The sequence below is a fragment of the Ursus arctos genome, unplaced genomic scaffold (assembly GCF_023065955.2).
Source record: "Ursus arctos isolate Adak ecotype North America unplaced genomic scaffold, UrsArc2.0 scaffold_3, whole genome shotgun sequence".
Taxonomy (NCBI): domain Eukaryota; kingdom Metazoa; phylum Chordata; class Mammalia; order Carnivora; family Ursidae; genus Ursus; species Ursus arctos.
In genome coordinates, this window is record NW_026622985.1 from 4,551,414 (window position 1) to 4,695,592 (window position 144,179).

The 144,179-nt window shown below is 41.4% G+C and overlaps 1 pseudogene; it reads right to left on the reverse strand.

Annotated features, from left to right (window-relative positions):
* Positions 1-103,075: 103,075 nt before the first annotated feature.
* On the reverse strand, positions 103,076-104,039 carry LOC113266137 (40S ribosomal protein S6-like; annotated as a pseudogene).
* Positions 104,040-144,179: the final 40,140 nt, after the last annotated feature.

Below are 144,179 nucleotides of genomic sequence, written 5' to 3' on the forward strand. Positions count from 1 at the left end.
CTTCGGAAGATAAATGTGTCTGCAGGCCTTTAGGTTTTAGGATCTGGCACTCTATCCCCAGGCTTCAAATGTACTCACTCTGCCCTCCTCCTAGACTTCCCTGAGAGCCATCTTTCCCCTGAAGGTGGCTGCTGGAAGCAGAGACAGCTCCTTCTGCCACAGACTCCCACATCAGAGCCAATAAAGCAACTGGGGAGGTGCAATTTTCCTTGTTTACTTCTACTCATATGAAATCCTTTTTGTCCTTGGCTGAAATCCATCACACTAGGACTATGGACACAGGGTCCCTGACTTCCCCTTGAGTAAGGGACTGGGGAGGCTAGGTGGGGAGAGACAGGTAGGGGGGTGACCTAACAGGCTCACAGAAATCCCAGATGTAGAGAAATAGAGGGAGATATTAACCAGGGAGAAGGGAGCACCTTGTTTGTGCTCATGATATTTACCAGAACACCTTGTTTGCTCTCAAGATTGTTACAGATAGTTACAAGACCACCCTGTTTGTTCTAAATATAGATGTGATATTTACAAACCCACCATGATATTGACAAGAAATTTACCAAGTTCCCTGGTCAGTTTCCTATAAAAGACTATCATAAAAGCCCTCAATGGCAACCCATCTGGGCTGTCTCACTCTAGAGAGCTCTTTTCTTTCCTTTTTCCTTTCTGCTCTCACCTTCACTAAATAAACTTAAACTGCACGTCAGCCTTTTGCTTCCCTCCAAGATTCATTCCTGGACTCTGTGAGACAAGAACCCTGAAACTTCAGCATCCTCACCTGCCACAACCATGCGGGAAGCCCCAGACACCCATCTGCTGAATTTGATCGCGGTTCCCTGAAACTCTCCACTACAGTGACACTGACTCATGACACAGCAGGCAGCTGTCCCGTGGCCATGGCCCGTGACCTGTCATCACCCACAGCTCTGACCTGATTGCATGCGCACCTCCTCTCACTGCCACAGCTTCTGCTGCCCAGGTTCATCAATTCTTCCGGCCTCTGACCTTCCCTTGTCTGTAGCCTCCCCAGCCTTCTCTGGCCTCACTTCTTAGTATTCATCTTATACCTCATTGTCTATCCTGTGGACTACTCTCTTGTTCCTGAACTCTTTTCCACTTGTCCTCTCAACATGCCTTCACCTGCACCATTAGATCCTCCACTGCTCACCCTACCATTCAGATGTTTAACCATGTCCACAGACACATATGTGGCCACAAGACACTCTTTTCTTCCAAGCTCAAAATGACCATATCTCATCTTCATCTCCCTAATAAGGTTCCATTCCCCTATGTGACTCATGAGCTACTTTACATGCAACGTCCCTCCAATCTCTATCAATCTCTTGACTCCGAGTAGCAGATCCACATTTTTAATTCAAAAGTAAAACAGAGCTGTCATGGATACAGGTGTGCAGTATGTGCACTGCACAAAATCAACTGGCTGAGGGGAAGAGTGGAAACTGGCATGCATTCTATGTTGGTACAGGGCTTCCTCAGTTTGTGTAATTTGTCTGATGGGACAAGGAATCCTTTGGTGGTTGGTCCACCCAGAGAAGCTGCTTTCATCACAAATTATGCATTCTGCATGGGGCATGACTTTCTTCTGACCTTCACCCAACATGTACACACACACACACACACACACAAACACACACACACACACAAACACTTATTATTCCAATCCATACCTTGTTATCTCTCATCTTAGTGAAGGTCAAACTTCTCTGCTTGTTTAGATTTATCTGCACACATGTGTTCTCCATCTCATGACCTTCATCCTTCCCTAGAATCTTCCTCCAGTGTTCTCTTTCTCTCCTGGATCTTTGCGCTTTCTCACATGACTCATTTCCAAAATAACCCCAGAGCTAGGAAATGACTTTTGGTGTTTGTAGCAGAATGAATCCTCAGCTAGGGATTTTCTGCAACACAAACTGGGTTAAAGGAGTTGAAAATAAGTTGAGGTTGATAAATTATTACACAGGAAAAAAAACAATCAATTTCCTTTGAAAATGCATTACCAACATTGTCTTACTGTCATGCAAATGGTTTGTGGCAGCTGAATGTGGGAACACAAGCAGTAACGGGCTTCCTTGTTCTATGAGTGGAGTGACATTGCTTACCTGCTGAGATGCTGTGCACAGTGTGTTTAGGAACAAGAGGGTCTGGTACAATGAGAGACTGAACTTGTGTGTGTGTTGTAGGGGGTGGGAGGAGTAGAAACAAATAGAACTCAGATCACCTGTAAATCCCTATTTCCAAAATTCAATGGCTATTCCTCAGTTTTTCATATTCCTTGACCTTCTTGTAGCATTGGACATTGATCATTATTCCCGTGCTTCTTTAACTGGTCCTCTCCCTTTGGGTTCAGGGACCATTGTTGCCTGGCTTCTCTCCTTGCCGTGCGGTTACTCCTGAGAGACCCCAGCATAGACCTCACGGAGGAGCAGTCTTGAGCCTTCCTCCTTACTTCCACACTAAAACTAAAGCTACCACCTTTACGTAATGAAATCCCACTTCTGCATCTCTCCTTATGGTATTCTTCTGATCCAGTTCTGAATAGAAGCTACAGTTTTATTTCTATTAATAGGATCAAATCAACCAACTTGTGTTTCATTTCTAGTAAATAAGTCCCTGCCTTGATCAGGTCTGGGACTTCCCCCACCCCACTTTCTAAACTAGGACATCTCTTTCCTTTTGACTGTGACCCCAGCTAGGACTCCTTTTCCTGTAAAGGAATTCCTGGTGGCCATGGTCTGCCCCCGCTGGCCTCACTGTTCTATGTCTGTGAATGCAGCTTCCCTCCACCCTCTTTGCCATGTCTCATTGTCCTGACAGAACACAGTCCTTTGGAACTGGGTCAGCACCTGTGCTGTGGCACTGAAGTCTCTACACATCAGCTTAAACCAAATGGACTATCTGACACCATCTTAAGCTCATATGGTCCCCTCAGACATACCCTTTCTGAATCCAATGGCTCCCTGAAAAGTAGGGCGTCTCCTTCCAATCTTATCGCCCCACAGTAGACTATAGCAGAAGTCTTCTTAAGGCTGCCATTCCTTCCATCCCTCTGGGTAAAATCTCACTGCTGCCAGATTAGCTTTCCCGGGGTGTGGCCGTTATCAGGGAATTAATTTGTTCAGCAAAGTATTATGGCCAAAATATTCTAATGAAACAGCTTCCTTTTTTCCAAAACTTTCCATTTTCCCAATCTTTTTTTTATTTTTATTTTTATCATTATAGCCCCTCCTTGTGCCAGAGTTGATTGCATGAGTCATAAATACATGCATCCGTTTGAGTCAGTTCTCCGTCACAAATTTTGAGCAAGAAAAGAGAATGTTGGGTCAGCCCTCTATAAGGCTGGGTCCATGGTAAAGATGCTCCAGTCAGCCAGAAACTGACACAGAGTGACATCATCCATCTCATGATTTTTACTGAAAGGATGTTTGAGAGTAGTTTTGGAGCGCCTGTGTGGCTCAGTTGGTTAAGCATCTGACTCTTGATTTTGGATCAGCTCATGAACTCAGGGTCATGAGATGGAGCCCTGCATTGGGCTCTGCCCTGAGTGTGGATGGAGCCTGCTTGAGGTTCTCTCTCTCTCCTTCTCCCTCTGCCCCTCCCCACCTTCTTAAAAAAAAAAAAAAAAAGACTAGCTTTGACACAGGACAGACATAATGAAAGCAGTCTATTCTTGCTTGTGTGTTTCAAAAAAAAAATGACTTAACAATGGGGCTATTTCTCCTTTTATTAGGCCACTTACTTACATATATCATAGATCACTTCTATGACCTCAGCATTGTTTGGACAGTCAGGAAGGTGGGAAGCATCCATCATCCTAGCATTAATTTCTAAGGACCTACAGGGCACAAGGCACAGTGAGGACACAGAGCTGCATTAGACAAGGATTTTATGCACAAGAATCTTAACAGTATAGAATTTGGGAAATACGATAGTCATCCATATCAAATTCTCTCGATTTCCTTTAGCATATCTTAGTTCACCAAAGAAAGAAATCATGCCCAAAAAACAAAACAAAACAAAACAAACAACAGTGTGTACTGGTAATCCCTACTTACCAACAACCTATGGAAAGTGGGGGAAAATGGTATATTGGGACAAAGATAACAGCAAAGTCTGTCATTAAGATTTCTGCCATTGATTGAAGCTATGCAAGAACTATAAACATCTGAAAGATTATATCTAATTTCAAGCTTTTAAAAATTCAAATAATTTCAATCCCTTCGTTTCTCTTTCTTCATCGGATATATGTGTATCTGTCTAGGAACTAACCAAGGCAAGATGGGCTGAAATGTTACAGATTAACCTACTGAGACAGCCCCAGCCTTTCACTGCTTTGTGAATTCTGAGTCCCCCCCACCAATCCCAGGAAAGTAGGCGCCAAAACAGAAAGGAGATGCCTTTCAGTCAAAGCCCTGGCTGCCCTGGGAAACTAATTTCATAATCAAAATGTTTATTTTCTCTTCTATTGACACCTTCAGTGTGAACCCTTAGGTGAAAGATTTTCCGTCTTTTGGGATTGCCAGTTCTTACATCTTTACCAATCTTGATGACCAGCACCCAATAATTTTATTGGCCCTGTCAGCTGCCTTGGTCTCCATGTTCAGTCTGGGGGTAAAGACAGGGGCCATCCAGAGGGCCATTGCTTCTTGGGCACATATCTACGAATAGCCTAGCTAGACAGGAAATTTTGCTATAAAGAAAAAAGCATAGTTGTAGCCTGTTAACAATGAGAAATCAAAACACACACCTTCTTGTGGGGACATCACCAAGTTCCTGTGCGCCTTCACTCCCAGGGCCCTGAAAAGTGCACACTCCCCTTTCAGAATGCAAGAGAAGGCTGCACTATTGTTATACTGCATAACTCCTGATGGATGGTAACAGATGGAACACTTGGCAAGAATGGGCACAGCTGTGGCAGGGCCAGGACAAAAGAAGAAATACATCGTTACATTCCAAGTAAGCACATGTAATTATCTGCTTCTTTTTAATATGGGAAATGTCATTGTATCTGTCTTCTAAATACTGAAGACAAAGCACATTTATTTCCATCTAGGACTTCAAGATGTTATCCATCCTATGCAAAAAGACACCCACTGCCCCAAGTCCTATTCTTATTAGTGTATTCATATCATTATGATGTGCCTGGTTTCTAGAAAGTACCATCAAAATTTCCTTTATCAGAACCATTTCTTTTTTCAGAAGCTGTTACTCTATGGATGAAACAAAAAATAGTACTTTGAAAGAAGCTGTTATTTTTCCAGATAAGTTGCTTTTTTCCCCTTTTATTTGACACTATTATTCCTATTACAAAGGAGGGTAGTGGGAAAAAAATCAGAAAACTATGATTGTTAAGCCTTTCCCTGCCATACAATGTTGACGGAAATTTATGTAACCCCTCTGAGATGCATTTTGGAAAGAAAAAGAACAGCCTTAGTTTCTTTAAAAAGTTAGTTTGAGGATTAAATACGATCATGATTATTTGTTACTCTTCCAACAGTGAGGCAGGTAACCAGTACCTACTAAGTATTTTTCAAATATATGATTAGATAATCTTATTGCTTTGATAACTTCTACCATCTCTTTTTCTATTAAGAATGTTTTAGGAGATGGATGTGGCTCTTTCTTCATTGCGCTCTTTTTCCCCTTTGATGGATCAGGTGCACAGCCAAGCCAGACCTCAGCAAGGGCAAGGTCAGGGAGGAATCAGCTGTGCAGGAAGAGCAGAGACAGATTCAACATTCCCAGGGATGGTTGGCTACCCTGGAACTCATTGACTCTGAACAGCCATCATAAGTGAAAGTATGCTATTTTAGGGTCAAACAAGCCTACTTAACAGTGTAGCTCTGTTATTCCCACCTCATCTCATCCTTGTGGCTTCATTGTTCCCAGTTTGTGTTTCCTCAGTTGCTTGATGGGGATGCTGAGAACTACTGTCTAGGCTGCTGGATGCATCATCTATAGTACAAGTCTAGCATCGTGCCTGGTACATAGGTCCCCAGCCAGTGGTGGCCACCATTGCTCGTTGCGCTCATCTCAGCTTTATTTTGATTTTGTGCCCCAAGTCAGCTTCATTCCAGGTCCCCTGCTTCTGGAGTTATAAATATATCCCCCCACACACATCACACACATAATATTATACACATACCCAACACAGCACACACAACACACATGCCCACGTCATTCGCGACACAGTTCCAGACCCCAGCTCTCCATGAGCAAGCCTCCATCAGTGTGCTCGTAAAACTGAGTCATTCCATCAGACAAGGGAGTCTCTTTGCCATATACAAGACCTAGCCCACAACGTCTCAACATCCCAGTGTGGGGTTTGGTGTCCTGCCATCTTGGACAAATCTCCTGGGTGGAGACTGGATTAAGGCCTCTGATGATCCCTCTCCCTGACTATTGGCTGCTGGATTACCAGTGAGCTCCCCACAACTTCTGGATGTTGCAGCTCAAATTCTTCTGTGGGAAATCCCGAGGGAGTGGATGGGGTTGTGATACGGACATTGATGGAACTACTCTATTTAAAATGGAGTTACTCCATTTATGGAACATAAGAAGTAGGAAGATCAGTAGGAGAAGAAAGGAAAGAAGAAAGCGGGGGTAAACAGAAGAGGGAATGAACCGTGAGAGACTATGGACTCTGGGAAACAAACTGAGGGCTTCAGAGGGGAGGTGGGTGGGGGAATGGGATAGGCTGTTGATGGGTATTAAGGAGGGCACGTATTGCATGGTGCACTGGGTGTTATATGCAAGTAATGAATCATGGAACTTTACATCAAAAACTAGGGATGTACTGTATGGTGACTAACATAATATAATAAAAAATTATTATTAAAAAAATAATAATAATAACATAAAATGGAGTTACTCAGTTTATCCCTAGGTTTATGGTGTCCTGGAAAATAGAAGTCTTACTAACAAAGATTTGTCAACCCCATTATTCAAACTTAATGAGTCAACTTAATGTAGTACCAATTTCCAATATATTACTGGTTAAAATGAATTTCCCTGTATCTACCTACCTAAACGTCCTCGTCTCCGGAATAGGGAATGCTGCCCAAATTATAAAATATATAATTTATTTCCTCACTTTTCCTGTATTAAAAAGTAAACAACAACTAACATTTATGAATTTACTATGTGCCAGGCCCAGAACAAGTCTAAAAGTCTCACATGGATTGCCTCATTTACTCCTCACAGCAGGTACATAAAGCAGAGAGCCTGGACAGCTCAGTTGATTGCCTTATTCTTGATTTCACCTCAGGTCATGATCTCAGGTCGTGAGATCAAGCCCCGCATTGGACTCTGCTTGAGATTCTCTCTCCCTCTCACTGTGCCCTTCCCCCACCATTCACATAGGTTTTCTCTCACTCTGTCTCTCCCTTCCTCTCTCTCTTTCTTCCTAAAAAAAGAGTACATAATGCAAATATTATCATAATCCCCATTTTAGAGATGAGCAAACCATTGCTAACCACAGGGTCAAGTTTTGCTAATTATAACTATATATTTCAGATATGACCTCATCAACTTTGAGTTCAATACCAATGAAAGGCATTCATTTAATGACCATATTCTTACATTTCTTCTGAAAGTTGATGTTCACAGATACACAACTGAATCTGCAAGACTTATACAAAAATACATTCTGTTTCTGACCCCAAATCCCCATATTTGATACCTAAGGTTCTTGAAAATGTAAGCTTGTAAGGTTATTGTAAATGCATTGCTCAACAATTTTGTGCATGCCTTGTGAAGTGGACAAGCTCTGTCCAGTAACAAAGGTATGATAACGACTCTTTTTTTTGTACAAGACAATGTGGCCAGCAAGAGCTGGAGCTGAGTTCAGGAGACTTTGCCTGCTTATGGCTGGGAGACCACCAAGCCAGTGACACCTGCTCCCTGCAGCCAGACCTTACCGATCATGTTGGGACTGAAATGACACCTAGGAAGCATCTCAAGGGAGAATATATTGAAAGAAGAAAGGACTGCAGGGAACAGGCAACATTCCTATTGTTCCAAGTTTCCAGAAAGTATTCAAGGAATAGGTGAATAAAAAGGAGATGGGAAGTGAATAGGGTTATAAAGAGCATGTTACCGAAAGGTCTGTGTTTCTGGCTGATGTTTCAGATACAGGAATAAATGGTCTCTGCAGGGCAAGCATCTCACACAAACAGCAAATATTTTTCACCCTGAGACCACCTGATTGGATCAAGTGGCTTGAAAAATGAACCTGGCGATGGTCAGAGGAAAAATGCTGCAGCAGAATAATGAAGCCAGATAAAATCAACTTGGTCCTCAGAACAATATAATTAAGACGTGGGAGATGCCCAGTACTCTGGACAAAGACGGAAACAGCGTGATTAACGAGGGCCCCAGATGTCCCTACAGGGAAGGGAAGTAAGCAAAGCCACGTTAGGACTTCACAGAGAGCTAACTCCACCACAGGGGAAGCACGGAGGCACTATGAGAATAGGTTTACATGTGGAAATAACAATGCGGGGGCGAGAGGGGAAGAGAGAGAGAGATTCTATTCAGAAGTCACAATCCTGTAGGAAGGGAAACAAATTGGGTCCATATCCAAAAAAAATTGGTGAGCATGAAAATGCGTAGCCCAGAAACGTCCCTCTGTGGGGGACGCAGAGCACAGGAGCATATGATAAATAGTGTGTCCACGTTCTGTCTTGCTCTTGGCCAGGACGCTGGACAGCGTGTCTGTATGGACCTCAGAGGTCATGCACTAGAAACCCCATCAGCCGGCTCACTAACAAACACCTCCAAGCCCGTCACTAGTTCTTCTCATTACTCTGTTCTACTCCAGAAATGGGTCATTTCTGTACCAGGAGGAGTTGCTTGGGGTAGTGAGAAACAGAATGTTTTCCTTTGTAAGTCCCTGCTTTTCCCTTCATATCTCTCCCATCCGACCAGGAGGATGATTTTTTTTTTTTAATCATGCACTCCTTGCTTAAAATGGTACAGGGAATGCTTTGACTGTCCCTTGCCCATTATGTGTGTTTGCAGCAGAAACCCGTCAGCATTTCCCCCACCTGCTCTGACCACCTGACTCTCTCATAACACGGCATTCATCCTTCATGAGTGCTCTGCGGCCCCTCAAATCCTCCAGGGCAGATGCAATCAAATCCCAGACATGTGGGTGGAAAGCACTTCAGGGGCCTATTCCTTGAGCCTGGCAGCCAGATACACTAGAATATTCACCAGAAGAGAAGTGGGACTGAGACCAATACAGGAGACCAGATCCCATCGTCCCAGGGGTGCCTGAAAGGAAACCAAAAGCCTCAACACATTTGAAAACGAAAGTGCAGAATAAATCAATATATTTGAACTTGCAGTTCAAGGTTATTCATTCAGCCGAAACCTCTGGCACATTTCAAGTTTCTTTTCTTTAAGTTCAAAGAGTTCATGCATTTGAAATTTGAAAAAAAGGTCAAACTTTACATTTTCACAGAAGGTGGCAAGTCTGTGGAGTAATCGCTATTTGGGATTACATGTTTTGTGCCGTTTATTCAGAAGACTTTATTTTTATTCTACTTTGTCCCAGAGTTGGTGCGAAGATTGAAATGTTTCAGTGTGATCCAAAGCTCATAATTGGGCTGCATATTAGTCTCTTTGGGATGCGTGAATCAAGTCTTTCTTGTAGTAAGTCAAACCTTAAGTCATATCCTCCCTTTGATTTATCTTGACTTGTTCTTTCACGCGAAAGGCAGCTTGAGGACACGGGCAGGATAAATCTTCCTCTTTGGATAGAGCCAAAGACTCTGCAGGCCAAAAACTTCTCTCCCAGCTGCCTTTCTGATAAATGCAAAGAAAAACTTCTTTCTTGGACAATCATAACACGAGCATCTTTTATCCACTGACTTCATGTGAGGTAATCAGCATAGCTATAACTGAAACAAGAGTGTCTCCATCATGAGCACTGACTAGGGCTCTTTTGACGGGAGAAAGGGTCAGGGCACCTAGCGTATGTCTTACGCAATCCCAGGAGGGCTGGCTCTGCGCTGGTTCTGCTGGCCCTGGAGGAAACCATAGTAGCTCTCCACCAAGGGGTGCTGGCCAAGGCTGTGTCTTTGGAAGTTGGAATGGCTTCAAATCTTTAGCTCTCTATGCCTCAGTTGGCTCATCTATAAAATGAGGATTAAAACTGTGCCTCTCCTATAGGGTTGTTTTGAAGGATAGCTAGGTTGCAAAGCATGAAAAACAATAACGAACACATGATAATATGTTGCCTAAATATTGCTGTCATCCTCCTCATGCTCATCAACATTCCCATTAAAACCAGTACAAACACTACATATTAAGAAGATTGTAAATGCAAATATTAAAATCCAGAAAGGTTAACTAATTCAGAATCCCTAAGGCAGCCAAAAAGAAATGACACTGATCCAAGAAGGGTGAGGTGAGGTGGAAATTAACTGGAGACAGAAGTACCATATTAAGAAACTAGATTTTTTTTTTTTTTTTACTTAAAAGACGACCAGTCAGGGATTAGGAGATCCATGGCATCAGCCCTGGACTTCCAGAGCTGAATGGTCAGAATGACATACCTCAGTTTGTTCATCTTTGAAATGCCTTTCTGCCTCATAGAATTGTAACAAGGATTCAGCAATATAAAAAAAATGGGAAATATCTGAAAATTATATAGCACTACGGAAATAATTACGATAGCTAATATTTATTGTGAGTTTAGTTTTCTAAGAGCATGCTAATTTTCTAAACCCTTTCCCCATGTTAATTAATTTTATGGTCACAACATTGCGATGAGCCAGAACTATTACTCTCCCCATTAAACAGATGAGTCAGTCCCAGGGGCCTGAATGGCATGTCCAAGACCACATAGGTAACAACAGGTCTACCAAGTATTTCAACGCATCTGCCTCCAGGCCCTGAATGCCAATCACTTCACAGACTGCCTATAAAATCAATCATTGATTGATTGATGGATTCCACCAATGTTCATTGAGCTCTCATGCACCAGGCACTGTCAGAATCACTGGGATTCAGCAGTGACCGCGAGTGACAAGCATTGCCCTCAAGGATACTGCTTTGTAATATAGGAAACTGACAAACAAAGAACTATAATGGCAGATGGCAGAGGCAGTAAGAAGAAAAATAAAGCAAGGTAATGGGGGCAAATAGTCACAGGACAGAGAGATGCTTGGACAGCACGTACTGCATGAGATGGTCTGGTGACACACACACACACACACACACGTTGGTCAAGGAGGCAGCAAGAACGGGAGGCAGGAGTGGCCACAATGCCGACAATGGCTACCAGCCTGTTGGTACATGGCACCTGCAGGAGGAAGCTGGATAAAACATTCACAGAATAGGAGTGGCGAGGGGGGGATTCCAGAGAAAGGACTGAAGTGAAGGTTCTATGGGGGCCAAGAAGGCAGGGAGGGCCCACGCTTCCTGAGCAAGGGGCAAGAGATAGGCAGAGGTGGCCAGGGTCCAGACTGTGTGTGGCAGGCATGCCATGATGTGGAATGCTGTCAAGGAGCGTGATGGAACAGCCAATTCATATAGGCATCCGCCACACCACAGGTAAGGGGGTGTGATGTCATGTCTTACATACAAGCTCATGAAGAAAAAATTCACCTAATCAGACTACGCGTTGTACTAGCAGGGAAGCCAGTCCGAGTTAATAGACACACCTAGCACCACGTTATAGTGTATAGGCTGGTGAATCACCAGGTTTGATGGAAATCAGGCTGTGCCTGCTGAACACTAGTCACCTATGAAATGATCTGCAAAAGCATGATTTTATTATCCACAAAAACTCTTAGAATATATAGGTAAACAAGTATCCAAGCCGTGATGTGATTTCCAAACAGCTCTGTGTAGAAATACTCAGAGGCAGTCATTGGAATTACAGTTGGTTAGTGAATTAACAAACTTTTATCCATTTTTCTATTGTGTATAGTTGTCAAGTGAGAATAGCCCATCATTTATCAAAGACCCAGAAAACACTTCCAATACAATTGATTTACTTTCTCAATAAGAAAGGTCAGTGTCCTTGGATGCTAACAACATCTGAAAGTATCCATCTAATTAGACCTTAAAAAATCTATGAGAAGAATTCATTTTACTTACCTGTCATCTGAATTTCGATTGTTGAACTTTCTAACAAATGAAAAGCAACTGATAAAGTTACCCAGCAAATAAGACCAACAATGTCAAATGCTGATGCCATCAGTCGGAAGCAGAAGAAAGCATCAAGAAGACTGGGCTGCTTTATTCAGTGGGCCCCCCAGGGTCTCACCAGCAGGGTGTGTGCTTGGCTATGACCTTGAGTCCAGCACTTAGAACAAATGAGGCCGGCTTTGCATGTCAGCCCAAAGTAAATAAAGAACTGTATGTTAAGCTCACATGCACTGCCCAATGATACCATCGACACGTTCACACAGGACTTCCTGGGTGAGATGGCCTCCAACACAGCACAAGTTGAACAGGACAGAGTAAAGTTAATAAATGGAGGGGGACAGGAATTATCAGAAAGCTGTTACGGGCTGAGCCCCTCCCTCGTGTAGTGTCTATGGGAGGTAATTGGGTAAAATGAGTTTCCACAGTATGGAGACAGAGACACTGAGGCACTGTCCTACTGTCAGTGTGTGCTTGTGTGTGTGGTTGGACAGGATGGAAGTGAGGGAGAGAGAGCTCAGCCTACCGTCTACCACCCCATTATTCCTCCTAGAAATCTTTCTCAACATTCAGGATTCCAGTATAATGCCCTGCTCTGGGCTCAAGCATGAGAACAGACCACCTGCATTCAAATCCCAGTTCCCGCCCTTGCGAGCAGTGACTTTCAGCAATTAGACTACCGCTCTGCCCTATGGCTTCTGTCCTATCTATAAAAGAGATGGATAATAAATAAGATTCGCAGGGTTGTTGGAAGAATTAGGTGATTTAAAACACGTCAATCCTCCAAATTACTGCAGGCACATCGGAAGTGCTCACTAAATGTAAGATCCGGGACCGTATAAAGGAGCTTAAGTCATGTTGGATGAAATAAGGACCTCCATGCAAAATATGGGGCACCTGGGGAGTTCATTCAGTTAAGCATCTGACTCTTGATTCCTGCTTAGGTCATGATCTCAGGGTCATGGGATCGAACCCTGCACTGGGCTCTGCAATGGGTGGAGCCCGCTTGAGATTCCCTCTCCCCCTCTCTCTGTGCTTCTCCCTCCCCAATTCATGCAGTGCAAGTGTGCATGCATGTGCCCTAAATAAATAAATAAATGTAAATAGCACATTTAAAAGTAAATAAAGTGCACAAATATAACAAAAGAGATGAGTGGACATAAAGTAGCATTACTTTTCAGCTGAAGGTAGTAGGGGCATCTTCAACACTTGAGCTAAGCCTTAAATGATGTGCTGAAAGTCAATAGCAGAGTTAATGTCAGGCCATCTGGGGTAGAGGACAGGCTTGAATGTGAGGGTACCTACCGGGCACATTTTAGATAGATCTCAGCCGGCTTCACTCAACCGTAGGATTTGTCCTGATGGCAATATTAACTAACATTAGAACTGTCATGGTGGGCTGCAGGTCTTTGCAAATTGCTTTATATATACATTAATCTGTTTAACCCTCAAACTGGTACTATTACTGTCTTTATTTTACACGTGAAGGACTAGAGCACAGAGAAGCTTAGTAATTTGTCAAAGGTTATAGTTAACATTGGGTGGATCTGGGATTCAAATGAAGGGAGCCTGGATCCAGCCCCCAGGCTCTTCACCACCACACTCCACTCCCTTTGAAACAGCTGATGACAACACTAAAAATTGCTTAGAATCTGAATCTTCCGATAATTTGTCTAAAAAGACCGTCTCCTCTGGGATAGGAAAAAAGGTACTAAAGGATCCTTGGGGTAAGTAAGTGTGTTTTTTAGACTCTGAAATAAGGGTGTGGCTCTACCAGTTCCATCTTTCTTCCCTACGCAGGTGCATTCTGCATAGAGAGTGATGATTAAGAAATACTGAATGGCAGGTGTCATTGGTTCTTCCACCCTTGAGGATATATTACTGTGGTCAAATCAAGTACTGAAAAGCTGCTAGCAAGTCTTTGGCTGAACTGTAATCAGGTTTGAATAAACAGGACGATGCTGCTCCTATGCAAGCTATTGACTTGGGAAAGGGCCTCCCACTTGTGCTACAAAAGGACCCACGTTCTGGATTTTTCAACTTCCGTCCTGATGTGCTTTAGCTTTAGCTTCTGTCTTCGTGTAGTTAACTGAGAGTTAAATCGAAAGGCTCAGCTAGATCAGGTTATATATTTTAGGAGGAGTCTTCACAGGAGCTGCTATAGACTTCATTTGCATCACATCAGGGGACACATCCAGTGACATAAGGTCACTAATAGTGATGCTGATTTTCATCACTGGGCTAAGCCAGTGACAGACAGGCCTCTCCATTGAAGTTGCATTGCAGCCCTCAGGACTGGTAATGATATGTGAAGTGATAACTTTGCATGATGTGAATACTTCATTTTCTGACAAACTTTCAAATAACAACTTTGCCACCCTTTGATGATGACTGTCTGAATCATTTATTCCATTAAGATTTATAAATCCAACAATTCCTTTTGTATAAAGAGATTTTGCTTCAGAAATTGACATTTTGGTTACCTTGACATACAGTTGTATTAGAAAAGCAGTTTAATACTTATTTCTTTCCTTCAAATTTTTAATTTTCAAAGAAAGGATTTGGTGTAAAATTCACCTCCAATACTGTCAAATACATTTTGTTAATTTGTGTGTGTGTGTGGCTTTCCATTTGGTGAATATAATTGTAGACTAGGGAATGAATACACATACACAGAGATAGTTTTTGTTTGCTTGTTTCTATCAATTGTGATCATGAATATGGGGGAGATGCTTTAATTGTCCCAATTTTGTCCCATAGAATCTCCTTCAAGCTGACTCAGAGATTCTTTTTCAGACCCTATTCAGTTTTGAGGACTTCCTTGCTTCCCAGTACAGCAGGACTCTCTCTAAATTGGAAGAGACAGAAGAGACCTCAGCTTCTGGAAAAATGAAACAGACACACTTCTCCCTATCCTTCCTCTACAAATAAAATTAGTCTCAGCTAGCTTTTAGTACATTTAAAACTCCTGGTTATCATATCAGACATAGAAGTACCCTATGATCCAGCAAACCCACTACTGGGTATTTACCCAAAGAATACAAAAATACCAATTCAAAGGAAAGCATAGACCCTGCTGTTTATAGTAGCATTATCTACAATAACCAAATTATGGAAAGAGCCTGAATGTACATCAACTGATGAATGCATAATGGATAAAGAAGATGTGGTGTGTGTGTGTGTGTGTGTGTGTGTGTGTGTGATGGAAACTTACTCAGCCATCAAAAAAATGCTAAGTGAGAATAAGTCACAGAAAGACAAGTAGCATATGATTTCACTCATATGTGGAATTTAAGAAACAAAACAAAATAAGCAAAGGGAAATAAAAGAGAGAGAGAGGCAAACCAAGAAACAGACTCTTAACTATAGAGAACAAACAGATGATTACCAGAGGGGCAGTGTTGGGGATGGGGGAAATATGTGACGGGGATTCAGGAGTGCACCTGTTGTGATGAGCACTGGGTGTTGTAAGGAAGTGTTGAATCACTATATTGTACACCTGAAACTAATATTACACTGCATGTTAACTAACTGGAATTAAAATAAAAACTTAAAATTATAATAAAAATGTAAATCACAACTGAAAGAAAAAGCAAAACTTCTTGGATATCATCTACAAAATAGAGGAAGACTGTAAAAGGTGCAGAGAAGAAGGCAAACTGCTTAGGGATCTTGGGACTCAAGCAGCTGCACAGTGGTGATTTCCTTGGGTTTTCTTTTTCCTTCATAATATTCCAGACAACAGCAAACCAGAAATGTGAAGAGGTAAGAACAAAACAATAAAAATCTGCTTCCCAGTAAAAATCCAAAGGAACAGGAAAGGGCAGCCTAGCAAGATAGAAAAATTTACATAATAAGCATTCTACCACAGAAACTTGGGAAAAACTATGATCCCACCCCCATCCATGTCAGCGAAGGATGACTGAGGAACACGACTACCACCCTCATGAGGCTACAACGAGGTGCCCTAACTCCCATGTCAGGGTGGAGTTGGAGAAAGTCAAGGAGAACCAGAGTTTTTATCCCCAACTGCTGTCAACAAAAGCTCTCTCTTCCTCATAGTTATAGTAGATACCACAAGGCGATCCCAGTTTCCACATCCTCCTCCATTGGGTAGTGTCAGAAAAGGCCTAGTGCAGACTTTCATCATCATCCAGCAGTAGCAAGGCCGCCTCTACACAGTGACTGGAGACCATGTGGAAAGCAAGAACCTCCCACCTGGCAGTAATGAGAATGGCTGTCAGTAGAGGTTAACTGGGGAATGTGGACTTCTACATTGGGTAGTGTCAGAAAAGGCCTAGTGCAGACTTTCATCATCATCCAGCAGTAGCAAGGCCGCCTCTACACAGTGACTGGAGACCATGTGGAAAGCAAGAACCTCCCACCTGGCAGTAATGAGAATGGCTGTCAGTAGAGGTTAACTGGGGAATGTGGACTTCTACATCCATGCAGCAGTAATGAGGCAGGAACCCTTCCCTGCAGTGCCAAATAAAGATACCTTAAACAGAGGTTTAAATATGATCCAGCCTCTCATAACATAATATGAAAATGTCCAAACTGCAATTCAAAAATCACTGATCATGTCAAGGAACAGATCTACAACTGAATGAAACAAAGAATTAACGTAATTCAACACCAGGCTGACTATGATGGTAGAAATATCTGACGAAGGTTTTATAGAGGCCATCAGCAAAATGTTTTAAGAAATAATTACAAACACTCTTAAATAAAAAAATACAAAGCCTCAGCAAAGAAATAGAAGATATGAAGAAAACTCAAACTGGAATTTTAAAAGTGAAAAATATAATAAATAAAAGAAAAAGCTCAGGGGATAGACTAAACAGGAGAATGGAGAGGATTCAGGAAAGAATCCGTGAGCTGGAAAATAGAACAAGAAAAATTACCCAGTCTAAACAACAGAGGGAAAATACACCATAAAAAAGAGAATAAAGAGACTCTTGGGGGATCTCTGGGACTATAAAAAGAGGTGTAGCATTTGTGTTATCAGAGTCCCGAAGAGGAGGAGAAAAAAGTGAGTCTAAAAGACTCAAGGAAATAATGACTGAAAACTCCCCAAATTTGGCAAAAGTCATAAACCTATAGTTTCAAGAATCTGAGTAAATTTTCAACAGAATAAACCCAAAGAGATCCACACCTGGATGCCTCATAATTAAAATTCTGAAAACTAAAGACAAAGGAAAACATTTTTAAAGCAGCAATAAAATAAATAGCACTTTACCTACAGGGGAAAACAATTTGAATGGCAGAAGATTTCTCATCAGAAACCATGGAAGTCAGGAAAGCACACTATTTTCAAGCCCTGAGAGAAAAGAACTCCTGCCTAGCAAAATATTCTTTGGGAATAAAGGGGAAATCAATACATTTTCAGATGAAGGAAAACTGAAAAAATGTGCCACCAGCAAGGTCACCATAAAAGGATGGCTAGAAGATATTCTCTAAACAGAAAAATAATGAAAAAAGGAAGAAGCCTGGAAATTAGGAAAGAAGAAAGAGCCTCATCAGCAAAATTATAGGTAAATAAAATATGCTTTCCTTCTTTTGAGTTTTCTAAACTATGCTTGACAGTTACAGCAAAAGTATAACATTGATATGATTCCAAAGTTTATAGAGGATGTATTTAAAACAATTTTAAGTGAAAAAGGACAAAGGGATGTAAAGAAAGGTAAGATTTTCTTCCAAATCACTGGCAAAATGATGATACTGTAAGTTGTGATAAATTATGTATATAAAATGTAATACAGCAATTACTAAAAATGCTATGCAAAGATAGATAGAAAAATATATAGAGAGAGAAAAATATAAAGCTGTTCTTGGGTACCTGGGTGGCTCAGTTGGTTAAGCAAATACCTAGGGTCAGGTCATGATTTCAGGGTCCTGGGATTGAGCCCCACGTCAGGCTCCCCACTCAGCGGGGAGTCTGCTTCTCCCTCTCCCTCTTCCAGTCCACCTCTGCTACTCATGCTCACTCTCTCTCTCAAATAAATAAAATCTTCTTTTAAAAAAGAAAAATATAAATCTTGTTCTAAAAAATGGCCAAATAACTGACAAAAGGAAGGAAAAAGAAAACATGAACAACAACAACAAAAACCAGGAAAACAAAAAATAAAACAATTATGGAAAATTTAAGCCCTGCCACATCAACAATTACATTAAAGCTAAAAGGTCCACATAATCCAATTAAAAGACAGAGATTATGGGCTCTTGGGTGGCTGAGTCAGTTAAGCATCTGCCTTTGGCTCAGGTCATGATCTCAGGCTCCTGGGATCCAGCCCTGCATCTGGCTCCCTGCTCAGCAGGGAGTCTTCTTTACCCTCTCCTTCTGCCCCTCCCCCACTCCTGCTCTCTCTCTTGCACTCTCTCTTTCTCTCTCTCTCTCTCTCAAATTAATAAATAAAATCTTAAAAAAGAAAGAGACTACTAGAGTGGATTACAAACCATGACCCCACTGTATGCTGTCTTCAGGAAACCGACTTTAAATATGACAATCTGTACAGGTCAAAAGTCAAAGGATAGACAAAGTTATATTAGATAAACTTTAATCAAAGCACAATTGGAGTAACTATATAATATCAGATAAAGTAGATTTCAGGAAGAAAAAAAATGTTATCAGAGACAATGAAGAGGAGGAAATGGAAATGGAAATGGAAAAAGGGCTGATACACCAAGAAGTGACAGCCATCCTAAATGTTTATGCACCAAAAAAAAAGAGCTTCAAAATGCATGAAGTAAAAACTGATAGAATTGAAAGAAGTAGAAAAGAATAGCTGGAAACTTCAACTTTCTTCTCTTACGTTTGATAGAATAGTTAGACATAAAACAAGCAAGGACATTGAAGAACACAACAACAGCTTCAAGCAACAGGACCCGAACAATTCAGCAACAAAAAAGAGATGACTGAATTGATTCTAAAATATTTCAGCAGGAAAACATACAAAGCCTAAAACCATAAAGTATATATGGGAAAATGCCATCAATTGTTAAATCTACAGAGAGTATGTTTATTATAATATTCTCTCAATTTCCTTATATGCTTGAAAATTTTTATAACAAAAGTTAAAGATAAATAAATAATGAATGATACTTCCTCAGTAACTAGTCAGATCTTTCTTGTTACGTAGCCTGCCTTTGATTATTAGGACATACTACATGAACCTGGTAGATGTTTTTAAAGTACTTTAATAAAATAGAGATGGTCCTACTAGAGTTTGTAAATACAGAGGCTCACAGGTTTGCAATTTTTGCCCCCACTCTTCTTTTAAATAGCAAATATTCCTTGAGTGTTGATTTGGATGAGATAAAAAAGACAAAGCCTTTTTCCTAAAGGAGCTCATACTCTAATCAGGGAGAGATATATGTGAATACATATTTGATATATACCATGACAATTGTGCCACAAATATGTGGAATGTATAATTAGAGGAAATGTAGAGATCATGCCCCAAGAGCATGTGATGACAGGTGTAGTACAAGGTACCTGATATTTCAACTACACTTGGCTGGTTGGTAGGCATTTCCCAGACAAAAAAGAGCAAAAACAGACCTCGATATAGAAGGAAAATCACACATAAAGGCACAAGGTAAAAGATACAAACAAAAAAGCAATGAATTGTAGACAATGTTGCTAAACAAAAGCCCAAGTGGTTGGAAATAAGGCAAGATAAGTAAACATTAATGACATCAAAGACGGTGTTCCATATTGTGTACCGGGATCACCTCCTAAAGCCCACATTCATCTCTTTGTCTTCCGGGGAGGAGGTAGATGGCCATCTGAACCTGTGTGTTGACAGTGAGAAGTTGTCAGTATTCCTGAGAAATACATGCAAAGCCATGGGTGTTGTAGGTATGAGTGAGAGTTTTGAGGCTCCTAGTCATGCAGCCAAGGACTTTATGTAGTAATCCATCAAAGGCTTACAATAGTAGATCCATACTTTCTTGGCCAGGCATTGCATCATCATGGACAGACGGGAGAAATTCCAATTTATTTTCCATGCACCCCAGATCCCAGCTGCTGGTGCTGACTCTCAAGGAGATAGAACCCTATTGAGCATATTTTCCCGGACTTGTCTCTCTGCCATTCTTAAAAGGAGTCTGTTGGACTTCAAATAATGAGTAAGTAACCATGAAGCTAAAATGCTGTTGTCAACTGGTACAAAATACAAGTTACCTTATTCTGGGAACAATGGGGAATAATGGAAAATTATTAAAAGTAGTCAAAGAAGGATTGTAGAAAACGTGCCTTTGGTAGTGATGTAGAGAAAGGCTTGGAGATGGGTGAAACTATCATATCTGTTCAAGTGGTTAATTAGGCGGGACTGAAATAAGGCGCAAATAGTGTAAGTATAAAGAGACAGCAGGTTTAAAAGGCTTACAGAAGGAAGAGTAAGTGAGTCTCACCGACAGAATGCAGAGAGGAGTCAAAGCACATTGGAGGTGTGGACGACTGGGTGCTGGCATCACTGTTATTCAGGAGAATAGATATGCAAAGAAAATAATATTTGGCGCCAAAATGAAGAATTCTTTCTTTTTTTAATGGGTTCATGGATGAGCCTAGAAAAATCAAGGCTGAGGTGAATTCAATATACTGTTGGTGCTTCAAAAGGCAAGTCTGGACTAAGGGCTTACTTTTGGAAGTTTTGAGCATGTAGGGAATAGTAATGGCACTATGAGAAGGAAAGAACAGATAAATGTTATAGATAGTACAGTCATTTGGTTGGAACATAAAATAAATAAAATAAAAACTAATAATAAGCATAAACCAGCTTGCATTGCATAATCCATCATCGATAGGAAAACAGAGTAAAATAATGTGTATGTTTACAGCAGTGATACAAACTTACAGTAACTAAAAAGAAATTTAAAAGCAATTATGCAATGTCTTTTAGAAGGTATGTGACTTTATCAGATAGCTTAGGTTACATTACATGATGATAATAACAAAAAAAAAATCTCGATGACTTATAGAAAAAAAACATGTGTTTTTCTTTTCTTTTTTTAAAAATGTATTTATCTGACAGAGGGAGAGAGTGAGAGCGCACAACCAGGGGGAGCAGCAGAGGGAGAGGGAGAAGCAGTCTCCCTGCTGAGCAAGAAGCCCAACTTGGGACTCTATCCCAGGACCCTGGGATCATTACCTGAGCCGGAGGCAGGTACATAACTGACTGAGCCACCCAGGTGCCCCAAAACGTGCATTTTTGACCCATGCTACGTGTACATCACAGATCGGCTGGGGTACTATTCCATGAGTCTTGATTTGGGTGTCCGGGCTGAACAAGCATACCTGTATAGACATTTCTGATACCATGAAAGAAGAAAAGGGGACACTGCAAAGCCACATCACTTCTTAAAACTGCCTCTTAAATGTGGCAACACCACTTCCGGTTGCACTTTCTTAGTCAAAAGATTTAGGTCTGACGTCAATGCAGCAGGAGTGTATGCTTATCCCATGGATATGAAATAATTCTATTTTTTTATTTGAGTATAATTGACACCCAGTACTACATTAGTTTCAGATGTAAAACCTAGTGGTTCGACAAGTTATGCTGTGCTCACCACAAGTGTAGCTACCATTTGTCTCACACAATGCTATTACAAACACCACTGATGGTATCCCATATTCCCACCTAAGCGGCATTGATAAACTTTATAGTGGAAAAACTGACTTTTGTGTGCAAAGAGAAAACTTCACATAAACGAGGTAAAAAGAAAATGGATAATTATTTGCAAAATGTATAACATGGATTGTCAAAAACTTAACAGCAATTCCCTGGAGCATGGCACTTGTAAGCCATTCTACCTTATTTGATGCTACCTTCCGTTAGATGACATAACAACAGGAGACTGACGCAGATTTGTCCTTCTTTGCAGTTTACCTTGTACTCACTACAGGCCTCTGTATGATGACAGCATCACACCTCTTTATGCTTCTCTATACATATTTATTGTTATTGCAATTAGCAAGTATGTCTTTCACAAGAATTGTGATGGTTCTAAAATTGTAAGAAAATTATCAACACTCCAATAGATAGATGGGTAATTATTATGAGTGGAACCATCACAAATTAGGAAACAGAAACAATAAAGAAACATATGGAAAATGTCCAAGAACATTTGTAATGAAAGCATAGAAATTTAAGCAACAATGAAACTCAATTTTACACCTATTAAATTAACATAAATCTAAATACATGTTAGGATTTAATCCAAAACAAGACACACAGAATCACACTAATCCCCTCCCAATAACATTGCAAATTGGTACATTTTGGAAAACATAATGGGAATATATTTCAAGAGCTAAGAGGAAGTTATTAATCTTTAAGCTATTAATCCAACTCTTGGGTATTTATTTCTAAGAAATAATTCAATGGAAGTAGTCTCCCTGGAGTTTACATTATTTTGCCAACAGAGACATTAATGGAAACCAAACTCCCCCATGAAAATCAGTTCCCAAAACGGGGCCTCCTAGTGGAGATGTGCTTTCAACTTGAATAGAAAGATGGGGTTGAGAAGTCAGCATGGCTCACTCCCTAATGCTCCTTCAGCTCCCATAAACCCCGGGCTTTAAATGCATCTAAGAAGCATTGTGGAAAGTGGTAAGCACTCAATGACTACTTCTCCAGTGATTTAATTAAAGTTCTCACCATAAAGAAATTATCTTAATTATAAAACAATAGCACCCAAAAATGTTATCTGTGACATAATTGGCCAAACTAATAAGTTAGAAAAATAGGGGAAATTAGCTGAAGAAAGAGTGACTGGAAAGGGCAAGATCATTGTCATGCAGCTAAGAGATGCTTCTGAGGTGAACTTCAAAAGATACTTTCTAAGCAAGGTAAGCACTGAGAACTATTTTCCTGTTCAAAAGTAGAAACACACACATACATGCACGTGTGCACACACTCACGCACATACACATGTCAAAACTGTGCAAAACATGAGGAAAACATCAGTGAACTAGGGTGTTGTTATTCTTTCTTTAAATGTTCTTTTAATGTAGAGCCATTGTCTTGGAAAACAGAAGCTGAATCTTCCGGAGATCCTGGCTGGCAAACAGTATGGGTAGTGCTTCTGTTTCCGGTGTGGGTAGTGCTTCCGCTTCTGGTACCTGGCTGCACTCAGCACCCCTGGTCTCCCCTCCTCGATGCTCGCCATGTTCACAACGAGCAACCTGCTGACCGGACCATTTGAAACATTCTACATACTGAACTTTGAAACTTTTGACTGATTACAACCAACCCCACCTTGCACTATCAGTTGACTTAAATTCCAAGTATCATTAGCCCAAATTTTTGAAGAAGTTACAATGTCATCTGTACTGTTTCTGTTTTCTTCATTTAATGGAACTTGGTCCCTTATCTGAAATGAGCTCTGCTCTCTGCTCCTAAAGTCAATTCTTTCTCCTTAGCATCTTCATTAACTCCTACACAAGCAGCAGTCCTTGGTCCGATAAATCTCTTTGTGTAAATGGTTCCTCCCTCAGGACTCTGCATCCGGCCGCCATGGATTGATAAATTTCCAGAGAAAATGCCTGAATCATTTGCACTTCTTTACTTTGCTTTAAATTAGTTTCTTGCTTCTTTTTGTTTCCCATTTTTCTCAAATGATAGCTAGAAAACGAGCAGGATTACAAGAGCCATGATCTGTGCACGCAATGCTGTTCTACTTTGCGAGTCAATTGGTCCTTCTTTGAGTGACTTTCTCAGGAGGGAATTCTTTGGTGAATCACCCCATAATATGCCAAGGCAGAGGATAAGCCCAAGCCATTCATCCAGGTTGCTTACAACTAATGCAGACTATCTTAAACCTTTGAAATTTCATGTTAAAACCTGCTCATGCCATTAGGAGAGCGAGGTGCTATAATGGGTGATTGTTGGTTTTAAACTAGCTTTAGGTTATTGACGTTCTAACTTTGATATTTAATTGTCTAGGGGTCTATGATTTTTCATTAGCAGTTTCCCTGCTCCCTGGAATCCCTCAAGTCACTCGTTAAATCTTTCTCATCCCACTCATTTCTTACCACCATAGCTTTGCATCTGCCATTAAGCTGGGATTTGGTTTCAGGATGCCTTCCGTCAGACAAACCATCGGGAACAGAACAGAAAAGTAGCCGCCAATAAACTATACTTGTCGTGACAACACCTGCAAAGAGATTTATGTCCTTTCGTTTGAAATTTTGCCAATCCTTGAGCATAATCAACAGGTTAAGGGAATAACCGGGAGCCTGAGAGATTTCAAATGTTGGCTTCTATTCAGTGATAGGGGAAGTCAAGGGCACAAGCAACCCCTCATCACAAATGTCCATTGGGTTGCCTGAAATGTATGCCCAGATCTGGGTAAACAGGAGGCTGGATATCTAACAGCCAAGGCATGTGAAGGCTCCACATTCTAAGATTCTCAGCCTTGCCAAGACTCTCACTCCTTGTTCCAGAGGTGCCCCATCACATGAGATACACAAAGGAATATTCAGACCATAAACGATAAATTAAAGAAAATGAGTACCGTATTTTATGGCCTAGTCAGTCTGGGATGAGTTGTTCCAAGTAAAGCCAAGAAACCTCTTAATGAGAAACCAGGAACATCATCAATCATAATAGCATTAAAATTGAACCTGGAGGGGGCATTATAAATAATCCCGAATGCTTATAGAATATAACAGTTGCTTCAAAATCTGTAAATATAATCAGCACCTAGATTTCCTTTGATTTTTTGATATATTTCATGTAATGAACTTTATCTATGCCACAGGAAGTAGTATCTTGCTTTCTTCTAAGATCCCAGCATACAGACATATCGATTGAATGTTATGAATACTTACTCTGTGCCAGGTACACTGCTATACATATACTTTCACCAAAAACATCATTTAGCCCCAGAAAGCATTATGAAAAAGTATGAGTCATGAAAATGAAGACCCATGAAGGTTCAGTGCCTTCTTGTGCATCGTATGGGTGGTTAGGGAGGTCATGAGGAGGGAATTCTGCCCAACGCAAAAGTTCATCTCTATTATGCCATAATTCCAGTTTCATCATTTAGGAGGAAATACCACATTCTGAAAGTTTAATTTGTTAGAATTCTTGTGTTTTTCAATAGCACTTAATCTTTGGCCAGGGAGTAATTGTGGTATTGAGAAAAATGTGTTAATCTCTCTCACTAGTGGTGACGGGTTTCAGTGTTTCCACCTTCTGTCCCTTCCTTCCTCCTAATATGAACTGTTATCTTATATCACTAAGATTGGTAAATGAGTAAAACTTGTTTTCCCTTTCTCCTCACCTCACTTTTGTCACTCACTGATTTTCTCTATCTGTTCCCAGGACCAAATGCAAGTCAGTATTAAGTCTCCTCCTTGAGGTCCAGTTCCAAGCGCGTCCACCTCTCCAGGTGTGGCCTGTTCCCTCTGGCCAAGTTTCGGTTTTCTTGGGGATCTGATATCAGGAAGCAAGTCTCTCAGTGGTATTTCATGGAGTTATCTCCAGTTTCAAAATTTTCATGTCCATGACCTAGTTGGTCATTACCAACTTGTGAGATAATCTGGTATGAGCATTTCCATTTAACATGAGGAGAGACAAAGCAAGGTAGGAAGTTGCCCAACCATTACATATGGAGTGGAAATTCAGAAGTTTAAGTACAGGTCTTAGAACCTCATTTCCTAAGCTTCTGATACATTCATGATGTTAACAAATAGAATTGACATAAAGGAGGACTCCTGTTGAATTCCAACATGGGACTCTGGAACCTTGAGGTTGGTGTTCTCAAAGCGTGGTCCCTGGAGCAGCGGCATCCACCTCTCTTGGGAACTTGTTAGACATGTAAATCTTTAGGCCCCTCCCCACACCTGCTGAATCAGAAACTCAAGAGAGGGGTCAGCATCTGTATCTTGAACAAGCCCTTTAGAGATGACATGCATACCAGACATAAGATTCACTAGAAATCAGCCATAGGAGCCACTGAGCCTTCAGCAACTGGGAACTTGAATCAGGCCGTGGTTGTGAGGGTTATGAGCCTGTCCCTTCAGATCTGTAAACATGGGAAGATTATATTGGGTTCAGATGGCCTTTGACCTTTTTACTCTGGATGCCTAAGGAAGGAGAACTGATGACAAAACTGGGAATGGAAGAAGCAAAGTCTTCTAGGGCTCTGTTGTGAGCAAAGGGCTTGTGGCGCCACAGACTCTTTTTCTGAGACACTCAGGAAGGACGTGCTTAAGCTGCTCTTGTTGCTTCACTGAGTCTTATTCATTCATCTTAAAAATCAGAGAATTAACTGTTTAGGTCTTAAAATACACACAATATGATGTGCACAGCATAACCGATGAAGTATGACTGCCAAAAATTTAAATATGAATTTAATCAAGCCTTTAGATTATACTTAAAAACTACAGAAAATCAGGGGAGGGAGGAACAAGGTAAATGGCACCATGAGAAAGCAGTCAGGTCCATAATGAGGGACGGTGGACACTTTCAGTATCCTCCATGTTCAATGCCTTGAAATTAAAAAGTAGAGTGGCTATTCTAGAATAAATGAGGCTAAAGAAATCTAATAATAGGAGCGTCTGGGTGGCACAGCGGTTAAGGTCTGCCTTCGGCTCAGGGCGTGATCCCGGCGTTATGGGATCGAACCCCACATCAGGCTCCTCTGCTATGAGCCTGCTTCTTCCTCTCCCACTCCCCCTGCTTGTGTTCCCTCTCTCGCTGGCTGTCTCTATCTCTGTCAAATAAATGAATAAAATCTTTAAAAAAAAAAAAAGAAATCTAATAATAAATATATGTGATGTGTGAAACTTAATTTGTTCCTTGGTTTAGAAACACACTGTTAAGGGCAGATAGGGAGAGATAAGGGTGTATACACACACACACACACACACACACACACACACACATACACACACAAAACAATTATTGCAAAATGTCCACAGTTGTTAAACCTAGATGGATACAGATGGTTATTTTACTATTTTCTTTGAATTTATAATGTTTGAATTTTTTTCAAAATTTAATGTTGATGAGAGTAGTAGAAATAAATAAGATTGTATAGCAGAAATGATTTTTAAAAAATTCCTCCCCTGTCTATCTCCCCCAGCATCCTATAAGTGAAAAAAAAATCTGGATGAATAAAAGGATAGAGAGGCAAACAGACTTTTGTTGAACTACCTAACCTATTCTTTACCCCTTATTCTATGGTTATCAGACCATAACCCCTAAAACCATGTCTCCTCAAGTAGCATGAATGCAAGGGGCCTGGCCAACAGTCTGAAATGTTGCAAGGAGCATGGAGACATTTTCCTGATTAGCTGCTCCTCCCTTTCTTGGGACTCTGTTCTCCTTGTTGTCCTTCTGAGACAATGACATATGGCTGGAAAAATGCCCATATTTTCATGGTGCTCACTCTCTGAATCCACCTTTTCCACATCACAAGACACAAGCTGAAAATTATGTGAAATGACACAAAGGATGCCTATAGGCAGGAGTATGGGTGTGACTATCCCAGGACGAAATGCGAGTGTGGATCCATGTGCACGCATGTATGTGTGTGTGAAGAGTCTTCCTCTCCACCAGCTGTTGCTGTTGACGAAGGTTTGAAGACTGGAGATTGACTTAATGTCTTAGGGTTTGGGATTGTAATGTTATCTTGCTTCCTTTCTTTTCTGAAATTTCTCCCTATGCATTTATTATTTCACTGGAATGAAGCAGATTAAGATGGCAAAATCTCCAAATACTGCTTCATAAAATAACAGGGTACAGCTGCCTGGGCTTTGCCCCTGAGAGGAAAGAAAACAGTCTTGAGATGAAAGCACAGAGAGTTGTTAATCACTTTCTAATATTCTGTGCACAGAAATATTGATGAGATATCCAAAACTAGACCTGCACAGCCTGGGGTTTTGCTTCTGCATTTTCACAGAATCACGACAGCCATGCAAATGCTCAGCCCCTACCCAGCGCCCTGGGATTGGAGGCCCGTCTCCCCCTTTCCTAGAGGACGCAAAGTGTCATTTTAATCTCAACCAAACACACAAATTAAGTCCCATGGACTGCTCTAGGTTTTGCAATTTCCTTTTAAAATGCGCTCGTATCTCAAGTGTGTTTTTCTACTGTGGCTTCTCAGAAATATTCCAGGGAGGGTTCCGACAAACGAGCATACAGATCATGATTATGGTTACTTTGCTTTGGGGTATATGGATTTGCTTTGGGGTATAACTCAGGAAATAGTACGGCACAATTCCCTGTGTGTTTTTGTTTTTGTCTCAAGCTGGAATGAGACCCTAAAAGCAACCCTTAAAAGCTAAAAACTTATCATCATTCCTCCCCAGGTAAAGGGATGCCTTACATGGTTCGCTAATGATAGAAAAAGATAGTTTAATTCTCTCTTACTGAGAAGTCTGTTCTGTAAGAAAACCTAATATATAGTTGATATTCTAAAACAGTCCATGTTTATTCAATTGATTTTAGGAGGGACAGTTTATAGCTAAAAGTACGGTGCAATTTCTGATCCAGGGAATGAATTATTGGTTCACCCATGATTGAACACAGATTATGATTTTATTTTCTCCAATAAAATAGAAGATCTTGCAAGTTGGATTGATTCTTCCTTTTTTTTTTTCTTTTCTCGTCCAAGAAAAGACATTTCTGCTGGAATAGAAAATTGCTGGAGTTGATATTCCAACCATGACACCAAATCTATAGTATCCCCACTGATCAACTCTGTTCCAAACAATTCTGGAGGGGGGGGGGAATGAACAAAATAATGGAGGAGGTTCTCACTGTATGATAGTATCCAGATAGGAATTCAATACTCATTTTGCCAAAACAGCAATTATGAGCATGAATAATCTTCCTATAATCACCAGCACACATTTCAAGCCTGCTCTGTACCACCTCTGACAAGTTATTTATAAACATTATCTCAATCAGTTAGGAATCTTACAAGATAGTTTCTAATCTCACAGATAAGGTCACCTATGTCTAGAATTTTAACTATTTATATTATGCATCTAGGTAGCTGGGTATTCAAACCCAGGTCTGTCTGATCCCAGTTATGAAAATTCTGAACATTTTGGACTAACTTGCCTCTCATAACAACATTGCAAACTACTGCTAGACCCAAAAAAGAATTTCTGTAAGTTTCAGTATATACGAAGCCGAAATGGGAATTATTGTAATTTGCAGCTTACACCAGTGATTTGTCACTTCCCTACTTAAGGGAGAACAAGGCCATTGGTGAGAAGGATGATAATTTAATTTATGTCTCATATCACCTGTCTTGAGTCTCAAAAAGATACCGCACTTCAAATTAAGTCAACCAGCCATTGAAAGCTGTTCCTCTCCTGTTCAGGTTCTATATCCCTTTGTCAGTATAAATCCTCATTCTTATACATCAGCCCTTCACACTGAGATCCCAATGCACTGAGTGCCTCCAGAGATGGAAAAAGACCTCTTATAATACTTTACATTCAAGGTTTAGAAGATATTCTGGGTGCTCTATGCAACTGATGAATCACTAAATTCTATCCCCGAAACTAATAATCCCCTATATGTTCACTAAATTGAATTTAAATAAAAAAATTTTAAAAAGAAGATATCCATGATGAATAAGCTTACTAAATTTTATAATCTAAGGACAACAGTTGTTCATTTGTTCTTTTCTATTTAGAAAGAAATAAAGAGAGGCACCTGGGTGGCTAACTTGGTTGAACATCTATCTGCCCTCAGCTCAGGTCTTGATCTCAGGGTCCTGGGATCAAACCCCAAGCCAGGCTCCAGATCACCAAAGAGTCCGCTTCTCCCTCTCCCCATGCCTCTCTGCCCTATTCATGCTCTCTCTGTCTCTCTCTGTCTCAAATGAATAAATAAATTTTTTAAAAATCTTAAAAAGAGATAATTTCAGATTCTCAAATAATAGATTTTCCACCTTCTTGGATAGCAATTGAGAAATTCTGTCCCCAGTCCAGCTCCCACATGAAATAAACAATTCAGAGACAGCAGGAATTTGACCAGGAGTTGCACACATCAGTAGAATTAAACTTCAAATTTAAAAGGAGGAATCTAACAACCATCAGGAGAATGAGGAGTGCCTGGCCTCCCCATCCAGTCATGGGCACAGAGCTGAGTGTTCCACTCCTGTTTCAGGAAAGGTTGCACAGTGTTGAGGGTGGACCCAGATGCGCTGGGTCTACAGGGAAAGAACAGTAGTATTCATGATAAATAGGAAAAGCATTGTTCTTCAAATAACATACACACCCAGAAAATGATATTCACCTCAAGCCTTCAAGAGAGTAAGAAAGTATAAATTCTGAACCATAATTATAAATAAGAGATGTAATGTACATAGACCAAGTTGAGTCCCCTGAACCTAGGCACACACAGCCCAAAACCAGGTGCCAAAAGAGGTGTGATCATGTCCATCATAAGGGGAGGGCCGGGGGAGGCACAAAGAAGAGCTAAAGTTTCCAGTGACTTCACATTAGGGAAATCAGTCTAATTGAGATTTGCTGTTATATCCAAATGGGTTTATACGTACATTCAGCAACACGCCGACAGTTTTGAAAGATGTTCTTCATACAATTTTATATTTGTCATATTGCTAGACTAATCTGTCCATAGTCCACTGTAATATAATAGCTTCCATTCGCTTGAAGATTTTTACAAAGTGCCTCCTATATGCCAGTTAGTGATCTTAGTCTCAGGTAATATAATAACGAATACAAGAGACAAAAGTCTCTACCCTCCTGAGATTTGCACCTTGAGGATATGGGAGGAGGAAGGGAGCGTAGATAATTAGCAAAACAGTGTGTGGGTTAGAAATTTACAAGTGCTAGGGAGAAAACTGAGGCAGAGAAAAAGACTAGGGAATCTCAGGAAGTAGAAGTTGCAAATTTTAAAATGGTCTTAATGAAGGCCTCCCTTAGAAGGACACATTGAAGAAAGAATAGAAACCTTTGGGGCAAGCTGTGCCGGCATCTGGGGGAAGAGCTCTGGAATGGGCAGGTGCTCTCTGAGTGTGAGAACTGACAAGGTGGCTGGGGTGGGGGGATGGAGGGGGGCAACAGAGCAGTGAGCAAGGGGGATCTATGCTGGACTTACCGTGAGAGAGGGTAGAGGTGGCTTGCTGGTCCAGCATCACCCAGGCCTCTGCCAAGTCTCTGGACATGACAAGCAGTGAAAAGGAGAGACACTTGTTGTTTCAAGGAGAGAAGTGACATTTCCTGAGGAAATTAAATGGCTGCCATGCTGGGAATAGACCGAAAGTAGGGGCAGAGATCAAGGTCAGACATACGAAGACCAGTTTGGAGGTTATTACAACATCCCAGTTAAAATGTCATGGTGGAGTGCAATGGGGTCATAGGGATGGTGGGAGAAATGGCCAAATTCTGGATGTGCTTTGAAGGTAGATTTTCTGGTAGATTCTATATGGAGTATGAAAAGAAGAAAAGAAAAATGATTCCAAGACTTTGGTTTTATCAATAGGAAAAGTGGAATTGCTACTAACTGAGAAAAAGAGCTGGGACTTTCTAATGGCAAAAATTTGGAGAAGTGAGGATATAGCAAAGTATCCAGATAATACAAATGACAAAGAAGAAATGAGTGAAGTAGGGGGAAATCAGTACTTGGTGTCCTAGAAACTACTCAATAAAAGATTTAAAGATGGAGGAAAGCATTAGCTGCATCCAGTGGTTATTTGGGCACAAGTCAGGGGAGGACTTGAGCATGACCATTGGATTTAATGACAAGAAGTTCTTTGGTGACTTTGGCAGTGGTGGTGAATGCCACCTTGGGAGAAGTGTGGAAGAGAAGTGGAGGAGAAAATTCAGAGACAAGGAGCACAGATAACCCTTTGGAACAGTTGGTGGTACAAGACAGCAGATTAAAGAGGTGGGGAGTGGGGAGTTCTAAGGAAAGATCCATTTGGAGAGAAAAGGTGCTGACGTCTGAAGTCCAGGGCAGAATTGTTGGAGCAAAGTCCCTGACTGGCTGGTAGTGGATGGGATGCAGTGAACCCAAAAAGATTCTGGGGTGATAATAAAATGCAGCACTTGGAGAAGGTAACTGTCAGAAGTAAGCCCATACGACATTGAGGGGTGGGTGCCACAGGCTAGAAAGAAGTGTGTGGAGGGTGGGGAAAGGGGGTGCCTGTGTGGCTCAGTCAGTTAAGCGACCAAGTCTTGATTTCAGTTCAGAGCATGATCTCAGGGTCATGAGATTGAGCCGCATGTTGGGCTCCATGGTGAGCACGGGGTCTGCTTTGGATTCTCCCCCCTCCCGCCCCTCCTTACCAAAAGAAAAGAAGTATGTGAGAAAAAATGGGTACCGCTATATCATGGACAGTTACCAGTATTTCCCACAGTTATCATTTTTATTATTGTCATCAACATTGTTATTATTTAAAACATGAGGCAACTGAGGGGTATGGTCCAACATCTAAAACGTTGACAGAAACTGAGAAGTCATGCATGGTTCATTAGTGCAGACAATGAAACATGCTCCCAGATGTCAAAAGTCCTGAGAAATAAACTATCAATATATCTGTCATGAAAATACTCCTAAGGATTTTTGAATTTATAAATATTTGAATCAGGGGTGCCTGTGTGGCTCAGTCGGCTAAGTGTTTGCCTTCAGCTTAGGTCATGATCCCAGGGTCCTGGGATCTAGCTCTGTATTGGGCTCTCTTCTCAGCAGGGAGTCTGCTTCTCCCTCTCCTTCCCCCTGCTCATTCTTTCTCTCTCTCTCTCACTCTCTCTCAAATAAATAAAATATTTTTAAAATAAATAAATAAATAAATATTTGAACCAATCTTAAAAAAAAAAAAACTTAAGATAATGGTATTGCAACATAAAGCGAGTAAGTGACCGTCACGACCAGCCAATCAAATAACTAAATAATTGATTTGAGCATGCTTCCAATCAGAGCACACACAAATAGTAACTCCTGTGAGAAGATAGACAACTTAACATCAATAAGTAAGATCATCCCAGCTTGTGCAAACAAGCATTCATGAGAGATGTAAGGAGGTAAAATGCTCTTGTGTTCTGAGTTATAGATCTTCGGCCAAGAAGAGGCTGTAGGGGCGCCTGGGTGGCACAGCGGTTGGGTGTCTGCCTTCGGCTCAGGGCGTGATCCTGGCGTTATGGGATCGAGCCCCACATCAGGCTCCTCTGCTATGAGCCTGCTTCTTCCTCTCCCACTCCCCTGCTGTGTTCCCTCTCTTGCTGGCTGTCTCTATCTCTGTCAAATAAATAATTAAAATCTTTAAAAAAAAAAAAAAAAAAGAAGAAGAAGAGGCTGTAGAGCAACTCCAAGCATTTATTTGGGGTCTTAGGGATTGTAACCCGGGAGACATAGTCAACTGAAATGGAAGAGTGCTCTGAACTGCAAGTAGACAGTGTGAGCGTCTGAGGCCACCAAATACATGTTTACGTAATTCGTGTTGAAAGAATTATGATTTGGTGCAGAGTTGAACCGATTGTCTATTACACCCCTGGCTGTTTAACTAACAGGTATTACATTATCCCTACTTCAGGCCAGAGCAGAGGGATGTGTTGTTCTAGGAGGTGGTCCAGGTGCAACTGACAAGCTGCAACTGACAGAAGTCAAAAGTTCATGGTGTTTGGGGAATTGGAACAGGAGAGTTACACTGACGGGTCTTCCTCAATATCCTCCAGACTTTATCTTGAACACTCTCTTAGCAAAGTTCACTTCACTTTGGAAGATATATATATCACAAGATATATTTAATTTTAACATGGATAATTTTTAAACTGAGAGGCTAAATCACATTGCTCTGTGGATGCTAGCTTATATTAGTTGTATTATTTTTACATAGTAGTTATTATAGTATATTATTAGCTTATATGCAAAAAGCTGTTTTGAAAAATGTCTTTAAAGTACCTCATAAAAGAATTTAAATGGAAAGTACATGCTTTCTAAATTTCAAGGAAAAATAAAATAAATAATCAAAAGAAGGATATATAAACAAATAAAAAATTAAAAAGACAACATCGCCAAAAAAGATGACAGAACTAGTACTATATACATTCTTTTCTCTTATAATAGACATGTTTCTTAAAAACATCCCCAAATATTAAGAGTGTGCTATTAAAAATTATATTAGGGATACAAGTCCAAAGGGAAAAAATCATGCTCACATTTAAGCAAATGTAAAATGTATTTCAAAACAGTATGATTCTGGTTTTATAAATGTATAAATATATACACATTTGTGCCATGAAATTCAAACACTAATTTTCTCTTAATCATAGGATTGCAGGAGGGTCTTATTCACCTTATTTTTACTTTTCTGTGTTATAAAAATTTACTTCAATAAACTTGCAAAATGTTGTGGGTTTTTTTTAATTATTCAGGGAAGAAATATTATTTAGCAAATATTTAGCAAATGTGAAATATCTTTTTTTTTTTTAAGATTTTATTTATTTATTTGACAGACAGCCGGTGAGAGAGGGAACATAAGCAGGGGGAGTGGGAGAGGAACAAGCAGGCTCCCAGGGAGCAGGGAGCCCGATGCGGGGCTCAATCTCAGGATCCTGGGATCACACCCTGGGCTGAAGTCAGACACTTAATGACCAAGCCACCCAGGCACCCCTATTTTGAGAAATATCTTTTCTACTGCCTGAAAAGAACAAAATTATAACAGTAATTGTTTAATAAGATAATAATTCAGAAGCAACCTGTTAATTGCCTTGTAAACTTAAAGTAGATATTTATGTCAAATGTTCCTTTGTATCATGTGAAATATATGGATTGTCATAGAATAATAGATACTTGGGCTCAGACATGAGTGCATTTGGTTCTGAGTCACATAGGAAGTGTTCAGACGTGCATTGCTGTGAGTGAATTTTGGATTGAGTTCCGACTTACTGATGTAGGTACTCTGTCAGCTATGAACTGACAGACTTTGTTTTGGTCCCCCTTGCTGCCCTTACCTCTGATTTATAAAGCAGAACATAAAATCTATAACAGCAAATCCTTATTGTAAAAACCAGATTCTTGAGGACAATAACACCATCCACCCATCGCAGTACTTAAACCACAGCATGCTTGGGGTCTGGGAGCAGTGTGTGAGGATGGAAATCCATTAGAAGTAAAGTCAAGTAGCCAGAAATGTAGGGTTAATAAGCAAATAATCACAGCAAGGGGCACAAAATGGAAACATTAGAGAATTCAAGGATGCTTCTCTTTTCTCCACAATCAATTCAATCAGATTCTTCTCCAAGTGGAGAGGGTGATCTGATGCCAAGGCTTCATTGACAGGGGTTTAAAATCTGCTGAGACAATTGCCATAACTTAGAGAAGACACAGCCAACGAAGCCAATATGTTGTTCACAATTGTCAGGCTTCTCAATCAAATTACTAAGCACTCAGTGACAATGAGCTAAAAGCTCTTCTCCGGTATCCACCGCAACAAATGAGGATAAAAAGCTTAAACTCTTGAGGACAGGGAATGATACACAGTAGAAGAAAGGGAGTGGCTCCATTTTAAAATGGGGAAGAGACGGGCACCAGGGTGGATCAGTTGGCTAAGCGGCTGACTCTTGATTTAGTTCAAGTCCTGATGTCAGGGTCCTGAGATCGAGCCCCGCGGTGAGCTCTGTGCTCAGTGGGGAGTCTGCTGGAGAGTCTCTCTCACTGTCTCCCTCTTTGCCCCTCCCCCTCACATGCACGTGCACTCTTTCTCAAATAAATAAATAAATCTTTTAAAAACTAAAATAAAAATAAATATAATAACATGGGGAAGAGATAGGAGCCAAAAAAGCTGATATGCCAGTGTTTGTAAGGATTTTAGGAACTCCTGGACCATTACCACTGAAGAAAACATATTTGTGATTATTGGAACCCATCTGTCATCTCCAGGCAGGCGAATGTTGACAGCAGGTCAGATGTCCGCCCCAAGACCACACGACGCAGGTACATGTTATAAATGCCCAAAGAATGTGGTTCCCAGCTGCACTCATGACAGACAAACAGTCCATTGTTCCTTGTTTTATGAAAGAGCTTGCAAGGTTAATGTTTTGCAGAATAAACAGTTTAGGAAAAGCAGCACCGTGGGAGATTTTAAATGAGTGATGGAAAAAGAGAAAGCAAAGATGGGTAAAGTATGCATTGTTATTGCTATTCTCCTTTTCATTTCTTATTATCAGATAATGCCACAGAATCCATCAAAAAGTCACGAACATAACTGCAATAGCATTCACTTCAAGCATTTTTCTAGACACTGGATGAATTTCATCGTTCTACGTTTTAAAATTCAGTTTCCTGCCTGATAATTTCTTCAGGAAAAAAGTAGGTAAACTATCTATGATAAGTAATGCTACCACTTGGGAACTATTCGAACCTTTACCCTTCTCTTTTATAAATTTTGCATTAAAATATACGCCAGTATCAATATATTTCTAAAAGCCCAGCTGTTCAAACACATTTGAAATTTAATGGAGGACAGCTCTCGGTGCACTTGTGCTGCAAGGTGAAACTAACAACAAAAACAGTGTCAGTGTTACCAATGGAAATCTTACAGTTTATTGGAATAGTGGTAATAATCCTGGTTCCACTTGACCTGTTTTAATATAAAACAAAAAGGAAACCACTCCAGTAATACATTTCATTTCCTCATACTGCACCACGAAGAAAAATGTTAAAGTGGTCTTGCTTTCTGCTTTCTCTCTCTCTTTTTTTTTCTACTCCATCTTTCCTTGCCTTGAAATTTTTTCTTTAAATACATATTCTAAAATGACTATTTTATAGTCCAAATAAAAATGCGTATAAGAGAAGTCCTGTAAAGTCGCATTTTCTTTTTGTCTCTTCTGCCTCTCTGCATGTTTCTTGATGGGTCTGTATTCCTACCATTTTGAAAAGAATTTGGAGTCATTCAAATCATGCGTAAAATCAAACCAAAAATTAATATCGAAGAATAACAAATGTCATGTAAAAGACAGGGGGGAGGGGCGCCTGGGTAGCGCAGTCGTTAAAGCGTCTGCCTTCGGCTCAGGGCGTGATCCTGGCGATCCGGGATCGAGTCCCACATCAGGCTCCTCCGCTGGGAGCCTGCTTCTTCCTCTCCCACTCCCCCTGCTGTGTTCCCTCTCTCGCTGGCTGTCTCTCTGTCACATAAATAAATAAAATCTTTAAAAAAAAAAAAAAAAAAAAAAAAAAAAAAAAAAAAAAAAGACAGGGGGGAAAAAGATGAGGGAACACTGACTCAGGAGAATTCTAGTTGCAGATAAACGTTACCTTGAGGCAGGTGAGGAAAATAAAGGTGTTGACTCAATGTCTTTGTTGTTCCCACCCCTCTTTTCGCAAACCCCTGGAGGCAGGTGCCGGACATGTCCACTGTCATTTCTCCAGAAATTACTGTGTAGATATGACATCAGAGTGTCCACTGATCCATCCAGGTGCTAACTCAGGACTCAGTACTGGCGCCCACAGCTCACATCCTTCTCCCATGTAACCTATAGTGCATGACCCAAGTCAAAGTGTACAAAGACAGATTTGGTTTGATGGAGCCCCACTGGTCCAGTCTGGCACTTGCTGCTTGTGCTTTGGGTGAATGTTGCAAGAAATCATTGCCAAGACCAATGTCAAGAAGCTCTTCCCCCTATATTTTCTTCTAGGAATTTTATAGTTTCAGATCTTATATATATATAAGTTTTTAACCTGTTTTGTAACTATGTTTATGTATGGTGTAGGATAGGGATCCAATTGCATTCTTTTGCATGTGGATATCAGGTTTTCCCAAAACCATTTGTTGAAGAGACGGTCTTTTCCTCATTGTGTGTCTTTGGCACCTTCGTTGAAGATCAGTTGCGTGGGTGTTTTCCAAGGCTCTCTATTCTGTTCCATCGGTCTATATGTCATAGACAAGGGGGACTGCTTCAAACCAAAAAGGCTTCTGAACAATCAACAGAATGAAAAGGCAACCTATAGAGTGGGATAAAATATTTGCAAACCATGTGTAATAGGATTCTCCAGAGAAACAGAATCAACTGTCAACTGTATACACATATGTACACACACACACACACACACACACACGAGATTTATTATGAGAAATTGGTTCACAAGACAATGGATGCTGGACGTCCCCTGAGCTGCTGACTGTAAGCTGGAGACCCAGGAGAGCGAATGGAGTAGGGACAATCCTAGCCTGAAGGCCTGAAAGCAGGGCAGCCAGTGTTATAGGTTCTAATCCGAAAGCAAGAGAAGAGCAGCGTGCCAGCTCACCAGGCAGGCAGGAAACAAGGGGCAAATTCCTCTCTCCCCCACTTTCCCATTCTATTCAGGTCCTCGGTGGATTGGATGATGCTCATTCACTTTGGGGAGGGCCCTCTACTCTACAAAGTCTACAGATTTAAATGCTAATCTCACCTAGAAATACCCTCAGAGGAAAATCCAGAAACAGAGTTTAATCTGGGCACCCTTGAACCAGTCAAGTTGGCACATACAATTTACCATCATACTGTATATCTGATACGAGGTTAACGTCAAAACGTAAAAGTAACTCCTACAGCTCAATAGCAAAAACCCCAATAACTTGGTTTTTAAAATGGGCAAAGGACTTAAGTAGACATTCACCCAAGAAGACATGCAAATGGCTAACAGGTAGACGAAAAGGTGCTGGACAGCACTCACCATCAGGAAAATGCAAATCAAAATCACAGTGAGAGGACGCCTCACATCAGTTTAGGACGGCTATTATCAGAAAAACGTAAGATTGCAAGTCGTCTTCGCTTCTTCTCCACTGTCGATGGGAATGTAGAATAGTGACACCATGAAGCGAAACCCCCATGTTTATTGCAGCTTTATTCACAACTGTCAAGTTATGGAAGCAATCCAAGTGTCCAGTGACAGATGAATGGATAAAGAAAATGTGGTGTATACGTACAATGTAATATCAGCCATTCCTTAAAACAAAAAAACATGAAATTATCTTGTTCGTGGCAATGTGGATGGACCTAGAGAACACTACGCTAAGTGAAATAAGCCAGTCACAGAAGGCAAGAACTGTATGATTTCACTTATACGAGTTTCCCCAAATATTCAAACTCACAGAAGCAGAGGATTAAAAAGAGGCTGTCAGGGGCCAGGGATAGGAATGGGAGTTGTTCAATTGGTACAAAATGTCAGTTATGCGAGATGAATAAGCTCCAGCGACCAGCAATGCTGTGTCACGCACTTACATTTTGTTAAGAGGATAGAGCTCATGATAAGTGTTATTAGCACAGAAGAAGAAAAGGAAGACAGAGCGACATGAGGAAGCTCTTGGAGGCGATGAACAGATCTCTTAGGCTAACTGCGGTGATGGTATGACGGTGGATGTTATGTCCAAACTGATCAAACTGATTACGTGTGTAGTGTATTGTATATTAGTTATATGTCAATAAAGTTGCTTAAAATACATCAGTAAATAGGCAGGGTTGAAACCACCACGTGCTCTGCCTGTCACATAACATGACTTCCACAAATCTAACTTTAAATTTAAAAAAAGACAGAAAAGTTGGAACACTGGTGAGACCCTACTTCCTCACAAGTTGAAATAATTTTTTTTTCTCTCTCTGAAAGGCAGTGCTATTCTAGACCTTGACTAAGATCCTGGCCTGGGGGTCAGGTGTGTTTGTCCCCAAACCTGACACCGTCTTTCACACACAGTGTCCCAAACCAGGGCTTGAAAAAGTAGCTTATGACCTGGCCAGGCTGCATTTAACAGAGACACAAGTAAGAACGGCTTTAGCGAGCCGGAAGTCCACTCCCCCTGAGGTAAAGTTGCTAAGAAAGAGGGTCTGGGGCTCCTGGGGCTCCCCTCCTGCCCGTGAGACTGGGCAGGGATGTGTGGGGGGGGTAGGGAGGCTGTTTCTGCCTTTACTGATCTTTGAGGCACCCTCCTGCCCCCTACTTGGCCTCTCGGAATTCCCTTCCACTGCATTAAATTTCTCTTGCTTTTTATATTTTGAGGGTTCCAGTGGTTGGACCCTGCCATCTTCCAAGGAGCAAGCTTCCTTACATTTTTTGGATCCATCACGTACCAACTACAACTGTGGGCAAAATGAGACCCACAGCCTGTTTTTATAGACAGTTTTATTGCTCAAAGATTGTTTGAGCTGCTTTCCTATGATCAGAGTTGGACAGTTTCCACCAAGACCCTTGACATAGATTTTCACCTTGACCTAACTCTGGCCAGGGTCCCCTCATACCACTTCTGCGTAGGTCTCAACCATGGCCTGTACAAGCTCGGACAAACACTGAAGTAGTTTGAACAGCTCAAGGCCACATCTCTAGGGTGACCCTGTCCCCCTTAAAGTACCTGCCTAAGAAAACTCAAGGCTGCCAGAAGCATTTGCTGTTTGTCCCAGCCAACACCAGACCCTTAGATGGGTAGGAGCCTAACCTCGGTGGTGCCAATCAGCAAACACACATGGGATTTATGACGTGGACCAACCGCCCCTTCCTGCTTTTTTAATTCTTCAGTTCCCTGACACCACTGAGCTTCTGCTCACCATCCCCATTCTCCCTTTAAAATGCCCTGTCATGGGAGGGCTAGGTGGCTCAGTCAGTTAAGCATCAACTATTTTTTTTAAGATTTTATGTATTTATTTGAGAGAGGGAGAGAGCACACACAAGCAAGGGGAGAGGCAAGCAGAGGGAGAGGGAGAAGCAGGCTCCCTGCTCAGTAGGGAGCTGGACATGGGGCTCGATCCCAGGGCCCGGGGATCATGACCTGAGCCAAATGGCAGATGCTTAACTGACTGAGCCACCCAGGCACTCCAAGCATCGACTCTTGATCTCATCTCAGGTCTTGATCTCAGGGTTGTGATTTCAAGCCCTGTGTTGAGCTTTACTTAAATAAAATAAAATAAAATAAAATAAAATAAAATAAAATAAAATTAGAAATGAATTAAATTAAATTAAGTTAAAATAAAATAAAATACTCGGTCATGTCTACACACATCAGAGTTGAGTTTCATTCATGCTGGACACTCTTCCCTGTTGCAATAATATATTACCAATTGAAATCTGTTCTCACCACTGCAACTAGTTAGTGTCTGGCTTTTTTTCTCTTTGACACTGTATAGCTTACAAAGCCTAAAGTACTAACTGGCTCCTTACAGGAAAAGTTCCCTGGTTCCTGCCCTAGAAAGTGCCCTCAGTCTCCTGGTATGGCATGACTCACCAGTACAGCCAAGTCCAAGAAGGGAGGAACAAGGTAATGGCCCAGAAGCTTCCATAATTTCTTTTATCCTATCTTGTAGGTCTGGGCTTAGTCAAATGGCCGCAATTAGTTGCAAAGGAGACTGGGAATGTTTGCCTTTATCTGTGTAGCCATGAGCCCAGATACAAATTGAGAATCCTAGCCCTTTAAGAGGTGAGAATTGTAGCTCTCAAAAGAAGAGCTGAGGCCGTCCTCATTTTCATTTGAGCAAAAAACAGCCCAAAGCAAGGACATGTAACGCCTTGCATGTTTGTGGTGCTAAACAAATGTTTTTATTAAAGTGACAGTGATGCTCTTAAAAGCCAGCACGATGCTGTCACTTGAGCTCTGACATTTTATGATTGACACAGTGCCTCCTGCAAGTTGTTTACTGAATTTTGATGACTTCACAATTATCCTAAAATCATGTGGGTGGGGCTTAAGCCAGTAAAATCCCCACGATATTCAGAACACAGGGAGAAAGCTGTTAGAAATACCTACTCTGTAGCCCACAGCATGGCCATAATTCTTAACCCTGGCTGATGGACTATAATGAAATCTTTTGCCTTAATTTAACAGCATGTTTTAAAAATAATGAACCAACTATAGCTGGAACCTTTTTTTTTTTTTTTTTTTTAGTTTTTGGAAGAGGGGGGCCTGGGTGGCTCAGTTGGTTAAGCATCTGTCTCCAGCTCAGGTCCTGATCTCAGGGTCCTGGGATCGAGTTCCACATTAGGCTCCCTGCTCAGTGGGGAGTCTGCTTCTCCTTCTGCCCCTCTTCCCAACTCATGCACGTGTTCTCTCTCTTTTTCTCTTGAGCTCTCTCAAATAAATAAATAAAATCTAAAAATTTTTTTAAAATGTTTTTGAAAGGTGAACGAATAATAAAAGATCAGGTCTTAGTATACTAATACAAACACCCTAAACATTTTAGGGTATTTCTTTGTTTTCCCCTTCTCCTTTTATTCATAGTTACATTATGGCATATATAAAATGTGAGCACAGGGAGTATTATCATGGAGAGGCATTTACAGCTCATAGAGATGGCCTGTTTGAGTCCTGGGATATCTGTGGTTGGTGGGATCTGAGGAGATTCCTGATTCCTGGGACCGATTCTCAGACTGGCTTCAGAAGAGGATGGTTTCATAATAATTTCTCTTCTGCCGATTCCACTCCTACCCCAACACCACAGCAGGATTTCCCATATCTGTATGAGTAAATCCTCATTATATCCATCTGAACCATCCTTCTAGAGAGGGCACAATACAATGACATTCTCGGACAAACTCTGGGATAGTTTATAATTTGTACTGAGAGAAAATCTTCCTGTACCCTCTGAGGTTCAGTGTTTGGGGGCAAATTATTTCAGTTGGAACTGACACTTACCAGGGGGAAAAAACCCCAGTTTTAGTGGCACTCTAAACAGCTGAAGATGGGAATTTATATAATTCACTTAATGGGACAGGGGAGAAAAGATGATAATAGGAAGAGCAAATAGGTTTCTAGGAAAACAAACAGGAAATAAGAAAGTTTGTGATGATGTTTGTTTCTGCAGGTATGAGTCGTCTTTGCTTTTCTCCTCTGGGGAGGGGATTCCTGACAGCCTCACTCCCAGATGTTTCTGCTTTTAGGGAGACCGGGGAAGCTCCTAGAAGGCTTCTCTCTTCATCTTAAATCTCAAATGTCATTAGTTGACAGTAACCTTTATATCTGTTCCTGGGGGCTGCGTGGTCCCCACAATTTCCTTGTCTGGAATTTCCCTCGAAGGTTCATAAAAACCTGGGCAGATTCTGGTGGAGAGAAGTTTCTGGTCAGAAGTTGTGAGAGAAGTGATATGCGCAGAGGAGCAGGACAAGGAAATGGAAGGAGCCAAGGTGAATGGCTGGAGCCGATGATTAGCCTGTGGTGTGAGTCCGGGGGGGCAGCCAGAGCTCTGGATGCAGGACTCAGAGTGCCGTTAGTCAGGGGGTGGTGCCAGTGACAGTCACCGTTGTTTCCTGGAGCAGAATCTGGAAGATGTGTGTGTTCTGGCAAAGTTCCTGAGAGACCCACGTGGCTGTGGGGATGAATCCTTTGACCTCTGTACTGAGTCACTGGGCCCTGAGAAAAGGCCAGTCTTCATTCTTAGTGATACATAAGACAACAGGATCCAGTTTTCAGAAAGGTGGAAGGAGCTAAAAAGCAATGCACAGGGCTGAAAGCTGATGGCCCCCACCGTGCACCGTCACTTTCTGTTGGAACACAAGATGGCCCACCAGCCATCTTCCAGGTTTGACCAAAGATAATCAAAGTGAGATCAGTCTAGGTGCAAAATCAGTCTTATCTCATCACATTTTGCCTTATGACTTACCTAAGTGCAGCAATAATGGTAATCCATCACTTAGGTCTTTTCAAGTGTGCTTTGTTGGAACTTGGGTGAGGTCTCTGAGATTGGACTTCTGCAGGTCTCAGGGCTATGAAGCCAAGCCAAGAATTCATCACTAGATTTTACCAGAAGCACCTACAGATTTGGGTCAATTCCTCTCCAAAGTAAACTAAGATTCCTGGGCCTGCCAGGAGGTGAGCTTCCTTACTCACCACTGTTGGGGAACATTCTTCACTTCCCCAAAGCTCTTCCAAGATGGACTAATAATTAAGTCTACATGAGACAGGTTAACAGGAGAAAAAAACAAAAAAAACGAACAAACAAAAAAACCAAAAACAAACAAACCCCAAAGTTTTATTACCTGTGCCCGGAGACCTAATAATGACATTGAAACCCGAAGAACTGACCAAGGCAGCAGTTTTTATACATTTTAGGCAAAGAAACAACAGATTTATGAGGAATTGACAGCATAAGGAAAAGAGGTGTTTAGGAGTTTTCATTAGGAGGGAATCCTGAGCAGAATTTGTGCTGAAGTAATAGGTTGGTAAAAAAGTAAGAAGGTTTATTTTTACAGCTTTCACAGATTTTAAGTCTCTCTGTCTGGCGATAAGGTTGTCTTTTTATTTCTTAGTATAGGGAGAGTGTCTTTCACATGGAAGATGTGTTTCCTGCTTTCAGGGGGACAGAGGAGGGTCTGAGTGTCCTTCTGACACAGGCTGTCTCGTAGGTAACTTTTATTTGCAATAACTGATATGACAAAGTGCACATTTGGGGGCAGCCTGCCTCTGGCCCGTACAACACAAAGCCAAGTACCTGGCCAGTTTTTTCAAGAGGGTTTCGTGAGCACTGGCTTCACAGTCAACCTCAGATGCTTAAAGCTGGTCACACTGGAGTCGATGCACATCATTTTCAAATGTGGCTTTCCAATCCAAGCCTTGGTGATTTAACTGATGCTATCAATCATATCCTATTGCGAGGAGAACAGATTCTTTTTTCTTTTTCAGTTTCATCGAGGTGTAATTGACATATAACATTGTATAAATCACATTTCTTTACCTGTTCATCAGTCAATGGACAATTAGGTTATTTTCATATCTTGGCTATTATGGATAATTCTGCAGTGAACATGGTGTGGGGGAGGTTTGCTGACATCTGCTTGAGATAGGAATTTCACTTTCTTCAGATATATATTCAAAAGTAGGGTGTTTCGAGGCACCTGGGTTGCTCAGTCTGGTAAGCATCTGACTCTTGGTTTCAGATCCAGTCATGATCTCGGGGTTGTGGGGTTGAGCCCCGTGTAGAGCTCTGCGCTCAGCATGGACTCTGCTTGAGATTCTCTCTCTCCCTCTGCCCTGCCTCTCCCCCTCTCTCACTCTCAAATAGCTAAATAAATCTTAAAAAAAAAAAATGCCGTTGGCTGTATCATATGGTATTTCTATTTGTAATTATCTGAGAAATACCCATGCTGTTTCCACAGTGGCTGCACCAGTTTACAATCCCACCAACAGTGCACAAGAGTCTCCTTTAGAAGAGATTCTTATTGAAGTTTTACAAGTAACAATATTTCCAGAATTTCTGAATTCTGGAGGGATCAAATAAGGAGAAACATAAATGTTTTATTTCTATTTTTTAAAGTATGATCTACTAAATTGCTGTTAAGTTGTAGAACTTAAGAGAAAAGAGAAAAGGTGTTCCTTAAATCCATAAAATAAGACATGAAAAAACCAGCAATATTCTAAGCAAAAGTCATAAAAAGAGTCATAATTATTTTTTATCAGTCTGCTCAGTCCCGTGTGGTTAATTCCAGTCCTGTTTGATCTTGGGTTAGTAATTTCACAAACCCTTCAGCTTTTTATGGGTTCTGGAAATCCTTCCTCAGTCCAGTGATAGGATCTCAAAGGCATTAACACCGTCAGAAGCCTGGAACTCAGAGTGACTGACAGATTCCTTCCAGGAGGCTCCAGAAGGCTTCCTTTTGTTGAAAACAAGCATCTGGCCTAATTGTGAGAACTTTCAGAGAAGCCTCAGAATAAAGCAATAAATATCTATCAATAGCTTTAACATGATCTTGGTTAAAGATCTGATGAGAGTAAATTATAATGCAATTGACAAAGGAAATTTGGTTGCATCTGTGACATACAACATTTTAAGGCAATAATTGGCATTATCACTGAAAACATTATATCAGGACGTATCATGGACAGCAAGGACATTGGTAAATTTCTAGGAACTTTATATAATTTCTAAAATACTTATGTTAATAACATTTGTCCATACAAGCTGAACACAGTGAATGAAGATTATGCAATTTAAGACATGACAATTTAACAATTCGACAATTTAATGTATCAAATAAACCCGATTACTTTAACACTCTTTTCGTGTAAGGCAACACAATAAATCGAGATTTTCCAGGACCCCCCTGCAAAATCTCAAGGTCACCTCAAGGTCAAGAGGGCTCCATTTATTTGATTTGGGGAAGTTGTCAAAAAGGTCAAGAGGTCTCAACATTTGATTAGATAAGATCACAGGTCACTGTGGAACAGCATTTAGTTACCCATTTAGCCAAAGTAACCAAAAGTGATTTCAAAAATAAGTATAGAAGATCACAGGATAAAAAAAAATGTAGCTCTTTCATTACTGGGAGGACTAGGTTTGTCTAAATCATCCAAGACGTGATAAAGGCAACATGATGCAAAGAAATGATTTTGATAAGACAGAAAAATTATTGTTTCCTTTTGCAAATTACTCAAAAGCCAAAGAAAAACCTTTTACAATCTCTTGTTAGAAGCAGACCAACATTCCAGGAAAACTTTACAAAGAAAACCAAAGTCAGCTTAAGCATCGGTGCACTCGAGATACTGAGGCTCATATTACAGCTAATGACAAATCCATTCAATCCGGGCCGGTTTGACCATAGGAGACAGGACTCTCTTTTTCTCTCTTTTCTTTTATCCATAAACCCTGTAGTTGTTATGTTTTATTTTTTCATTCTGTAACAGTCTTTAACCTCTAAACAATCATTTAAGGACAAAAGTTACTTTCCTTCAATTTTCTTAACAAAAATTTGTCCTTTGTATTGTGTATCTTGTATTCTTGTCCTTATCGAAAATTTACCTTATTTTCCTTGCATACTTTGCATACAAAGTTATTTCCTTTCAGTCTTATTATTTTAGAAGTTTAATTTTCATTGATTGATTATAAATGTTACTTTCCTTTTTTTAGATTTTATTTATTTATTTGAGAGAGAGCAAGCACGCACAGGCACATGAGCAGGGGGAGGGGCAGAGGGAGAAGCAGGCCCCGCCCCCCTAGGCAGGGAGCCCAATGCCCGGTTTGATCTGACTGAGCCCCCAGGCACCCCTATAATTGTTACTTCTTAGTATCCTTTATTTTGCAGAGAAAACTAGGAAGTAGACCAATGCGAATTGCCTGTCAGCTATCAGCAGTTTGTAGTAGATTAGCGAATGTCGAACACACTATTATATCTCTAGAGGCTATGCCTTTTCATAGTGGTGTTACTGATGTGACAAATGAACACATTTATCAATTACACCCAAATATCTTTCATCTCCCTGTAAAAATTGAAAAGCCAAAAGTATAAAAACTTAAACTTATGTTCACTACGTTTGAATATTTTATCTTATTGAGAAATGATGTAGATATTCAGTGAATATTTGTCATTTAATTTAGTATAACTTTAAAGTTTCAAGTCACCAAAAGAATTTGGGAATTACCTTTATGCAGCCATCTTATAAACACAGTCTTTGTTGAAATAAAGTTTGTCAGAACAATGATTCAATTTGATTAACATCGAAACTGTTTTATAATCTTAAACACGTAGTAACTATAATATTAGCTTATTTGACTAGTAAACCTGAGTAGGGAAAAAAACGTATTTCTGCATTGTATTTAATACTGGCCACTCTCTAAACATACTTGTTTTTATTAACCAATACTATTAAACTAGTTTTATTTACCAAAGATGTATCCAAATCATGTGAATTTGGAAAGTATTTTGAATTGTTTCCTATATTTCTGGAGGTTTTAAAAATAATTAATTTATAACCACTTATTTTTCTCTAAGCCAATTTAGAAAAGAACTCCTTTATTCATTGGTAATATCTTCTGGAGTTCAGAAAAGTCACACACACACACACACACACACACACACACACACCATTTGTATATGTTATATATGTATATATACACATATATAAAACATGAAGACAGATGCAAACAGAGTACTCGGATCTCATGCTCAGATTTTGGCCATGAGTCAGCTACAAATACAGAACTCACTAATTATATAAGTTGACCATCATCTTTGCCTCATTTGTTTTTAAATCCAATTATGTTTCTGGCAGATACAAAAAGGTTGTGTGTGTTATGTGTCCAAAATGAGGGCTGAAAAATTTGTGGGGGTAATTTTAAGATATTTTTTCTTGACCTATAACCTCATGGAGACTGTGGCTTTAACCACTTTATCTCACTGACAGAGTCAAGTGAGAAGTTAAAGCAGGGTGTCTTTCTGACTGGGACCCAGAATAAGAACCTCAGATGCTTTCCTTCCAAAGAGATAGCTTTCAGGCCCTTGAGAGGGCAGTGCTGGGTGGTCCACAAATTACATCTCAAAGGAGGAAAGAAAGGATGAGAGCTCTTCAAAATAGCTGCTCTAAGGAGGCAGTTTGGGGCAATATTTGCCTAGAACCATGTTTTTGACTGGAACCAACATTTAATTCTCCTGGCAGCAGGAGACATTTTAAAACAGTGGGAGAGGATTTTCGGTGGGTGTAGATTTGATTTTTGTTCTAAATCTCATATTTGCCCTTTAATTTTATTAAAGGAGTATTTTAAGTAAACCATGAGGCTTTTCCCCTTTCTATTAAGTTGATCCTCATTCTGGTACCCATAGGACATTTGTTTAGTGTAAGAACTTTCTTTCTTTTCTTCCTTTCTTCTTTCTTTCTTTCTTTCTTTCTTTCTTTCTTTCTTTCTTTCTTTCTTTCTTTCATTTCTTTCTTCTTCTTTCTTTCCTTACATTTTATTTACTTGAGAGAGAGAGAGAGTGCTTAAGCAGGGGGAACTGCAGGCAGAGGGCAAGGGAGAAGCAGACTCTCCTCTGAGCAGGGACCCCAATGTAGGACTGGATCCCAAGACCCTGAGCCAAAGGCAGACTCTTAATTGGCTGAGCCACCCAGGCCCCCCTGTGTGAGAGCTTTCTAAATTCAAAGGATCTGTTATCCAGCCATTGGTGATTTAGAATCTCACAAGGTATACCTGTTTCAAAATGTGACTCAAACCCACACACAAGTGCACAAACCAATAGTCACAGGAGAGTCTTAATACCCACAGTATCACTTCCTGCATGTGATTTCTCCTGCTTCATGGGCCAGGGGACAAGAGCTGACAGGAAATGCCTGTTCATGTTGCAGAATAACAGGAGGTCATGAAACAAACAAACAGCCCGTCTTTATATACAATTTTGATACTTTACGAAGGTTTTTCATTAATTTTGATTTTTTCACAATGTTGAATTAATATATTATTTATCTTGGTTACTGAGTTTTGTCTCACCCTCTTACATTTGTGCCCAAGGTGAATGCTATGGGAAAGGAAAAATCTTCCCTTCTACCCTTGTAGGTTCTAATGCTGGTCTAAGACTTAAACTGACATATGAGAGATTAACAAGAGAAAAAGTATTTTAATTATGTATGTACGTACAGAATCCCATGAAGATCTAGGAGACTCAAAAGGCAGCTAGACCACTGAGGCTTATAAATCACCCTGAGCTAAAGCAAGGGACAGCAGTCCCCGGCTGCAAAAGGGGAAGGCAATCCACAGACAGTGACAAGAGGAAGTGTTTGGTAAACAAAGACTGCCCTGCCTTGCAGATTAAGCCTCTCCAGTGAAAAAGTGATCTCTGGGAATAGGTGTCTTCCAGGTAAGGCCCCCTATCTAATGTAAATTACCTTTAGACAGGTAAATTTCACTTACAAAAGGGTGACTTCCACTCTCTTTCCAGACCTTATCCAGTGTCTGCACTTGCTCAAAATAATCCTTAAACCAAAGAGCACTTTTTTGAGTGGCACCTTCTTTTTTTTTTTTAATTTAAATTCAATTAATTAACATTAGTTCCAAGAGTAAAGGTCAGTGATTCAACAGTCTTATATAATACCCAGTGCCCCTGACATCACATGGCTTCTTTAATGTCCACTGATGAGACTGTGGAATATAGGTGAGGTTCAGTGGGGGTGGAGTCCCGAGCCGAGGACCAAGAAAGAATTCTTCAGGTGTCTTTGGTGCAAAATTGGTGGTTTATTAAAGCACGGGGACAGGACCCGTGGGCAGAAAGAGCTGCTGCCCCGGGTTGTGAGGGGTGGCTGATTATATACTATGGGGCTGGGGGAAGGTAAGGAAAAAAGGAGGTTGAGAAAATACTTTCATATGTTAAAGAAGACTCTTGGATACCAGAGGCCTTGCCATTGTCAAGTTAAGGTGGTTTTTCCCTCTAGCAAGCCATTAACATTAAGATGGCTGGGAACTTCCCGGAGCCTGCAGATTATAAAGACATTTAATTGTATCCACATTCCCTTCTGGAAGCTAGGTTATTGATAGAAATGCTTCCTTCTTGTAAACTGCTAAAACATTTGTAAACTGAGGGAGGCTTAAATCTTGCAGGATTGTGGTCTCTGTTAGTTAACTATTTGTTTTTCCTTTCCTTAGCTTTAGGGCAGCCAGGGGTGCCTGAGGAATGTCACATGACATCCCATGGTGGGGGGGGGGGCGGATTGCAGGGTGTCAGTTTCTCCTTTGTCCTCAGCTTGCCTTCTGTTCCCTCATCATCCACCACCCAATTAGCACATCCCCCTACCCCTCTCCACTCCACTAAGACTCAGTTTGTTTCCTATGATTAAAAGTCTCTTATGGTTTTCCCCCCTCTGATTTTGTTTTGTTTTATTTTTTCTTCTCTTTCCCTATGATCATCTGTTTTGTTTCTTAAATTCCACATATGAGTGAGTTCATATAATTGTCCTTCTCTGATTGACTTATTTTGCTTAGCATGATACTCTCTAGTTCTAGCCACATTGTTGCAAATGGCAAGATTTCATTTTTGATGGCTGAATAATATTCCATCATATCTATCTATCTGTCTATCTATCTATCATCTCACCTCTTCTTTATCAGTTCATCTGTTGATGAACATCTCAGCTCTTTCCATAGTTTGGCTATTGTGGACATTGTTGCTATAAACATTGGGGTGCAGGTGCCCCTTCGAATCACTACATCTGTATCTTTGGGGTAAATACCCAGTAGTGCAATTGTTGGGTCCTAGGGTAACTCTATTTTTAACTTCTTGAGGAACTTCCATACTGTTTTCCAAAGTGGCTGCACCAACTTGCATTCCCACCAATAGTATAAGAGTGTTCCCCTTTCTCCAAATCCTCACCAACATCTGTCATTTCCTGAGTGGTTAATTTTAGCCATTCTGACTAGTGTGAGGTGGTATCTCATTTTGGTTTTGATTTGTGTTTCCCTGATACCAAGTGATGTGGATCATTTTTTGAGTGTGTCTGTTGGCCGTTTGTATGTCTTCTTTGGAGAAATGTCTGTTCATGTCTTCTGCCCATTTCTTGATTGGATTGTTTGTTCTTTGGGTGTTGAGTTTGATAAGTTCTTTATAGATTTCGGATACTAGCCCGTTATCTGATATGTCATTTGCAAATATTTTCTCCCATCCTGTTGGTTGTCTTTTGGCTTTGTCAACTGTTTCCTCTGCTGTGCAAAAGCTTTTTATCTTGATGAAGTCCCAATAGTTCATTTTTGCCTTTGGAGAAGAGTCTAGGAAGAAGTTGCTGTAGCCAAAGTCACAGAGGTTGCTGCCTGTGTTCTCCTATAGGATTTTAATGGATTCTTGTCTCACATTTAGATCTTTCATCCATTTTGAGTCTATTTTTGTGTGCGGTGCAAGAGAATGCTCCAGTTTCATTCTTATGCATGTGGCTGTCCAACTTTCCCAATACCATTTGTTTAAGAGACTGTCTATTCCATTGGATATTCTTTCTTGCTTTGTAGATTAGTTGACCATAGAGCTGAGGGCCTATTTCTGGGTTCTCTATTCTGTTTCACTGATCAATGTGTCTGTTATTGTGCCAGTACCACACTGTCTTGATGATTACAGCTTTGTGATAGAGCTTGAAGTCCAGCATTGTCATGCTACCGGTTTTGGTTTTTTTTTTTTTCAACATACCTCTGGCTATTCAGGGTCTTTTCTCGTTCCATACAAATTTTAGGATTATTTCTTCCAGCTCTGTGAAATAAGTTGATGGTATTTTGATAGGGATTACTTTGAATGTATAGATTGCCTAGGTAGCATAGACATTTTAACAATATTTGTTCTTCCAACCCATGAGCATGGAATGTTTTTCCATTTCTTCATTTTCTCAATTTCTTTCGAGTGTTCTATAGTATTCTGAGTACAGATGCTTTGCATCCTTGGTTAGGTTTATTCCTAGGTATCTTTTGGTATTTGGTGCAGTTATAAATAGGATCAACTCCTTAATTTCTCTTTCTTCTGTCTCATTGTTAATGTATAGAAATGCATCTGATTTCTGTGCATTGATTTTATATCCTGCCACTTTGCTGAATTCCTGCATGCGTTCTAGGATTTTGGGGTGGAGTCATTGGGTTTTCCACATAGAGTATCATGTCATCTGCAGAGTGAGAGTTTGACTTGTTCTTTATCAATTTGGATGCCTTTTATTCCTTTTGTTGTCCTGATTGCTGAGTCTAGGACTTCTAGTATTGTATTGAACAACAGTGGTGATAGTGGACATCCCGGCCTTGTTCCCAACCCTAGGAGAAAAGCTCTCAGTTTTTCCCTATTCGCTGTGGGCTTCTTGTATATGGCTTTTATGATTTTGAAGTATGTTCCTCAATCCCTACATTGTGAAGAGTTTTAATCAGGATGTTGTACTTTATCAAATGTTTTTTCTGCATCTATTGAGAGGATCATGTCATTCTTGTCCTTTCTTTATCAACAATGTAGTGTATCACATTGATTGATTTGAGGATGTTGAACCACCCTTGCAGCCTAGGAATAAATCCCACTTGGTCGTGGTGAATAATCTTTTTAATGTATTGTTGGATCTTATTGGCTAATATCTTGATAGGAATTAGTGCATCCAGATTAATCAGGGATATTGGTCTGTAATTCTTTTTGTTGCAGTCTTTGTCTGGTTTTGGGATCAAGGTAATGCTGGCCTCATAAAAAGAGTTTAGAAGTTTTCCTTCCATTTCTAGTTTTTGAAATAGCTTCAGAAGAATGGGTATTAATTCTTCTTTAATTGCTTGGTAGAATTCCCCTGGAAGCCATCTGGCCCTGGACTCCTGTTTGTTGGGAGATTTTTCTTTTTATCACTTCTTCAATTTGCTTGCTGTTTATGGGTCTGTTCAGGCTTTCTATTTCTTCCTGTTTCAATTTTGGTAGTTTATACTTCACTAGGAATGCATCCATTTCTTCCAGATTGCCTCATTTGTTGGCATATAGTTGCTCACAATATGTTCCTATAATTGCTTGTATTTTCTTCGGTGTTGGCTGTGATCTCTCCTCTTTCATTCATAATTTCATTTATTTGGTTCCTTCTGTTTTCTTTTTGATAATTCTAGCCAGGAGTTTATCAATCTTATTAATTCTTTCAAAGAACCAGCTCCTAGTTTCTTGACCTGTTCTTTTGGTTTGTATTTCATTGATTTCTGCTCTAATCTTTATTAATTCTCTTCTCCTGTTGGGTTTAGGCTTCATTTGCTGTTTTTTTCTCCAGCTTCTTTAGATTTAAGGTTAGGTTGTATTTTTGAGATCTTTCTTGTTTCTTGAGAAAGGCTTGTATTGTTATATACTTCCCTCTTAGGACTACCTTTGCTGTACCTTAAAGATTTTGAACAGTTGTGTTTTCATGAATTTTTTAAATTCTCCTCTAATTTCCTGGTTGACCCATTCATTCTTTAGTAGGTTGCTCTTTAGCCTCCATGTTTTTGAGTTCTTTCCAAATTTCCTCTTGCGGCAATCCTTTTACCAGGCAAATTAGATTTTAAACCAAAGATAGTAATAGAGATGAGGAAGGACACTATATCAAAATTAAAGGTTCTAGCCAACAAGAAGCTCTAACCATTGTAAATATTTATGCCCCTAACATGGGAGCAGCCAATTATATAAACCAATTAATAACAAAATTAAAGAAACACATTGATAATAACACAGTAATAATAGGGGACTTTAACACCTCACTCACTGCAATGGACAGATCATCTAAGCAGAAGATCAACAAGGATCCAAGGGCTTTGAACGACACACTGGACCAGATATATTCAGAACATTCCAACGTAAAGCAACAGAATACACATTTTTCTTGAGTGCACATGGAACATTCTCCAGAATAGATCAGATACTGGGTCACAAATCAGGTCTCAACCAGTACCAAAAGATTGGAATCACTCCCTGCATATTTTCAGACCACAGTGCTTTGCAACTTAAACTCAATCATGATGGGGGTCACATTCTGCTTCCCTTCTGTGCCTTCCTTGCCTTGGGCTGAGCCCAGCCTGTAATGGAAGATGATCCTTCAACAAGAAGAAACTTGTACAAAGAGGAAGGTGAGTGAATGCAAGAAGCCATGGTGAGCATATAAATTATTGGCAGACTTGTAAATAAATATAAATATTTGTTGATTATAAACACTATAATAATTACAGTTGTTATTTCAAAAGGAATGAAAATGAAATAGCATTAAAATGCTACACAATAAAAGATGGGAAGAGAGTGAAAATTACAGTGACATTGCTTCACTTCCAATTGTGTTTATTAAGTCAAAATAATTTAAGAATAGTCTACTATAAAAAAAAAAAAAAGGAAAGGAAAAAAGAGTGGGGGTGGCACCTGGGTGGCTCAGTTGTTTACGGGTCAGACTCTTGATTTCGGCTCAGGTCATGATCTCAGTGTAATGAAATCAAGCCCAGGTCTGTGCTCCGTGCTCAGTGGGGAACCTCCTTGAGATTCTCTCTCTCACTCTGCCCTTCCCTCCTCCCCACTTGCATGCCTACACTCTCTCTCTTTAAAAAAACAAACAAAAAGAATAGGCCACTATAGGAATAAAAATAAGAATCAGCAGAAGAGGGAAAAAAGTGCATATGAGTGAATAAAATATGGGTAATTTAATTAAAGATGGGGGAGAAAAGCAAAACGGAACAGGAAACAGATGGGCAATAGAATATGTACAAGAATATGATAGAAATAAATCCAAGGAATATCACAACAGATCCACTTGCCTTTGCTGGGGATTCCTTCAGGGTGTATTTGTGAGTTAATGCTGTGTAAGAAGTCATCACAAATTCAGTGGCTTAAAAAACCCCACATTCGTTATCCTTCTGCTTCTGTGGGTGGTGAGGAGTCTGCACAGGGCTCAGCTACGTTCTCTGCTCAGGTTCTCACTGGGCTGACATCCAGGGGTCAGCCAAAACTGGAATCCATCTGAGGCCCAGGTCTTTTCCACCTCACAGGTTGTTGGCAGAATTCATTTCTTTGTGGTTGTAGAACTAAAGTCCCCCCACATCTTGCTGGTTGTCACATGCAGACTTCTCTCTGCTCCAGGAGTCTGACTCTCCGCACGGGTAGTCCGCAGTGTGGTTGTTTGCCTTCTACTAGCCCCGCACCACTCAGATGCTTCACATTTTTAAAAAGGCTCTTTTGATTAGGTCAGGCCCACCCTGGATAATCTCCCTTTTGATTAACTGGGTTGATAGGTTTATAACCTCTCCACAAGAATGACCTCCCATCATGAACAAGATTATTTCACCACTTTCAATAAGGTATAATTTGCATATCATCAAATACTTATGCTAAGGGTGAAATTCCATGAATTTAGTGAATTCACTGAGTGGTGCAACAACCCCCACTACTATGCAGTTTTACACCATTCCCATCGCTGAAATCCCCTTGCTCACGTAGAGTTAACGCTCTTCCCCATGCTTGGCGTGGGCAACCAAACTGCTCTGTGCCTCTTTAGACTTGCCTTATACAGATATCTCCTATCAACGGAGTCAGACAATATGTGACCTTTTGCCTCTGGCTTCTTTCCTTCACGTGGTTTTGAGGTCTCCCCCTGTTACAGCATGTATCTGTTCTTTGTTCCCCTTAATAACTACATTTTGATTATCCATTCACCAATTGTTGGGCATTTGGGTGGCTTTTCCCCTTTGGTTGTTATGAATCATTCTGTTGTGAACGTCCATGAGTTCACAAGTCTTTGTATGAACATATGTGTTGTTGTGTTTCCCCACTTTGGGAAGGTACTTAGGAATGAAATGTCTGGATCACCTGGTAAATTAAAAACAAAAGCAAAACCTAGATCTTCTTAAGCTTTCTGCATCTCTCCTTGTTTACAGAGGAGCATGCTGGTCCAAGACTGGGGGTCTATTAGCTTACCAAATATTGTGTCTCGTTCAGTTCAAAAGGGGAACAACTATTATGCTGTTAATATGGCTTTCAAAGAGCCTCTACCTCAATGTCTTTGGGAGATGTATCACCTGTGGCAATTTAAACATTTTCTGGGTTAATTTATAATTCTGTTTTGATAATATGCATCTGTTTGAGTAGTCCACAGTCGATAATCTACTTCTTCATTTAACATAACATCATACACATTTTCAGTGTTGCTGTGTATTCTTTTAAATTGCTGCTTAAAATGCCAGTGAATAGATTTGATATGTACGTAATCATTCTACTATAAATGATTATTCAACTTATTTCCCCTTAAAAAATCCTGACAAAATCTGCCAATAGCATCTTTGTGTAAAAACATTTCCCGTGTTTCTGGATAATTTCCTTAGCAAAGGAACATCCAAATGCAGTTTCCAAGTTAAAATAAGTGTGCACTGAATGGTTTTTGACCCATGCTGCCTAACTGCTTTCCAAAACGTCTATACCAGTTTATACCTGCCACTGGCACTGTATGAACGCCAGTTTCATTACATCCTCACCAGCATTGAGTATTACCTTTTCCGGGCATGGCATTGTTGCAATTCTCTTTTTTTCCCCCTCAATCACAATGAATCAGCATAGAAAAAACAATCTGAGGTCTCCTGTCTTCTTTTCCTAAAATTTGTAGCAAGTGCACAACTACCTTCTGGTTCACAGCTCTCAAAAAGGGCATATTTTCTTAGAAAAGCTCACATTTTTTCTTACGCATATGACTTTTCCTTTTCTTTCTATTTGTTCTATCCTTGCATTCTGAGTAGACCCACATCTCTGGCTGAAATCAATAATATATCTGTCATTGTATCTTCCCAACCAGATAGATCTTCCCTAAAATCTACTCAGGAAGAAGGGTCTACTCAGTAAGAAAATCGTCAGAAGAGTGGCACTGCCCATTTTCTTTTCGGGGCAGGCAGGTTGCTTCCTAAATATGGAGTCGCATGTCAGTAATGGTGTCCTGGAGCCACGTGAGATGATGGGGTTCCTCAGCCACTTCTAAAGGTGCTCCTTGAGGTTGCTGGCAGTGACCCCAGCTTCTGTGGCTATCTTTAAAAGCTACCCAGAAACTTGTGGTGGTATAACTCAGTTGCTATGGACCTAGGACATATCTGAGCCACAGTGGATGGGCAGTTCAGTGGGAAGTTGGGGGGCATCTCTCAGAAACCCCCAGATGGACCTCACGGCAAGTTCTTGTGGGAGCATCTCTCTAGAATTATCAGGAAGCACAGCTGGACAGTAGCCAGGTAGGTCACCTTCTAGAAACTCAGCAAGTGCCACTCCCGCAGCTTCCCCCCCCCCACCTGAACACCATTCCCTTCTGGTAACTCTCCAGTATAGGTATCTACCACAGTCATAGCTGGGGCACATCTCTCACCAAAGGAGGACACTCCTATTCAGCAGTGAAGGACATGCTCACCCCAAGGCTTTCTAAGGCAAAGAGGGAACTAACTACAACAATGACCGTTACCCAATTTTCTAAGCACTTGCAAAATTCAATACTAAGATTAGACGACCATTAATAAGAGAAGAATCCTGGGATAGATTCGAAAAGGAAAAAAAATAGGAGGAATGTGTATTAGGAAACCGATATTTTTTGAATATACATTAAGAGATAGGCAGGGTTTTTGAGACATCTCCACAGACATTTTATCTATTTGCACACAGGGAAGGCCCACCCCTTGCCCGGCTCAGGCCCTGTGTCACGGCTCTACACGGTGCTCGATTTAGTTCTTGTTAGGCAGTGACAAGCCTGCCCAACAAAGTGAAATGGGTAACGGGACTTGAGGTCAAGGTTGGTGAGTCTCAATTAATCAGAACCAAGACCTTATGGTTGGAAGAAACTGGTGTGACATTAGCAAAGTCTACAGCCCCGTGGCAGACAGCCAGACATCAGTCAAATAAGAAGCTTCATCCAGGGGAGCTGAAAAAGATAAAAGGTAAATGCCAACCACCACTTAAGCCCACTTAAATGTTCACCATGCTTGAGACCAAAAAAAAAAACAAACCCAAAAACCAAAAACCACATTTTGGACATTGCAATCATGCTGTGCTCTCACAGTCGACAGGAGGGTTAGCCTGGAAAGCACACGAACACTGTGCCTCCCGGCACCCACGCATGACGGCCCTATTAATGCTCACAAATAAACAAACAAATAATGTAAAAACACCTGCTCTGTTGCCTTAACAAATTGGAGTTGATCTTTCTTTCTCCATCTTGGTACCTAAAAATCTACTTCTTACCATGTCACGTAGGGACAATCCTGGATTGTCTAAACTCTGTCTCCATCACTTTCCATTTGTGAGGCCTTGGGAAAATCAACAAACCTCTCTGAGCTGAGGGCCCTCTGTTTGTGATACAGTGATGACTGGTGATCTCAGTTAAAGTGTTCTAGAAACGATGAGTGTAAAGAACCCAGAACACAGCAAAACCGAAAAATGTGAGCTAGCACTGCTGTGGCACTGCCTGGTCACTCTGTCCATAGAGGCCCCTCATCCGATCCCCAAAATCGCTTTATAAAGGAGAAAGCCAAGGTGCAGAGAGGACATCGCAAAGCCAGCTAGTGAGACCCAGGACAGAGTCTTAAGCTCCCTGAGCACATTCATGAATCTTCTCAAGGCAGAGCGTAAATATTGCTGGTTCCAGCCTAGCAAGTAATAGATGCTGTGATTTTTAAAAATTTAGTCAAAAGCCATAAAATAAAAAGCCAAAAAATAAAGCTTGTGTTGTATATACTTTTGAGGATATTCCTTGTACTCTATTTTCTCATATGTAAAATTAGTATTTTTTTAAAAGATTTTATTTACTTATTTGAAAGAGAGAGAGCACAAGCAGGGAGGAGGGTCAGAGGGAGAGGGAGAAGCAAATTCCCCTCTGAGCAGGGATCTCCATGTGGGGCTCAATCCCAGGACCCTGGGATCATGACCTGACCCAAAGGCAGCTGCTTAACCAACTGAACTACCCTGGTGCCCCAAGATTTTTTTTTTTGAGGTGATGAAAATGTTCTAAGATTGACCATGGTGATGGTTGTATGTATCTGTGGACTGCACACAGTGGATAAATTGTACAGTATGTGAATTGTATCTCTATAAAACGGTTAAAAATAAGAAAGGGGTTCAGGGGCGCCTGGGTGGCTCAGTTAAGTGTCTGCTTTCGGCTAGGGTCATGATCCTGGGACCTTGGGATCGAGTCCTGCATTGGGCTACTTGCTCAGCGGGGAGCCTGCTTCTCCTTCTCCTCCCTGCTTGTGCTCTCTGTCACTGTCTCTCTCTCTCTCAAATAAATAAATAAAATCTTTAAAAAAGAAAAAAAAATAACAAAGGAGTTCAAATAGATAAAACCAACATTCCTTCCAGCCACATGAAAAAAGACAAGAAATAGTCTGAGCTTGAAATTGAGGATGCTACATCCACCATCTGCTGGACTTGATTATAGCTGGGTGACATTGGACAGATGACCTCACCCAGCTGGACCTCTGTCTCTGCATCAGTTACAATGGGCTAGTGTGAAGGGGGTGAATAACTGGCAGGCCTAGGGGTTCGGTGGGTATGTGTGATAATGCATGGCACTCACAAAAACATTCGTTTTATGTTATTAAAATTCTGAAGTATTAAGGAATTCGCTATGCAGCTATTTTTTTTAAAGATTTTATTTCTTTATTTTAGAGAGAGAGAGAGCAGGCGGAGGGACAGAGGGAGAGAAAGAGAGAATCCTAAACAGGATCCACGCCCAGCGCTGAGCCCGACTTGGGGCTCGATCCCATGACCCCGAGATCATGACCTGAGCTGAAATCAAGAGTCAGAGGCTTAATCAACTGAGCCACCCGGGCATCACAGCTATGGCTATTTAAAAATTAAGTGTATTTCCTAAGAATGAGTTTCTTGCTCTCACTAGTGCACAAATCAGTCGTCATGTCCCATGCAGACATACACATTTTTTCTCAAGAGTTGGGTAGGTGACTTGGCTGTGCGTGTCACTTCATTTGTTCCATTGAAATTTAGATGCAACAAATAATCATGATCATACAAAGGGACACTCCTCAGATCTTTGCTGCCTAAATAGAAATGGAAGTATCAGAACGCAGGGTGGATTGCATTTGGGTGTTCTCCATATCAACATGGCCCTCGTGTGGCCTTGACTGGAAGGAGAGCTTGCTCAAGCCCAGAGGATTGCTTTGAAACCTGCTGTTCGCTTCCCATTTCTTCACTGTCAGGCAAGTGGATTAATCACTCCAAGATTCACATGCATGTTTGCAAAATGTTTGCCATGATACCTATTGTACAGAATGATGATAGAAAATAAAATAAATGTTATATATAAATACTGCCTGGTGCTAGACTATACGGAGTCCAATATTTGCTTTCTTCCCTCTTAATAAAAACGCAGAAGTTGGTCATCACGTACGTGATATAAAAACTCACCGGTCTAGGCAGCATCATAGGGACCAAATCATCTTTTTGTTAAACTGATCTTGCTTTTCACCGAGGTGTGTGGAGGCTGATTTTAGGTTCTTTACCTGAACTGCAGCATATGGATTGGGGAATGAAAAGCTGTTCTCGAGGAATCTGATGAGACTGTAAGGAGCTAGCTGAGCCTCCCGTCACCCCTACCAGGTCTTCCATGCTGTCGAGAGTCGACCGCATCGAGGATAGAACTTCCACCGCCATTCCAGGCATCTCTGCCCCTTGGTTTTTCCTTTTCTTAAATTCTCAGGGGAGAAAAACATAAAAAACTCCCCAAACCCTCAAATCTTTATATCTTTTACTGAGGTTGCTAAACTGTCCTTTTTTTTTTTTTTTTTTTCCTGTGTAGATATGAAAAAGATATGGTCTTGCCTCTGGTGATATTTGCTCTGTGGGAGAGAAGCTGAAATAACATTCAGAACGCAAATAGACTACAAATGACTCGAGCCCTTTGAAAATCACTCTCTTGGTTTGGATTCACTCTGGGAATGAAAGCCTGTTGGACTGACTGAAGCCAGCCCTGGGCAAACACAGATCCAGGGCTGCCGAATTCCACGGGGGAGGCTGGAGTACTCTGAAAAATTTTAGCTGCCAACGGCACATAGCAACATGCCCACCAGCAAGCATCCTTAACTTTGTTCCAGCCTTTGAAAGGCTTTCAATTTATTCCGAACACACGTGCTCCCATTTTCAAGTGATGGGTTGGAAAAGAAGAATGAAATCGTTATTTAATACAGTAGCTATGATCAGCAAAGATATAACAACACTGTGCTTTTTATTTTTCAAAGCTCTTGACTTACACATGATTGCATTTTAATCTTCTCCCCAACCTGTGCGTTATCTTTATTGCCCTCTCTCCACAGAGAAGGCACGTGAGACTCGGGGGCCCTCCTGAGCTGCTGCGGGCCCAGCGTTTGCCAGGGTGGGGGCAGGGTTCGATCCCCAGCCCCTGACACCTGCTCGGGTCATCCCACCTCACCAGCAGCTTTTGAGGCTTCCAGCAGAGTTAGAAATGCACTCACTGACTGTAGGGTAGGGTGGTTAATAAATTATGTTAGAAGCACACAGCGGGAAACCATGCGGCCATTTGCAAGCATGAGTAAGAATCCATCGCTGACATGGAAAATCTACGCTGTTTGGGGGAAAGGAGCAAGCAGTGATACAAGAGGGGTTATGGTGTAATTCAATCTCAGTTTGGAGAAATATGTCTATGTTTTAATAGTTTTTGCAAGAAGGAGGATCACAGGACAACTAAACAAATATATGATCCCCTCTGGAGTGTGAAAGGCATGACTGGTTTTGGAGGCGAGAGACGGAGGGATAGTTAGCATTTTTCACTTTCTTCAAGTAACAGGGTAATGGCACCAAGGCCCTCCCAGCCCTGCACACCAACGTAACCAGCCAACAAGGTCAGAAGTCGGAGGTCCCTCCGTGTCTCCCCGTGTGTTTGCTGCATAATGAAAATAAGTTTAAGTAAATGAAACCACTTTCGTTGACCTGACAGAGTGGTGAGAGCCCTAGTGCAATCCTCTTGTATTTGTCACCACTGCCTTGAGCGGGAGGTGCCACCGGAGGCTGGCGTGACCGCGAGAATGAATAGCCTTCTGTGCCAGTGCAGGGGGCACCAGAGGGAGCCGCACTCCTACAGGGTCTCTAACGAGGACCTGGCGCTGAGTGTGTGCAGCAGACCAGGCCCTTAGCAGCTCTGGAGGGACTGTCATCTCTCATTCCGTCAAGGAACCTGGGACTCAGCCAAGGAGCACCGCAAGTCGTCCGCCCTTCATGGCACAACCTAAACCCAGATCCAGGGCTGTGGTCACACTCGGGCTCAACCACGGAGATGTGCACACACTGACACACATCAGTATCTTTTTTTTTTTTTTAAGATTTTTATTTATTTATTTGACAGAGATAGACAGCCAGCGAGAGAGGGAACACAAGCAGGGGGAGTGGGAGAGGAAGAAGCAGGCTCATAGCGGAGGAGCCTGAACACACATCAGTATCTTAATGGTCTCCCGTTTGAGAGCAGAGAACATAAAAGACCTGAAGTGATGGGTTGTCCAGGGCCAGGAGGAAGCCCTGCTCCAGCTCCCCGACCTTGACCTCATGGCACCGGGATACGGCTGCCTATTTACTCTCCTGTCCACCTGTCACCAGATGGGCTCGTGGACAGGTAACCTTTCGTTTGGCCACTCTCTCTGGGATCACTTTCATGGGTGAACTTCCCACCTCAGGAATCTTAAACGGAGGCAGAGAACCCCTCCCATTTAGGACATTCGCAGTGCCAGAAAATTCTCTCCCCAAGGCAAAGACAAGTGGCCTGGGTTCATCACCCCACCCTGCCTGGAACTAGAAAGCCAGTCATCCAAAGGCATGGAAATCACCCACAACACCCTGGGTGTGAGGGGTCGCAGGAAGGAACAACCTCTCTTTTCCAGGGGTTGCAGTTGAAGTGTCTCTACAAGCAACATCTCTTGTCCCCAGTACTTGGGGTGTCACAAGTACTTGGGCTGATTTGGGGCCACACAGAGCAGCGAGTGAAATATTCACAAATCCTGACTTCTTTTCTTCCTTAAAAACTGTATTTATTTGAGAGAGAGAGAGAACAGGAGCAGGGAGAGAGGCAGAGGGAGAGGGACCAGCAGTTTCCCTGCTGAGCAGAGAGCCTGACATTGGACTCGATCTCAGGACCCTGAGATCATAACCCGAGCTGAAGGCAGATGCTTCACCGACTGAGCCACCCAGGCGTGGGTCACAGGACCTGACTTGTAATGGGATTTTATTTTTTTTTCAAGTTTTTATTTAAATTCTAGTTAGTTAACATATATGGTAAAATTGTTTTCAGGTGTAGAATTTAGTTACATACATTTACTTACATAAAACACCCAGTGCTAATCACAAGTGCCCTCCTTCATACCCACCACCCACCTGCCCATGCCCCCCCCCCCCTCCGTCAGCCCTTAGTTTATTCTCTGTAGTTAAGAGTCTCTTATGGTTTGCCTCCCTCTCTCTTTTTAAATGTGATTTTAGACTTTGAATTCTGTTGTGGTCTTCAAACATAGACCTGAGCTTCCCTGGAAATTGTCTAAGCCACTCAATATCTTAAAATATATTACCATTCTACTGAGATTAGGCAAAGACCATTGCTGTAGCTCACCACCCAGACTGGCTGCTAACTGTGGATTTATTGAGTGAATGATAAATATGAATCAATGGTCAATTGTCAAGTTCTTCTTAGTTTCTCTTCCCCTTGACAATGTCAAATCAATGGCAGGTGAACACAGAACTATATTTATTTCCTTTATGTGTTCCTATTCCCCAATCCGCAGCAGAAAATAATTCTAAAGCTCCTGGTAATACTAGTCATTGGTTTAAAATTCCATCTCTTTCTGAGAAAAATTTAATACAACTCACATATTACTATGCCGAGCACTTTTCTTTACCCTTCCACTTTTCTTAATATGGTTCCTAAATCCAAAGGGTTTCATCTATTTCTCACAAGGCAGGAGCAGGAAGGGAGAGAGGGTCTGCTCAACTGAGTGGGACAAGAAACCTTCTCCATCTTATCTGCATCTTAGCCAGACTGATGAGGGGGACATGCCGAGGTCTGCCATTGGTCCCTCATTTCCAATGCTGGCTCTATCACACGGCATGCTGGGTGGTCTCAGGCACTGAGCTGGACTGAGCTCAGTCTCAGGAAGGTACCATCCTTAAATTGTTTGACCAAATGCCCTGCTGGGGAGAGTCCTCTCCCTGTCCACCACACATGCGGCACAGCCCTTATGAGGCTGGAGCTAACAAGAAGAATGCAGCTTCTTATGAAGCCTCCAAACCCCTTCACCCCCAAAGAAACCACACACAAATTAGTTCCTCAGGAAACAGGTGGCGGTTTAGCAACCCTCTCTTGGTGGTAGAATTGTCTATCTACCATTCCGTCTTCGTGCCCAGGCACTCCTGATGCCTCTCAAACTCCACAGGAGACCTGGCCACCAGACTTTTTGTTCAGAATCATGTCCAAAACCCCAAGGAGATTCCCTGGGTCCTTCCTGTCTCCCGCTCTGGGTCTAAAATCACCTGAGAAGTGGGCAGTGGCGGCAGAAACCAGCGGTCTTCAAAGAGAGGTCAGAAGAGCAGCATCTGCATCATCTGGATCCTTGTTAGAAATGCAATTCCTGCACCCCACCCAGACCTTCCAAATCAGGAACTCGGGGGTCAAGCAGAGCAGCTTTCACCATCATAAGCCCTGTAGGGCCTGCTGCTCCCTAGAGCTTGAGAACCACAAACCTAAATCACCACTAACCTGCTTCTCTAATGCTTGGACCCCAACGTAGACGCAAAACCTCTTTTTCAATTTCCATCGTGCCTAACCGAAAAATGATTTCTGCACCTCACATCTTGGTGATAACCAGAAGAGAATGACTCCTTGGGTGTGGTTCCATTTGAACTTGGCTGTGTGGACTATTCCCCACTGTGTGCATGCATATGTGTAAGTGTGTGTGCATGCATGCATGTGTATGTGTTTGCACACTCATGTGCATGTTACACCATGCCAGAAAGGATAGGGAAGCAATATCTTACACTCTTGTCTTACACTCTTGTCTCACACTCTTGCTACGAGTTTAACTGTCTCAACCTCACCCAATGACGTCTTGATTATCGCACCTAAGAAGTCCCCTCCCCTTCTTCCAACAATGAAGCTGACCCGGGTCTTACAATGGGGGTCCCATGACAGTACCAGGATACTCAGGAAGTTTTCCAAGTGCCAAGAGATCTCCTGAAGAGAGTTTCTGAACCTAAACAGAGCTCCCTTTCTACTTTTCTTTCCTGGTTCTTGTGGGATCTGTCCTCTCCTTCCTTTTGCACAATTAAGGGTATGACTGGTATGGAGGTAAGAGAGGGAAAGGAAGTGTCTCTGATGGAGACTCCTCTACATGCACTCTCAGGCACTTTTTGGGGAGCAGGGGGCTTCCTTGTCTGGTGGAGAAGGGCACATTGGGCTCCTTGCTCCTCCTACGGGAGCAGCCCTCTTCTAAGGGCTGGTCACGGCACAGAATGAAGGGCTGGTCTGGATATGCCTCAAGATGAGATACAGGAGCACAGTGGAAACTGAGAAGGACAGAGGCTAAATCCATTTAAAAAGGAAAAAGGAACTCAAATGTGTGTAGGTGGGTGTTGGGGGTGGCTGATGCAAGTCACCAGAATCCTCAAGGTTGATGTGTCTCTTGATGAACGCCCTTGGTGCTGTTCTCATGGCACTGTGTGCACCCAAGATGACTTTAAATTGCAACATGAGACACTATATGGGAACAGAGAAAGTTGAAACAAGCCTTTTGGAACTTGTAGCTGCACATGGAAAGTACAGAGAAAAACAATTGGAATCATTTCAGGCTTTGAAAACTTATAATTACAGGTGAGTGGCTATTATGTTATTGGAACAGCCATTATAACTGAAAGGTACAATTTGAGATAATATATGTGAGGACATTAATACACCATCAGATTTTTACAGCACAAGCATCACAATGCATCCAATTTCAAATTAAAGGTTACCTTCCTGGGTTTTTTGCCTTCATTCTCTGCCTCTATTTTTAAATAGAGCATTCATGTGAACTAATGGCATCATTTCTCAAAAAAAAAAAAAAATCACGATAATTTTTGGTTGTGCATCTTTCACTACCATTTAAAAGTCTCCAGGTCTTTAGCACTTTAGGAAAATAACAAATCGAAATTACCCATCAGTACATTCTCCACATGACTGTCACCTCTAAGTTACTTTTGCTAATTAAATAGGGCTATGGCATGGATAATCCAGATGGAGGGCAATATAGAAATCATTCTTATTTACACCTGGAATTTACATATAAATGGAAATGGGTTTGATGCTTTGGAGGGCCAAGACCACTGGATGCAGAGGCTCAGTGAGCAGTGCAGTAACATGAGTAACTGAGGGACCAACAGAATTTGGTCCTCGACTCCATCACCTTGTCATTGGGCCACAAGCCTAATATCCCTGAGCCTCGGTGCCCCACCATGTGATTGTCCTGAGGATGACAGTGATGGACAAAGGAAGACCTCAGACAAAGGCAAAGAGCCAGGAGTAACTCAAGGGCATCCTCATGCAGCCCTAGGTGCCCCAACTTCTTTGGCCACATTCCCCGAGCAAAGCCACACTGTCATTGTCTCAACTGTAACTAGTGAAGATCCCAGTGTAAGATCACATAGGCACATGCTCTTTGTTATTCCTACAGGGATTTTTGTGCCTTCTTGGCCCTTCCCAACTACCCTAGATAGTCCCTCGCTAAGTGGTCACCTATTCGCCCATGGAAATGGCTGAAAAATTAATACCAGCAACGCAACACTTGGCCTGAGTACTTACTTTGACCCTGAGTGGATTATAGGTCAACTTCCCAGGTGTCCATCCCTTTGGCAGGCTTGGATGTCAGGTCATTGGAAAGACATCTAGCTCAGCTCAGTGCCTGGCCTGTTACAAACATTTTTTCTTTAACTCTTTAAACATTTTTTAAGGGTTTTTATTTTTGTAAGTTTTTATTTTAATTCCAGTCTGTGAACATACAGTGTGATATTAGTTTCAGGTGTACAATATAGTAATTCAACACTTCCATACATCACCCTGTGCTCATCCCTAGTGCCCTCCTGAATCCCCATCACCTGTTTTCCCCCATCCCTCCATGCACCTCCCCTCTGATAATCACCAGTCTATTCTCTGTAGTTAAGAGTCTGTTTCTTGGCTTGTCTCTCTCTTTTCTTCCCCTTTGCTCATTTGTTTTGTTTCTTAAATTCTTGACACATCAGCTTGACCATTTCAGAAGATTGCCAATGTCCTCACTCTCCAATTTCCCCTGTCAAAATTCCATGCAGAACAATATATGTACTCCCACGGTAATTATACAAACACCAGTGTAAATAAAGCTGTCTTTTCCTTTTGCATTTATTTCTCCTATATTCTGGGGTTGCTCCAAATACCTAGTTTCTATAGGCTTAACTCAGAGACTAACACTCAGAAACCAACTGCATTTCTTTAGTGGTTTTCTCAGAGAGACTAGTGGTTTATAGGTTGTTGAAACAAGTGAAAGAGAATTGTGGTGATGACAGATTTTATTATATAAACCACAGGACAGGAAACTGATCTAAATAAAAGTAGAGAAGGACTTGAGAATAACACTGATTATAAATGATTAAGAATGAAAATGGCCTTGTTAAGATGCACATTTATGTGATACATTGTTTTCTGTATAAAATCAAATATAAAAAGCCCAAATTGATTTATAATCAGAGTTTTCTTTATGTAAAAGTCATCTCATGCCTAGATCTATAACATAATTCTGAAAATTGCATTGTGCATTCTTTTCTTGAGCTGTGTCAAGTGGCTACAGAGCGGGGAGCATTTTCCCATCAGAAAAGAACAACTTACACATATCAATTTATGAAGATCAAAGTCAGAGATGAAGTTGGCCTAAAGAAATGTAATGTGAGATTCCTCTATCAGGCTATTGTAGACACTGGCTACGGAGAACAAGAGACATGTTTGGGCACACATCAGTAGGCACATTTGTTATTTGATGGGAGGATGTAGTTGGTGTGTTATTGTTATTATTATTATTTGAAAATAATTGTATATTACGTAGAAAGCATAGATTTCCAAACAAAAATGTTATGACTCCCTATATTCTGACACATCTGTTCATTTTCAATATGAAGCCACAACATGGAAGGGAAAAACGTTCTGAACAAATATCTTCTGTGTGTGTAGTGAATGACACACTTACCGAGAAACAGGTTCTTCGCTGGTGCCGATTGTATGGATTCCACTAATGGGATCCGGTCCTCAGCTGCTCATTCATGGGTCTCAGGCACCTTCTCTGTGTCAGGCACTGTGTAATACAGACTAGGATGGTCCCTATTAACTCTTTTTTATTTTCTGTGTCAGTTTGGCCACCGAATCCCAGATTCAACATTATTTCTGGGTGTGTCTGTGAAGGTGCTTCTAGATGAGATTAGCATTTGAATCAGTGGACTCAGTAATCACCCTCCTCAGTGCTGTGGGCATCACCCAATCTGTTCCTGCCTCACTGCATGAGCTGGGACTTCTCTCGTCTGAGATTTATACCACTGACCCCTCTGGTTCTTGGACCTCTGACCTGGGACCAAATTGTACCACTGCCTTTCCTGGGTCTCCAGATTATGCAAAAACAGATCGGAGGATGTCTCAGCCTCCATCAGTGTGTGAGCCAGTTCTCCCCAATTAAAAAAAATAATAATAAACCACATTATTGGGGGGCACCTGGGTGGCTCAGTCAGTTAAGTGTCTGCCTTCGGCTCAGGTCATGATCTCAGAGTCCTGGGATCAAGCCCCATATCAGGCTCCCTGCTCAGTGGGGAGGCTGCTTTTCCTTCTCCTTCGGCTGTTCCCTCTGCTTGTGCTCTCTGGTTCTATCTCTCTGAATAAAATCTTTAAAATAAATAAATAAATAAATAAATAAATAAATAAATAAATAAAATTATTGGTTCTGTTTCTCTGGAGAACTATGCCTAAAACAGGACATAGAAACCCATAAACAGAACCTCTCTCCTCAGGGATAGGACTATTAAATTCTCTCCTTTCTCCATCACCTCCTTCTCTCACTCACTCACACTTGCTCACTCCTGGATGACAGAATTCCTTAAGTAATGTAAATAATTAAATGATGTCTATTCAACCAATCATAGCAATTTAAAACATGATCTGACAGATACTAAAGGTATAACCAAAAAAAAAAAAATCAGTCTTTCTCTACAACCAAGAAACTTATTCTTTTCCAAATACATATATTAAAGATGAGACATTTTTGTTCCCAAAACCTTTAAATGGGAGAGTCTTTACTAACCACAGTCATATAAAAATAGTCTGTAGAAGTGGCAAAGTTGTTCACAAGGTCACCGAGTTGCAATTCACATACTCTTTAAATGTGGACTTATATTCACACGTGGCATTCCATTTTCAGAAGGCATTTCATAAGCAATATGGCAAAGTTACAGAAATACTTTCAAAGCATGTGCATTCATAATGTGCAAATAACTATGGTGCAAATTAGCTGAATTATTCATTGAGGTGCAGTGCCAAACAACATTATCTGGACTTGAATTCCTTGCAGGTTTGGTTCATTTTTCAAAAGCCAGAATTGACAGTTCCTTATAATGCCTGAGTGCACACTGAATCCATGTCTGTATAATGCTAAAGCATTAGTGGTGAAAAGAAAAATATTCCCCCATGATTCTCTGTACAAAGCCTAACACATTTGGATGAGGAATTTGGACGAAAACATCGGGTTGATTGATTACAATGTTAAGGTTAAACCTGGGAAACAGGATCCATTTTTGACATTTTTATAGAATGTAAGTCAAATTCCTTGGTTCTATGTAAGTAAGGAGGCCAAGGGGAGTTGAGTGGTTTACCTGACTACATCTCTGTTGGCTAGAAAAGCCAGGCAAGGTGTAAAGTCAGGGAACTGTCAACCTGTATAGACTTCCACCCTCTATTTGCTTGAGGTCTTTGTAAAAGGAAAACCAGTGAGTTGGGATAGGAAATCCCTTCAAAGTGAAACTAAGTCCTTTTCCAAAAATTATCACAGAAAACTATTTTCAATTAGTGTTTCATGCTTCAAGAGAAGCAATGAGCTGAAGATGCATTTCATGGGGTGACACTACCATCTCGTGGGGTCCAACTTCCATCCTGATTTCTGTATGTGTGAGATTTACGTAGTGCCTTCATTCACATTCAGCTTGATACCCTCCCTCCCGACCCTCACCCTGGGATTAGGGGCCTACCGGACTCAACAAAATTGTTCTGGAGGAGTCTCTGGAATGAACTGTGGCGTGGTAGGTTACCTTTAAAGATGGCCTCCAACAACTGCTTGCTGGCCCCTATGGGCATCCTGCTGTCCCTTCCCTCAAATAGGGATAGGCTTCTGATTTGACACATTGCCAGTTTTAGGTTTAACAGGACTGACAAGTTTGACTCTACTCTCCTGTGTTCTGGTCTCCACACTCCAAGGAAACAAGTCTAGACCACTGGAGGAAGAGAGATGCCTGAAGCAACACCACTGTGGGAGGTGTGAGTGAGGCCTTTTTGAAAGTTCCAGACCCAGTGGAGCCTCCAGTGGGTGCTGGAGGCATGAATAACCCCAGCCAATGACACGTGGAACAGAAGGACTGCTCAGGGGGCTCAGACAACTCACAGAATTATGAGGTGTAATAATAGATGGTGTTTTAATCTACTCAGTTTGACACTGTTATGTAACAATAGTTAACTGAAACAGAAAGCATCCAAGTGTCAGAACACAACACATGCCGGGTATTTTTAGTAATTTTTACTTTGGGACTTCTCATGCAGAATTGCCATGCGACATGAAAGATTTGAGCCAGAGTTTCCTCCAACTATGTTGTAAGTGTTCTGAGACAGAGTAGGGAAGGGCTGTCTCCTGGATATTAAAATGTCCCTCCATGTAGTGAAGATAGAGGAAGGACCATTTAGGGGGGAAATGCAGAGAAAGGAAAAGAAAAGCCTAGTGAAAGCATGCTGGATTCTAGCCTCATGATGCTACAAATAATCCAACCAGTGAAACCTTCCAGCCAGTTCTGGGTTTCTCACCATCCCATACTAGGAAGTTAACAGTGCAGGTGCCAGAATCCATCATGTACATTTTTTGGAGTTTGATACCCAAGGAGTGTGAGAATATTGATAGCACATGCATTACCAGTAACTACAAAAAAATGCAGTTCTGCACCTTCTTTTCCCTTAACCAATCCTAATAGACAAGGCTGGAGAGGGTGTTGGGTTTGTCACACCACACAATGAAGTGAGACTGTCATGCACGCTTATGTGCTTTCTTATGTCCAGTGCCATTTGTACCAGCATATAATATATGCCATGACTCCAGTGATGTTTCCTCCTCAATGGTGTCCTTTTGCAGCTCACTGATTATATAACAGGCCAAATTTTACAATGGCTACTTATGCAAGTTTTAGAGAGCCAGAGATGATATTGAAATGTGATCTATATCAAGCTTAATGTTCCATTTCATAGCAATTTTAAAAGGGAAAAACGATATGCCTGTAGTCCCAATAATCTTGAACTCTCAGCTATCCTATAATGTGACAGTCTTTTCTAATCAGTGAGCAATGAGCAGATGAACTCATCAAATGAGAACCCCAGAGACTGTCCAAGCTAAACCTGCCCCCCTTCAACATAGTGACAAAGGGAAACACCACTGGTCCTTTTTCCAAGGGTAAAAACAAAACAAAACCAAAAACCAGAAGACATGTGCAGTGATAAGAAGTGTCCACACTCCAAGGAAAGTGTGGAGACTTTTTTTTTTTTAAGATTTATTTAGTTAGTTAGTTTTTGAGAGAGAGAGAGAGAGAGAGAGAGTGAGCATGAGCAGCAGGGGCAGAGGGAGAGGGAGAAAGAATCTCAAGAAGATTCCTCATTGAGTGTGGAGCCCAGTGCGGAGAATGGAACCCATCACAGGGCTCAATCTCAAGAACCTGAGATCAGGATCTGAGCTGAAACCAAGAGTAAGATATTTAACCAACTTTGCCAACCAAGCACCCTGACAAAGAAGCTTTGAGCAGAAAAGATAGCAGGACTGAGATCCAGGCTTTCATTCATTAAACTTTTATTTAGTGTCCCTATTGTGTTGTGTGGGTATGTGTCAGGAAGACAGGCAATGAGAATTCTGTTGAATAAGTATTGTCCTTGCCTTTGAAACTCCATCAATTGGGGCTAATAGTGAAAAACTATGTCAAGTTTTATAATTCAATTCAGAGAAAAAATGACCAGCTTTGTACGGGCACAGGGAACTTTTTTAAAAGGGTCTAAAAAGTATGGAAATTTTAAGCTTTTACAGCACACTGTGATGCATACTTAACCCAGACACACAATACTACAGGAGCATAAGGAAGGACTGCTAAATTGGCCTGCAGAAATCCAGAACATTTTCCTTGAGGAAGAGACATATGGTCTGGGTCTTAAAAGAAGACTATTTGGAAATGGTGAGTACAGAATAGAGAAAGAACATATGGGGTAGAGACAACAGTGGATGAAAGAGTGTGTCACATACAGATTGGCAAATAAATCCTCATGGCCACCATCACTCTGGATGAGCTTGGGGATAGCAGAATGTGAGTCTGGCAGATTTTTATGACGCTGACCACAAAGGACTGAAATGCCACACTGAAGAGTACAGAGTTCATGGAAAAAACAATGGGGGAGACAAACCAACTAGATGTAACACTGCAGACACAGAACACTCTACCCAACAACAGTGGAATAAAAACATACTCTTCTCAAGTGCACATGGGGCATTCTCCAGGATAAACCATATGTTAGGCCACAACTTAAGTCTCGATACGGTAAAAAAAAAAACAACAGAGTATCGTCTCAAACCACAGTAGGATAAAGTTGGAGATCACTAACACAAGGAAAACTGGAAAATTTGACAATTTGTGTAAATTAAACAACACGTTCTTAAGCAACCAGTGACTGAAAGAAGAAGTCAGAAGGGAAATTAGGAAATATTTTAAGACAATGGAGTGAAAACACAACATACTAAAACTTAGGGGATGCAGCAAAAGCACTGCCAAGGGGGAGATTGATAGTTATAAAAGCTTACATCACAAAAGAAGAAATGTCTAAAATCAATAACCTAACTTTACAGCTTAAGGAATTAGAAAAAGAACAAACCATACTCAAAGCTAACAAAGGAAGAAATCAGAAAGGTTACAGCAGAGATAAATGAAATTGAGAATAGAAAAGACAATAGAGAGAATGAACAAAGCCAAATGCTGGTCCTTTGAATAGGCCAACAAAATTGACAAATTTACTGCTAGATAGACTACGAGAAAAAGAGACAACATGCAAATTACTAAAATCAGAAAGAAAATGGGGGGCTACAAAAATAAAAATGGATTCTAAGAGAGTAATATAAAAAATCGTATACCAACACACTGGATAACCCAGATGAAATGGACAAGAAACCATTTACAAAACCTACCAAGACTGAATCATGAAGAAAAAGAGCTCCAAATAGACCAGTAACTACTAAAGAGATTGATTCTGTGACCAAAACTCTGCCAACAAAGAAAACTCCTGGATCGGATGGCTTCACTACTTAATTCTACTAAACATATAAAGGGCACCGTTGCTTGTCAAACTTCTCCGAAATATTGAAGAGGAGGTAACACTTCCTAAATCATTCAATGAAAATTACCCTGATACCAAAGAAAGACAAATACATTACTAAAACAAAAAACAAACAAACAAAAAACCCCACAAAAAAACTATGGAACTATATTCCTTTTGAACATTGATGCAAAGCCCTCAACAAATTAGTAGGATACTAAATTCTGTAGCATATGAAAAGGATTATACACCATGACCAAGGAGAAATTACTCTTGGATGGCTTAGCATATGAAAATCAATCAATAATATGCATAACATTAACAGAATAAATAAGCAATAAACCACACAATCGTCTCAATTGATGCAGAAAACTTTTGACAAAATCCAGTACTCTGTCATGATAAAAACACTCAACTGAGAATAGAAGGAATCTATCATAACACAATAAAGGCCATATGTGAAAAGCCCACAGCCAATAACATAGTCAGTGGTGAAAGACTGAAAGCTTTTCCTTTGAGATCAAGAAAAAGCAAAGATGGCCCCTTTCACCACTTATTCAATATAATACTGGAATTTTCTAGACAAATCAATTAGTCAAGAAGAAGAAATAAAAAGTACCCAAATTGGAAGGGATGAAATAAAATTGTCTCTGTTTACAGATGATATGATCTTCTATACAGAAAATCAATTTTTAAAGACTTTATTTATTTGAAAGAAAGAGAGAGAGTGTGGGGAGGTGCAGAAGAAGAGGGAGAGAGAGAATCCCAAGCAGACTTCCTGCTGAACACAGAGCCAGATGTGGGCCCAATCTCATGCCCCTGGGATCATGATTTAAGTTGAAATCAAGAGTCAGACACATAAACGACTGAGCCATCCAGGTGCCCTGTATGCAAAAAATCTTAAGGATCACACACACACACACACACACACACACACACACACACACACATTAAATAAGCGAGTTCTGCAAAATAGCAGGATACAAAATCAACACAAAAAAATCAGATTTTTATACACAACAATGAACAATCTGAAAAGGAAATTAAGGAAGTAATTTCATTTACAATAGCATAAAAAAAAAAACTACTTTGGATCTACCAAGGAGGTAAAAAACATCTAAAATGAAAACTACAAAAAAATGCCAAAAGAAATTACAGAAGACATAAGTAAATGGAAAGACACCCATGTTCATGGATCAGAAGACCTAATATCAAAATGTCAATATTACCCAAAGAGATCTACAAGTTCAAAGGAAATGCTATCAACGCTCCAATGATTCTTTTTACTCATATGGAAAACCCATCCTAAAATTTATATGGGACCCCAAATAGCCAAAAATTCTTGAAAAAGTAAAGCACACAGAATTGAAAGACTCATGTTCCCTAATTTCAAAGCTTACTACAAATCTACAGTAATCAAAACAATATGGTACTGGCATTGAGACAAACCATCTAAAGCAATTTAACAGAATAAAGATCCGAGAAACAATTCTCCACACATATGGTCAAATTATTTTAAACAAAGGTGCCAAGGCCAGTCAATGAGGAAAAGACAGTCTTGACACCAAACGGTGCTGGGGAAAGTGGGTATTCACCTACAAAAGAATGAAGTTGAATACTGTCTTAGTCTGTCCAGACTGCTATAAAAAGATAGTTTATAAGGGTAGCCTATAGCCTATAAACAACATTTATTTCACAAAGTTCTGCAGGCTAGGAAGTCCAAGACCAAGGTGTTGGCAGATTTGGTGTCTGGTGAGAGTCTGCTTCATCAATAGCCATCATTTCTCTGAAAACTCATATGGCAGAAGGGGAAGCTACTTCTCTGGAGTCTTTTGTAGAAGGGTATGAATCTCACTCACAAGGACGGTCCTCATGACCTAATCACCTCCCAAAAGCCCCACTTTCTAATGTCATTACTTCGGGGGTTAAGATTTCAACATATGAATTTGGGGAAACACAAACATTCAGACCTAACGGACCTTTATCTAAGATTATCTACAAAAAATTAACTCAAAATACATCAAAGACCTAAACATAAGAACTGAAACTATAAAGTTTTTAAAAGAAAACACAGGACAAACCTTCATGACGTTGAATTTGGCAATGATTTCTTAGACGTTACACTAATGGCACAAAAAAAAAAAAAAAAGAAAAGAAAACATAAATTGAATTTCATCAAAATTAAAAACTTTTGTTCATCCAAAGACACTGTTAATAGAATAAAAAAGTAATCCACTGAGAGAAAATTATTTACAAATCATATATATGATAAGAGATTACTATCCAGAATATATAGAGAACCCCTAACAGTCAACAAAAACAGACTACCTCATTCAAAAATGGGCAAAGGACTTGAACTTGTATTCTCTTAAATACACATGCCAAGTAAGTGCATGAAAAAATGCACAACATCCCTAATTGTTAGGGAAATGTAATTAAAACCACAGTGAGATACCGTCTCCTACATATTGCCATGTCAAGGAAAAAAATAGCAAATAAGTGTTGACTGTTGAGGAGATAGAGAATTTGAAACCCTAGTGCTCTGTTGGTGGGATTGTAAAATGGTAGAGCTACTATAAAGATCAGTATAGCAGCTCCTCAAAAGAGTAAATATAGAATTATCATATGGCCCAGCAATTCCACGTCTAGGTATATATATCCCAAATAATTCAACACAGGGTCTCAAAAAGATATTTGTACACCCATGTTCACAGCAGCAGTATTCAAAACAGCTGTAATGTGAAAGCAACCCGAGCAAGTGTCCACGGATGGATGAATGGATAAACAAGATGTGGGATATACATACCATGGAATATTATTCAGGCTTAAAGAGGTAGAATGCTATAATATGGATGAAATTTGAAGACATTAGACTAAGAGACAGAAGCCAGTCACAAAAAGACAGAGACTATATGACTCCACTTATATGAGGTCCCTAGAGCAGTCACACTTGTAGAGATGGAAAGTAGCATAGTGGTTGCCGGCTGGGGAAGGAGGGGGAGTTATTTACTGGGGACAGAGTTTCAGCTTTGAAACATAAAAGAGTTCTGGAGATGGGGGGTTGTGATGGTTGCACAATATGAATGTACTTAATACCACTCAACTGTGCACTGAAAAATGGTTAAGATGATAAAATTTATGGTAAATTTTACCATACTAAACAAAAAAGGTGTTATTAAGGGAGGGGAAGCAATGAGGGAAAAATGCAGATTTTTTAAAGCAAAGAATGGCGTGATCTTTTTCTGTATTTTAGGAAGATCATTTTGTCAGAGCATGGAGAACAGATTGAAAGGAAGTAAAACAGAAAATATTAGGAGAAGACTAAGACCTGAACTAGGATCGTGGTTCCTGTGAGAGAGGAGAGGGCACGTACTCAGAAGATTCTCATGCAATAAAATTGGCAGGCATTGGTGATCCACTGCGATGATTTCCAAGGTGGAGAAGACAAGGAGCTGGTGAAGAAGGTAAGTCCAGGCTTTTTCTTGAGCTTGAAGAGATACAACCCAAAAGAACTTCTCCACGAGGACCCTGGGTATAGGTATTTCAGTCACACGCTCAGGAACACCTTGGCTTGAGATAAAGATTTGAAGATCACGAGCATATAGAGAGTAAAGATCAGAATGTGGGAGAAATAACTTCTAGAAGGCTTGATAACTGACCCTAGACGTTCTTCAGAAGCCAAAGGGAGTCTGCCATCTCCCCGGAATACAAATCCCTTACTAAAGCTTTTCTGACATAGTCCCTTGGATTAAGTATTTGATTTGATGTGAAATAATGACCCAATGCTTTCCTAGAAATTATTTTTAGTACTACAAATCTGTAAGCCTCAGTAGTTTTGGATAAGAAAACAAATCTTCCAAGGGGCAGGAGTTTTAACCTTAATTTTAAAAAGAAAATATCCTATTAGTCTCTGTGGATATTGCATGTTTGGGAATAGTACAAAAAGGTTTGGCAAACACCTCTAGGAAACAGACCTGCATAATTTTCCTAGCTCTTTCCAGAATTTAAGATCTGTAACATTTACTTATTGGAAACGTCTAATTCTATTAAAAAGATGGGAATTGGTAGAATCTTCGCTGTATCTATGATGAGGAGTTTACGCTGCCTGGAGGCAGAGTGAGTGTGAGATATATTTCCCAACAAAACCTTTGAGTCCTGGATTTCAGAGCAAGCTTTAGTGTGTTCTCTTAGTGGAAAGTATCACACAGGAAGCAATCCGCAGTGTTCATGGAGGATGCTATCCTGGGAAATACTTATTGTTGAACACATTAGCAAGGTGGTGGTTTTCTTGTTTGCAGAGGAGTGAACTGATAAACATTCTCGGAGTCAAACCTATAAAGGAGAAGTAAGCAGGTAAGAGATTTCCATAGTACCATGGTCCATTTCGGGCTCCATGGATTGGAGAAAACTATGCCAGCAGGGGGAGGGAGTCTTCTTGGAGCAGACATTGGCTGGTCCTGTCAGCAGATACTGTGGGGTGCACTCACCTCCTGCAGGTGATCAGGTCTTCCTCCAGTAATGAAGAGTGCATTGAGGATGTCCGGCACAGCTTCCCAGAAAGGACACCAGTGTGCTGGAGAGTCCAGAGCAAGGACCAGAACAGGGGACCTAATGTGGAATGGAACAGCTTCAGAGTCTTTACCTATTAAAGAACCATCATGTGGTGTACAGGAGGGGGCATTTTCACCCACCCTAAGGCAGAGCTTGAGCGCCAGGAGTCCTACAGGTGAAGCCCTGCCTTCCATCAGGACCCCTCAAACTGTCAGCCGAAGTGCAAAGATCATAGTCAACCTTTCGCATGACTCCCCTAGGAGAGAGCTCGGCCCTTTACTGCACGAACATCACAGCAAGAAAAGTATATGAGCAAAATAATATATCCTTTGCTGGGACTTTTTAAAAGGGCTTCTTAAGCATACAGTTTGCTTTTTAAAAAGTCAACCTTAATGGTGAACGATTTAGTGGCAGCAACCGACAAATATGAACAGCCAAGAATTCTAAGTATTTTTTGTAATCTCGAATTTCCTGATTTCCTCAGTGGTATGATTATACAATGGTATTTTGTGAGCACAGTCATACCTGGAAACATAGATCTCATCTGCTTACACTTCTGTTTCTTACCTTCTGTGTGACCTGAGGTGTGGGTCCCTTAACCTCACTTGTAAATTTGGAGATAATTATTCCTGACTTGCCTAGTATGTTTTAAAACTAACAGCTATATAAATAAGAAATGCTATTTTAAGGTATGGAATGATAGGTATAAAATACTCTTTCCCCTTCCATATGCATGGCATTGAAAAATTGTATTTCAAGAACTTGCACAAAAACACGCACTTTAAGAGAACATACATTTTGCTGCCTATAGAGATTTTTACCACTGCAGACTTCAGAGCCCAGAAAGGCCAGGAAAGGGGTGTTTTCTAAATTGTGCTCTAATTAAAATCCCTATGGGAGAATCTGGATAAGTTTTCACTTTTTTTTCCCCAAAGAATGAGAGAAATGGTATACACAATTTTAGTGGGAGCGGGGAGGACATAATTTGTGGTCTTTTTAAGAAGAATTGGGACTTTTAAATAAATGGAACCAGCCCGGAAATGTACAGGGATTTTTAGCAGAGTCTGGGGGTTGATTATTCAGTGGTTGTCTGGGATTTACAAAGAAGATTAAACGTGGCAGCAAAGGTAGGCAACACGTTTATCGTGATGGGAGTTTAGATCGTAGGCAAAGACAAATCCCTAGAGGCTCCTTGTGGAAAATAAAGACACAAGGGGGGTTACACAGGAGAACTCATGCTCAGATTCTGAGAAAAGACCTAAGGATCCATTTTTAAAAGCAACCCAAACAGTGGCAGAAATAAGTACTGGTGGGAGGCAGTGAGTATATGCAAAATATTTCAGGACAGTCAAGACACAGCCAGGTCAAAACACAGTGACAGGACTGAAGATGTGGTTAAAAAAAAAAAAAAAAAGTCCATCTTCTATCATAAAGAAGTCCAGCGTTTACATGAATACGGCTCCAGAGATTTCAATTTCTTGGAACAAAGTACAGAAAATGTGAAATTAAGAAATGAGTATCCCATGCCAATTGGCTAAAAGTTTTCCAAGTTTCCAATTCTTTTAACTATTGCTTTTTATATCTTTCAATTCGAATGGAAATTTGGGTTTATATATATTTATTGCATACAAAACAAATTATGTAGATCTCGTATTTCTCCTTTAACACTGTGTAAGACACATGGCTATACAACCTCAAATAGAGATAGCACTCCATTTGGCACCAGACATGCTGAATTTCAGGCGCTGCACTCCCAGAGAATTTCTCGTTTGTAAAGGATTTTCCCTGCCATTCAACTTACTTCTTGCATAATCAGAAACTCCTCTAACTATACCTCTTTCAAGAAACTTATAACTTTTTCCAGTCTCCCCAAGCCTGGGCACTGAGATAGGTGTAAAATAGTCATAATACAGGGAAGGCCCTCCTTCCTGCCCCAAGAGTTTAGTGGAGGGAGTACATTTCTAAGCATATAATTAAAATGTCACGGTGAGAAGTGCTACCACTTTCAAGATAATAGTAAGTACCATGAAAGCACAGGGAGAAAAAGTCAAGCTTTCTAAAGCAAAAGGAATAAAAATAAAATACAAGGTGATAAAATTAGGCAGGAGGGTGAAAATAAGTGGGATGCATCAGAATCCCAGTATGAGAACCTACATATGTAAAGAGCTGACACAGTTAAAGAGCATTGTCTGTTTGGCCTTGGCAAGTGCTTTCATGTCCCTTAAGCTCACTGGGTATTATCAAGGGTAAAAGACATAAAACAAAGTTAAAACATAATTTCTGTACAATGCTAAGAATATTGGAAATGGTGAGTAAAGGAAGATTTTTAAGCAGAATATTGAAGCAATCAGAATGCAATTTTACAAAAATGGATCAAAGGAAAAAAAAAAGAAAAAAAATGGGTCAAAGAATATTGTTCCCTGGAGGAAAATAAACCAAACAGGAAGTACCACAAATGTATGGGTGAGGTTTGGAAACATTGGCCTTGGGGAAGGAGAGAAAAAATGGATTTTACGAGGGTGGTGTGAAGAATGTTAAAAATGTGTGTTCAGGAACAAGGCAAAGAAAGCCTCTAAGTTTCTAAAGACAAACTGATGGGAAGGTATACTTAATAGGCTCTATGCAGGGCCAGGACTAGTGAGGTGAGTGAGAAACTCACCTTGGATAAAAACCATAAGAGGATGCTAAAACATTCAGTAATCAAGATATGTAATATTTTAATGTAATATTTTAAAAAAATAAATACAAACTGATGCAAAAACCATCTATATCTATCTATCTACCTACCTACCTATCTATCTATCTATGGGGGAAAGGGGAAAATTATTTGAAGAATTGGTGGGACATCTGACTCTTGATTTGTCTCAGGTCCTGATCTTAGGGTCCTGAGAATGAGCCCTGCATCCATCTCTGTGCTCAGCAGGGAGTCTGATGGAGATTCTCTCTCTCTCTCTGCCTTTACCCCTTCCCCCTCTACCACGTGCTCTCTTCATATATCACAAATAAGTTAATAAATTAAAAAAAAAAAAGAAGAAGGATTGGCTCACACGATTACGGAAGCTGACAAATCCAAGTGCCATCATCTGTACGGGTGAGTCAGCAAGCTGAAGTTCTGAGAAAGTCGAAGTTGTAGTTCCAGCCTGAGGCCAGCAGGCTTGAGACCCAAGAAGAGTCAATGTTTCAGTTTGAGTTCAAAAGCAGGAAGAAGCTGATTTCCCATTTTGAAGGCAATTTTATTCAGTGTTATCCAGGCCTTCAACAGATTAGATGAGGCCCACCCAAACCAGGGAGGGCACTCTCTTTTACATAATCTATATTTGAATACTAATATCATCCAAAAACATCTTCACAGAAACAGGATAATGTTTGACCAAATATCTGGGCACTTTATGGCCCAGTCAAGTTGACACTTAAAATTAACCATCACAACAAAAAAAGATATATATATATATAAATTTTAAATAAAAACAGGATTCGTATCACTGAATTTTCTTTTGCCCCAGACTCCGATATGGTTTGGCATGGCACTGCTTCTGAGTCTTTTAACATCTACTTGGTAAAATCTTTCGAAGGAAAGCACATGCAGTGTTCACTCTCTGTTCCTCTAATGTCGGCAGGGTTCTGTATACCACAAAAAGAGTCAATAAGTGTATTTAACACATAGTGATGCAAGTTGATTCATAGGGCAGAGAAAGATTTTTCCATCACTGACATCAGCCTCATAAATTTAATAGCAAATAGTCTAGAATCCCCTTACATATTCCTTTCCGATGTGACTCCCAAAATGCATTTACATTGTTATTTGCTATCCAGTAACCAAGTTCACAAATGAATGGAGCCTTGGTATTTTCTTCCCTTTTCTGTGGATGTAACTTTAATAGCTATAACCACAGAAATGCCAGCCCACATGGGAACAGATTCCCAGCACATTGTTGCACATCTTATTACATGCTATTAAGATGGTTATCTGTGCTGTAGAAATTAGAGCACTGAGGCTCAAAGATTTTGATTAACTTGGTCTTGATTGCGTGTGTAGCATGCAGCATGGCATGACCCCGCTTCTGTCCACCTCCCCACTGTAGGACATTTCTATTTCGACCTCCATGAAAATCTCCCCAGAAAGGTAAAATGTGAAGAAACCATCCAGCCTTGTGTTCTTGAAATGTAAATATGTACTTTTAAGAAATCTATAAACTGTAAACAACTAATTTTTAATTTTGATCCATAGATCTGCCCCAAAATGCCATAGAAATGATGATTTTTTTAAAATACGTCTAGATGCAAATCAAGTGCCTTTCCTCAATAAATTAAATGTTACCTGAAGTCAACTTAAAATAACCAACTATTCAACAGTATCATTCCAATCAGGAGGAGTAACCATAGCAAAATAATTATTAACTTACACAGTGCCTCACCCTTCCGTTTTGATTCTGAAAAGGCAATTTGGTTGAATTACTTGTTTATATATATTTTTTTATAATCTGGCTTTCTATTGATATTAACTTCTTATTCCAGTCAGATACCTTTTCCCCCACCATATATATTCTAAAGTGAAATTTAAAAAGCAAATCTCTCTAATCTGTCCTCATCCTTTCCTGTGACCCTGACTGCCTGACAGATAATTTGGTAAGCTTTGTCTCTTCACTTGTAAATATGGGGACAAAAATGTTTCAATATAAAGTTGAATATACAGTATCTCAATATAAAATGTTTCAGTAGAGGACCAAAGATGTTTTAATAAAAAACTGAACAATCAATTGGTGTGTTTTCTGCAGGATTTCTTGTTACCCTGTGACCTTGCACTATTCAACAGCTAGACCATAAGGCATCTCTTGCTTCAAGGAAATGTTTTTACAAAATGCACAGAAAAGTAATAAAGAAAATAGGCAAATATTTGGCTTTGAAGTTTTCTAAGCAGAGATCCAGGCATAAGATACAAAGGATTGAATATGGCCCCTGTGGATCACCCTCAGGATGACTTAGAGAGGATAGATAGCATTCCTGACCTCAGCAATGTCAACTCTCCAGGACTTAAACACACCCTTGGCTACAAGGCTGCGGTGGACTCTGGGAAGGAGCTCAGTTACATGAATTTGTCAGTGAACTGTGATTACATCTCTAATGACAGTGGGAGGACATTCAAAGCATATTCAGAATAAGTATAGAACACATAAAGTAACGTTCTGTACATACCTAAGCTTGTGGCCAAAGATTTGTATTTGCTATAATAAAAATACCCCTATAGTGCCGTCATGAAGATGAAGTGAGGTGAAAAGGAAGACCTCTCTAGTTCTTGTCCTGGACAGGTCTCCCTAATTTTGGCTCCCACCACAGTTTGTATTCATAGTTGAAACTACTTTATTGGCTCTTGATTGCAACCTTTTACACCTCTCAGACGATGGCCAGAATGACATTCCCGAATTGCACTAACCTCATCACTTTCTTTAAAATCATTCAGGGTAGGTGCGCCTGCGTGGCTCAGTCAGTTGGGAGTCCAATTCTCGATTTCAGCTCAGGTCATGATCTTGGGGTTCTGGGATTGAGCCCCATGTCAGGCTCTGTGCTCAGCATGGAGTGTGCTTGAGAGTCGCTCTCTCCCTCTGCACCCCCCAAACTCTGCTGTCTCTTAAATAAATAAATAAATAAATAAATAAATAAATAAATAGAGTAGGTAAGTAAATAAATAAATAAAATCTTTGAAAAAATAAAATAAAATCATTCAAGGTAAAGTATAATTAAAGGACTTCTACATTTCTATCCTGTCCCTTGTGCGCGGATGGAGTATTCACTGAGATGTTGAATTTCTCACTGTTGCCCTGATCCACAACCTCACACCTGGCTACCTTTGCATGTCTGCTGACACCAACCCCACCACTACCACACATGAACCCCTTACATACCTGATGGCTCTCTTCCATGTCTTAACATTTGTCTGAAATATGATCTTCTTTGAGAGTCTATGAATAAAATCCCTTCCTCCAAGATGGACCTTAAGCAGCTTCTTTCTCTGTGCCATTGGAGGCCTAATGTTGTCTTCTACTCTAAGCTCACAACACACCATGAAGCAGTTTTTTTTCCTTCTTACTTCAGTGACTCTTTCACTGGATTGTAAACTTCATGAGGATTAAAAAAAAAAAAATTAGATTTTTCTGTACTTCCTGTAACTAACCCAATGTCTGACATACAAAAACTTCTCAGGGAAAAAATGATTTTAAAATAAATTTCATTGAAATTTATTAAATAAAATAGAAAAAATGCAACTGTTTCTTTCTTTCTTTTTTTTTTTTAAAGATTTTTATTTTTATTTATTCGACAGAGGTAGAGACAGCCGGCGAGAGAGGGAACACAAGCAGGGGGAGTGGGAAAGGAAGAAGCAGGCCCATAGCGGAGGAGCCTGATGTGGGGCTCGATCCCATAATGCGGGGATCACGCCCTGAGCCGAAGGCAGACGCTTAACCGCTGTGCCACCCAGGTGCCCCAAAATGCAACTGTTTCTAATGCTAGATATATATTTTTTAAATCAGAAAGGCTATGGGAAAAATGATTGTTAAAATACAACTTATTCTACAGTCAGAAATGTTTTCACAAATTCAATTTTGCACGTGTGATTGTAGTATTCACAATGGTCATTCTTCAGTGACTTTACTTATTTATTTAGGGTTCATGTCATTATACCTATTAACCTTGATTCCTAACTGCATTTGAAGTGAGTTCCAATGATAAAATGACTTTGAAAATTTCCCAACTTTAATCCTATAAGGAGATGCCCCTGCTTGGGAACCCTTCATTTCCCCCCTCCTGCCCTTCATAACCACCCTGCTCTCTGTGTATCCACAGGACTTCCATTGTAACATAAAGGATGCTCATAAGACTTGCAAGGTTTGGGATTCCATGGGTGGCTCCATCACCAAAGCAGACATAAAATGAAATTTAGGTCTGTAACTAAAATGTTTTAACTCCTTCAAGTCACTTGGAGTACAATGCCCTTTACAATACTCTCATTTTGTTCTCATATCTGCAATCTTCCATCTAGATGTATTTGCCATCAGCCTGAAAACACACTTTAGTTTGTGTCAAACAATGACCAATTATTTTAGTTTTTATTTTTCTGGAATTTTCTTTTTTTACCATAATTTTGAAGGATGTTGTCACTTCATTTAAATTCTATATCAAGTTTAGGAGCATGTGAGTGGCTCTGTTCGTTGAGTGTTGGACTCTTGGTTTAGGTTCAGGTCATAGTCTCAGGGTCCTGGGATCAAGCCCTGGGTCAAGATCCATGCTCAAGGCAGAGTCTGCATGTTCCTCTTCCTCCCCCACCTCTCCTCCCCCTTACTCACTCTCTCTCTCTCTCTCAAATAAACAACATCTTAAAAAAATAAATTCTATATCAAATTACTTTCTTTCTACACCCCAAGCATGTGATTCCATTTGTGCTGCCTAGTTTCTACTGAGAAACTTACTTTAAGACAACTTGGCTCTACTGCACCTTTAAATTGTCTTTCCTTTCTAACCACCCAGGAGAGTTTTCTCTTTCACCTCTGTTTTTAGGAGTTTTACTATGTTGCACCACAGGTTTTGCTGTGTTTTATTTTAAATCCTGCATGAGTTCTGTAATAATCCTCGAGTCTGAGTTGACTGATGTATTCCTTACTTGGAGAAAATAGCTCTCATCTCTTCAAATGTTGGCACTGCCTTCTGAAACTCCAGTTTCACATATATTAGACCTCTCAAATATGTTTCATACACTCTCCTGCATTGTCTGTTCTTTTCTTTCTCATGCATCTATCTGGGTATTTCCTATAATCTATCTTCCAGGTTTGTTATGTTCTCTTCTACTTTATCTAATATGCTATTAAAAGCATCTATTGTGTCACTAATCCCAGTAATTCTATTGTTTCAGTTCTAGAAATAACAGTTAATGTCTTTTCATAGATTTCTGACATTTGATGAAACTGTCTTGAATTGTATTCTTGAGCAGATTAATCATAGTTACCTTAAAGTCCATGTCTCATATCACAGTTGGATCACCTGTGGGTTTGATTCTATTGCAAACTAATTATCAATGAGCAGATCAACAAAACTCCCAGAAGTTTGATAAAGCTCATGATGAGGCTTGATGGAACAGCCACAGCTATGGATTGCATAATCAAATAAACCCTAGAGAATATTTTTGACATATATCTATAAAAATTACACACACACACACACACACGCGTACACACACACACACCCCACATACACTGAAACTCTTTGGTTTACCCTAATGGTAAATCCCATAAATATGAAGCATTGAATAAACAAGGTTACATTCTATGACATGGTCTACAATGTAGAAGAAAGAAAACAACTAGGATGCCTTTGATTAAGGGACTATTTGAATATATGGTATATTCACACAATGGTATATTATTCAGCTATAAGAAAAAAAAATGAATCCCTCAAGTAATGATATAAACAGGGTCCCAGGGTATATATATATATATTTAAGTAAAAAAGTCAGGTGCAAAACAGTGAATATCTAAATCTCCCTATGTTGTAGTAGAAAAAATAATATAAATGTACCTACTTTGGTGTGGGGTCTTTTGGTAAAAAAAAAAAATAATAAATTCTTGGTGGATAAAGTAGAAAGAATAATGAGAGTCAGAGTAGAATGGAGGACAAGGAGATGGAAATGAAGAGTCTCTGACTATACCATTTTTATATTTTTGAGTTTTCAATGGAATGAACATTTTACATAATCAAAAAAATTGAAACGAAAAGGGGGAAAAAAGAAAGACATGAAATTGAGAATGAAATGAAACAAACAAGTGTACATGTGTCAAATTGGGAACATAATCACATGGGGAATAACTATTTCAAGATATTTTATAATGCAACCCACTGACTTCACATTCTTACATTCTTATTGTGATATAGTCAGTATACAAAAAACAGCCCTAATCCCAGCTTATAGAAAATAGAGGAGATAAAAGCAAAAACAAATGACAGGCCAAATAATATATGTGCATGTGTATATATATATATATATATATATATATATACACACACACAAAGAGAATAGAGAAAAATATTAACAATTGTTGAATCTAGGTGGCAAGCAAATGTGTGTTTGTTTAATTACTCCTTAAATTTTATTTGCATTTTGGAAAAATCTTATGATAAACATTCAGGAACATAAATAAATTGAATGGAATTATCTCCTGCTGACTTGGGTTCATTGTGATATGCAGTAGAAGTTGCTAACTACTGCTCTGGTGTCACAAGCCTGAGAGACACTGAGGCATCTTTGAGATGCACCTGTTCCAGCAGTAGAGAAGTCAGAGCCCCATGTAGACTTCCTCTGCCATTCTGTGGTCCCCCATCCTGTTTTACTACCCAGAGAGAGAGCATATGGTGTATGTATGCACAACCATCCTTCAGTGGATTCCTATCCCCTGCCGAACAAAACCCAAACCTGGAACTGAAACAGAATCTGGTTCCCAGATGATCATCCCCCTGTGATCAGACTCTGCCCACAGTGTGCCATGCTATAAACAATGACTTGAGTTCCTTTTCCCTAAAGCACACTGTTCCTTCCCACAGGTGTTTTATTTTTTAAAAAATTTAAAAAATATTTATATCTTTTAGAGGGAGAGAGAGGGAGTGCACAGTGGGGAAGGGTAGAGGGAGAGAGTATCTTAAACAGACTCTGCACTGAGCACAGAACCCCATACTGGGTCTGATCTCATGACCCTGAGATCATGACCTGAGCCAAAACCAAGAATCAGATGTTTAATTGACTGCACCACCCAGGTGCCCCGGATCAGGTGTTTTAATCTGGTAAAAGTCCTATCTTATCCCCCTATGGATTCTCTCTCTACCACATTTAAAATTCACTGAGAATGTCTCTGCCCTGATTTTGTGTAGACAGCACTTCCATTTGTAATTTATAAGTCTATCTCTCTACCTCCTAAATCATAACCTCTTTGAAAGTAAAGACTTTATACTCTCAGGGTGCCTGGGTGGGGCTCAGTTGGTTAAACATCTGCCTTTGACTCGGGTCATGATCCCAAGGTCCTGGGATCAAGCCCCACATCATGCACCCTGCTCAGTGGGGAGCCTTGTTCTCCCACTGCCCCTACCCCTGCTTGTGCTTTCTCTCTCCTCCTCTCTCTCTCTGTCTCAAATAAATAAAATGTTTAAAAGAAGGACTTTATATTTTTGGCACTAGTATTGAGTACGTACATACATGTCCATTGCTTTAATTCTATTATATTCAGTAAAGATCTACCCAGCAGGTAACAGATGGCACCAGGTTAACCATTGGCGACTGTCAACAATAATGAATGAGAAATGCCCTCAAACTTAGCTCAGAAAGTCACATTTGGAATCCTCATAATTATAATTATGACTGCAAAAAGAAAGCCATGGGCTGCCCCACAGCGTTTTGTGAGATTACAATGCCTCGGTTGTAACACACTTGTAGTGATCATACCCGTAGTTCCCAATCAAATGTGAGATTCACAACCAGATGACTCGAGTGTGGCACTGCACGATGATTTGCCATCAGTGCACTTGGTCACAATGGCATGCAAAGCTATCCAACGGAATGTTTGCTTCTCCAAAGAAAAGCTTTCCCTTTGCAACAATGTTGATTTGTATAGATACGATGCTTCCTTTAAGAACACCAAAAATGAAACATGTGCCTATTACTTAACAAACACAATTGACATTGAAAATGCATAAAAGTAACACTTTGGGGCCTTTTATTTTCCCCAGTAATATCCCTTCTTTCCTGCAATGTCTTGAACATAACTATTTTCCTGATTCTTGCCAGGATATTTTAGAATTTTATTGCTACATTTTCCTTCACACGATTCCAATTCATCACATGCTGCTGATTCTTTTGGATGTTTTCATTGTATTCTGGGGTGAGGTCTTTTTTGGTAGGAGATCAGGGTTGGCAACATCTGACGCAAAACCATGCAACGGAGGATAAATGATAGTTTTCTATGATTATTTCAATTCAAAACAACTTTTGGGAGGAAAAAAAGGCATTTTAAAGCCCTGATTTTTATAAAACATATTTATATGTTTTATAAAACATTTTTATAAGACGTGATGCTGCTATCTGTGAGATCTTAAAAATATAGCAAGGTGTGGCCACCACTACCCCCTCCCTGGAAACAACCACAAGATAGTATGAAAAATAAGATAATTATAGGTAATGATATATAGATAGATGATAGAGAGATAGACGATAGGTAGATATCGATGAATGATTGATTAATGATAGATGGACTGGTAGATAGATCAATGATTGATGCAAGACAGTTAGAAAGTTGGTGGATGGATGGATAGCTGAAATTAGGCCATAACAAGGACCTGCTACAGGACCACAAGCAAGCTATAGAAATTCAGGGGAGGAAGGATTAACTGCCCAAGAAGAAATGACGGAAGGCTTTTAAGATTATTTTTGTGATTCCTTGGATCCAATTTAGTAAGATCTATGTTGTGAAACTCTGGTAAACATAGAAAAGACCACTGTGATTGGGAGGCTGGGTTGTGAAGTGCTTGGGAGAAATCGGTATTTTGGAGTTACCCACAGGCCGAACCTCATTCCAGGCCACAGCCCTACTCTGGCAGTAGAATTGCCAAAATGCCACATAAAAACAGTTAACAGAGGATCAAATGCTATTCTCTAATTTGAAAATGACCAAGCAATTGTCAAAGCAATGAGTGAAAAAGAGGCTTTTTGTCTAATTTGGTTTTACTTTGCTCCCCAATGCTAGTGCTACCACCTAAAACCTCCAAAAAGGAAGTAGGCCTAATTCCCAAAATAGGGACCCAACAAACTGCAGGACCCACCACTGACACTAGGAAAGCAAAGGGTTCTGTGAGGCTTTGTGCTCTGAGGTCAGCCCAGTTAATGTCATAACACCTCCCCACCTGTCCAGACCCCCGCTTGAGTAGCCAGGCCCAGGGGACAACCCCACCCATGTTGGGACAATTTAGGGAAAACCGGCACAGCACCAGTGAATACGCTGATGAGTGGGCTTCACTGTTGGTCTCATTCTTCATAAGTGACGTGCAGGCAGGTAACAGCAGGACATTGAAGAAGAGTTCCAAACTCTGAGATCTGAAGATAACGAATATACGTTTACTCATCTCATAGGGGCAAAGATTTTAAAAGTAAGGATGATAATTTGGGCAGGAAAGCTGATTGGAGGCCCCAGTGCTACTAAGACAGGAACAAGAACTTATTTTCAAAAATAATTGTCCTTAATAAACTATTACTAACGAAATAATAAAGATTGTCAGCTGTTTTAATGCCTTTTTAGTTGCAGCTACTATTCCTTAATCCTTCCAGAGAAAGCAGCCCAAAACCAAATTCCACATGAGGCGCACTGAAGTCCAGAGTGTAACGAGTGTGCCAAAGGACACCCGTCTGCCAACTGCAGAATGCAGATCTGACTCCGATCTTTCTTGCTCTTTCTCTTATGAAATTATGTGTGAATGTGTGTGTGTGTGTTCATGCATGTGTAGATATATATGTGCATGCATACACGCCTGCATATGTGTGTCAATTAGTGTGCGTGATCTGAATATAAACAGTGTTCAGACATATATTACTAAATTGCTATAGAGTAATAGTTAGGACAGCAATTAGCCAACCCATCTTCCTGTGTTTGCCACCTAGCTGTGCTATCCCGGGCAAGTCATTTAAACTCTCTGTGCCTTCGTTTTATCATCCGTGAAACGAGGATAATATGAGTACCGATCTCACAGGATTTTCTGATGAAATGAGTTTGTGTATCTGACGTCCTCAGGACATTCCCTGGCACATTGTAATTGCCATATAATTATTAGCTCTTGCTATCCCTATTGTTGTTATTGACGTGTTTTACTGAAACCTGGTTTTCTGTTTCCTTTCTTCTTGCCTTTGTATTGTTTAGTTGTTTTATTTGGTTTCCTGTTTTATTTTCCTTAAGAAACTCCAGCAGGTTTTGTAAACCAAATTTACTTGAAGAAACGACAGATTCGACTGCCTTCCAGAATAGAAGCCTCTCTAGTAGCACCCAGAATAGGACCTCTTCACAATTGACAGACACCTCAATTGGGTATCAGAGTTGACACAGTGCTGCATGGCGATGCCACCATGGGCTGTTTTTCACTCACTGAAGAATGAGTGGTGGTCTGTCCATGTGTTGTCCACAGTGGCCATCCTTCTGGAACATGTGCCCAGCATATCTTTCCAAGGCCCCTGGCCAGACTCACAATTGACCCATGGTCGTCACAGACCATTGAGTCGAGTTTGAACAATATAAATTCTCATTTGTATGATTCCAGAGTCCAGTCTATCAACTTTTATCTCCAGCTCATAAAACCTTGCCAAACCTATTTTCTACTCAATTAACTATTTACTGTTTTCAGTTTCCCAATAAACCAATGCTTCTCAACAGCTTCCTCTCAATATTTTCCACATGTGCATTCAGACTGTGGGGTCCCTGACAATCTGAGAATGATTTGCTGGAAACTCACAAAATTTATTTCAGCCTTACAACATTAGAATAAGTCTCAGCTAGTAAGAATACATATTCTAAGTGAAAGTTTTGTGATTTTCAGAAAGAAAACCATTATTACAAGGAGCAACCAGATCCAGGTGCTTAGAAGGATGCCACAAAATGCCTGAGCAAAGTACAATACAAAAAAAAAAAAAAAAAAAGGTAATTAACTCAGACAATTGTCCAGTCTGTCTTGAAACTCAACCACCCTGTCTCTTGCAGAAAGGCCAGCTTGGTGTCCTCTGTTTGCAATAAGCACATGGAAGCCTTGATAGGTGTTGGAAATTCATTCCTAACTACAAGCTTCCCCCACACAATGTAAACACATAAAGACATGTGCCTACACAATGCACTCACATGTACGCACACATTTCTGTTCACTGAGGCATGTATACACAATGCACTGCACATACTTACGCACACACATGTGCACGTACCATTAGGGACAGGGGAGTGGAGCCTATCCCCTTTCCCCCTCTCCCACAATGATTCTCCAGGGCACGCTTATACACAGTCCATTGTTTCTCCACCTCTTCTTGCTCCCAACTCCTCTCTAGTAGTTCTAGAAAAGTCTCAAGGAGAATTTTCACATCTTTCCTGGAGGCCAAAGCTGTTAATAGATTGGATTGTAAAAAAATTGCCATTTTGTACCTAAAAATGATCTTACAACCAATTTCATACAGTTCAATCTAACATGTTGCTTACTTTGATTTATTGAAATATAATGCACATATAGTAAAATACACAGCTCTCAAGTTTGCAGTTGGATGGGGTTTAACCAATGTGTAATCTGTGCAGCTAAGATTCAAGTCGTTATGTAAAATTATCCCATCACCTCAAAAAATGTCTTCATGCCTTTTTACAGTCAATCTCCAGCCCTCCACACACCACTGTTATAATTTTTATCTGTTTAGTTTAGTTTTGCTTGTTCTGGGACTTCATACAATGGATTAATGCAGATTCCCTTATGACCGGCTTCTTTCATTCAGCATAATAGTTCTGAGGTCCGTTGATCTTGTTTTACATGTTAGGAACCGTTCCTGTATATTGCTGAGTTATAGTCCATGGAATGAACAAACCATAGTTTGTTTATTTTTAAAGATTTCTTTATTTTTTTAGAGGTGGGGAAGAGGGGCAGAGAGGGAAAGAATCTTCAGCCATCTCCATGCAGAGTGCAGAGCCTGATGAGGGGCTCAATCTCATGACACAGACATCATAACCTGAGCTGAAACCAAGAGCTGGACATTTAAGCAACTGTGTCACCATGTGCCCTCAAAACAGTTTTTTATTCTCCTCTCAATGGGCATCTAGACTATTCACAGTTTGGGGCTAATATATAAAAAATATAGATAGACAGACAGACAGATAGATAAAACCTTAAAAGCAGAAAGATAAAAGCTGCTGTGAACATTCTTGAATGAACCTTGATGTAGACATGAAGACATATGGTATCATGTTTCATGGGCAAATTCCTGGGTATGGAATTGCTGTCACATTTACAAGAAACTGCCTATTGACCAAAGCAGCGGCACTGGTTTTCTGAAGTGACCCTACATTTCCATTAGCTGTCTGTTCGAGCTGTGCATCCAGCCCTAAGCACTGTCAGTCTTTGTAAATACGGTCATTCTAGCAGATGAAAAGTGGTATCTTGTTGCATTTCTTTTATGCGTACTAACGTCGAACACTGCTCATGTATACATTGGGCATTTACATTTTTTTCTGATGTATTATTGGTGATTCAGAAAACAGCTAATTGATTTCTACACATGACTAAATCAGTGACATGCAAATTTAGGAGCAAAAGTGGGAGAATCACTCTTTCCGCACATGAACTGAGGCTAATCCAAAAGAGGTTGGCAGAGCGAAAGATATAAATCAGGAATGAGATGGGGCACCATCAGTATAGTGATGCTGAACATTCCAAGTGTGTGTTAGATTCCATTCCTGAGTCCCAGTGGTTTTCTTGATTGTGTGTTCTGTTCCACTATAAGCTTCCTTTTCTTGCTTAAACAAGCTCAAAATAGTTTCTGTTATATTCTATCAAAACCAACTTAAATAATCCCCAAATTGTTTGAGTATTAATTTTTTAGCCTATTACAAATATTCATCTCTTAGTTTCTCTGTGTATTGGAAGTTGCAGAAAGGATCTTTACCTGAGTATTTTATGTATCTTAATTTAACCTATCTTAATTAAAATAAATCAAAACATGTACGACAAACACAGCCTTCAGCAGCATTCCAGTGATTTTCAAGGAAATATCTAATAATGTGTCTTTTGCAGATTTTTAGGGAAAATATAGTTGGCCCAAACAGAAGTCTTATTGCATTAGCTAAGATTTCCAGTAGGATATTGAATAGCAGTGGGGAGACAGGATATCTTTACCTTGTTTCTGATCTTAGGGAAAAAGCAACCAGTTTCGCACCATTAGGTAAATATTAGCTGAAGGATTTTTGTAAATGTTTTCTATCATGGTCAGGAAGTTTCCTTCTAATTTTAGTTTTCTGAGAACTTTTTTCATGAAAAAGTCCAGGGGTGATGGATTTTTTTAATTTCTTTTGCATCTATTAACATGATCATATTTTGCATCTATTAACATGATCATATGATTTTCTTTTTTTTGACTATTGATGTAATGAATTAAAATAACTGTTTTTCCAATGTTAACTAGACTTGGCTATCTGGACTATATTCTACTTGGTCATGGTATATATTTCTTTATACACATTGTTAGATTCAGTATGGTGTTGAGGATTTTTACATTTAGTTTATGAGAGACATTGGCCTTTTCTAGAATGTCTTTGTCTAGTATTACTATTAGGGTAATGGTGGACTCATAGGATGAGGTAGGAAGTGTTCATTTCTCTTCTATTTTTTTTACAGATTGTAGAGAATTGGCACCATTTCTTCCTTAAATGTCTTGTAGACTTCACCAATGAAAACATCTGAGCCTGTCACTTTCTGTTTTGGAAGTTATTAATTTTTTATTCAATTTATTTAATAAATATTAAAACTGGTAATTTGCATTTTCTCTTGGTTACTTGGCTAGGGTTTTATCAATTCTATTGACTTGTTCAAAGAACCAGCTTTGGGTTGTGTTGATTTTCTCAACTATGTTCCTATTTTCAATTTCATTGATTTTGCTCAGACATTTTTTTCTGCTTTTTACATAGGACTTAATTTGCTCTTATTTTTCTAGTTTCCTAAAGTGTTAGCTTACATTAGTTTTTTTTTTAAACTTTTTTTAAATTTTCTAACATATGCATTCAAAGCTTTAGTGCTACTTTCACTACATCCCACAATTTCTAATAGGTCATATTTTGTTTTCATTTAGTACAAAATATTTTTAATATCTCTTAAGACTTCTTTGATGCATTTGTTAGTTAGAATGTGATTTTTAATGTCCCCACATTTTAGGATTTGCCATCTATATTTTTGTTATTAATTTCTAGTTTAATATAATTGACGTTTGGGAGCACACTTTGTATTATTTCTATTCTTTTAAATTTAAGTTGTATTTTATAGCCCAGAATGTGGTCCATAATGGTGACTATTCCATGTAAGCCTAAGAAGCATGTGTGTTCAGCCACTGTTGGATGAAGTACTCTATAAATGTGAATTACAGCCAGTTGATTGATGGTGCTGTTCTGTTCAGCTATGTCCTTTCTGATTTTCTATCTGTTGGATCTGTCAATTACTGATAGAGGAGTGTTGAAGTCTCCAACTAGGATAGTGGATTCATCTACTTCTCTATGTAGTTCCATCAGCTTTTGGCTTATGTATTTTGATACTCTGTCATTAAATAAGATAGTTATATCTCCTTGTAGAATTGAAGTCTTTATCATTATGAAATTCTAATCTTTATCTCTGACAATATTCCCTGCTCTGACAGCAGCTTTGACTGAAATTAATATGCCTACTTTATCTTTCTTTTGATTAGTAATAGCATGGTATAGCTTTCCCTATCCCTTTATTTTTCATCTAAATCATTATTAAGACAGGTTTCTTATAGACAACGTATAGGTAAGTCTTTTATTTTTTTTATCTACTCTGACACTCTGAAAACCTGACTTTTATTTGATGTATTTAAATTATTGGTATTTAAAGTGATATAGCTGTATTAATATCTACCACATATGGAACTGGTTTTTATTCATTGTCCTTGTTCTTTTGGGGTGTGTGTGTGTGTGTGTGTGTGTGTATTCTATTTTTCTACCTTCTCTGGCTTTATTTTAGCATTTATATGATTACACTTTCTCTCCTGTCTTATCCTATTAATTATACTACCTTTTAAATTTTTACAGCCAGGTTCACTATTGAGTAACATTTTACTGCTTCACAGGTGGTGCAAATATATCATAATACGGCATTCCCAATGCCTTTTCCTACCTCTTAAAACATGGTTGTAATTCCGACCAATGGTGCATAAAGGTCCTTCTTTCCAACATTTGTTTCTTATGTTTTGAATTTTAGCCTTCTGACAGGTATGAGGTGATATCTCATTGCGGTTTTGATTTGCATTTCCCTGACAGTGATGTTGAGTATTTTTTCATGTGTCTGTTGGCTATCTATGTGTCTTCTTTGGAAGAATGTTTATTCAGATGCTCTGCCCATATTTTAATCAGATTCTTTTGTTTTATTTTGGTGTTGAGTTATATAAGTTCCTTAAATATTTGGGTATTAATCACTTATAGGATATTTTGGATATTAATCACTTATGGGCTATATCATTTGCAAATATTTCTCCTAAATAGTAGGTTACCTTTTTGTTTTGAATGAATATAAAGAAGATGTGGTGAGAAAAAGATAATATTATTCAGCCATAAAAAAGGAATGAAATCTTACCATTTGCAACAACATAGATGGACCTAGAGGATATAATGTTAAGTGAAATAAGTCAGTCAGAGCAAGACAAATAGAATATTGTTTCACTCATATGTGGTATTCAAGAAGCAAGACAAATGAGCAAAGAAAAAAGAGAGAGAGAGAGAGGTAAGCCAAGAAACAGACTCTTAATCATAAAGAACAAACTGGTGGTTACTGGAAGGGAGGTGCAGGTGAGGAATACAGGAAACAGATGAGGGGATTAAGAGTGCATTTACTTTGATGAGCACTAAGCAAAGTATAGAATTGTTGAATCATTATTTTGTGCACCTGAAACTGATATAATACTGTATGTTAATTATACTTCAATTAAAAAAAAACACTGTTGTAATTCATTTCATTTGTCCATGTATTATTGTGACTAAATACATTCATGTTATTATTATTTGAACAAATTGTTTTCTCTTAGGTCAATTAAGCATAAACTAAAGGATTTTCTTTTACTTTTTATTTATTCCTTCTCTAATATTCTTCCTTTCTTTATGTATATCTGAGTTCCTGACCAACATCATTTTTCTTCTGTCTGAAGAACTTCTTTTAACATTTCTTACAAGGTAAATCTACTGGCAACAAATTACCTCAAATTTTGTTTTTCTAAGAAAGTCTTTATTTGTCCTTCATGTTTAAAAGAAAAATTTTCTGGATATAGAATTCTAGGTTGATGATTTTTTGTTTTTTGTTTTTCTTAACACTTTAAGTATCTCACTCCATCCTCTTCTTGCTTGTATTGTCTCTGAAGAAATGTTCAATTTAATCTTTCTCCTTGTTTCTTTATAGATAAGGTGCTTTTTCCTGTGGATTCCTTCAAGATTTCTCTTTTCCTTTTCCCCCCCCCGTAGTTTAAATATGACATGCCTAGGTACTGATTTTTGTTGTTCATCTATCCTTCTCTGTGCTTCTTGGATCTGCGTTTTGGTGTTTGAATTTTGAGAAAGTCTCAGCCATTATGACTTCAAATATTTTTTTCTGTTTTTTTCCCTTTTATTCTCTTTCTGGTAGGCCTATTACACAAGTGTTATGCATTTTATAATTGTTTGAAAGTTCTTTGACACTTCATTTTTATTATTATTATTATTATTAGAGAGTGGGGAGAAAGGAGCAGAGGAAGAGAGAGAGAGAAAATCTTAAGCAGACCTCACACCCAGCAGAGCCCAATGTGGGGCTTGATCTCAGGACCCTCAAATCATGACCTGAGCTGAAATCTAGAGTTGGCCACTTATTTATTATTATTTTACTATTATTATTATTATTATTATTATTACTATTATTCATTATCTTTTTCTCTTTGCATTTCAGTTTTAAAAGTTTCTATTGATATTTCTTCAAGGTCACTGATTCTTTTTGTGGATATTCTTACATGTTGTCCACTTATTCAATTGGAGTCCTTAATTATAGTTATTAAATATTTTTGGTCTGCTCATTCCCAAACTCTGCCACATCTGAGTTTGGTACTAGTGCTGAGTCTGTCTCTTCTTTGTCCTTTTCCCCTCCCCTTTTAGCATAGATTGTACTTGTTTATTGAAAGTTGTAAGTGATATATTGGGTAAAAGGAACTGAGCTACATAAGCTGTTAATGTGTGTTTTTGTGATGATCGGGCAGGAGTTAGGCTCTGTTTACTGTTTGCTGTAGCTGTGTGTTCAGAGGTTAAAATATGCTCTAGTGTCTTGTTTTTGTCACTCTATTATCTGTTGGTATCCTTAGAGACTCCTTCACTAGGATCTGAGGCTTGCAATTCTTTTAGCTATAACCCTATGTTATTATACAGGAGCCCTGTTAATGTGGTAGGAGGGAGGAAGGGTGGTGAGAAGCATGCTATAGTCCTAGGTGAGGTCTCAGTCTTAGTTTCCATGCAAATAGGCCTTACTAAGGAGAACAGAAAGTCTGGGTGTATTTCAAAATGATTGTTTCCCATGAGCCTGCAGGAAGCTCCACAGAATCTCCTCTGACTGTCACTTTGAGGACCAGGTAGAAATTCTTGAGATCAACTCATGAAAGTGGAGCCTGGGGGACATAAGACTGGGGCCCTGTGGAGTTTTTTTTAACTCTCAACCATTCTGATTCCCCAGCAATCTGTGAATCACAGTTTAACATGTTCTCATAGATTCTCACTTTAGCTGGAGACTCTGCTCCCAGCCTTCTCCCCCTATGCTGTGATTTTCCATGTACTCCTTTCTGTCTTTCCAATTTGGGGGGTAGCAATTTCCCCTGTGGCCTCAATCATCTGATGGATCTAAAATGAGTTGTTAATTTTTAGTTTGTTGAGGTTTTCCTTTTCCTTTTTCTTTCTTTTACTTTTCTTTCTTTCTTTCTTTCTTTCTTTCTTTCTTTCTTTCTTTCTTTCTTTCTTTCTTTCTTTCTTTCTTTCTTTTTTCTTTCCTTTCTTGTGAGGATAGGAGGGATGACTTCCAAGCACTTTCTATATAGGACTAGGGCCTTCCAATTAAATCCCTACATCTAGTAACATCCAGAAATGTTTTTCGGAGTTAGCATTTCTGATCATCTTTGCAGTAAATTGACTGTAGTCAGAGGTAAGATCATTGCATCAGCCTCAAAACCAGATCTATTGCTAGTCCTAGTCCTTCTGTTCATTTACTCAGTTTTGCTGGATATGTAGAATTAAGTCTTAGAAACTGACCATTATGCTGAGATATTGGGTCAAACGAAAGTGCCAGTAGAGTAAATAGTCTATTTCTGATCCATCAGCATATATCATCTGGATGCTATTATGTGCAAGACAAATCCACATAGAATCTGGTGAGATATCCAATACTGTAAAGTTAGAATGATGCCTGCAACCTACCAGGATTGAAGTAAAGGATTTCTCTTAATGAATTGTGTTCACAGAGTTAAGATGGGCCATTGGTCAATAAACCAGTAAAATAGTGATTTCCTGATTCTACAAATCTCAAATGAGTGGTCATTACAGATGCCTAGTTTCCCAAAGGTAAGGGCCATGTCTCTCATGGTCACCCTTCTATCCCCTGTACATAGTATCAGAATGGCATGGAACAGCTTCTCATAGCTACTTGTGAATTAAACAAGTAAAAGAATAAATTGTGATTTTTTTATCCAACCAGAATCCTATAAAGAGCCTGATGGCACAGCCTTAGAATTGCAGATATTGCAAGAGTGTAAGCATGTGTGTTTCGGCAGCAACTTATTTGGGGAAGGGGGTGAATGGCACAATAAATGTCACTGGATGAGCTTTGGAAGTCCTTGACCCCCAGAAATTTTGTGAAAATATTCTGCATGGACATGTGTTTGTGAGATAAGAGCCATGACTCTCATTAGCAGCTGAGACAATTATGTAACAAGCAAGAGTGTAACAGTATAAAGAGCAGGTAAATGCTCTGAGAACTCATCCTCCACCTGCAAAGTCCCCTTCTTCCAGTGAGTGGGAAACAGATATTAGAGAGTATCTATAGAGACAAAAGAGACAGATAGACATGCACAGATCTAATGCTGAGCACCAAGGAGCCCCTCCCACCATGTTCACAATGACTCTTGAAAAGGAGGGAGAACAGACCCAGTAATTAGCAGAGGAAATGTTTTTTCTTTTAGGTTTAAGGCTGTTTGAGATATATCATTAGTATCCATTTATATAACAGATGATCAGTCCTTCCATTTTTATTTTGACATAACGTATCTACTTAACGTATTAAATTTCATCAGCTAATGAGTAATCATTGTCATTAAACAGTTACATCACAGAAATAACAGAAAATTCAAAGTCCATAATATTTTCATTTTCATCACAGCTGACTTAGGTACTCTTCTACAGACGTCAGGTCTGGCATTTTAAGTAACATTTCATGGAGGCTGATTCTTCCCCCCTGTCCTGCTCCCCCCGCCCCCCACCGCCGCCAATTGCTCACAGGGCCTCTTCCTTTACCTTCGCCCTCTGGGGCAAAAAAAAGGCCAATATGTCTTGACTCTGTTCACCCAGAAAAGGGTAAGACTGCAAAGAGAATCAGATATAATAGACATTCAGCATACAACTCGAGGCACCAGGAGAGAAGATATTTTTGCAAAGTTAAAAAGAGGTGGGAAGCCATCATGCCAGGGAAGGTCAGCAGCATCCTTACCCATGGCAGCCAAATACTGCCTCACTAATTGGACCATTTACCTCCCCGAACCGTGGCAAGGGTTGCTCATCTGCACTTGTCAGACCTTTAAGCGCCTCAACTGATCAGGTGGCTTGAAACTGAAAGATTCTGTTAATTAGTGCTAATTGATTCCACCTGACATGACTTTACATTTAACTATCCACAGAATGCCCTGCTTCCTGACAGGTGAAGAATGCTTTGTATATTTGATAGATAGGGAAAAATAAAAGGCCCTGGATTAAATAGGGAGAAAAGCACATAATTTTAGTAGGGCAAACCAACATCCATGGATTTTTTTGTATGTCTCTCTGACTCCCTAAGTTCACAGTCTTTTGCTGGGACAGTTTGTCCACATGTGGCTCTGAGAATTGCCCGGTGAAGCCAGGGTCTATTCCTAGAAGGGGTGGGAAACCACAGAGCTTGTCAGGAAGCTTTGATTATTAGACAATACTGTTTCCTGGGAGATTAAGATGCATATGCTAAGCATATCGTATATTATTAGACATTATATATATTTTACTCAGAACATAATATTTTTAAATTAGCAACTCAATACATGTTATAAAACTACTGCTCATCACAATCCTGCCCCCATATATGATTAAAAGCATAAGTACTAAATTCTATTTATCTTGTTCTACTTTTCTCATTCATTAACAGCAGTTTTGCCCCAGCAAGACATGTCAGGCGAGCAGAACGCACTTTGCGCATTTGGCAAATGTATCCTTCTAGCATGACTGGAAGCACTTGAGGAACCCTTAAAAGTGAATAGCATGAATAGCAATTGGAGAGACATTCTAGAAAAATTAGTGTGGACACAAGTTCCCATACCTACATTCAAGAAGCTCAGAGCTCTTTAGGATCTAACAACTTGTCCAAAAAAACCCAGCCAGACCTCATTTCTGTCCTGTGTCCCATTATGCTGCTGGGGGTGTCTCAGACAGAGGATATGGCTACATATCCATGGAGTCTTGTGTCTTTACCTTAGTGATTTGGGGTTGCGTTGCTTTGCGGAAGCATCTTAAGGTAAAGCTTTGGGAGTTTCTTTTTTTTTTTTTTTTGTAAGGGCCAATTACACAGAGTCGCAGATTACATTCTCTTGGAAATATTCTAAGAAGCATAAATGGACATGTGTTCCTGGAAGGCAAGTGATAGCAAATATCAAGATTCTATGTATATGTAGTCCCTTTAAATGTATCCACCTATGTCCTTCATTGGGTATAACTTACCCACTGAAATATACAGTACATAACATATATAATTAGTTCATATTACACATGAAATATAGTATATATATTATACATACCACATACACGTGTGTGTATGTGGTATGTGTATCTTTTGACCTAATGAAGCCATTCCTAGGAAATTTTCCTAGAGTGACAATTGAACAAACATGCATAGATAGGTATAGAAAAAAGTTTACTGAGGCTGTGTTGCAATCATGAATAATAGGAACTGCTCTCCATGAATGGAAATAAGTTATGGAAATAAATAAATCACAGTGCATCCATCCAAAAGAAAAGTTTTCATCCATCAGTGATGATGATGCAGAATTATTTATCCATATAAAAAGGTCTCAAAAAGATTTAGCTGAGAGAAAAAAAAATCACTGTGTGTAATAATACAGTGTTATATACATTGAGAGAGAAAACAGCTGAAAAGAACTTTATTAAAATGTCAATCTCCAATGGAGATTGTTTTAACTTTCTTGTAATATTTAATGCTTTGAAATTATATTTATAATCATAAATAAGACAATAAATCTGCTTTCTTTAAGATTTTATTTATTTATTTATTTGAGAGAGAGAGAGAGAGAGAGAGAGAGAGCAAGTGTTGGGGCAGAGGGAGAGGGACAAGCAGACTCTTCGCTGAGCACAGAGCCCGACACGGGACTCAATCTCACCACCGCGACATTATAACCTAAGCTGAAATCAAGTGTCAGATGCTCAGCCAACTGAGCCACCCAGATACCCCAAACTATTCTCTTTTCTTTCTTTCTTTCTTTCTTTCTTTCTTTCTTTCTTTCTTTCTTTCTTTCTTTCATGTCCTATCTTATTTGTCAGCCTTAAAAAAAATCTCATTTTTGACTGCACTCAGACTTAAAGATAGAAGCTCTCAGAGGACAACCGCTGTCTCTTGGTGATCTGTTCCTGGCATTTTTCTTTGGCTTCCTTCATTCTCCTGGCCAGAAGTTCAGCATATTCTGCAGCCTCTTCCTTATTTTTCTTAGTGTGCTGTCTCTTCAGAGCAATACACTGACGTTTGTGTTGGAGGACAGGTGGAGCAGCAAGATGCTGAATCTTGGGCACTTTGGTTTAGGTTCCTTACCTTCTTGTGTAGGGGCTTTCTCACAGCATAGTGGCAGACATCATCTTCTCTAGAGAGACAGAAAAGTTTGCAGGTTCGGCTAGTTCTTTTGGGCCCCAAGCAATGAGGCACAGTAATATAAGTGAGTCTAGGACAACCCTTCTCCCCTTTCTTTAACAATGACCAAGTTAAGACCATTGAGATTGACATCCACAACGCAACCCCAAACTGATTTGTGCTTTCTTTTTTTTTTTTAAAGATTTCATTTTTATTTATTTGACAGAGATAGAGACAGCCAGCGAGAGAGGGAACACAAGCAGGGGGAGTGGGAGAGGAAGAAGCAGGCTCATAGCGGAGGAGCCTGACGTGGGTCTCGATCCCATAACGCTGGGATCACGCCCTGAGCCGAAGTCAGACGCTTAACCGCTGTGCCACCCAGGCGCCCCTGATTTGTGCTTTCTTTCTCCAGTCCTCATTGGTCTGTAGCAGGAATGCCCCTGACTCAGCAGCAGGCAGACATGGCCATGGGTCAGGACACCGTGCTTCATGGGTAAGACTTGTTTATCATTGCCACCACTGGTCCAGACCACATAACCCTTTCATTCTTCATCCAGAGTATCAGCAACAACTTCTGCGGCCATACACTTCTCATAAAAAGTACTAAGTTTGCATTCATCATCCACTTCAATGAGTCTTTGGCAGCCAGAAGTTGGGAAAGAGATGTTCAGCTTCATCCTAAAGTAGACTACCACCTCCGGGGCGTCATGAAAAAAAGCATCTATTTTCATTTTACAGAGAAAACCCCACATACAGGACACATTTGAAATAGCAAAATAATGGAAAATAAGGAGGCAACAGGGGATTTTAACTGCTACCCACCCCCGGACACTGCCAGCCTACCCACCTGCTGGGCGCAAAGGCCCGTCCAGTGCCTGGGCAAACAGGAGTTCTCACAGCTCCTTGCTGGATACTCACTCCCAGAGCTGGGTATTGTGCAAGCATTTCTTTTCAGGTCTGCAGCTTAGCAACCACTCAGCTCAGTGATTGTTCCTTTACATTTCCACTGTGTCCAATGACTCCCATTCAACCACCTGGGTAGTGATCCACTGTTTTCATGTAGAAAGTTATACCTGCTGAAAGAAATGACAGATTATGATAAAGAACCTTCCGGCTAAGACAGAGTAGGCACCAGTCTGATTCCTACTCTATCAGACAGTTATTGAGATAACAGAATAATAAACACAGAGAAAACCCTCATGGATGCCAGAACTAGGGAAGTGAGACAGGCTCTGAAAGGAAACAAGACATTTCTGCTACATATGGTGCAGATGGAGAAAAGCAAAGAAAGAAGAAAGCAGCTTACTGGGAAGAATACAGAGGAGATATGGCAGGAGCCCAATTATCTTCCTGTTTAGGAGAGGTCAGAACTAGAAATGAGGGGTCCCAGGAGCACATGTGGACCCAGGAACAATTCTGAGAACCCTTAGCCCAGATGGCACCATGGGGCCCCACATGTCATCCTGATGATTCTGTCCCTAACTGTGGAACCAGACCCAGGACACAGAAGAAATTCACAGAAATAAAGGTTCTGAGCTGAAATTAAATTTACAGCAAATGTAAACTTTTCCCAATCAAAAGATAATCTGGACAGAATCCATCTGAGTCCCAGTCTGAGGTGCACAGAGGTTCTTATCTAGAAGTATACATTAAAAAAGGGACCAGCTAAGAAATAAGGGGCAATGGACAGAGAGATCTCTATAGGTTTTCTTTGTGGGAAACAAGAGGAAATGTGGTGAACACTGAATCACAGCTCCCACGTCATTCAAGGGCCTGTGGTATGCATGACGCTATCAAAGACAGTCAGGAAGACAGAGCAATCCAAAGTCAACGATCAAGCGGAAACAAAAAGTTACAGTTGCTGAATTTAAAATTGCGGTGGGGGCAAGGAATATGTGATGGCATACCCAGAAGCTGAATTAAGAAAATAGAATCAAGTATAAGAAATTATCTCAAAGTTTAGGAAAAAGTTCTAAAAAACTTAATGTCTTCAAGTAAACATATAAATATATAAAATGAACAGAAAAAAATAGAGCCAGAAAGCCATCCTCAATGGGGAACCAAAATGCAGAGAAAAAGAGAAAAGCAAAAAACAAAAATAATAATCAAAGAAATAAGAGTGTCCCTCCCCTGATCCAAAGCCCTGGCCCAGCCCTCAGGTCACACATTGAGCAGTTCCATTCCTGTCTGACTCGTCTCCCTCCCTTACCCATTGGGCCTGGCTGTGAGGGCACTGCCATTTCTGGACTTGCACCCTCTCTCCTGGGGACTCCGCTCATGCCCAGACACTCAGCTGACCCACTGTCTCGCTTCCTCCTGACCCTCTCAGACTCACAGTCCCTGCATGTGTGTATCTCCCTACTTCCCAGAGGCCCTCTATCCCACCTGCTCTACTCTCCTTGTCTCCGCAGCATCGCTCTCAGAAAACACACAGTGTACTACTGCGTTTGTTTATCTTATGTCTCTTCAGTTTACCCCACTCGGGCAGGCATATTACCTATTTTACTCCCTCGTGTAGTGGCTCTAAATCAGGCACAATTTTCCCCCCAGAGCAACGTTAGGCAATGTGTAGAAACATTTTGGGTTGACGCAACTTGGAGGGAGAGGCGCTGCTACCAGTTCTTCTTGGTGGGGAAATGCTACCAAACATTCTACAATTCCCAGGAGAGCCCCCACCCCACAATGAAGAATTAGCCAGTCAAAAATGTTCAGAATGCTGAGGTTGAGAAATCCTGCCCTATGGTATCTCCAACACCTAGAATGTAATAGGTGCTCAGTAAATATTATTGGATTATGTGGATGGAAGGATAGATGGACAGATGATTGGAAGAATGGATGGATGGATGGATGGATGGATGGATGGATGGATGGATGGGCGGATGGATGGATGGTTGGATGGGCAGGTGGATTGATGGGTGAATGAATAGAAGAATGAACTGAAGCTAACATTCCTGAGCAGAATGTAACCTATGGAGATTAAAAAAGGTAGCAGACTATTAATTTAAAATAGTGGGGGAAACAAATATATTTCTATAGATATTCTGGCAATCTGAAATTTGTCATTTTTAAATAATTACAGGCACTGAGAGAGGAAAAAGTTACTAGTAGAAAAATACATACATACATACATACATACATACGTACGTACATACAGTGAGTCTTATGTGCTTCCACACCATGACTGCCAAAGACAACACATAGATGGCTACAGGCTTGCTGGGAAATGATAGGGAACAAGATATTTTAATCCCAGTTAAGTGTTGCAATGTGTGGCCATGTATGTAGTGACAAAATGCTTGAACTTTCCAAGAGTCATTTCTAAAAGATATGCTCTGGTTAAACGAGAAATAAGTCGAATCAAAAAATTCAAGATTCAGCACCGGCACAGAAGATTGTCCCAAAGCAATGTAGAGTCATTTGACTAAGTACTTTTAACATGTAAATGAAAATTTATGAAAATGAAAAAAGTGATGATTGAACAGGAAACACAGATAAAATCCAGAATAAAATCTGCATATGAGATTACAGCAAAGAAACTGGGATTGAAATCATTTAAATATAAGAAGCATTAGAAACATCACAAGAAAATATGGTCAACATTTAACAGATCTCAAGTAGGAAAACAGCTTTCTAAATATCAGTACAAACAAAAGAACTAAAAAGGGAAAATATGACAAACCCCAAACCCAACTAGACAACATTTTAGGACCTACATGAAAGTAAATTTTATAAGAACAAAAGGCAAATTACAAACTAGAAAACAGATAAGCAACATATGGGTATGGGCATGTACTTGCGAATATATCCCAGTATCCCTTAATCATTAGAAACAAAACCTCTTCAAACGAACAAAGGAAAAGATGAGCCTCTTAGGAAAAAGCTGAACAGGAGAAATAGACGTTCACATAAATTCTAATGGCCAATACATTCTCTTAAAATGTTCAACATCTATTTGCAATAATTACACAGTTCTTCCATATTATTTTCCTATGTAAGAAGAAATTTTTATAAGTTGAAATAACAATTATGCTCAGTATTGTGGAGCACAGGGAAAGGGGTGCCCCACGCTCCTTCTGTAAAAGTAGAACTTTGGACAAACCACCTGGAGGGCAGTTAGGCAGCACAAGGAGACAACCTCAAAAAACCACATGTGCTCTGATGAAGGGGCTTCATTTCTAGCAATTTGTCCTAAGGAATCAATCACAGATGTTTAAAAAGATGCATGTGCAGTGCTGCTCTTTGCAGCATAATTTATAAGAGTGAAAAATTGGAAACAATCTAAATGGCTGCCAATAAGAAATTGGTTTTTAAAATATGGAACATATAAACGATGATGAAATTCAAGAGAATGATTAGCAGTCATGTGCAAGAATACCAAATGAAATGGAGAATGATCAGTGAGAGAAATAGGTTCAAAATAATGTATAGTGTGACCTAGGTTTGATTAAAATATGTGTAAATATAATGCTAACTATTTACACATATGAAATATGTGTAAGGAAAAGGGTTGAAATTAAATATAACAGTATGCTATTGGAGACTCTTTAAGTCAACTTTGCAAAACAAGAGTGGATTGGAAGAACTTTCCCTGCCAAATGCTAAGCTACATTACAAAGTCTTGGTAAAACACACATATTTGTTGGCTCTGAAGAACAGTCTGCAGGAGGAAGCTCCCCTCCCCTTGCTAGATGGGATACTGCCTGATTCATGAATCACTGAACGAAGCCAACTCAATCTTCATAAAAGAACACAAAAGAAAAAAGAAGAAGAAAAAAAGAAATGTCTGTAGGACAATGGAATCAGGTGGAGACGACAGAGACTAATTTGAATACAAATAATAATAATAAAATAACAACATTTGATAAAGATGCCACCAGAATTCTACAGAAAAAGTACAGGCGGTTTAATATAACGATGAAAAAATTGGTTCATTGAATGAAGAAAAATAAAAATGGTTTTCTACCTAATGTCATGTATAAAAGTGGAGTCTGGCTTTATTAACGACTTAAACATAAAAGTAAAAATTTTAAATTAATAGGGAATGTTGTAAGAGAACAGTTTTCTGGCAGAGAGAGGAAGATTTATGAAGGAAAACTTCAGACATATACACCCTAACAAAGAAAACAGTGAATTTAAAGATAAAATTTAATGAGATCTCTTCACTTTTAACAGCTTTCTTTGAGGAATAATTGATAGAAAGAACCACACATATTTAATGTGCATGGTAGACAAGCTTGGACACCTGTAAATGCCTGTGATACCATCCCGTTTCCACCATCAAGAGTTTCCTGGTGTCCCTTTGGTTTTGTTTTTCTTTTGTGGTAAGAACACTTCACAGGAGATCTAACTTCTTAGTGAATTCTGAAATGCCCAGTGCCATATTGTTAACTACAGACCCTCTGCTGTACAGCAAATCTCCAGCACTTATTCATCTAGTATAATTAAAACTCCATCGCCATTCAATAAAGTTTATTAAACAATGCCAAAGCGAGAGAAGATATTTCTCATGCCCAAATTAAAGGGATTCATCTCTAAATAGCCAATATGATCTTGCAAATAATAAAACAATTATTTTAATTCTAAAAAGGGTAAAGGCTATAAAGATAACTCACAGACAAGACAATCCAAAAGTCTATAAAAATATGAAAAGATGCTCAAATAAAACAGTAATTGGGGAAATATAAGATAGAGCACAAATAACACATCACTATCTACAAATGAGGTCTGGGAAACTTGGGAGGCTGGAAAATGCCGGAATGGATGTGCAGAGAAGCAAATGATATGCCCTATCATGAGAATGTAGATTGGGAAGACATTCCAGACATTCCAGTCTGGGTGGCAGGAATGGGTCAAATATTTTCATATTTGTAACATAAGGTACAAAATTTTGACTGCTGAGTATAGTACCTAAAGATATTCTCACACAAATGGATAAGAGTTATTTATGTAAACGAAGCTAGGGAGGGGTTTTACCAAGTTGCCAAGTAGAGTCACACAATTATACAAAATGTATTAAGGTAAAATTAAGGGAGAAATATTCAGGCAAAGACCTTTGAGGAGAGTGCTACCAAAGCAATATTCGTAAGACAAAAGAGAATTAAAAGCAAATGCATTTCTAGATATAAAGTGTCAATACATAATGATAGAAGTTCACAGAATAGCTAGATAAACAATTGCAAACACTTGTGCATCAAATATACAAAAAAAAAAAAAAAACTTAACAGAACTACAGGGAGGAATTAAGAAATTAATACACCTCCTTTAGTACCTTTTAAGTCAAGAAGTTATATAAACAGAAAAATCAGGAAGGCTATAGATCAGAACATTAACCAGTTTGATCTGGTGGACACATGTAGAACACTGCACCCATCAGTTAAAGAATAGACATTACTCTCAGGCACACCTGCAATACTAACCAGAACTGTGACCAACCACCAGAAAATAAGCCAAGCCTTGACAAAATAACTCCAAAGAAAACAGAAGGAAAAATGATGAAAATGAGAGGCAAAATGAATAATATAAATAGATTTGATTAGATAAAGTATATTGTGTATTTAACACAGAACATATACATTATATAATATATGGTAGTATCAAATATACAGTTATATATTATGTATTATAAAATGTAGGTTTCATAACATATATTTTATACATATATAAATATATACCATATATTTATACATATACATATATACATATATTTTATAATATAGAGTATCTAATATTATACTCTACATTTGAAATGAGTACAAAGTTCTAGCAGGAATGATTAAGCAAAAGACATCAACACAATGTTAGAAAAAGAATTATAAATGCTGTGGTGACAAGGATAAGAGGGTATTTCTGTGATGAAAAAACAGAACAGATCTGATTTTTCTCAATTCTTGCTTCTCTCTGAGGACACCTGGAGCCCTGGCACGTCCCCGGGGTCAGACTCTGAGAGCTTAAACCCTGGAACATTCAGGCAGTCTGTGATTAGGATCCTGTTCTGTATGCCCAACGCAGTGGATCAGGATGTCTCAGACTGGCAGCATCGTTTAAAGTAATCCTGGAAAGTCATCCAGTGCACCTGGTTTAGGATCAGCACCATGACTGGTCATAAAGCTACTTTAAGACTTTATAAGAATTCTGGCCCCCAAGACCCAAGTGGGCTTCCCTGGGTGATACACATCTCACATCTGTCTCTGTGGCTTACAGCTGGAAAGAAAAGCACAACTATGCAACCTCCACAGGGAGGGACTGATTGCTTAGAAGCCTGTGCCTGACCTTCTAGTCTTTACATGTATGTTCTTTCTGATGTACTGTATCCTGTGCTGCATAAATCCTATTTGTGAGGAAAACTTTATGTGGGGGAGTGTGAGCCCTTCCAGTGAGTCACTGAACTAGTGGATGGTCTAGGGTCCCCAAAATAATTTCAAACAACTTTATAACAATAAATGTGAAAACCTGGGAGAAATGGACTCTTAGACAATATAGTTTAGAAAAACTGACTCAAAAAGAAGTAGAAAACCAGAAGTCCTATAACAATTAAAGAATTCAAACTGAGGGCTTCAGAGGGGAGGGGGGTGGGGGACTGGGATAGGCCGGTGTTGGGTAATAAGGAGGGCACATATTGCATGGAGCACTGGGTGTTATATGCGAACAATGAATCATGGAACACTACATCAAAAACTAAGGATGTACTGTATGGTGACTAACATAACATAATAAAAAATTTAAAAAAGAACAATTAAAGAATTCAAATTTGTCACTATTCCAAAAAAATGAAACACTAATCCAGATGATTTTATAAGTGATTTTACCAAAACTTCAAAGAAAAGATACACTCAGAGACTAGAAAAGTGAGAACATTCCAAATTATTTTATTAACTGAATAAAACAAAGAATATGGTTATGGGGTTGGGCAGACAATCCACAAGGTGATAGGTTCATAACTCTGGAATAATTCACCTAACCTGTAATAGTTTTCGCATCATCCACTGGACAAATATTTATTTGGCATCTACTATGTGCCAAGAATATGTCTGTGTAGTGGAGATACATAAGGGAACAAAATAGGCAAAAGCCCTTTTGTTCATGGAGCCAGTGAAAGAGCATCATGACAGGTAGGGAGCAAGCATTCAGGTGAGGGCCACGTGCACCCAAGCCCAGGGAGGGAAGCAGGGCAGAGATAGCCATGGCCCCTGATAGGAGAGACCAGAGTATGAGAAGCTGTGGTTGGGCAGGTTACAGGGGCCCAGGCTGCATTTGACCTTGTTTGGCAGGAGTGACAAAAATGAGACAATGACTCCACGGTTCTTAACATGAATAAATGGAGTTGTTTTTAAATGATGAGGAGCAGCTTAGGGAAGAGTGCTTCTTTTCTTTCTATGTAATTGTTTAGGAATGGAGACTAAAGTAAAAACAAGTAGGGAAATCACAATAAAAGTGACTTGAAGAAGATCAGCCTTTGATTGTTTAAATAGAGGAAATTTAAAAATTTTCTCCAAGTTAGTACTGAAAACCATCAGTCAATCATGGTAAATAACATTTGAGTTTAGGTAGAAAGGCATCTTAATATTTTTCTGATCAAACCTCTGCATCATGTAAGAGTCAGTGGGAGAAAAATGATTCTGGGTAATTAGGAATTTGTCTTTGGAAGGACCTCGGTGGGAACAGGATCTAGAGGAAGGATGGAAAACCAGGATCACAAAAGGATGAAAATCAAGGTAGCTTCAGGAGTCTTGAAAGTAGAAATTTAATAATAATGCTGGTGGCAATAACAATAGTAACCTAGCTTTGTCTGTTGAGGGGATGACACATACAGGCGTTGTGCATGGACTAAGTCATTAATTCTCACAACAAATAACTCTGAGATGCTTGTTCCTATCCCATTTTGAGATGACAAAACCATGACATGAGACATCCCTTACCGAAACTCTATGAGCTTGTATGTAGCAGGAAGCCTCACTTGAAAGCCACTGTTACCCACAGTGACTCAGTTTCTTTCAGTGGCACCAGCCAAGGGATTGATTGGCTCCAACCAATTTCTCTGTCCCACCACTGCCTTCAAGACAGTTCCAGGGGGTTCCCAGAACCTGGGGTCGTGGGAGCAGACCCCATAAACAGGGCCTAGGGGTCTACCCTACTTTCATGCCTACCTTATGAGGGTACACCAGACGTCATACACCAACAATTATTTGGCCCAATTAGCTCCCTTGTGTCAAATAGCTTATGAATAAGTTCAAGGTAATAGATTCATTCTCCACTGAAGACATTTGACTTCACGTGTGTGTGCGCACACACACACACACACACAAACACACACACACAGAACACCTATCTCTAATCCCATCTGGCCACGCCTAGCATTTACCAGTGACAGATAAAACAAAGAGTTAAGGAAGAGCAACCGGGATTCTCCGGGTGCCTTGTCTACCAAGCACTGGGCATTGTATTTCACAGACATCTTCCTTCCAGCCTCAAAACCGCACGGCAATGTAGATATGATTAACTCCCTTTTAGAGCTGAGGACATGGTATTTAGGGAGACTAGGAAGCTGCCCACTGGACACAGCCAGTCAGTGGTCCCAGCGTGGTTTCCTCCTGGTGCTCTCTGCTTCCAGAGCTCAGGCTTCTGTTGCCCAGGTACAGCAGTGTGCACACGTGTCAGCAGTCATAAAAAATTACTGCCACACGCTGTTGGTGGGACAGCTGGGTCATCTTCTGCAAACAGGCTGAAGCTCCTATCCTAATTTACCATTTTAATTTCTTCTGCATAGAGAGGAGCCGGGGAAGTCATTGCAGAGCCACAGTGCTTAACACAGATGGTCCTAGAAAAAGGCAGCACAAGTGCAAAGAGTGAGCAAATTCGAGGCAACTAGTTTTATTGCACGAATACAATTTAATTCTCCTTGAAATAACTAGTGTAACTCCATTCCTCCAACTTCCTGGGTTTTGTGGGGGTTTTTTTATGCTTGGTGCCCAACACTTGCTCCATTGCTGCAAACTTTGATTATTTCTGAGACTTCTCAGCTGTATTTTATCTCTCAGTTCTATTTCCGGCACTGCTTTTAGATTACAGGGTGTTGACACAGACACAAGCTTCTAACCAAAATTCAAGCAAAAAAAAAAAAAAATGCATATGTAATGGTTTCCGCATCAAAGATCCCAGGGAGGTAAAGAGGAGTTGCAATCAAGGTCCAAATTCCCAGGGTAAATCCAGCTGAGAGCCATGAAGAGGGTAGGACAGTGAAGGTTACAGAGGAAGTGTGTGAGTGGATTCCGCATGGCCAGCAATGAAAGCAGAATAAGCCAAAGCCGGCCATCTGCACTTGAGAGAATGATACTGACTTCAAGCCGCGAGAGGGGAAAAATGGCAATAAAATGTTGAAAACTGTAGAAGTAAACATTCAAATTGAGCCTATAAACCAAATGCATTAGGTCTAAAGTGCATCTTTTTCTCTCTTCTCAATTTCACTCCCCCTCTGGCCTTCCAGTTGGGCTTTTTAAATTTAACCATAATTAGATATTTTCACTACATTTTTGTCTGTAATCTAATTTTTCCACAGTTCTTTAGAGCTCCTAAAATAATGTTTCAGTGTGCAGTCTAAAGAGAAAACCACAAGCCGATAAAGGCTCTACAAGGCAGTGTATAGTGTGTGGCTAAGACCCCAGGCAGTAGCGTTGGGGAAGAGGGAACCTCTAGGGAGCACGGTGCAGGAGTCCCCAGGTATGGAGCCCCAGGGAGTGTCCCTGTGAGGGATGCTGGACCGTGGGTTGCCTCCACCCCCCTGCACCTCTTCTGTGGCTCTTACTTGTTGCTACCTTGCCCACTGTCAGGAGATCCGCCAACTCAGGACTCTCCACAAACAAACTTCGATCCCCCAATGTTACGAATACACTAACTCACTCCAATTCCTTCAGGGAGAAAAACAAACTGCTCCCCCCAAAATGCAGGGCTGTGCCTTCCCCTCAGCTGAAGTCAATGAAATTATTTGTTCGCATTTTCCAATCATTGCTTCAAACACCTGCTGCGTCTCTTCTGTCCCCTCTCCCTGAAACCCCCTTGGTGCCTCTGCTTCCTCCAGGACATTCTCCCAGCTTAGTCCCCAGGTGCTTGGGACTGTTCCCACCCCAAAGGTACTAGGTCATCAGCCCCCCTCAAATAAGGAGAATATCGAGAATATCTACGTAATAAACATACAGTATAAGCCAAATATGTAATTTTTAATTTTCTAGTAGCTACATTTAATAAAATAAAAGGAATAAGGAGAAATTCATTTGAATAATAGATTTAATTGAATCCAATATATTCAAACATCAGCATTTCCTTGTGTGATGGAAATTTCCACACTGCAAGTACTTGAAAACAACACGTGGCCAGTGGCTGCTGGTGGAGAGGAAGACCTACACCCTGCTGAGCTCTTGCTGTGAGGAAGGTCTTCACATACATTCTCACAAGGGTGTGACTATCTCCACTGCACAGTGAGAAAGCTGGAAGTCAGAGAAGTCTTGCACCCTGACCAGTGTCATACAGCTTGTCAGCTGAAGAGCTGGAATTTGAACTCGGTTCTCTCTGATTGCCAGGGACTGGCTCTTTCCACATCATCATGAATCTCTCTGACTCCAAAACAGGCAGACTCACGGGCATAGCCCTGCAGCCAGCTACACCGAATGTGCAACAGTCCTTGAGAACTTCTCTCCAAGCGAATTATGCATCAATCACCCCCTCCAATCTCTGTGTCCTTGATACAGAGAGAAGAGAGACAGAGGGAGAGAAGGAGAGGGAGAGCTTAATGTCTACAAACTTATACTATCCAAAAGCACAAGGGAGCATTCTCTGAGCACCTTGACCCATTTGCTGCTTCACATGGATACCCCCATGTGGCCTGAAGTTTCTTAATATCCCTAATCTCTGTGTCACATGACTTCCTTTTCTACCAGTCCACTGAATGCTTTTGGAGGTCTCAGGCCATCTTTCTATACCACATCAATGGTCATTTCTCAGCATTCAGTCTCAGGAGGGCTCCTTTCCTCTTGAGGATAAAGCTCATCATTTGTTTTTTGTTTTTGTTTTTGTTTTTGTTTTTGCCTCCACAACAAGAGCCCAGTGTCTTGCAAATAAATTATGCTCTGTAAACATTTTTCATGAATTATTCTTCACATGAAGTTCTTAGTATTTCTCTGAAAGATACTTATTACACTTCCATCTTAATCTGCTTTAGCTGAAACTAGACCAATTATAGATACATCAGAAGAGGATTTCTGTTTTTTTGTTTTTTTTTTTAAATATGTTCCTACATTCCCCTACATTTTAGTGGGAATATTCATTAACCTGCTTTGGTCTCTAAATATATTCATTTACAGACCTCACTGGGGGTTTGTCTAAATAAATGGCATAATCAAATCTCATTTTAAATATGGCTATATCAGCTACGGTTATAAGACATACTAAATGGATGTTAGTAAAAAAGAAGAAAGAAAGAAAGAAAGAAAGAAAGAAAGAAAGAAAGAAAGAAAGAAGGAAAGAAAGAAAGAAAAACACAATTATTAAGTTCCTAGAACACAAATTTTTCTCAAAATAGTTTCACATATATTGATAGTTTGAATCAAACCAAAGGCTAGCACTGCCCCAAATCCTGGCTTTCAACGTGGCCCATGGTTTTGCCCCATCTGCTTTTCTATCCCTCTCTCACAACTTCTACCTAGATCCTTCTATTTCTTGGTCATTTCTTTCCTTCCCAGAGACCTTCTCATATGCATGGTTTTCTGGAAGGACCCTATGGGCCAGCAGGCTTCCCCTCAGTCTTGATGTGCTTTCCCTTTGTCTACCTAGTGTGTTCCCGTCTGTTCCCAGTGCCTAAGTGCCTGCATATAGTTGGTGCTCAGTAAACAGCTCTGGAATGAATCAACAAATAAATGGATTGATGATGGACGGACTGAGTGGACACTAGTCTTATGAGATACTCAACAACAGACTTCTATAATTTGTGGACTGCCCCAACCACACCATCTTAGGACAATGCACGCTGGCACATTGAAGAAACAGAACAGACAATCCCAGATCAGTATGACTGCAACCAGTAAGCTGTTGGGACCAAGACATACGGGATGCTGCAGTGTCTCAAACATAGTTGGGGCGACCAGTGGATGTTTGGGATGTTACATTCCTAGGGAGTCCATGCCACCCTCCACACTGCTGTTAAACACAGAGATAAATCGTGGCTGTTCCTTCCTCAAAAATCGCGCTGGTCTCCCTAGTGCCTGTAGAAGCTTCCAGCCTCTGTTATCTGACCTCACCCACGTGGTGAGGCAGGACACATGAAGATCTGCTGTGCTGAGTGCTCAAGCGTGGATGTTCCCAGATTTGCCTTCAGGCTCAAAAGCTAACTCAGCGCCCCGAGGCCAAACCAGAGGGGAAGGTATGTTCATACCTGGAAAGTCTGCCTATAAAGGAATTCGTTTTTTTGTTCATCAAGATAAGCAGTATATATGCACAGTACAGATATCAACTAGTACATTATATTATAAATGGTATGTATGTATATATATGCACATACATCAGATACGGTACATATGTGTGTTTGTATATATAGTACATATTTTTAAAAACAGGATCCCCAATTAACATTCTTATGATTCCACGATTATTTCTGTTTCCAAGATTACCCAGTTCTTTCAGCATTAGCAGGGGTTCTAAGAAATGTGTTTTTTTTTTTTTAAAGATTTTATTTATTTATTTGACAGAGAGAGACAGCCAGCAAGAGAGGGAACACAAGCAGGGGGAGTGGGAGAGGAAGAAGCAGGCTCCTAGCAGAGAAGCCTGATGTGGGACTCGATCCCAGAACGCTGGGATCATGCCCTGAGCCAAAGGCAGACGCTTAACAACTGTGCCACCCAGGCGCCCCAGAAATGTTATTTTTTTAAGATTTTTTAAAAAATATATTTTAGAGAGAGAGAGAGAGAACACCAGCAGAGGGAAAAGCAGAGCGAGAGGGACAAGCAGACTCCACGCTGAGCACAGAGCCTGACATGGGGCTTGATCTCACGAACCTGAGATCATGACCTCAGCTAAAGCCAAGAGTTGGCCACTTAACCGAATGAGCCACCCAGGCGCCCCGTAATAAATGCTATTTTAAAAGAAGATGAAAAAAGGACAATCTGATTTTACCAAAGTATGATGTAATTGTTTCACAGACAACGGTTCTGTTGATTTCAGTATATGCTGAACTGAATAATTCTAATATTAGGTTCATAGTGAAGGCACCCAACGAGTCTACTGCAAGAGTGCCAGAAGTTTGATCAATTTCAATCAGAAAAGCTAAGCAATGTGAGAAAACTGGAGTAAAACCAGATGGCCCGTACGTTCCCTTCTCCCTCAGAGATAAACCAGGCAAGAAGGGTCCTTTTTTTATTTTTAAGAATTCAATTTATAAATCAAAATGTAAATATTTTTCTTTTTCTCTGTTATAATTTCTGATTATGACCAAAGCAGCAACAGCTCCTCTACGTGGACATAAGGAATGAGAGGGATAGGGGAGGTAGTCTGGAAAAAAAACATAGCAAAGTGCAGAGAGGTGGAGGGGAGGTGAGAAGCTGCATTTTTTCAGTCTCTTAATTCTAGACAGCGACTCTCAGGAAATAAGGAATATGGTGATACGTCAAGACAAAAGATCATAAACAACTTTGTGGTTGGATGCAGCTCTCAGTTTAAAAGAAAATGAAAGAGAAAGTAAATTTATTTTTATCCTTAAGGTGTACCTTAATTCTTTCAATTAATTGATTTGAGCGACAGTTGTGGATAATGAGTTACAGACGTCCAACTCCAAAATTGCAAGCAAGAAAAACACAGCCTATCGGTTCTTTTCGAGAAAAGATAGGGATTTATCTTGCCTTCTTTTCTCATAAACTCTGCTGTCTTTGTGAAATATCTCTGGCTCCATCTTCAGAGAAGTAATGTGTGCGCAGCTTGGAAAGAGAGACTGATCTGTGAAAGCCCAGACTAGTTTATCAAAGCAATTCACACACTGCCTTCCTTTGCGATGCAGACCAATTCCTGGGCTGCAGAGACAACAAGAGACAGACTTACTGCCTGACGGTGGTTTTCTATGCTAAAATTTTTCTTGCAAGTTGTATTTATTTCCAGGGTAAATGCACAGGCTCTTTGGAAAAGAGTCGTATTACGAGGGACGCTGTGGACAATGGGGAGGCCTCCAGAGTTGACCTGAGTGTTTTAGAGGGAAAATTGGAGCAAGAGAGGTCTGGCAGCTGGATGGGCAGCTCAGTGCTAACATGCCTTTGCACGGTTATGAATCAGCTTTGAGAGCTAGAGGTGGACAGTCAGGAGCCCACTGGGATTCAGAATTAGAAAGCTTAACTCTAACGTCCTAACCACACATGTGGTTCAGAGATTGCCCCGGTGGCCGGCTGAAGGACTTGTTGGAGCACAGATGAACCACTAGCAGCGGTGGGAGTAGAGAATGTCCCTCGAGACAATCTGGCTGACACCCTGACAGCTTGCTGCCTCCAGCCAGTCCTGCAAAATACCTACGGGGAACCCACAGGAATCAGGTACGGTGCTGCACAAGGTCAGAGGAAAAAAGTGAATAGAAATCTAGATTTTTCTCTTCTCTTCCTGAGACCCACATCCAAACAGATTAAAACTGTTAAGCTCACAATTACAAGGATAGTGTGGCTTTTAGTGGGGCCTCATCTAACAGACCAGGGAACTTTTATAGGATATCTTTAAAAAGCCATCCTGCCGTGATTCACCAGACACTCAGGCGGTAATGAAAATGCCTCGATGCCTTAGTATTTCCAATAACAGAAATTTAAATCCAAGAGAGTCAATACTTACATTATTTATGCTTTTCAATAAAAACTAATTAAAGCTACTTAAGTTTTTAGCGATGGGCCCGGGAATGTAATTGAGCAAGCTCAGATTTAGCAGGCCATTAATTGAGTTCTCGATAAGGATCTGAATGAAAAATGAATCAGTGGCTTGTGGATTCGAGTGCATTTGGCCTCGCAGTCTACCAGCAGGCAGGGAGGGGAGCCTCGGGTTCCGTCTTTTCGCTCGGACCCAGGAGGGACAAAAACCAAGATTCTTTTAAAGACACTGGTAGGAGTTCTCAGAGATGGAGCCTAGATGAGGTTTGTTTTTAATATTTCAGCTGGGTCATTATTTCTCGAGACTATGAATGGAGGCAAATGCCAATCACGGCACAGGAAAAGAAGGAGTAATTAGTCACAAGATGTTCAGGTCCCTTTTAGCTCCAACTTTTGTCTCGAACACTGCCTAGAAAACACTCCAGTTCTATTTTAAAGACATCTTTGCATTCACAAAAGGCTAGGGCACATGCTCATTGCTGGCTGCTGTGAAGGGAAATTCAAATTCGGGCAAACTGCTGCTTTCATCTGGTCCTTGAACAAAGAAGCTATTTTGAAATTCTGATTGCATCTTGGGGAAAATAAGACATACCCCAAAATTTAGAAAATAAATTTAGCACATTTTGTGTGGAATAGTTAACATCCCCATGGAAAAGGTAGAGTCCTTGTACCAGCACGACATTCTAGAATTAGGCGGATCCATAGGTCAAAGGCAGTATCTCTCCAGTGGAGCTGTGTGCACTGCTACAAGAGACCACGGTGTCCAGCACTGGCCAGTGGGCACCAGAGACACGTAACCTAATTTAACACAATGTCGGGAGGTCCGGGCACCAGCTGGATTTTATAGTAGCATCCTTCCTCTTTGCTTTTCAGGATTTTTCCTCCAACTAACCTAGGCTTTCCTCTAGGAGATATGCAGTTCAATTCAGAGAAAAGTGATCGTTCATCCCTAATGGCCCAGTTTTACTCCCATTCCACAAACAAATGCTACTAAGGATACATCTTTTCCTTAACGACACCTTGTCTTCCTCGGCCCACGAGAATGCCCTGCTCACCTCAACTCACCAGACTCTCTAAGCTTCTCACTGGGAAGAACCACAGGATGAGGAGGGATGCTCTTCACACGGCCCGACAATTGTTAGCCACACAGCACCAAGTGCGTCACCCCCCGAACACTCCATTGCCTCTTCAATGTCCGTCGGCCCCACTGGATGGAAACATGGTACGAAAGGGACACTGGACATCCAGTTTGGTCCATTATCCCCAGCTCCTAGCACACTGTAGGAAAGCAAAAAGAATGCTGATTGAACTTATAAAAGAATAAATCATGGAGGTGATTTTTCCCCATGATTATATCATAATATCCTTGAGATTACAACTATATGTAACAGCTCACATAATTTTGTTTCATTTTTCCAAATCAACACAGTGTTTCATAACATTGTATGCCCAGAAGGTAATTTTGATTGGCTATTTAATTGAAGATATTCTCCCGTAAGATTTTGTGATTTTTTTTTCTAAAAAAGCTGTTCCAATACAGTAGTTTCTGGTGTTATAAACTCCTTGCATTTGGAAATAACCCTAATCATCCATGGTATTTGCAATAAGAAATGTTGTTAAGGCACAAATTTAATCTCAGTGTCTGGGAAACATTCAGCAAACCTAGTCAACAGCCCCATGTTCATATCTCAGCATGCTTTTGTTCTTACTTGATATAGGTCCTCGTCTAATCATCACATCAAACACAGAGAATACAAACTACGTGCTATTTGCAAGTTTGTTCTTGAAAGTCTGAAAGTGTCAAGGTTCTGGTTCAGTTTGCCTCACACAGAGCTAGATGCAAACACACCTACATTTTTAGTGCACCCGCACCTGACCTCTGTCTAAGACAGAAGCATGTTTTCATTATTGTGCTCACTTTTGAAGGGCATTACATGCATACCTCACGTACACACACACAATCGTCGTGCCATGCATGGCTCAAGCTGAAACAGAGTGGAGCTTTATAGTGTTTCACAGATTTAAATAGATAAGCCCATAGAAGGAGAAGTCCCTTAATTAATGGCCCATTAATGCATACCCTACTCATGGAAGGTAATTTGGGTAATTCTGATCGTATCTGGCTGACTTCCTCTAATGCAGGCTTTCTCAACCATGCCACTGTTGACATTTAGGGCCCAACAATTCACATTCATTGTGGGATAGTTAGCAGCATCTCCAGTCAATGCCACGGGCTGCCAGGAGCACCACCCCTGTCATGATACCTGAAAGGTCCCCAGCCATTGGTAATGGTCTCCTGGTGGGAGGAGGATAAAAATCTCCCTGCTTGAGAACCACTGCTTTTTGTAGAAATGTAGAAATAATGCTAAACAATGGTCCTGGTAAAAGAGACAACACACCCTCCTCAGCATCTCACTGGTGTGACTACCATGAACGCACCTTGTTCCTGCTACTCAGCAGAGAGAGTGTAAGCACGATTCCACGGCAGACCTCTTCCAGAAGAGCAACTGCACCTAAAAGAAACAAAATGACATTTTAACGGCTCATAATTGAGACATTACAAAGCTGCACCAGATCGCCCAGGGGTCATCACGCAGGATGGTGTGGACTGCACGCTGGGGTGCACTTAAATCATTTCATTTAATCTTCTCAAAAACCTCACGAAGAAAAGAATGTCAGTCCTTGTTTATAAATGGAAAACAGGCATAGAGATGTTAGGGATTTGTCCTAGGTCACAAAACTAGCAAGGGATGAGGGTGGCTTTGGGCTCTGCACCATCTGGTTTCCAGTCTTGTGTTCTTTCCTTGGCATCATGGGATCTCTCTTAAACTGCAGTTTGCCCAAGTGGGATTCAATTCATTGACACAAGTCTTGCTGTGAAGTCAAGAGGCCTGTGGTGAAAAACAAGGTCTATGGCAGGCCAAGGGCAGTGGCGTCATCCCCCTAATGTAGCCTGCTTCTGCCTCGAGCTTTACTAACCCCCGGTTGTCTCCAGATCTAGGGACCTCCTGTGGCCACCACCACCTGCCCAGACCCTCCATCCTCTTTCCAAGTGTTATCTCACCAGAAACCACACTATGAAGTGGAAAAGCTAACCCGACTGTCCCAGGGGAAGGTGAGGAGACCTCCAGGCCTTATCTGGCCTCTTCTGACCCAGGGCTAATGACCCTTCTCTCCTGCAGGACAGGAGGACACTTTTGGCCCCAAAGAAGTCTATCCAGGTCAGTTTCCTGGTGGAGGAAAGGACTTTCTTAATCCTTCACCCCAGGTGGTTCACTGCTGCTGGTACCTGGTTTCCCACCCAACCTGTAACTTGATTTTAACATGATATTCCTCTTTTCCCTGATTTTGTGCTTTTCCACAGGGAAGTGCGGGTACCATGGACAGAGGAAATGGAGATGGGGCCTCCTAAAAAGCCCCTTTCCCTCACCCCCAATCACTCTGTCTGCTCAACCCTGCTCACCTCCTTAGGTTTCTCCCTTTATTGGCATTTTGTCCTTCTTTTCCTGCAACTTGGATCCATTAACAAAAGACTAAAGCAGGAACTTTCCTATGAGGACAAGGTAAGGTGTCTCACCACCCCCATCCCCTAGGTTTACTGAGCTTCAGAGCATCAGGTGGGGCCGAGCCTTCCAGCCTTGGGAAAAGGTCTCAGAGCCCAGGTCCCCACCTGAAACTGAGGGGGCAGGGCTCTGTCCACTCCAAGGCTTTGGGTTCACCACTCCGCCGGCCGCTCATCAGGCTCCACTCATCATGCTAATTACAGTGAGCAGCCCAGTGCAATCTGTCTGACTAATGATGTTATGTGAGATGGACAGAGAAATCAGGTCATGAAACAGGCTTATTAGCGATCATCAGCATATGTGCCTGCAGCTGTGTACCTGTTTTAGCTGCGTGCAGACCAGCTTGGGAGTCTCTCTCCATTATCTGAGCGTCCGTGGCTTCACTTGGCATCCCACGAGCACAGAGTCAGAGCAGGCATGGGGAGTACTGTTCAATCTGAGTGCCTCTTGCAAATCGCTCTTTTCATCCTACAGATATGCCTGAGAGAGTGTAAGCTCTGGTTACTCAGAGGGGCCTCTGGACCAGCAACACAGGCTTGTTAGAAATACAGACTCTCTGCCCCGCCCCAGAAACTCCACATCATAATCTGCATAATAGCATCTCCTGTGGATTTATGCAAACATCACGAGGTGAGTACATTGTAGTAGGGTGGCACGGTCCATCTGGGAGAGTTCAGTGGTCTTAATGCAGTTTAACTTCCAACAGAAACAGTTGTTACAAGTGAATTGTGATCCTCAAAAATTCGTATGATGAAGTCCTAACCCCTAGTAACTAAGAATGTGAATGTACTTGGAAATAGGGTCGTAGCAAATACAGTTAGTGAAGATGAGGTCATCCCGGAGGAGGGTAGGCCCCTAAGCCAAGATGACTGCTGTCTTTATGAAAGGGAGCTTCGGAGACAGTCACGAGGACAGGCAGGTCGCCATGCGAAGATGGGGGCAGAGATGGGGTTGGTGCTGCTATGAGCCAAGGAATACCACCAGAGGCCTGGGGTTGGGGGGGGGGTGCATGGAACAGGCTGTCAGAGCCCTCGGAAGGAGCGCCCCTGCCAACACCTCGATCTCACGTCCAGCCTCCAGCACTGGGAGAGCAGACATTTCTGTAGTGCGAGCCAGTGTTACAGCCCCGCAAAGGGATACAAGGCGCAGAGTGTCGGGTTAGAACGTGTGAGCTGCTCTGTGCCATGATCTCCTCTCCCAGAAATCCGGACCATTGGTTTCTGTGTCCTGGGTTGCTGTGGGCTTGCAGGAAGCAAATGCAAAGACCTGGCCAGGTGTCTGTCAGTCTGTCACAAGCTGAAACTCTGCACACAAAATCAGACCGATGACGGCTGCTTTCTGTTCAAGAATGTCAGAGAGGCAGTTCCTAAGAAATCAGCTGTTCAGCAAGATGTTTTTCGGGCTAAAATTGACGAGTATGAATGTTAACATGTAATTGTGTTAATATTAAAGCACAGTGACCGTCTGGGTACGTAAGAATATCTTTACACTTCCCAACACACAAGTCGCTCAGGAGGGCCTTCGCCACATCATCAGTGGAAGCTCTTGATACATTGTTCGGCTGCAGATCCTTTGTTTTCTCCTGACACCTCCAGACATTGTTGTAGAACAGAGACTTTTCCTTTTCTCCGCTCTTCAGCATGCCCCACACAGCTCTGCCCACTCCCCAAGGGCTGTGGCAGGATCTAGGACTTCCGGTGCTCACACTGTGGGAGTCTCAGGCAAAGTGGGATAAATGTGTCACTGCCATGGACGAACTGTGTCTGCCCAAATTCACGTGGCAAAGTCCTAACCCTCAGTACTCAAGAACGAGAACTTCTTTGAATATAGGGTTGTTGCAGATATAATTAGGTAAGATGAGGTTCTCTTGGGACAGGGGACCCCTCACTTGATGTGACAGGTGTCCTTATATGAAGAGGGCATTTGGAGACAGTCATGCACATAGGGAGAATGCCATGTGAACATAGGAGTTAAGTTGCCATCAGCCGAGAAATTACTAGAAGCAAGGAGAGAGGCTTGGAATAGATCTTTCTCTCACAGCCTCACAGGCGCCAACCCTGTGGACACCTGGATCTTAGACTTCCAGCCTCCAGAGCAGTGCGACAGTGCGTTTCTGTGGTTCGAGCTGCCCAGTCGGGGGCACTTTGTTATGGCGGCCCAGCAAACTAATAAGTTACCCTAATTGATATCAACTCCAGAAGTCTGAGATAGGCAAAACCAACAAAATTCGTCTTAGCAGTGTTCTATAAATATCAGACAGAAAATAAGGAAAATCTCCCAATTAAGGAAAAAAAAAAAAAGATTTCCTGGGACTTTCTGTTCAGAGGCTTCTGTGCCAAATGGTCCCTGTCCTTGTTGTCTCCCCTCAGACTGGTCACCATCTTTAAGGCTGTATCCAAGCCACGTTTGCTTTTCTACATTATCCTAACTTCCGTAAAGCAGGATGGAGCTGGGCGTGGGAGGATACCTACCATACCGATAAAACACAGAGATATAATTTCACAGCCCAGGACAAGCTGGCAGAACCAGATTGTGTTGAAACAGGAAGCACTGTCTGTTGAAGAAATGAATTTTACATCTCTGACAGGGGCGCATTTCTTGCTGGCTGCTTTGCCGCGGTGACACAGACCCTAATTTATTATTTATGTGGTTTGAAAGGTGCCAGCTACCTGTCATTAAAAAAAAAAAAAAAGTAATGCACCAGTATTATGCTTGGGACCTTAAATTAAAAATAATAATAATCCTTTAATTAAATTTACAAACCTACTTTTAGACCCATTTAAGACATGAGTAATTGAAGATCAATAAAGATAAGTGAATTGTCTAGCATCTAGCAAGTGCTTGAAACTTTGGTTCAATGTTTTCTTTCCCTGCTTTGTAGGAATAGGAACAGCTTGCTTGCTTTTGTTTACTCTTGGCATCATTCCTGGCTCACAGAAGACTCGATAAAACAGTGGTCAACTTCATGGAAATCAATGGGGAACACGTAAAGAACAAAGTTCCTCCCTTCCCCATTACCTTCCAAGCCCTATGAATGAATGACAAGCTCTCATGCAAGGAATCCATGGAATGGGATCCAGCCTCTGTGCACCTGCCGTGGGGACTGTCAGCAGATGTGACCATTCTGGGCTACCAGCAGCAGTAGCAGCCTCAAGGGCTTTGGGCTGAGTTGTTTCAGCAAGTGACACTGAAAGCCTAGACAGTGACAGGGAGTTTTCCAGAATTGGGGCAGCCAGACGCCGCACTGCCGGGGTCTGCCCCCTCCGCCAGGCACCTTGGCTTACTCTCCTGGGATGCGGGGAGCGAGGCGGGACCATGCAGGGGTTAAGGGCACAGACTTTGGTGCTCCACATGTGGCTTCAAACAGGGCTCTGCTGATATCTTAACTCTCCTGCATCTCAGTTTCCTCCCGTGTAAAATGAGATTCTAGCGGTACACGTGTGTCAGAGTTCTTCTGATGGAATTGTGTGCCATGCATGAGTTCCTGGCCCGCCAGGAACACTCGGGTAGTGAGCAGTCCCTGCTTCTCCGCAGCCCCTGACAGGACCGCCTCCTACAGGGGAGACTTTGGGGAGGGTTCTAGCTCCTGACAAATGACCTCTTGACCCCCTTCTCCGTGTACTCTGAACGCAGCTCACAGGCTACATCTGATGCCCTAGATCCCACCAAGATACTCCCTTGGAAAAATAATTTTAAACTTACTCTGGTTAGAAACACAACCTCAGGGGCGCCTGGGTGGCACAGCGGTTAAGCGTCTGCCTTCGGCTCAGGGCGTGATCCCGGTGTTATGGGATCGAGCCCCACATCAGGCTCCTCTGCTATGAGCCTGTTTCTTCCTCTCCCACTCCCCCTGCTTGTGTTCCCTCTCTCGCTGGCTGTCTCTATCTCTGTCGAATAAATAAATAAAATCTTTAAAAAAAAAAAAAAAGAAAGAAACGCAACCTCAGCTTTGCTTCAGTGTATTGATGATCAATTTCCCAGAGATTGTGGGAACCCAAACTCCCTAAATACCCCGGCCTTTGGGCTCCAGTTGCCTTGTCAGCCTGGCTGCCTCAGGCCAGCCGATGCCACAGGCTGCACTTGGATAGCTGTGTTGCCTGCCTGCAAAGTCACATGACCTTAGGATGTGTCCCATTTTTGACATGTGCAGAGAAGAATGACTTATGTCCATGCTTACTGCATAAAGTCCCACGAGCTAGCACTCGGACTCCTGCGAGGATTCTCTGTTGCCTTTGTTTGCCATTAGGAAAGCCACCCCTCTCTGCCCCTAGCAGTCTGCAGGCCGAAGCAGGGGAGAGGCCCCTGCCCATGTGAGTCCCGAGGGAGAAGCGTGTCTGGGGTCGGGCAGTGCAACCTCACCTTTGAGCCCGATGTTCAGGAGCAGTGTGCAGCTAGTGCCTTAGAAAATCAGTGGCATCTGTCCTCTGTCCTCAGGAACTAATTTCCACACAAACAGAACTGGAGGGGCACCCTGGAAAAATTGCTGGAAGACAGTGTTACATTCTGTCAGTCCCTACGTCCTTACATGTCCAGGCACCCCCTTTGCCCTGGGAAGTGGATGGAGCATTGACTGCTTACAGCATAACTCAACAAGTTTTTAAAAATTCCCTGCTCTAAAAGAGAATTTCAGTGTCAGGGTAGAATTTCCCTGGGTGTGCTTTGTACTCACATTTTTATGAAACTTGTTTCCCTAGCCCAGGAACATAAACTGTTGAGACGTAAAGATGCGTCTTAAGTAAAATGGCAAAAAAATAGCATGAATCATGATCACCCTGAATGTCTGTGGTCTTTCATCACAGCATATTCAGAAAGCGTTTTTCTTCATAGAATAGATCTCAGCTTGTCAGCAGAGGGACTCTCCTAATACGGGGTATTATTGGGTTTTCCACGTAGACAATAACTTCAGCAGATCCCGAATGTATGTCCTTTGACCCAGCCCTATCTGATCTGCAAGGAGTCCTTATGTAAAAGAACAGTGGCCTATAAAATCAGATGTTTCCCTGGCAAGACCTGTCTTGGCAGGTCTCAGGCAGCCTGTCTCCACATCAGTAAACATGTGTTCTTATTTAGGGCCCCCACTCCCACGGAAAGAGCTGCTTGGTCCCTAGTTTGGGGTCCTCCCCCGGGCACCACACGCTTTGGGCTCCTCCGAAAGCATCCTCTGAAGATACACACACGGGATCTGCATCCTGCCTCCACTTCCATGGCCCAGCCCCTTAATATAACAAAATGGGATTTCTCTTGTCTTTATAAAATTGATGATTTTCTAGATCTTTAGCAGGTATAAAGCCCCTCCCCTCGCTCCCAATGAGTTGTCACAGCACCAACTTTTTCTTCCTTTTTCCTCTTTGTCATCCTCAGCATATCATATACTTTCTGATGGTTGTTTGTACTTGTTTGAAGTTCTCTACCGTTTTTTAAGCCTAAGATTCAAGCAGTTGTAATATACGTTATTTAAAAGCTGCTTTCCCATTGGCTAAGCTAGCCAAGTTGCTGGAAGTCAATAAAGCCTCACAATGAACCCAGAACATAGAGACTTTGTGCTGTACTAATGCGGTGGGAGCACTCCCAAGGGAGCCACGAATGCGGTGGGAGCACTTTCGTGGGAGCTACTAAAGCCATGGAAGTACTTCTGCGGGAGTTACTAAAGCAGTGGGCGTAGTTGCGTGGGGCCCCAACTTGCGCTCAACTCCAAAGCTATTACATATCAGGTACAGGGTCTTAACCTGCATTTACCCTAATTCTCAGTTGACCAAGCTTTGGAATCCTAGAAACAATATATATGAAATGCATAGAGGTATTTTTTACATATCATATAAATATCAAATGTATATTTTACTACACAAATGTAAAGTTACATACAGTCCATACACTTCAGGGATATTTATGGGTGTGTAGTTCTGTCTAAGCAAACCAGGTAAATCATTCCACCACATCTGGGATTTTATCATTCCATGATTTAAGGGGAAGGGCTGCAAATGAGTGGAAATCTATACAACACCGAAGACAAATGTTACACCCAGTCAGGTTTCTAAATTTAAAATAAATTTAAAACAACACTGAAGACAAATGTTACACCCAGTCAGGTTTCTAAATTTAAAATAAATTTAAAATAAATTTAAAATAAAATTCTAACTTTAAAATAATATTGATGTGAAATGCTCTGCTACCTCTGAAACTCGCTGGTAGTCACAAAATAGCTACCAAATGAGATGATCTTAAAGCTTTCAATTTTATAAGTTCTAGGTTCCTTTGAGGGAAAATTCTCACAAATAAAATGTGCACGCTCTGACCTAAATTCCAAAACAAGTCACGTAATTAAGATGTAAACTTACATTTCTACAAATTGTTTGCAGGTCTACATACACATGGGTGCTAATTATTAATACTTTGAAATTAATAGCTCGAAAGAGAGAAATATCTGTCAAGGTGTAACAACCACTTTCTAAGTAAATGCTTTACCTGGAGACAATAACTCATAAATGTCAGACTCCGTTTCTGGGCCTTTCTTCACCTGGACCGAAATGACTGCCTCTGAGGATGTGACATTTCCAATCCTCCCTCCCTGCCCTCTTTGGGGGGAAAAAAAGATGAAGGAGATACAAGTCCAATCAGAAATTTGATATTTAATAATGTTTTTTTCTTTAATTTTCTGCTTGTAAAACATTTATATACAAAGTCTCTAAAACTGCAAACATAGGCAAAACTTTCAATGGGATGGCACAAAACATGTGTAAGTGTGACCCTCGTGACCGTCAAAAACAAGTCCAAATTCCCAGTCTTCGAAGGCATGGCTTCTCTCACTCTCCGGACAGCCATGTTTGAATGTCTGTGGCACCAGCAGGGAAATATCAATTGCCCCGTAGACCTGAACGCCAATGGTGGAATAAGGCAATGACACACTTACTTCAGTTTCAGGGCCTCATAGGCTTCTGACCACCTGATTAAGAGCAAGCCTCCCCCAGGGAGGCAAATCCAGCTTCCAATCCTTATCCTGCCATTTACTCCCCATATGAATTTGGGCACATTTCTTAATTTTTGAGTCTCAGTTTCCTGTGACATAGAAGTAATACCTAGTCACCCTGTCATTCCAAGGCTGCAACAAGGTATTGCATGTACAATGCCTGGAACGTTTTTAACAATCTCGATGCATAGTAGTTATGACTAGAGTTGCCTGGGTCCCATGGATCCCCCGTCAGTGGATATGACAAGTTCCAGGACAGTGCTCTGTAATGACATATGTCTGGCTTCTTCACCACCCAGCGTTTCTGTCCTCCTATGGAAGGCTGCACATCTCCAGAGGAAGGCTACTCAGCTCCTTCTGAAAGGCTCAGCCATTGTGATCACCCAACCACTCCAGGCTGGAAACAACTTTCCACTCTCCCCAGTGTCTACTTTCCTGAGATGCATAGACACATGGCCTGAGAATAAAAGCTTAATGTTTGATATATTACTTGGGGCAAAAAAAAAAATCTTCTCACAAGTGGACAATCAGAGCAACAGAGCAGCCCACCTGGAAGGTTCCATTATCCACCAGCAAGTGTGGACCTCCAGAAACCCCTTTGAGGCCACAGGCATTCTGACCCTGGACACCTCACCTAACATAGTAAGCCTATGAAAGCTCCCCATGCCCCACAATAATCATAACTGACAGTGTTTCATGAGTTGAGTTACAGTCAACTGGTTGAGTCATTGTTATATTTTATAGGCAGGTAGGTATCCATTATTTTTGGTTGTGGAATCTCTTTCCATATATTTGAGCCATTTTCCAAAGTATTTTACATTTTTTAAGCCTTTGAGAAGACTACATGTCTACTGTGCCTTTGACTAGAGCTAAACAAGGGTCTATTTGCAATGCAATCAAGAACTTGTACCATGATGTAAATCCATGCACTGTTTCCTGCACTGGGAAAGTTTTACTAGTTAAAAAAAAAAATCAGCTGAATTAAGCATTGGTTTAGTGAAGTAACTGATTTATAGTCTGGCACAAATTCCTTATTGCATTGCACACTGGTGACAAACAGATTTTGGCAGGCAGTTTCCCCGACTAAATCATGTCTGAAATACTCCTTGATTACCCCCAAGGCTGGTGCTATTACAGCCCATTTTATTCTTCATCCTGCATAAACATAAGCACAGGGGCATTAAATATTTCCCAATCAATATTTCCCAAAATCATGAGGAACTAAGAAACAATTGGGGATCTTATGGCATATACAGATTCCAAGGACTCATCCCCTTTTATTTAGCAAGGTTTATATAGGGCTCAGGTATTTGCATTTTTAACAATTACACCAAGCTGTTCTAATACTGGTGATTCATGAGAAACACTATCCTTAGGGCTATGCTGTCAAAAGTGTCTCCACTGCTTCCCATATGGAGATGTCCTCCCAGGCACAGACGAAGACCCAAGGGGAGTACTGGAGAGGAACAAAGGTGTAAACACACCTTTGGCCATGAGAGGTGTCTGTATCAGCAACCACATCCCTTCCTCTCAGAGAATACTCATTCAGTGGGAAAAAGTAACCACATTTTGTGGCACTTTCCTGCTATTTGCAGCCAAATATAATCCATGGAGTCATCCCCCAACTATGATGAACCACCGAGTTCCCTCTCTCTACGTGCTCACTTCTCATTAGAATTTTTTTTTTTGTTCTTGCTCACTATTTTGACACCTTGCATCATCTCCCTTGTGATACTCTGTTTTATGGATGGCAATGTTACCATCCCAACAGGATTTTAAGTGATTTTAGAAGTGTCTTCATGGTATCAGCCATGCTGTAAGTACTATGTTGTATCTTAAAAATCTGGGCTGGTGATCCAATTCAAAATGCCCGCCCTTCTCAGCTCCTCATGTGCCGTTCCCTGGTAGGCTCTGGACACTCCAGCCACACAGGAGTTTTAGAATTCCTTGAATCTATCTGTTGAAGGGCTATTTCATACGCAGTGCCCTTCCCCTGGTGAACTCTTCTTCCTCACATACTTGATCTTCCTAATCCCTACTCACCCTTCCGGTTTTAGTGTGACTTTGTCCTACTCTCAGGCTAGGTACCCCTTTCTCACATTCCCAGAAGACGCTGGATTTCCCATTGATCCTACTTATCACAACACAAATTATTAGTCAGCTGTCGGTCGTACAACCAGCTGTGGAGGATACGCGGCTCTGCCTGTGACCCATGCAGAAAGCACTGTATCATGTTTCTTTCTCGCTGAATGCTTAGCCCTTAGTCCAGGGGCCATCACATAGTTGGCAATCAATTGACGTTGAAAGAAGTTAAGGATAAACGAACAGATGGTTCAAGTTTCACAACCTCTGAAATGGGCACTCGGTTTCCCACCATCCTCTGGAGTTCTTCACTTTCAGAGGTGATATCCCTGAGGCCCAGTAGCGTCTTGGATTAGATATATCCCTCTGGAACATCTCGTGAACCATGTGGAGCCCCAACTGCTACAGCGTCATGGACGGAAGCCATCTTTGAGTCGACAGGACTCAAGTGGCACAAATAAGCTCAAGGTCAATGGCTCTGAGCAATGTTTGAGAGCAGAACACTGATGAAAGCTTTTTTTTTTTCTTTTTTCATTTTCCTATCACATCGTGTTTTGATAGTCAAGCAGGTTTTTTAAGAACCCTATGAGCCTCACACTGATCCTTTGCTACAAATACCTGAAGGAAAGTATCTTCAATTTTAATCCAAAACCCTACTAAATCAATGGAGGAGTTGGGGAGACACTCAAATCAGGTGGAAACCTAGGGACAACAGGGCCACCCGCAAGGAGAACTTGGCATCAGCCATGGGAAAGACAAGAGTTCTCTGGCTTTGGAAAGTCTCATCCTCTCCAGCCCCCAGTGTTCCTGCACCCTCATGTGTAAGCAACATGTGCATGTTGACTTAGGACAGCGGTGGGGGAGATGGATTCTAAAAGATATCCGAGAGGCTTTACTAAACTAATATTCAACAATCAGTTACTCTTTCTATGAACAGGATCAGACTGAATCGTGGTGAGTTGTCTGAAAAATGCACTTTATGTTTCTGTTATTTTATTTTGTGCACCAGGAAAAAAAATGTCATAGTTTAAAATGGGGCAAGCCAAACAATTAAGGACCCTCCAAAAATCTCCTTGGTTGTGCAAGTGCAAATACACTGAATTAGAGAATTTTTCACAGTAATATTTTTGGGAATACATGCCGTCTTGCGATCACCATTGCTCTCTAGGCAGCACTATCTTTCCCCAATTTTGAGCATGCTTTCCTAGAAGACATTTGAAGCCACTTTGATTGAAGAGACTTTAAAAAAATACCACTACTACCAGGGAAACATATTAAAATTAAAAACTAAATATGGCATATCACCACACTGTATGTAGTCCACATATCACAATTTATATTTGAAAATGAAAACGTTTGAATACTTTCTTAGCATGATTAAGAAGAGGCAGGCAATAAAGTGCAGTGTATAATAACCAGTCTTATTTCATAAAAAAAAGATATTTTCTTATAATGATTTTCTGACAAAATTAATGAATGCCCAGGTCACTGCATTAAGAAATAATGATGCTCTCACCATGATACTTTCTGACTAGGATAATACTTTCCATGTGGCTTCGCCTATGGGGAGATAATTCACTGGCTGGAAGATGTAGGCAGTTACGTTTTTCATCTTATAATAATTAAAATTATTTTTTTGACTTCTACAAAAAGAATCAATGGCATTTCTTATTAAATTTAATCTTGCAAAGGAAAGAGGGAAAAATCCTTTTATTACTAGACCCCAGTGCAATATGCTTCAAAATATCCTGGAGTGTTCTCAGTGTCCCACGGTCGGCTTGTGAAGAGTAATGAATGGCTGAGTATCGATCTCCCCCTTGGGGACCCTGCACCAGCTGGTACAGGTAGAAACCAACAGATAGGATTCAAGGGTGTGTCTCCAATCACACCCGAGGGCAGGGGAATATATCAAAGTTAGTCTAAAGTAGGAAAACTTGACAATTCAATTTCATATCAAAGTCCTTGGGAGAAACTTGATTGAATGGTAATAAATACCATCTACTTTTTATTGTATATATAATCAATGTGCTATATAGTCTTCATCATAATCATACAATTACTTAAATATGAAGATATCGAGGCTCTGAGAAGTTAGAACCTGCCAATTATATGGTGATTGAGCCAAAGTTGAATTCCAGTCTCTCTGCCACTCTGGATACCTCTCCAGTCCCCAGGGGAAGAGGCCAGACACAAACCAGGTATCCAGAAGGGAAGGACGGTTTTGTCAAGAAAGGCAGAACCAAGCAGCAGGTGCATTCAGGAAAGGAACTCACAGGAAACATGTAAGAAAGGCCTGGGTCATTTGCTGCCAAGGAAGTGCAGATACCTGGTACAGGGGGCTCTGAACCCCCAGTCCTGGGCCAGGGATCAGGTCTGGCTCAGACTCCATGGGAAAAGACCAGAACACAACCGTGCATCAGATCTTAAAAGCCAAAACTCACCAGCCACTGCAGTCATTTCGACTGAGCACATAACTGGGGGGTATGAACCCTCACAGGAGTTAGGTTAGAGAGAAGGAGGAAAGGACTGGCACTTCCAAACACTAATCAGTTATTGAAACGGGTTTTACCATTGGAGAGCCCTTCATCTTCTGGAGTGGGGAAGTCTTGTCTTCCCTGAAGCCTGGAGCAATTACCAGCCAAGCTGAGCAGGCATGACTCTGTTCCAGGAGCGTGTAAGGTTTCACACATAAAAGACCATTTTTTTCAAATTCTTTTATCAGACCCCCTGCTAGATTGCTCTCTTCAGACATTAAAAAAAAAAAAAAAAAAACAAGAAGATTGAAACATGGAACGCTTTGAGGTCAGAAGAGCCAGCAATGAACAGCAAGGTAAGAAAGATTATTCCTGTCTCAGGTCCCTTGAAACAAGAGCTCTTTTACATTACTTCTTTTTAAACTAAAAATACTACTTCCCTTTTTTCTCCTTTTCCTTGCAATGAAAGCAATAAATATTAATTAGAGAAAAATTACAAAGCATAGAGAATCTAAAAGAATGACAGAAATCCACATTTGTACGACTCTGATATGTGACAGTTGTACTTTAATATTTTTGTATTTGCAGATCTTTATTTCTGAAGTGTGTGTGTGTGTGTGTGTGTGTGTGTGTGTGTGTGTGTTCAAAAGAATAATGAGAAAGAAGAGGACTCATCTCTGGTGATAGGCCTTGAGAAATACAGTTAGGGAGAACTTCTGGGCAGCAAGCATAGCTGACAGACCTCTAAAACCAGTGGTGGCCAATAGGAGTAGAGTATCGACTGTAGGTCTAGATTTGCTTAGCTGTATGTTGTACATCCCCAAACACCTTCATTCTCCGCCTACATTCCCAAATTTTCTCTGTACAATCCCTTCTCTTAGTGGTAACTTGGCTGGAAAGAAAGGAAAAGAAGCCCTGTAATCAACCTTTACGTTGAATTCAAGTAGAGAGAATTCGATATTCCCAGGAGCAGTGTCACAGAGTGCAGATAAAAATGCAGTGGAAAAATCAAATTGACTGGGAAAACCACAAGCCCTCAAAGAATTCGTAATGGTTTAGGGAAAGAACCTAGGCTCCTTACTCTATAAAAGAACTATCTCCAGACTGATTCCTAAAAACATTAACAGGAGGCAGCTCGAGAATGGTATAGAACTTGAGGACACAAAATTTGCTGAGAAATCTCATCTGGTCTCAAGCAGCCCAGTGTTGAGGATGGCACCCCCTTTCCATAAAACACAGTCCAGCAACCAAAAGTAACTCCAAGTACTTTAAATGTTTCTGCAGTCTTTCAAACCAATGCCCATCAGAGTTTGAATGTGGGCTGTGATCTTGGGGGTTTAATCTCTTCCCTGAACTTCACTTCCTGCTTTGTAAAATGGTGATACCACACTAACACTGTGGTGTGTACGTACAAGGACTCAGGGAAAAGGAGACCAGCACTGTGCCTGGCACCTGCTTGGTAATTCACAAGCACATGTTCCCATACCTCCCCACCTGTACGGGGCTTTGCTAATATCCACATGGCTCAGGAGTGTTCCCAAAATCGCCATTCCCCACACTGGAGTTTCCTGGCATGAACTTTCTCATTTTATAGCTCACCTTCCTTGCATTAGATGCTCAATGCCTTGCAAAGTGGTAATGTCATAATTTAATATGTTTGTTGGCAAAAATCTGCCAGTGAAAGATGGTGTCAGCAGAATGTCAGGACCCATCACCACCCACTTGGACTATCATTCTGTTCCCTTTCAAGTTCTACACGCCAGAGATATCTGGACAAGCTGGGACAAGTGCAGAGAAAGTAAAACAGTGAGAGGGAAGCTCCTGGTCATGCTACATGTGAAGATTTGCAGGGAGCATGGGAGGAGCAAAGAGGAGAGAAGATCCAGGGGACTATATGGTCACTGCCTTCAAGGGACATATTCTGGGACTGATCCTACAGTATTCAATATTCAGTAACTTTTCCATCAGACATAGCGTCCGTCTTGCAGAATGTATCATGGACTCATGGATCACTTCGGAAGCCGAGTCTTCACTGTGGTTTCCAAGAGAAGGACAGCTTCTGTCTCCTTTACACCTAGAATCCGGGACTCTCAGAACTGGAGAAAATCGGAACTGATAAAAGATGTCTCGTCTTAGCAATGCCAGAAGGCCCATGGGGTTGACAACACTGTAACCTGTGACACAGAAGCTACCCTGTTACCTGTCAGGGAGGGGTCATGACTAACAGAGTAGTAAAATAAAACAAATCTCATGTTGATTTTGATCCAAAGTCTCTCTGAATCATTTTTATTTTGCATCCAAGTGACTCAGAATTGAGTGGGGGGGATCTCTCATGCAGAAGAATGAGTGATCTTAGCTTAATCTCTTTTACTTCCATTATCTAGAACTAGGACCACAAAGAACATATTTATGTGCAATGGAAAAAGGAGCCAGGGAAATGGGATGATAGGCTAAGCTATCTGAGTGGGAAGTGTGTTCATCACTGGATGGGCTCCAGCACAGGCTGTGTGCCCACGCAGCAGGGACGTGATAGAGAAGCCTCCGTGGCCTCACACACATGCCAGCTAGACAGCACTGAGGTTCTCATCTATGTTGGAGAAGTTACATAATTCTGAAGGAGGGACCTCAGGGGAGGGAACTTCAAAGCAGGTTGCAAGGCAGGACCACAGACATTACAGGTCACTGTTGCAGGTAAGGTCAAGATCCTATGTCAGGATCCTATGGCATGCCCTACACCATACTGCCACAGTTTATAGGAGTGGTAGAATTTTACCTACTCCTTCTGTCCCCACCATCACTAGGGACCATATGACAGAAAGTCTTCATCAGTGTCTGCCCCAGGAAAAACACAGACTCCCCAAGTTATGTTGTCTAGGAACTTTGGGCCAGAAGGAGACACTTTGAAATGCATTGGTCCAGTCTTCCAGAATTTTCATCCCAGTGGGAAAAAATTCATTGTGGATTCCAACATTCTTCTCAACTAATCTCCAGATCACAACTTCTATGGGAAGCCATAGGGTGTCCTGAAGAAAGAGGCCCGAAGAAAGAAGCCATTGGATGGGCCGAGTTACTCAGTTATCAATGGAAAATATGAAAGAACAGTGATTTTGCTCCCTTTTAGTGAACAAGGAACTCGTCCTGATTTTTTCCGCATCTGTAGGGTCTGTGCATTTGGATTACTCTTCAGCCTGTGTCCTCAACACTTTCTAAAATGTCCACCACGCTCACGCAGGTCAATAAGGCAAGTTTTTCCTTTTATGCCCAATTGATATACTGTTATTTTTACCGTCAGTATTTCAATAGATCTTAAGTCCAGCCCGTGACTCCTGCACTGGGAAGAAGGTGGAAGCAGGGTCTGCGACCCTCCTTGAACTGGGACACTCACTGGCGTGCCATCGTTACCGGGAGGTTTCAGAAAACCCTGACACTCGGGGTCTGTTTCAGTTTGCCCACTCTCAAACAAGCTTCCTCTGTTCTCCATGGGCATTCTGACAGTCTCCAAATGCTAGTGGCAAATGCAGGGAGTTCCAGAAGGAGGGATGCAAGACAGCTGTATTACCCCTTCGCGTGTGCATGGACGGACCCACGGAAGACCAGCAGTGCCACCGAATCCAGCCCTGCTGAAGCATACAGCTTCCAGGAAACAAAAAGTCATTTGTTGCCTCATGTCGTGTTTGCATAACTCCACTCGCTTATGAATGTGGCAGGTATCCAGTCCCTGTTCCTTGTTCTTACACGGCACAATGAATATATCATTCCATTAGCCCGGAGCTTAGATCAGCTTAAGCTTAATCGGCAGCTTAGAGTTGATTTCGCTATCATCACTTGTTCAGGACTAATAGTGTTTACCGAGGCTTCCACCGGGTTCTTTGTGACAGGCGGCCAAAGCCAGCCTGGCTATTGCAGCTAACGGGGTTGGAGCTGAGCAGGTCCAGAGCAAACTCATTGGCTTGCAGTATCTCAAGGCATTTGGCTAGTGTGCTCTGAAAACTCAAAAGGTTCTAACAAAGAAAAATTAACTGCTAGCAACCAAGACAGGCAAGGAAAAGAACAGACCACCTATAAAGAAGCATCAGGGTTTTTAGCAGCCTGGCATGAGGAGGAGGAAGGAGGAGAAAGGAGGTGATGTGGCCCACTTATCAGATTACGGCAGTGGGAGTCAATGCCTGGACAGAAGCCCTGGGATTTGCTACTGGCCTCCCACGGACACCTGGTGTGACTCAGCGGTGTCTGAGTGAGGCTGCTGGCTGCCACTGTCTGCGCCACACACACCCCCACCCACCTCTGTGGCCAGGGGGACAGCACTTTGCATGAGGAGTGGCCCTGCCCACCATGTGCAGGGCAGCCAGCCTCCCTGTTGGGCTGGCCGACCCTCCCCCAGACCCTTCCACCGCCCAGGGCTCATCACCCAGGCTCTAGTCGCCACCAACAACCTGTGTCTGGGATGCGGGCTGGGCTCTGCTTGCGTGTGTGCGTCAGTGTGCAAAGTCTGCAGCGTTCAGAGCAGCCATCAGCGTGCCCTGAATCCCAGAGTAAGTAAACAGGAACCTTCTAGAGAATCATACTTTCTTTGCTTTTTACAGGTTTTCCAGAGACATTCGATTTTTACTGTTCTTTGACCTCGGTCCTCTCCTACTCCCTACTCAAGAGACCGACCACTGTCCTTCCTACTTCTGTGTCCAACGTGGTGACTGTTTGGTGCTCCAGTCCTCCCAGGAAGAGCATCTCCTGATGAAGGCAGCACACACGGACAGGTGGCCTTGGCCCCTGCTCTCTGGAAACACCTTGAAGGGGATGCGCTCGAGCGTCCAGGGAAGGGATGAACTCCCACGGCAAGGGTGGAATGTGTCCCGAGCACTCAGGTCTCTGGACAGCTGGACCTCCAAGGTCCACTGCCTCCCAGGCTTTGCCCAGATGAGGTCAGCAGGTACCCACCATTTCCTCCGACCTGTTTCCCCCCATTTAACTTACCTGGGTTTCAGTGTGCTCATCATTCTGGTCGAAGTCACAACAGAGCCTCCCCCCTAGAAGGAGGTGAGGAGAAATGAGATCATGCACGCAGACCGAAACACAGGCTCTGCGTGGTGCTCCCTACTGTCAGCTGGTGGGGCCGACCGGCTTCTCTGCTCACCAGTGATACTGGAGACCCAGCCAGGTGGAGCCACATGGCAATATGGACTGATGTGTTGTTCAGCCCTGGGGACATCAGCTGCAGCCCCAGAGCTGACCACGCAGCTGTGGAGGGAACCCCTGACCATCACTGCCTCTGTCCCACACCCACACTCCTGACTCCAGGGGTCAGGCTGTGCTTGCTTCCCAATCTGGAGAGGGGTTCCTCTAATAGGACTCTAACCCCAGGTTCCTCGAAGCAGTCCTGGCTCTGTGAGGCTGGCAGAGCCGTCGAGGGCTAGGGGAGGGAAATCAGCCTCCGGGCTGGGAGGCCAGGATGGTGAGGTGCCATCACCTCCAGGCCCTGCCCCAAGGAGGCGAAGTCCCCCCAGTTACAGCATTGGGAGACTCCCATCCAGGACTTGCCTCCTTAGAAAGGATGAGACAGAGGCTTGTGCGGATGGAGAATCAGGGTGTGGAAGAGAGGCCCCAGCCAGATCCCTGCTTGATGTTTATTTCTAGCTGCCCCCAAGCTCTGTGACTGGGAGAGCAAGGCTCTGTGCTCCTGAATTCTGTGAGTGGGGATGTGGACAGGCAGGACCACACAGAGAAGGGGTGGGCGGGCGCAGGGATGCTGCTGGGTGGGGGTCTGACCCACAGTGAGCAGCTGGTAAACACTGGCAACTACACGTACCTACAGCTTCATGCTCTGCCAGCCCCCAGAGGACCCACAAGGGGTGCCTCGTATACGGGACAGACGCAAAGGGCCGCCGCGTGATGAATGGAGCCACTTAGCTCCCTCAAACCTTGAGCCGCCAGACATCCATCAGCAGAGATTATCTGTCTGGCAGGAGATGCCACTGTTCTCGTCCCAGACAGAGCCACACAGGGCCGCATGGGCTTTGGAGGCTCAGACAGCAAATCCCAAGGCTGGGCTCCCTGTGCAGGCCGCTGAGAGCAGCCCTTGGGTCAGGCGGTCCCGACCTGGGGAGCTGGAGGGTTCAAAGTGGGTGCAGCCCAGAGGGGCCCCGTCGTCTGAAGACCAGCCTGCAAATGCCCACAGCCAGAGCTCCTGAGAAGTGCGTGGGCTTCAGATCCACAAGTACCCTCACTCTGCAGGAGGCTGGAAAGGTTACTGGCAAACGCACCAGGAAGAAGCTAGAGCGGAGGGGCAGAGACCAAGACCCAGGTCCGAGCTGTCAGGACCAGGCAGAGTGGAGTTTGTGCAGGGAAGTGGACAAGGGGGAGGCCATGTGGGTCAGCCGCTCCCAACAGGAAGTGGGCAGCGTGTCTGTTACAAGCTGAATTGTGTGGCTCCCAAGTGCACACAACGAAGCCCTAACCTCCGGCCCCTTAGAAAGGCCCCCTTGCAGATACAGTGCATTGAGATGAGGCCACACTGGAGTCCGGTGAGCTCCTCATCCAATATAACCATCGTCCTTATACAAAGGGGACATTTGGAGATGGCAACACACACAGAGACAATGCCATGTGAAGACTGGAGTTATGAGGCCACAAGTCAGGGAATTACCAGAAGTGAGGAGACAGGCTGGAACAGACCCTTCCCCAGAGCCTGCAGAGGGAGCTCAGCCCTCCAGACAACCTGACCTCAAGCTTCTGGCCTCCAGGACAGCAAGTTTCTGTGGCTTACCCCCTGTGTTCAGGCAGCTTGATGTAAGCCTCTGTTCTTGGCATAAAGCAATGAGATTGAAGTAAAGAAATACACAAAAGCCAGAAATCCAGCCCTGAGAGGTTCTGATTTCTGGCTCAGAGGCAGAAAGCCTCTGACATGTAGTTACTTAGATGGTGGGAAGCAGGGAGTGGTGGCTGGTGTTTTTGAAGGGCTGGTAAACATTTTTCTAAGCTGCCTGGCCATGCAGAAACACTGCTTTTGTATTTATTTGATAGAAAGCACCGAGGTTCCTCAGGGTTTTAGAAGTCAGAGCTGACTGTGAAGGTTTTCTGAGCTCCTGTCCAAATGCCCCGCACGCTGGAGATGAGCTAACGCCAGCTTCCCAGAAACGCAGTTGGAAAAGAGCAGGATCCTTCCTGCAGGACCCCAGTGGGTGAACGGATTGCGTTTCGATTCACACGTTGCACCTCATTTCCTAGTATTGCCGGTGAGCTTTCTAAATTAGCTCTCCACCCCTTTTTGGCAGTGTAGGCTGGACCCATCACTGTGCAGCATGGGAGCCTCACGGGCTGCATTAGCCATAAGCCGGCGGAGGGGTTGGAAGTGAGACCTGAGTGTCTGTGACCTTGAGGGGACTGGCATCTGTCAGCGTGAAAGGAGGAGGGTGTGAAGCCTGTCACTTACCATCACTCACCGCCTGGTTCCTGTGACTCAACTGGAGGAGGACGGCCGGCTGGGGGAGGATCCCGCTGCCATATTCTACTTTCTCCCCTGCTGTCCTCCCTCCTTCTCACCTGACTTCTATTTGCCTCAGCTGCAGTGATTTGCAGTCTTGTAACTCCGATTCTCAGGGAGGTACCCTGCACAAATGAACTGCCTTATATGTGAGTAATTCTCCGATAAAGCTGTTGTGAGCAGCCACGGTACAGAACAGTGTCATCCAGTAGATAGAACGTGAGTCACATATGTACTATCCCAGGGGCCACCTTTAGAAAATAAAAAGGAACAGGTCAAATTCATTTTAACGGCCAGTTTTAGCCACACGTGTCCTGATGTGACCATTTCAATATGTAATAAATATAAAATGTTCATTTTCTTTTTTTTTTTTTTTTTTTGTTTAAGATTTTTATTTATTTGAGAGAGAGTGTGAGAGAGAGCATGAGCAGGGGGGAGGGACAGAAAGAGAGGCAGACTCCCCGCTGAGCAGGGAGCGCCTTTGGGAGCTGGATCCCAGGACCCTGGGATCATGACCCCAGCCAAAGGCAGAAGCTCAACTGACTGAGCCACCCAGGGGGCCCATTTCCTTTTTAATAGTAATTCTAAACCCAGTGTGCATTTTATGTTGACAGCACATCTCGAGCCAGACGGGTCACAATCCTGGGTGGTGCCCAGTGCCTGGCTGCCTACTGCACAGTGAACTCTGGAAGCCACCGTGCAGGTGCAGGAAGGATCCCTGTCCCGGACCTGTGCTCTGGGTGGGGCTGAAGAGAGCTCAAGGGCAGGAGCCATTAGGGATACAGCGTATGCACCCCATGGGCCTGGATCTGAACTACGGCTCTGAGATTGGTTACCAGCATGACCCTGTGCCTGTTACATAGCCTCACGAAGCCTTCGATGGCCTCGTTTGTTAAAGGAGGTCCATCCTAGAATCTATCTCCTAGTTTGTTGTAAGGACCGGTAAGATGACACATTGCACACGCGCGTGGCCTTCCTGGAGGGCCTACTTCTGAGTTGCAAGGTGCCTCCACCTCTGGGCCAGTCCCCAGTATCGAAGGGCGCTCCCTTCCCTGTCCCACCTTTCTAAGGGGCGCAGGTATAGGAAAGCTAGGCTCCAACTCCAACAGAAACAGCTAACTGTGCGGAGCCCGGGAGGCCCCGCCCCTGGGAGGAAGTGGGCGGTCCACACCTCTGCTTTCCCCCCTCCACAGAAAGGCCTGTTTCTTAAGAGCGTGTATATATAATACTGCTTGTAGCTGGAGCACATGAAGGCTTCCCCAGGGACTTCTTGCGTGTTACTGGCTCTTTTGAAACTCCTTCTCTTAACCCTAATTCTTGAAGTGGGGTAGTTAGGGCCGCCCCGGGGCACCTGCTCTGCCGGGGGAGGGGCCACCTCTGTCTTCGCCACAGGGAAGGGCCCCCAGTCACAAGACCCTCAACTCCATGGGAGGGACAAGTCCAAAGAGAAGAGAGGCTCTATGGTGGCCAGAGGAAGGACCAGGGTGGGGGTCCTTTGGGGGAGGGGCAGTGAGGTGAGGACATCCGTGTTCGCCGCAGGGGAAATGAGTGGTGGGCAGGCAGGATCCCACCAGCTTCTGCTTCCCTGCTTGCTGTTCGATCCATTCCTCCAGCCCCAAGCTGGGTGAGCTCTGAAGTCGTTCTGCCCTCTTAAGATGAGTTATCTTTTATAACTCACATGTTTGAGGACGTTTCTCAAAGTAAGTCCAGGGCCAATCTCCCCGGGAATCAACTAGGGCTTTCCTCTAAGTGCATATGGGTTGACCCCATACCACCATGGGACAACACAGGATTGAGATACGGCACCTGGAGACACGTTAGAGAGTGACTTAGCGTCCAGAATCCTCTGGGCTCTGGCGAGAAGCGCACATTCTCAGGCACCGGCTCAAGCCCGACTGAACTGAGCAGTCTGGGATGGGGCCCCACAGGGAGTGCTCACAAGCACCACCGCCTAAGTGGCCTTTGGTGGCCAAGGACGAGACCTCTATAAAGATGATTCCATAAAGCAGAAGGTGCGGTATCAGGCTCCTGTCCCGGGGCAGCTCTCCCAGGGCCCAGCTCTCCATGAGGCCCCATGGCTATAGGACCGGGGACCCCCCCCCCCAACACTGAGAAGCTCCACTAACCTGCTCTGTGATTTTCTCTTCTGACCCTTTTCCTGCCTAACCCTTCTGAAGGCCTTGACGCTGACCCCATCCTCGGCCCACAGAAGTGATTCTGACAGTCCCAGGCCATTCTGGAATGTATACCAGAAGACAGGGCAAATCAAGGGTCCATTGCCTGGGTTAGTCCCCGCAGGCCCGGGCCTGGGACTTTGTGAGACGCGCTGCTGTCTCATCCCAGCTGCCGAGTGTGAATCTCCGGGAGGAGAGACTGGCAACCTGC